The following is a 115,746-nucleotide window of genomic DNA, read 5'->3' as shown; positions in this document are numbered from 1 at the left end:
GATAGCAGACATCGTGAATCAGCTAAACAGTCTGACACATGTGACATGCACTCCCCGACCCCCTATGCCAATGGCCTGGACAGTTAAGATAAGATATAAAACTATGATCTGACCTATACGCACCATGAATCATTAGGCTTATTGTTTCTATTGTTTTGGCTTTTTCCTCCGTAATATTTCTCAGTTCATGAAGGTCATTTAAGTAGATTATAGGTTAATTATGAGGGAAGAAAACTATACTAATTAAGAAATAATGTTCGCGTCAGGGTAGTCTAACGGTAGTTTTACATCAGATCGATGTGGAAGAGTTTATATTTTAGGTCGAAGGCGGAGCTATAAAATATGGCACTATATTTTCCTGCTTTCAGCTAAGACGTTGTTATCAGGGTAGGCTTCGGTGATATAAACACGGTGTCAAACAGTGACCACACTGACAGTGAGCCGTTGCTGGCAGCGAGAGTTCGGGCAGGTCAAAGGATTTCCCAAACTCTGTCTGACAGAGCTAGAGGAGCTGGAAACCTCTGGTATCAGCAAAATGATAACAAAAGTGGGGAGTTCAACTGTTTAAACTTAATTAAAGTTTGACTTACGTACGAAAAAAAAAATAATTGAAACAAACAAAATTAGGTTAACAATAGTTTGATACTGAATTTTATTTGGTTTGCTTGTGTAAATGCTTTGCGGTCGTGTTGTATTCTGTATCAAATTCATAAACACTGGGTAACGAATGTTGAAATAATGGAACACTTCAGTTCACATTTTCAATTCAATGTGAATTTCTCAACATATGTTGATAAATAAGAAAACAATAACAGCATCATAGATATGTTCACTTCATATGTGTTTTATGCTTATTATAAGTAAGAAAAAAATTATAATTTATATGTTCAAGGTATCATGAGGATAGATATGATATGCGTTTATAGTATTGTGAAATACAATGGATGGCCTTATTGCGGTGGCCTGTCACAGACATAACGTCCATCACAGAAACCCCGGCATCAGCAAGAACTGTGGCTGTCGTTGCCCGGACGCAGTGTACCAGCGGCAAAGTTTTGCACCGCGGGAAATATCAGACATTATGGATCCGATCGTTTTGTGACCCATTGGTTGATTGCCATACCATGGTTTGTGGTCAACTGGGACGTTTAGGAGAGGCCGCTGAAAGAAAGGCTCGCAGGAAGAATTATCAGGTCCGTATATCCACCATAGAGCTACAACAGACCCGTCCAGAAGTCAAACGCTTCTGTCTCGTGATCGGAGTATCTAACGACTCATATAATGTGTACTTGGCACAATGCCAAGCGGTGCGTTGTATGTAATAAAAAGGAACAGAAGGGTAATAGAATATCCAATAATGAGGCGCAATTTAAAAAGTAGAAATATCAGCCGCCTGTGAACTTTGAGCTGTACCTTGATTATGTATGACATCTTCGTGCTTGATAAGATCAAGGATGAAGTGCTACATTGACATTAGGAATATCAGACGACTGTTTCACCTCTCTGCTCACCAGGGTGTGGCTTAAATATGGCCGATATGGCGTTAACCCATCATCATTTATTCACCTCTGTGCGGACTATATGTCACATATACTGGGCCAGACAAAGAGTGAGGTGCTACATTAATTAGCAATGGAAATATTATAGGACTGTACCACTTCTACGCGGAATATGCATAGCATATACTGAGCCAGATCAAGAATGAGGTGCTACATGTGCATTATAGCAATAAAAATATCAGAGGGCTGTGCCACATCTATGCCGACTATGTATAAGGTATACTGGATCAGATCAAACATGCGGTGCTATATTACAGTAGAAATATCAGAGGGATGTGCCACATCTATGCCGACTATGTATAACGTTTACTGGATCAGATCAAACATGCGGTGCTATATTACAGTAGAAATATCAGAGGGATGTGCCACGTCTATGCCGACTATGTATAACGTATACTGGATCAGATCAAACATGCGGTGCTATATTACAGTAGAAATATCAGAGGGATGTGCCACATCTATGCCGACTATGTATAAGGTATACTGGATCAGATCAAACATGCGGTGCTATATTACAGTAGAAATATCAGAGGGATGTGCCACATCTATGCCGACTATGTATAACGTTTACTGGATCAGATCAAAAATGCGGTGCTATATTAGAATAGAAATATCAGAGGACTGTGTCACCTCTATGCCGACTATGTATAACGTATACTGGACCAGATCAAAAATGCGGCGCTATATTAAAATAGAAATATCAGGGGATTGTGCCACATCCATGAGGACTATAAGTAAAGAATTCAGGCCTATACTGGGCCACAATAAGACATGAGGTGCTATATTAGCAATACAAATATCGGATGACTGTGATGCTTGTTGTTGATATTGCGCTAAGCACCAATCCAGTAAATAAAGAAAGTGCTGCAAGAATAGTATATGTTTGAGTAAATGAAATATTTTTTCATCATAATACCGGGTACCTAGGTTTTACTGGTAATTAAAGCTCGTTCATCACACCCAAAAGGCTCAATGGTTTCCAGCTCTTATTTTAGCTCTCTTCGTCGCCTCAACTTGTCATGTCTCCAAATGTGCATATGGAGGTTCTATGGCGGAGCGAGGGAAAGGTGGGGTGGGCTTATGTTAGTCTCCTGCGGCTGGGTGGGTGACTGCCTGGGGTGTCTGACATGATATTTTAGTATACGCACATTAAATATGCTGAAATATGACGACAGTTGACCACATGTTGACCTTTACCCATACCTGTATCTTAGATAATAAAAGATCATAGATAGATAGTAAAACCAGAGCAGCGACGACAGTGTGATAATTGGCTTATAAAGACACTTCGTTGTGATTTGGTTATTTAGCTCTGGACCGACCATAGGGCATTCATTCCCGCTTTCACAATGTAGCTTACAAGGCTATTTGGTATAACCTGGGACTAATAAATGTTATATTTATCCCAGGTATTACCACTAATCAGCTTTCTTCCCACAACAGTTATCCCCCTTTCTACACACTGCCCGAGAAAACGTGGCCTTGCCGAGAATTCAGCCCTTATATTGATGACTGATTTTGATGCATTGTTTATATGGAGTATCCTCGGCAACCAAAGCTGTTTTCTGTCAAATATTTACTCGCATAATTTGACGTATGTGTCTGCGAAAAATCGCATTAGTACACTTTAGTCGCTGACCCGTTATGGTAAATGTGTAATTACACTATATTTCTGGCTCCATATTCACTATAGAGTATACATTTGCATACCTGTATTTGCATCGTTGCATTTCCTCTCACGTACTTATGTATTCAGACAGCAAAACAGCGCTAAATGTATACTGCGCACATATAACCATTAGTCGATTGGAACCAAATATTCAGACTGGGTGAAGTACAAACAGGTCAATGTAGATCACACTTATATTAACGCTTTACACGACAGAGGATGATTGTGTTAACCATGCAGGAAGCTTAAGTTCTCTCTATGGAATTATGTTACTCTTCTATTTCATTAAATTACTGTATGAATATAGGATAATAAGAAATACACATGCAAGCATACCCCTCTTCTGTAAAACATGTTCTTGTTTCATATAAAGCACATTTCTCGCCTTTTGGCAGAATTTTCCTACCCAGACAGTTATTCTCATGATGCATGCAACGCAACTTGTTATAAATACGCAATTAGTAATGATTATTACAAAAAAGACATCCTCAGAGTGTTTCTTTTTTGTAATAAATCATTGTAAATTGCAACTGCTACCACTAGCAACTCTGAGTGGCATAAATATTCATCAAAATATGTACATATGTTCAAACTGTTTTTAAAAATGACGCAAAACACCTATCAGATAAACAAATAAATATCTTTAAACTGAAATCTGTAAACTTAGTGGAGTATTTACACCGATCTAAGGTGATAAAGTTGAACGCTGATAAAATGAGCCCTTGTCAATGTATTTGTTACATTTGGATTTACTCTAATACACAGTTCATGCGTTTTGTAGCATGTTAAAACATTTAATTATTATTGCGCTTAAAATGACAGTCCTAAGGGGTGTTGTTTACTGTAAATTTGTAGCAACCGAAAATGACTGAATCAGCGATGGTGGTTAATAGGAAAATATAAGCTTTTAAAATACAGCTGTTACAAACTGTGTTAACATAATCTGTGATAACGCATGCAGCTTGTAACAAATACATTGCTGAAGGGAGTTTTCGTTATTGCTCTCATTTGCCAGTTTAGAGATATAGTCGTGTGTGAATGGAATTTTCCAATGCCGTTTTTGAAAAACGAATTTGTTATTTACACAAGACAATCCTGGGAACTGCAAATTGTAACAATTAGAGTAGTGTTATGTGGTAACATGAGTGGTATCAAGGGCTACGTATACATCAACCACAACGCAGCTCATTTAGTGGATAGAGTGGTTATATACAAGTAAATTTAACCATCATTGTATTATTTACTTATTTATTTAATGAGTGTTTTACGCGTAGTCAAGAATACTTATACGATGGTGGGCAGCATTATGGTGAGAGGAAACCGGGCAGTGCCCGAAGTAAACTCTCGACCATCCGTAGACAGCAGTGGTAACTATTCTGGTTACGTATACATAAACAAACACACATATTAAATAGAGATAACCTTTCAAACAACATCGAGGGTGTCAGGCAACACACCAGCTGGTATGTTTACCTCCCAGGGTAATATCATTTCGCACTGTTTATGTCTACAAATAAACGAATTTGAGTTTGTTTATTTGTTAGATAAACCTTTTGATTTATATAAAGGCAAACTATAGAAATTTCCTTCGGCGATAGCAGTGTTATATGTTGCACAGTTTATAGATATCGCTTTTGTTTCAAGGCGTTCCAATCTAAGCGCATCGGAATGACGTCATAATACACGTACAGTGAACTTTTACATTTCCACGTCGCGCAATAATAAGACACGACGTCATACATACACAGCTTTGACGAGCCGCTCACTAGGTCTATATGATATTTTACCATAATGTTAATTGCGGACCGGGTGCAAATATACAAATTAAATAAAGATGACCATTTCAACAACATCGAATGTATCACGCAACACATTCAACACATCCCGAGAATACGCAGATTTTACTCGATACAAAACAAAGTTCAGCGGTATCGGGTTACACAACGAACACCAGTGATAAACCGTTAATTCTTTATTGTAGGATATCGCGTTTTTTGCTGTTAATCTGTACCGCAATGGCGTTCTTGTTATAATTACGAAAACATTTTGCTACTACCAAGGTAATAGAACAGAAATAATGTTCGCGTCAGGGTAGTCTAACGGTAGTTTTACATCAAATCGATGTTGAAGAGTTCATATTTTAGGTCGAAGGCGAAGCCCAAGACCTAAAATTTGTACTATTGTTGAGTACAGCGCAAAAAACGATGCGTTGTACTTAAGAAATAATGTTTCTCAGGCTTCGCCTCCGACCTAAAATATAAGCTCTTCCACATCGATTTGATGTAAAACTACCGTTAGACTACCCTGACGCGAACATTATTTCTTAAGTAGAAGGCATCGTTTTCTTCCATGACGTTGCTGTCTATCCACCTTCATTAGGTTTACAAGGGAAAACAGATAATCCTGATGGTACATCTTATTTGGATCTATATCTGTACAAAGACGAACAAGGTCTCCTTTCACGCCGTCTTTACGACAAAGGGGATAATTTCAATTTTAATGTTGTAAATTGTCCTTATTTGGATAGCAATATACCAAAGGGTCCTGCATATGGCGTATATATATATATATATATATATATATATATATATATATATATATATATATATATTGCATTGTGATCAACCACATTGACGGCGCTGTTATCCTTATGTACATATCTATCGCGTACATGGTATTTAACAACATAGATGGCGCGAGTGTAACAGTCTATGTTGTAGACAGCTTTTATACAGACCGGCATGTCATGTGTAACATCACAGATAGCGCCTTTTGTAGTATGAGATCTTTATACACTAACGAGAAAGACGTAATCGCCTGTTACTTTTGCATCACACTTGTTTAATTGTTATTTGACCTGGAACTCATTCATGGACTACGAATTTGAACTTTGATATGGAATTCATGCCTGGAATATCAACTGTCTGCCCGGCATTATTGAAAAGTGATGACCGCTTCTCTCTTGTGTGTTACCGGCTTTATTTCCGATTTGTATAATTTCTTACATACCTTTTTCTTTGGGAGCTAGTGTTAAATGTTGTTTTGGAAATGGATCTTGCGATTATCGACTTGGAACGCCCTTTACGGACTACGAATGGTATACGAATGTCGGACATGACGCTTATACTTCATATATGTTTTATGAGCACACATACACTGATAAGTGAAGTAATAAAGGAAAGAACAAATGTCTTCCCACCTCTTAATCGTCTTGACACAGGCGGGAAGGAGTTTTACAAGTTTCCCACTGCGATGGCCATTGTTTGGTTTAAAATGCGTGACTTCTGCGAAGGGAGTAAAAGAGTATGGCACTGTGAAATATGCAGTTTTCGCCACATGTTCTTCATTTTGGGGGGGTAGAATAGACTTTAACAGATAACAGACTGTTCAGATAATAGCGTGACGTCACAGCAAACGTTTAAGTACACTTAGCATACGAAACTTTAACGACACCATCTGCCTTAATTGGCATAAAAAAGGATCTCATGAATTCCTAATTAGATGTGTCTAAACAACAAACTACATTCCAGATATAACAGTTTGAACAACGATCTTCATTTATTTATTCTTAACAAATACAAACTTATATCAGATAACGACGTCGGTTTATTTATGGTTCATCATTTCAGTCCTTCAGTCCTGGCTAGTCTGTCACTATTGTTCATGCAGTCCTCTAGGCCTTTACTTCACTGGGCAAATACTTTCCAGGAGTCGCCAGGTTCGCCTGTATAGAGAAATCATACAATTAACGCCAAATTTTGATTTGCTTTTTTGTCAAATAAGCAATGGCATGTTTTTATCATATTTGTAATAGACGGCATGTTTCTCAATATCTGTCACTCTGTATCACATGCATGGCCGAATAAACGAAAATGCCTCCTGGAAGCGAACTGATTCACAGCACTATAAAGTGGCCGGTATAGAGAAAAGGCAGAGAAGGCAATTCCTGAATTCGAACGTCCCAACACAAGTCTGCCCTGTTTGTGGGGGAACCGCAACAAACCTGACGTCCTATATTCTAACATGCCGTTTACTTGTATATGTTTTTTTTAAAAATGCAAAGCTTGACAAGCTAGCTGACATATATGACAGCTTAAAGGGTGTTGTTGTTTTTTTATTTATTTATTTTTCACGTCAGGTATTGCAGTGATTATATTTATCCCATTAGCAATAATCCTTCAGTATAATATAGGCCTACATATGTAGCAAGGCGTGTAAGTATATGACTCAGTATATTTGCCCCGATAACAGACGGTTAATTTATGGAGATTAGTGCGTTCAGTCTGACACGCATGGAGAACTACCCTGTTAAAAAGGTGAACTCGTGAGTGTTCGAGAGGCAGCTCAGGTCGTCATCGCCCCCTCCCAGCCCCCGTGGTACAATCCAACTGGGCATCACTTTGTTCTAAGGGTGTTTGTCACACAATGACTCACTTTGTGAAGATATATTCGGTGTGCTAGCACGTCGCCTACGAGGAAACATCATTACCCATATAAAGTGTTCATAGGGTCTAAATGTTAGTATATACACTGGACTATACAGCAGCTTCGCTTCCGCTTATTGACCTGTATGCATGTGTATGACATCTATAAAATTTGTATGTGTTTTGAAGGTCAAGTTGATTATGAGGCCCGCACATGCTGGTTTATTCCATAACGTAACGTGGCCTAGTTGCACGTTATAGCATGCACGTGAACATGCCAGCTGGGCGGTGCTCTATAATACAGCTGCCGTACAACACTGCACTGTCTGGAACGGTTCAATCCCTATGTTTGGCGGGTGTATTTAGTACTGTCCTCACCTGTCAGCTAACATACACACGTGTGTTTGACACTTACTCCTATTATTTGGACTCAGGCACCTTACGCTGGTTATGGCTGTTATTGATGAGTTTCTGGGTGGTTTTCCTCACGTGACCGCAGGGGTCGGGATGGTTTGTATGCTGACTTGCCTCCTTTTTCGTCCGGCCTTTCCCGCTATGTCCCGAGTGTACGTACTTCTCAGGCTCCATATCGTACTCCTCGTACTCCTCTGTTTTATCGCTTGTCTTCTCCGCCATTGCCGGGTTTTCAGTTGATGTGTGTTTGGTAAGATTGTTGTACTATCAGCCGCCTGCAGATGGGGCGGTATACATATATGTGTGCGTTGTCACTAAGGTCTTCTGCCACGTGGTGACCTGATTTATGGACACGTCAGACCTGTGACGTCAAAGCGACACTTGTAAACATATCGGGGACAGCAGGGTGACATGTTAAACGCAAACAGAATATATATCTGTATGCACGTAATACATATCTGGATGCACGTAGCATGGAGTGTTCGAGACTGCTGTTGTCTCGTGAGATTTTTTGTTTCACTCCACGCTTCTGGGAAAGCGAGAATATAAACTTAGGTCCTTCTGCATTCGTTTGTCCTCTATCGGTAAAAAAATTTCAATTTTGATCACATTTTGTGCGCAGATTTATTTTGTGATTAACTTTTTTTGTTTGATTTATCTCACGCTTTCAGGATAGCAAGAATATAAATTTGGGCTCTTCTGTACTCTCCAGCTGTCCAGGTTTTGTGCAACAACCGCAAAAAAATGTCCCATTTTTTATCAGATTTTGGGGCTAGATTCATGTATACATTGTGGCACCTCAAACCAAGTGCGAAAACCAGCTTGACCAATCCATGCATAAGTTTTTCACATTTAGTGAGGGATATAAAATCTGTAGAGAATCTCTACATAAGCACAGGCCTGCAACCAGTTTAAACAATACGACCAAAAAACACAAAAAAAAAAACAAAAAAAAAACCAAAAAACAAAAAAATAGCAGGTTAATAAGTAAATGGTTCAAAGGAATCAATTTGTAAACTTTACGAAAGACCAATCAAAATTTAGCTATCATCAGCATAAAAATGACTGTCAGGAATATTCTGAAAATATCTTTTCCTGTTTTCTTTATTTGGAAGTTATTTAATGCAGTGAATCCTGACAGGTATCAGTGGACTTATTTCAATGACTCCTAGATTACATTGTATGTGTTCACAATGTTTGTCGTGAACTTCCATCGTGAACCGCTTCCATCGTGAAGTTATTTAATGCAGTGAATTCCTGACAGGTATCAGTGGACTTATTTCAATGACTCCTAGATTACATTGTATGTGTTCACAATGTTTGTCGTGAACTTCCATCGTGAACCGCTTCGGTGACCCGTTCGCCACCGAAGTACATTGGTTACATAAATATATAAATTCAGCGTTCGCCCCGAAGTCGGGAGACGTGGGATCAAACCCAGGACGGGTCATACCAAAGACTTGTAAAATGATACTTGTTGCTGCCTCGCTTGGGGCTCAGAAGTGAGAGGTCAAAGCAAGGCAACAGGATGTTGACCAGAAGTCATTATAATGTGACTGGATGGGGTGTCATGTCTGGTGTCTTCCGCATGATATATTAATTTTGGCGGCATGGATTCGTCATGCATGCCGCAAGAATTTAGACACGATGTATGTACATACATCTAATAATTCATCGTCTTCATATGACTGGAAAGTTGCAACGCCCTGTCTCTATACATAAACATAGGCCCGTAGAGCTACGGTATGTGATCGAATTTATGACCAAAACAGATCAGCCACAATTTTGTTTACCGTTTTTCTGTTTTCATAAGATTTGCCGTCCCAATTACCACACAACGTTGGAGATCAAGTATACTTACTCGTGTACTCGTGGATTTAAACTTTCTGAAAATTTATTATTATTATCTTCACAGATTACGAGTAGGCCTATACACGTAGTGTTCAGGGAAAATATGATGGGCTTTTTACTGTTAGAAGTTGTCAGAACATACAGTAGGCCTTCAGAGACTCTACCCGGTTTCCTCCCATCAAAAGGGTGTCCTCCGTCGTATACGTCATATATTTTTGTGTACGGCGTACAGTGAAATAAATGAAATCGGACATTTCACACGAATCTATGACCAACACAGATCACCCACAAGTTTCTTGTCTGCATGTCTGCATGGATGAGGTGTCTGATTAGTCCTGGTTGTCCATTGATTCAGCATTTGATCACATTACAATCTACCCGCTACACTTACGGAGTCACTGCATGCTCTGATAACCTTTGAACCAGCGATCTCTGGATCAAGAGCCCACACCCTTACTACTACACTAGAGGGAAATTCCATCCAACCCAGAGGTAGATAGCTCTTTATGTCCAACCGTGTTACTGTCACGTTTGATCACCTTGCTTTCTTAGTTTCTGGAACCCTGGTGGCAATAAGCGGTTGACGGTACTCTCTTGTGTCGTCTTGCATGAATTTCGCTGGAGACTATACTTAACTTCCACCAATATGAGGAATGTTGGAGAGTTTGCCAGTAGTGTACCACCGGTCTGTGGCTTACTTCAGTTTTTGATTCCCACAAATCTATACGCCCGTCTGAAACTGAAACACGTTACTATGCCCCATGAGTGTAGAAATGTGGGGCCTATGCCACTTTTTTCTATGTACTCAGAAAACATCTCGGGTAAGAGAAGTTGTAGAGAGTAAACAACAAAGCTTTTAAATTCTTTGACGTTCCGACATTTTGTGTTCAGGTAGAATATGCATTTGGTTGCTTACTAACGAAAGACAAAACAGCAGGTCTGCTTAGGAAGTGAGGTGTTCTACACACAATTTGTCTCACAGCATACTCACCTCTTTTACTAATGAAGAGAATTAAAGGCGCATAAAAACTTTGATGGGTTTGTTTTCAGATGGTCTATTTATCTATCCAAATTACGGCATAACAATTCCAATGTGGCGTTTACTTATGTGTTTCGTGTATCCATTCCAGGTGAGGGATGAGCAATTTTGCTCACTTTCAACTTAAAGCCTGTCTTATTTGAACATATGTTGAAAACCCTTCACACCCAGACCTATGTCACCTGTCTGTATTCCATTTTTAAAGCCATTTACGAGAAAGGAAGTTAGAGGGGCTTAACCTTGAAAACGAAATAAGGGACAGGAGAAGGAAAACAAAATGAAATAACGGGTATGAAAATGAAGAAAAAAATAAAGAGAGGGACATACTTTTTATGTATGGTATGGAGAGATCTTGGGGGTATAGAAAAAGCGAATGGTCTGGATTGTGAGCTCATCCCCAATATTAGGCTTGTTTCTAAGATAAGTTAGGCTTAATTAGAGACGTTTTTCTTGTCCTTGAGGAGATAGCTTATAGCTTGAAACGACCGCCAGAACTGTCGACTATTATTGTTTTTGTTGGTAAGCCCAGTGAAATAGTGTCACCATCTCCTTCAGAGCAATCTCTTAAATTGTCAGACTGTGAAAAGACGTGACTTCATTCCTAGATTCTATACAGGCAGAAGTTTGGAGACTTAAAGTGACCGTTAGGACAGGCATTTTGGTACTGTCTAGGGAGAATTAAGACCATAGTGGCTGACAGGTGGTTCGAATAATTGAAGGTGGAGAAGGGATACCATAACTTAAAGGAAGCAGTTCTCATAAAGGAACATTCTCGTTTATTTAAAAACCCATGTGAGTATAAAGTTAGAAGTCAGATGACTATCCTTCAGTTCATGAAAAGAATGGCTATAGATTACATTATTCTAATTTTTATTAGTAAAAAGTGCGAGGATAAAAAGCAAGGTAGTACATTAGATCGGGGAATTGTTTTACGAAGCAGTCGCAAATTGCACCTGGCGTACCTTCCAAGACAACATACAATGAAGAGTACTTCTGAGACCGGTTGGCTGTCTTTCACCAATGACTTTATTGCAAAGAAAATGCTGTCAGAATACTTTTATCCAATTGTCTGAACATATATCTGACAATAGTTGTTACAATGAATTCTCATGTTTTTCGCGGTGGTTTTAGCAAACAATTATTTTCGTATTTAAAACAAAACATCCTGGCGATTATTATATGTTTTCTATTATCGAATATACCCAAGATATCCACACAAAAACAATAAAAATGTAACAACCTTAAACTGCTTGGTATAGATGGCAATTGCGAACCCGCAAAATATATATAAGCTGATATCGATACAGAGCAAGCCGTGTAAGACTACGTGAAACCAGCCAGTGTACCTTATGCATGTAAAAGGTTGAATCGACTGGAAGCAATATTTACATAGAAAATTCAGCCTTGCCTTTATTCAGACATAAAAGCACACATCACAGCATGACCCACCTAAATCATGAATGCGACAGTAAAAACGCCGCATTGATGCGGAAATTGAACCATAAGCAGTGTTTACAGTGCATATCCTTAAGTGTCAAGTTGAATCTTCCACAGTTTCACTTTGAGCAAAACCTGTGTTCACAGAGCGTTAGCCCATGTTCTTTCAAACATTTCTAGCTCGCTTTTTCGTTTACAACACAGAAATACCGGTACATTTTCTGCATATATAGAACACATATCATGTATACATCCTATCCTGTTTTTTCCCACCACAATGCTGGCCGCCGTCGTATAAATGAAATTTTCTTGAGTACGAGGTGAAACATCATTCAAATAAATAAATGTATACATATTATCCTGAATCGAGGGAACACGTGAATGCTTTAGCACCTTCAAAAATAATCTCTTAAATTTAACAGGAAGTCTGTTGTCTTAGTGATGCTAGAATGTATTCTGTTGTTGCAGCAGATTATTCTGTTGAATAATGCACACCTATTCTATTAATTCAACAGAACGATTCTATCAGACTAACATGATATTATATTGAATATGACAGAATATTGAGATATAATAACAATATAATCTAGCATCACTCAGACAGCAGACTTTCTGCTGAAATTAACAGATTGTTTAATACAGGTTCTAAAGTTAAAAATCAGACTATCATATATTTTTTAAAGAAGTACAGTTGTACATAATCCGTGTTCATGCGAATTCTATCATAGGAATTTCATCATCAAGTTCCCGCATGAGAATTGTTAACGTACTATACTAAGTTCAGTATCACGGATGTCCATGCACGCTTGTAACACCAGCCGTCCAGTAATGTGTCAGGTGCATGGTGATCAGGGAGAATATTATTTCTGAGAATTGTTCAATTTATGAAATAGCTCTGTACCACCTAAGTACGCCCAAGCTAAAGTTTAACTTGTAAAATTGAAAACTGAATAGTTGTTCCCGAAAAATGTTCATTTAATAAATAGTACCGTTTCCATCCCACTATTTTATATAATTTGACGATTAAAGTATAAATAGCAAATTATTCCTGTTCATATTACACATAGTTCAATACCGTTAAATGTATTATATGGTTAATTAACAAAGTGGTAATGACATGAATTTGTTTGAATTTTGTACAGAAAGTTTTGTGTGGTTTTGCATTGTGTGTCACAGAACAATAGTAGCGATTGTATATATTAATGTGAAATGATCTCGGGATTAAGCAGAGAAAATACATCTTTGGTTTAGGTTTTGGTTGGAAATACATTTTATATACATCTTTTTTAGAATTTCACACTGTTTCTAAGGTTAAATGGGTCATTCCTGTACAACGACCTTTAAATCGATAGTCATATGCTGATAATCATGTTGACTGCCGGCTAGTAAGGTTAAATGTGTTGATACTTAGCCACCGACGACATTTTAATTGCCAGCTATTTATTGCTATTCATTCATGGTTAATGACGGTATTATAAATGTATGTGATTAGCTGAGTTCATGGGGACTACTGGTTACCGATGGTTGATGCTTAGCTGTTAACTGCCTGTGAATCTGCTGTCATTTGTTGGAGTTCATGGGGACTACTGTTGACCGATGACATATGTGTTGACACTGTTAACTACCTTTGAATCAACCGTCACTTGCCGGGGTTCATGGTGACTGCTGGTTACCGATGACAGAGATGTAGATGCTTAACTGTTAACTACCTTGGAATCTGCTGCCATTTGGTGGACTTCATGGTGACTCATGATTTTCCGATGACAGAGGTGCTGATGTTTAGTTGTCCATGGTGACTGCTGGTTACCGATGACATATGTGTTGATGCTTATAGCTGCTGACAACTTTTGAATCCGCTGCCATTTTTGTTTGAATATATGGTGATTTTGTTAAAGTTTTGATATTTAACTGGTCACGACCGTTTTTCTAATGCAAAGGTCTACAATATCTGACAAGACTGGAACCCAACAATTATTTTTTGTCATTTCCAGTCAACAAAGCTACTTATCTGTCGCACTGGTTAACAATAATTATTGTCTGCCATTGACAGAAATTACAGATCGGCCTCTGTGATGGAAGCGCATGATGTTACTGTAATAGCAATTTATTGTAAGCCTACAAATGAAATCTCGCAACTCACGAGATTCATAGTACACCTTGAATTTCCCACACACAAAAAACTATTTGATTTTCTGTATTTTTTGTGTGTGTAAGTCCACATTGTCAGTTGGTTTAAGCTTGAGATTAGACAGAAATAGTACAACTCGTCATTTCTACGTGCCATTAATATGAGGACTGCTGGACAGCTCACATCCGGTCTATTGGACACAAATGAAGTCATAGGCTGATCGTCCGTGTTTCCAGTCCGACAAATCCTCCACCCAGCACTTATCACTTCCGGACTTAAGATTTTTATGTACACTGCTTGCGTTGTTGTGGCTAATTGACCTTCATTTCTACTCACCCCTACACCAGGCTGATACAAAGCCACAATAATATTTCACACCTTATACATTGCGGGGGGAATCGTGGGCAGCGTAATGTTCGGATGATCAAATCTTAAATCTCGGCCAGTGCATGAACAATTAACGTTTGGAAACGTTTAGGTAGACCTCTGTGTGTTTTTGTAAACCTCTGTGTATTTTGACTGTTACAAATTGTCAGATTTCACAATGGCTGGGCTGATAACAGTTTTCATCTGTCAAGTCGCTTTGTGTTTCTTCGGATTGAGCTCTGTTGTTGCGGATCGAACTCACGATGAGGATGGGACATACCATAACTCGGGGACACCCCAAGGTCGGAATGCAGGAGGATGGGCGTCTGGACTGGATGATTTCACGGCGGTCTTTTCCCAGACGGTGAACGTGACGGATATGTCTTGCGGACGCCAGAGCCTGTGTAAAGGTGGCTTGGGGAAATTAGTCTACTCAGCCTCATGCTTCAGATGTCACAGCTGTTACTGTGACGACGTGTGTCACGTATACGGAGATTGTTGTAACGACAAGCACGTACTGCTGTCGGCAGCTTCAGGTGCCGAACATTCGCCGAGTTACGTCTCGTGTCTTCCCAAGCTAGACTTCATCAAAACGCCACAGCGTTTTGCGGAGCATATTGGCGTGTTCCACGTAAGTAAATGTCCAGAGGACAATGGTGTGGTCAACCGGACCATTGTTCGGCGGTGCGAACATCCTGACTTTAGTCTTATGGAGGAGGCCATTCCTGTCTGGTCGCCATCAAGCAGACTGAGTTACCGGAACAAGTTCTGTGCCGTCTGCCACAACCTGACTGTGCATGAATCCTGGAGTGTGTCTTCAAGGTGCAACGCCTCTACTTTATTTACTGGAGTGAGGTCACAAGAGGAGATATGGGAGAAAGTTTGGAAGTCAAGGGACTGCGCCATCTCGACCTCGCCTCCCAGAGAAAACATCAGCCGTCAGTGTATCCGAGGAAAACTGGTGGATTCGTGTCCTCAGAGTTGGAACGCTCCGTCTAACACGGTAATACAGCTCTGTCACAATCTAACCAACCCTGTTCAATTCAACAGAACCCTGTACAAAAACGTGTTCTGCGCTGTGTGTAATGGCGTCAGTCTGGACCGAACCCAGGTGTGTAAGATCCCCGATGTACACATAAGGGTGCCCCCCGTCCCTCCAATCAGTGTCTTGCTCAACTTCTACCCGGACACATCTAAGAACTATCAAAAGGAACCAGACCAAATCAGAACCTGTCCGGATGGACATGTGTACAATCATATTTTGGTAAGTATTTATGAATATAAATATGCTAATAATGAAACCACATTTAATGGCTTACGGCCGTTTTGTATTACCAATAATGTAATAAGTCTAATAAGTGCTACATTTTGTCTGAAGTGGGATAAGTGTTATTACAGTTGCACTAGATGGCCTTTAAGATAATAAGCAATGCAATGTTAGGTGCCTGCTATTTGTAATTTTCTTAAGGTAATTGAAACAAGAGTCTTTCCTTGGAACATAATACAAAAACTGCACAACGAAGCAAGGTTATTCTGTCCGTCCGTTCTAGCTATTTAACCGTTTTCATCGTCTACCAGAATTGTTACCATTTCCAGTGTCTCGAAAGTGAATGTTTCTAGAGTCCCTTTAACTAGACTTTGTAAGTGGAATAATAATAATAAAAAATTCAACCAAATGTCCTTATACCATACTAAATCTAAACAAGGAACAACATGCATACATGTGCAGGCAGCGAAATTTGGCGCGAACGAAACCGTCGGTCGCGCAACGGTTACGTGCGGTTCAATTTGGCTAACCGGAAAATCGGTTAGGCCAACTGTCCAACGAGAACGTCCTTAGAGTCAGTGTGCATTAGGTAACTACAGATAAACTGGACTGAACAGCTTTCATAATCACAACGCGGTTAGTATGGCAACGCGTCTAAAAATAGAAACATCGACTTCAGCCACAGCCAGCTGCCTGTGCTGGTCACATGGAAATGTAATCATTCATATATGCCTTACAGGCTTTGAGATAATACTCAAATTATTTATTTTGACTTATCTTTTCACGATCACGCAAGTAAATAAAACAAGGTTACCTTTTCATGTACATGTAGTTTAACTGCTACTCGAGCCCAAATTAGTCGAGTCTACCGTACAGATTGATGGAACCCTTACGGGACCTCACCGGCTGCGTTCTGATTTAGAGCACAGGCCTGTGACGCATAGGCCTGTGACGTCAAGGTCTCTCCCGGCCCTGTAGCGAGTATATATATATATATATATATATATATATATATATATATATATATATATATATATATATATATCACTGTGGTAAGACTCACACCACGTGCGTTGGAAACTGCGTTAATTATCAGTAATCAGGGATACCAAACTCGCTCCCCAATACCGTAATGACACTTACTGGAAGTACTTAATGTTGGACTGGGCATATTGCAAACATATAAGCCTGTATAACGGAATTTCACGTAAAAATGTGCCACAGGAGTCAAGTACCAACCAGGCAACACACAACGTTGAAACACCGTGTGAGTGTAAAATTTCTCTTTCTTTTGTTCACCAACCTTACGGTATGAGCTGCTAGATATAGAAAAGAAAAACAAACATAACATTGAGCTGAATAATTTTATTAATGATCCAGAATGATGCCTGAAACATAAACCACGTAAACAATTAGCGTAACCGATCGGGTTGATAAACATACGTGGCGTAACCGAATGATCGGTTAGGCGAGGCGGAAAAGACGTAACCGATTTCTGGGTTTCGCCGGCAGGCCAAATTTCGCTGCCTGCATGTGGACGAAACGCTAAAAGACACCTTAAAACACTGAATTTTGGCACAATTTGGTTTGTAGCTTCATAACAGTTTCTCATGTCTTTCAGGACCAGTGCTCGCCTGTGATATGCCCTCCTCGACGTTTGTTCGACAATTCACGCTGTCAACCTGTCTTCCGGTCTTGCGCAGGCCTGGGCTATAGTTTCAAATTCACTCTCCTGTCAGACCGGCCAGTTGTTCTGCCCAGCACTGGTGTTGTGAGTAGACGCTATGAACGACATCTACGTCGAATTTTACAACCTTACCAGCCGTTTGTCTTCACTCCTTTAGAAATGAGGATTACAGGAGAGAGATTCTCCATCCCTTCAAAAAGTGTTAGGATTCAAGCCATACATGTAACATTCAAGTTTGTATCTTCGGCAAGGAGGTCAGTCAGTGACCTTGAAACTGATTTAAACGAAGTTGTTGAGAAACCGTGGACATTGGTCAAGGACGGTTTATCTGTTACATTTCGGCGGTTAACCAGCAATGGCACTAGAATCGGTCGGAAAAATAATCTGAATACCAGTACAATCCAAGATCTTAGTTTTGTTTCCCAAAATGACTCCAGGGGCGTGTTTGGAAAAACCTGTCTACGGAGAAATTGTCTTAGCTCTGTGGAGTTTATTGACATGTCTGATTACCTGAGCTGTCCGTTTGTGGAGATACCTTCGAATCATTTTGGCGGTCGCTTGTTCCTTGAGAATCAGACCCTCACGTTTGGTAATCAGACAGTGGTTCTAAGGGCTGGGACTTACCAGGAGTCAGGGGTTGGCGTACAGCTGTGTGTATCAGAGATGACACGCATCACGCCCTCTGTTTCTGTATTCCCGAACACATCGGCATCCTGGAGGGCCACGTTCTCTACCGTCTGTCTCACTGTCTCTGACATCTGTCTTTTCCTTACTTTCCTTGTCTATTGTTATCTCCCCTCTTTACAAACCTTGCCTGGTAAGAACACCATGAGTTTGGTTTTTCACCTATTTGTGGCACAGTTTCTGTATCTGTGCGGCGTGAACGCGGTCAGTAATGCGGTTCTTTGTCAAACCATCGGCGTTGTCATTCATTACATGTGGCTGTCGTCGTTTTTCTGGATGTTTGTCTGTGCCTATCACATGTACACCGTCTTCTCAAATCTATATGGTAACTCCCAGAGTGTGTCTAGGGAACGAAGTGACAAACGTACATTCATTCACTATTGTCTGTTCGCAGATTTATCTCCCCTTATTCTTGTTGCGGCGTGTATCAGTTACGTTCTTGGCCGTAGTGGCGGCCATCAGATCGGTTACGGCGGTGATATTTGTTTCATTAACTCTATGGAGGCTATTGGGATATTTTTTGCCTCCCCTCTATTGCTCATCTTGATATTTAACCTATTCTTCTTCATTCGAACGGTACTGTCTCTGCAGAGAAGACCTGATCTGATAGCCCATAGTAACGTCTGCAATCGAAACTATGTAGGCATATACTTCCGGTTGTCCTTGCTCTTAGGTTTTGGCTGGATTTTTGGCTTTTTTCCGTCGAACACGGTCATCTTTTGTTTGTTTTCAGTTTTCACGGGAGGTCAGGGTATATTCATATTTGTTTCATTTTGCATCAATAGGAGAGTTTTATTGCTCTTGTCACAGAAATTAAACTGTTCAGATTTGTTCTTTCAGTCAAACTCAAGCACGAAGTCTACAGATACTCAATGAACTATTTGACACTGGGTTGTAAACGAATTCTCATAAAGATGTGAAATTACTGGAAAAGCATTGTACCTCACAAAACGTTTGTATCATGTGGACTGACTGAAAACCTGGAAATAAGAAATTGGAATCTTGGAGACAGTACCGACTAATACCTATACAACCAAAACTACTGAGAACAGTTTGTTGGACATTACAATCGTGTTCTTTCCATACAATAGGTAGAGGAAATTAGGAGTATAATGGCGTTGGTATGTAATATGATATGTAATACAATAAACAAGGTTTTAGGCTTGACCGACCTGTTATTTAGTCATGATTGTAGTAATTAGTAACATATGCCATTTGGGTTCATTATTATTTTGTGAGTGTACAGGATAATGTATTATATACTGTAAATAAAGCATTTAGTTGCGACTAAGAGTACTGTCGTTTTTTCTGTCGATCGATCTGTCCGTCTGTCTATTTGTCAGTCTGCCGATCGATCTGTCTGTGTGTCTGTCTGTCGATTTGTCTGTCGATTTGTCTGTCGATTTGTCTGTCTGTCTGTCGGTCGGTCGGTCGGTCGGTCGGTCTGTCTATCTGTCTGTCTGTCTGTCTGTCTGTTGATCGGTCTGCCTGTCTCTCGGTCTGCCTGTCGATCTGTCTGTCTGTCTGTCGGTCGGTTGAATTTTTGACGTCCTATTTTCTAACCTAGGTCTCGTCCTGTCTTTTAACATAAACCATTCATTTAACGAGGTGAATGAAAAGACCACCAAACCTTGTAAAACCCTCTAAAGTTTAACGTCGTACTTAACAATTTTTCAGTTATATGACGACGAGGAGTCATTAGGCGTGTGTACATATACTGTGTCTCCTAATAGCAGGGCGAGTTCATGCCGCCAAAATGCTGCTGCCAACGAAGTATTATGCTGAAGTCAGCAGACATGACACCCCACCCAGTCACATTATACTGACACCGGGCCAACCAGTCCTGTTTCCTTGCTCTAACTTCTTAGTGCTCAGCGCCATGCGAGGCAGCAGCAAATACCAAAGTGAAAGTCTTTGGTATGATCGACACAAGTTTGATTCCAGGTCTTCGACTTCGAGGCGGACAACTCATAAACTCATTTCTCTCCCACCATAATGCTTGGTGCCGTCGTATAAGTGAAATATTCTTGAGTACAGCGTAACACACCAATCAAATAAAATAAATAAATATTGTTTACGGATAAAAGGTCTGTGATGGTGTGGACGAGTTAACAATCTAGATTAAATCCATCTTTGCCCTTTGCTGAAATGCAGCTATGGGTTTGAATGTATAAACTGTCAATTACTTTCTGCGTAATAGCAACGATTGACAAGTTGTGTGTGCGACTGCAAATCTGCCATTTATTGTCGAATTTGTTCGCCCTGGTATATTATCCCTAAAGGTCGTTCGTATAATTTGGAGCATGGGAAAACCTTTAGGAGAACACCAGTGTGTAAAGTAAATGGTAGAATGTGTTAACTGGGTTAAGTTATCAAAGCGTACATGCCGGCACATTAAGAGAGGTGTGTATGAAATGTTTACAGTGCATAAGCATACTGACTAGGTGCACAAGGACTATGCATGTATATGGAAAAAATAAAGAAGAAAAAACAACTAAGAAGCAGTTAATGCCATTGGCTCAACTGAATTAGTCATCGTCATGTGAATTTCCTGAATTTCTATGTGACGTGTAAACTTAACCATATCATCTTCGTGTTATATCATAAAGTTCAATTAAGTGATATTGCACGCAATGATGTGTGGGGCATGTACGTTAAAACATGCTGAAATACTCCCATTTTGTATGAACTTCTCAGCTGTAGCAATGTTCCACGCGACCACCTATAGTCTCTCCCATACAGCTCTGCTGATCTAACTTGTCATCTTCTACCACGCCGCCGAGTTAATAACCATCGCATGTGTTATGTGTTTGATGTATAAGATCCCTTCATCTTTCCACAAACTTCTGAATTTGAGTGGGGTAACTTGATGGGGTTTGAGATGGGAGGAGGTATCCAATGACTTGAAGCTAGCGGCAGCGGGATATTTTTTCATCGTGCTTTAGCAGATGAAAACAAATTGGTGCTGACATACAAGTGGTTTGACTAGTTATACGCTGGTTGGAATGTAGTGGGGAGCTATAAATATTTATTTATATATTTATATGATCGGTGTTTTACGCCGTACTCAAGAATATTTCACTTATACGACGGCGGCCAGCATTATGGTGGGAGGAAACCGGGCAGAGCCCGGGGGAAACCCACGACCATCCGTAGGTTGCTGCTGGACCTTCCCACGTACGGCCGGATAGGAAGCCAGCATGAGCTGGACTTGAGCTCACAGCGACCGCTTAACGCTATGCTAGCGCGCTAACCAACTGTGCCACCGAGGCCCCAGCTATAAATAAGGATTAGGCTAAATACTTGTACTTGTGCTTGTACACACACATCTAATGACTCCTCGTTGTCATATGACTGAAAATTGTTAACTACGACGTAAAACCTCAAGCATACATTCGTACAAGCGTACATTTCATTTACACATTTCATATACTGACACCTCTATTTACAGCATGTTATCGTGGTAACGCAGATTCACTGGTAGAGAATGTTTTTTTATCCTAAACCCATAACGGTATATTTATCTGTTGTTATCTGGTGACGTTGTACGTTAACAGAACTTTATGTGGTGATGTTGTACCTTAACAGAACTTTATCTGTTGACGTTGTACCTTATCAGAACTTTGTCTGGTGATGCTGAACCTTAAGAGAACTTTGTCTATTTATGATGTACCTTAACAGAACTTTGTCTATTGATGTTGTACCTTAACAGAACTTTGTCTGGTAATGTTGTATCCTAACAGAACATCCGGCTTTTGCAACTACGCAATATGATTTTACAGCCAGATGGGTGCTGTTTATATATAGAAAAATACATTACTGTAGCCCAAGCTACCAGCAAATTTTACTGTGAAAATATAGCACTTGTTTCTAAAGTTTCAAACAGGCACGCTAGGGGCAAAGCAATTTCCATAATCACTTCTACTGATCAAAATATGCTGTATATATATATATATATATATATATATATATATATATATATATATATATATATTATCAGTGAATTGTTCAGTCTATGTGTTTCCGCTATTAGTACATTATGTGACGTTTCAACACAAGTACTGTTCTAAAAACAAATACAACAGTCCTTGACCCCAAGTGTAGGTCCCAGGACATCCGGATCCGCTCTGCTCAAATCCGCTCCCTAAATAAAAGAGCGGTGGAAATCCATCCTGCAACAAGGAGGCACATTACACGTTCATGCACCCTAATGATTCCTTCGTCGTCATATGACTGAAAAATTGTTGAGTACGACGTTAAACCCCAAGCACTCACTCACTCATATCCGCTCCTAAAATTCCCTTAGTTTGTATTAAGTTACAAAAAACTGAATCAAGCCGGATGAGATCAGTATTGGTCTTTGTACTAAATACAGCGTACGGAGATGATTTTAGCTATTCCCCGGTAATATAGGTCTGCAATTCTAATAACACAAGGATCTGAACTTAAAACACCTACATACAAGCAATCTGGGGTTTCGCATGAACGATCGTTATTTAAGAATCATTTACTGTGTGCCTATAAAGTTCAGATCTACACCGCAAACTTAGCCAGAGAGATTGTATAGTTGCGCTCTTCATACGCGGAGCGGCAGTGACGAGATCGCCCGGCGGACATGACTAGCTCAAGCACAGGCTTGATCGAGCAGCTGAATACACAACTTTAGGATTCGCACAACACGGGAGAAACTGTTGTGTGTTGGAGTAGCCGATCCTATTTCTCTTTGTACACGGGGGATTACGTCACGGAGAGTACACCCTCACCTACACAAGCATCAGGTACTGTGACAGGAGGAACCAGCGAGAGTAACTCTGGCCAGCAATGATGTGAACATACAAGTAGATGTGAAATTAGAAGTAAAAGGTAAGGATTAACATTAAACTACAAGTCATATGTCGTCGTTTAAATGATCCATCTTAATGTAACACACCAGTTACACTACCTTTAGGCTGCGCTATAGTATAGTCATACACATTACGGCCTATACCTGTAGCCTACAGTTCGTACTGACACATGCATAACAAACAAGATCTAATCCTGTCTGAATATTTACCGCATTTACTCCAGTATATATATATATATATATATATATATATATATATATATATATATATATATCGTAAAACGCTATTCTTCAAGCCGATAACGGTGCTTTCTGGCGTGGCTGGAGTGTGATTGGCTGAGCCGTGTATTCTCGTAAATTAGGTCAACATTCGCGTATAACTTAAAACTACGTGGGTTATGGTGTTTGTTTGACTGGAGTTGATGTAGAGATGATAGGCCATAACGTATGAGGATTGAGCAATACTACATCGAAATTGTCCAGGTCATTGGTGATCTAATCCATCTAGCACATATTAATCGCCCTTTTTGAATAACAAAGTGTCTAAATCAGACGTCGAATTATGTGCAGTTTGAAGACCTGGTCTTGAACAGGTAATTTGTAGATATTTTCGTTTTCACTGCTTGTGGGGCTTTGGTTATGAATGACGCGTGTGTGATTGTTTGTCCAGTCTGAAGTCCGTTGAAGACTTGTTTTCCAACAATATGGGGATTGGGGGGGGGGGGGGCTCAGTGGCTTAGTTGGTTAGCGTAATGGCCCAGTAGACTCTCACCAATGCGGTCGCTGTGAGTTCATGTTCAAATCATGCTCCAGCCGTACGTGAGAAGGTCTTCCAGCAACCTGCGGATGGTCGTGGCTTTCCCCCGGAATGCTGGCCGCCGTCATATAAGTGAAATATTCTTGAGTACGGCATAAAACACCAATCAAGTAAATAAATCCAACAATATAGTGTGTATATCTCCAGGTCCCAACGCTACGCCCCCACCCCTACCCTCCGTTTTCCTCCATCCATAAATGTGATAAAAAATAAAATGCATGTGAATAACTAAGTAACATTCAAACCAAAAAAGTAAATAAAAGCAGCAATCGAATAATTGCTACTACAGATAATAGAACTTCACGGGTACTATATAGGGAAATATATAGAATGACTGAGCGCGATTTCCCTATCATAATGCTATAGGCGCTGTGGTATAAGTGAAACGTTTTTGTAGTATGGCGTAAAAGACCAATCAAATCAAATAAATAAATAAATTGAGCCCGGCAAGAAAATGTATTATTATATTATAAATATTGCTTTCAATATTTTAGTTAACCAGTGTAATTTATTGTACATCACTCAAACGATTTGTGGAAGAAGTGACATGCCACCTCAATCAATCGTGCTTGAATTGACACATGTAGTGCCCTCCTTTCATACTCAGTGGCAAGCGAGGAACTGCCAATACACTCACAGATTGCGCAATTCAAAGCCTTTGGTATACCTATTTGGAATTCATCCTGGCTTTCTAGCTTTCGTATACGAATGGTACTTATTTTATTTGCTCGCCATGCGAAGCAAGGGGAGGTTTATTGTGATAGGGGGATCAGATGCTGTCGGTATTGGTGTTGGTGTTTGGTTAAAGTTTATGTCCAATCATTGGGTTGCAGTGACCACCCGTAGTACACAGATAGCCAACCATCGGTAGCAATTTGCATGTCAAAAACCAGGGAAGTCATCTACCTTATAGCTCAACATCTTGCTCAGCTGTTCACATTTATTCCCATACTGCATGGATTGCCAACTACAGTTTGTGATCTGCACATCAAAGAACTCTGTGGTAAAGTTGTGCGCCAAAACCCCACAGCGTCTTTTACCACCACAATGATTTACAACTCCATAACACACTAAGTCACTGCTCTGTAATCCTTATAAAATTAAAATTATCCGTACAATAATTTTGATCTTTTTGTTGATTTAATGACAAGATCTTAGCACTATATAATTAGAGGATAATATCTGTGTATGACAATGTTAATCATTCTATTAAGGAGCGACCAGCTCCTTCGTGTCAGTTGGTTATTAACAATCTTGTAGTTACTTCAGATAGGCCTGTGCATGGAGTCGATGTGGACATTCGATTATCTTTATCGGCTTATACCGGGAACCCTTGAAAACAATATAAGTAAATCAGTGTTAGTCTACAAATGGCTTTAGTGTTTACTTAGTGATACGCCTAAATCCGGAATTTTATTATCGAAATTCTTCTTCCTTCAAAATTGATGAGTAAGATGTGCATGTTATTTTAGGATCATGTATGGTTAATTATTTTCTGTGGTTTATCTGCAGTTCACGTGCACTGAAACAAAATAATCTAAGGAGTGGTTATAATTACGTGTGTATTTACATGCACAATTTTTAACAAACCGGTAGTTGTGAGGGAAAGTTTTCTTCTAACCTACCTGGTAATTTTGAGAAGTAGATATCCTGTTTTTATTTGTAATCACGTATCCAAAAGATCCTGTTGATGTTCCGATGACCTATGTAGTGAATTTAAATCCGTGATATAATTGTCATGAACTAGAAAGAATAATGTCTGAAAGTTTTTGGATCCCATCATTTATATGTAAACGTGTGTGTTGTTGTTGTAGATGGAGACAATGGCTGAGGTTGAGGCCACACTCGTCGTCAATGACTCGGAAACTCTTCTCCGGCGGGATGTGCGCGATATGCTCAGTGAGAAGTACTTCACTTTGTCTCTTCCAACGACAATATTCCAGATTTTAATGAGTGCATTGGGAATATTTGGCAACACGGTTCTGTTGCTGATATGCTGGCGCAGAAAGATGCACAACTCCGCGATGTTTTACATCGGCTCCTTGGCTGTGGTTGATCTGTTTGCCTGTGTTATCGTCATTCCTCTTCAAATCGTCCACTCGTGGCGCTATTATACATACTATGATGACATTGCCTGTAAGGCGTTCCAGTGGTTCAAACTGTCTACCTTGGCCTCGTCTTGCCTGTTGTTTATGGGAATCGCGGTGGACCGGTATAGGGCAGTCTGTCATCCGTTCAGCTGGAGACACTCTGACAGGAAGAGAGTCTTTGTCATCCCCTGTGTCTGTATACTGGCCGGTGTCACCTGTATGGCCCCAGAACTTGTCCTCGTTGGTATTCAAGAGTACAGCGTTAACCAAACCATCCTCAAATTCCATTTTTCAGCGGAGGAAAAAGCTACCATGGATTTTAGCCAATCAGCGAACATCTGTGAACATTTGAATTCCTTTTCCAACTCCTGGGAGCTGACAACTTTTCTCTCTGTCGCCTTGGCAATTTTTATCGTCCTAGTAGCCGTTGCTATTGTTTGCTATGGACGCATTACTTGGACTATGCATCAAAATAGAAAACAGTTTACGGAAACCTCAAATAACAGTGAGAGCAGGCAATCAACAGTGCCTCTAAGACAAAAAGGAAGGGGTGCTTTAAATAGCACAACCTCTAATGATATAGCGGAATCAGCGTTGTCTGATATGATGCGCAAAAAAGACTCGGCCACCGCTGAGGAAGGGAGGCAAAGAGACAGTATTGTGCAGAAACATGTTACTGTGTCATTGGACATCAAGGACATTAACAACACACTCCAGGATCCAAGGGCTAACTCTGATGAACTACCATCCAGAAAGTCATCACTGGCAAACGAGAGTCGTAAAGGTTCTGTGGATATGGTATCCATCAGTAAAAAGCAATATGATGTAGCCAGAGCACTAATGGTGGTCACAATAGTCTTTCTGCTCAGCTGGCTTCCGTACTGGATCATCGCCATATATGGCGTGATCTTTGACGACTATCACATCACACTCTCCACTGGACTCACAGCCCTGTTAGTCTTTGTGGAACAGTTATTCTTCCTGAACAATGCTGTCAACCCGCTAGTTTATCTGATGTTTAGCGGAGAGTTTCGACAGCAATGTAAACAACTCTTTCGGAAAGGACTCCGGGGGAGCAGATCTGAAAGCCACTGATGTACGCAGATAGATGGAGATTGCAAGGGTGGGGGGTGGGGGTGGGGTGTGGGATTCGAGTTACTGGTACAAAAAAAAACTCGTGGGACAAAAACGTATTTGCTGAAAGGTTTTGATATTGTTTCATTTTGCCAGTTAATGTACATTGTTTAAGATTTCTGAATCCATCCATCTTTAGCCGCGCTCAGTTTATGTGACATGTCCCGTCAGAGTATAACGCTCTGCGCACGATACCGTTGATATTAGGCAGGGAATCTGTCGTGGTAGATAGCTGTTCTGGGGCAGTTATCGATTCGGTAATTCAGTTCAGATGGGCGCTGTGTGATGTCATTGTACACATACATGTGTTATAGACCTTTGTTCATCATTGCGAATAGAGCTTAAACTGTCTTTCATAAAATAACTTTTTATAATAAACTTAACTTATTTTCTCTAATTGCTTCTTATTGTTCTTGTGAGCAAACATATATATAACCTTTCATTTTCCCTGTATGTGGCCTAATTTTCTCCCTCTATCTACATGTAGAGAAACCACATATAAAGTGGGCAGACAACTCTCTCTAGCAATGCTCACGTATGTAATACAGTGGTTCGTTGTACTACAATTCTGGTCTAGTGACCCGTGTAACTATCATGATCCTGAACATGATGAACATGGTGGACACGTTTTCCATAAACCTCGCCACTTGTTTCCCATTAATACGCCTCAACGTCACTCGTGCGAAATATCGTCATGTATAGAGATGCCAATGGTCCAAGGTTCACCCCCGGCACACCGGTAGCCTCCATCCATAAAAATGACCACTATAAAAAAATTCTTGAGTAGATTTATATCTACTTGTTGCTGCTTTCAGTTTAGTCTGCCAAATAATTCCCCTTTTATCGTCGGTTCCTCTGTTGATTTTATATTTAGTTTAACTACACTGGATCGATGGTTGAAGTTCTGTTAAACATATCATTGACTTGGTACACATTTCATTAGGATGAAGCCGCTATATAATTCTATAGATATACCATCAAGATTTGCTAATTTTGCAATTCGGTATCTTTTGTACTTTTGTTCGACTTAATTTTAATCTTAAGACTAAGTACATAAGCATGATCTAAGTGCTGCTCAGCAAAGGCGCAAGTGCATAACTACCTTGTTAGCTAAAGGCATTGACTGATCGGAAAAGAAACATGACCAGTCCATTCACTGATGGCTTTAAACCGGACTCGTACAGCACAACCCTAATCCAAGTTTCCATAGAAATGTCAGACATTAACATCCGTCAAATTTGATTTCACATCATTTGCTGCCATCGCCAGTATTGATACATGCACGATTCTCCGCTTATCTACAAAGCACCTGGGATATTCAGAGTGAGCCTAGTATAATAGTTGAAACAGATGCAAGCATAGAGATTGACTGGCTGCCGTTCACTGATCCATAGGTAACGGTACCTGGACAAAGAAAACAACGGGGAAAGACTAATTAATATTGAAAGACCTAGTTATGTCCGGGGAAGGCACAGCGACTTTACACAAATACCTGTCACACATTGGCCAGAAATTAGTGTCTGTGTTTGTTAGCATCGAGTGACATTGGTGCATATATGCACGCAGGATTTCCTCTCGGACAAATTCGCCATGTTCTCTTCTCCTGATGGGGACCTGGGTTTTAGAGGTTTGAACAATACACAAACGAACGACGAATTTGCCATGAGGCTAAGCAGCGAATTGTTTACCACAGCTTGGCCAAAATGGCTTTTCCAGATTCTTCTTATTATCACTGGGATAACTGGAAACTCGTTGATCATCGGCAACTTTGTACAACGACGAAAGATGAGTGTAGCAAACTTCTATATCCTTTTTCTGGCGTTCGTGGATCTATTCAGCTGCTGCATTGTGATTCCGCTTCATATCACCCAAACGGCAAATTACTTCAGCTTTTATGACCAAACCGCTTGTAAGCTGGTGGAATGGATGAAACAAGCCAGTCTGGCGGCGTCGGCTATTGTCCTACAGGCCACGGCCATTGACCGTTATCAGGCTGTGTGTAAACCTTTCGTTTGGCGAAGGATTGGGGCTGTAAGAAAGCTTTTCACTCTTTCTGTATGTGTCCTGTTAGGAATAACACTAACATTACCCGTGTTTTTCATCGTGGGAATACAACGCTATGTTGTAAATGTTTCTGCAGTAAGAGCTTTTGGATTTTCGGCAAATCTCTACGAGAATGTGTCTTTCAACCAATCTTACATTTATACCTGCACACTTCTTTATGCTAATCAAGGATCCTGGAAAAGTCAAAGCGTCACTTTTATTTCACTTGTCATTTTCATTTTCCTGGTAACAGTGACCATGGTTTCATATACAAGTGTATATAGAATCATGAAACGCAAATTGAATGTCGGAGGCAAGATGTCTTGGACAACATCGAATAACTCGGTGCAACCAGCCGAGGAGGACAGACACACGGAACCAGTGTTAGATGTCTCGTCAAACAACGCCAGTAGCACCAATGTGGCGCGTACCACCGATGGCGCTAGCACAAAGCAACAGCCGTCTTCACGAGACACAAGCAATGGTCGTCGAGAGACAAGTATTCGCACTACCCAATACCGAGCAACAAAAGCCCTCGTGGTCGTCACAGCCTTGTTCATCATTTCATGGATTCCATTTTGGATATCAGCAATTATTGCATCTTTCAATCAAAGTGCAAGTACTTATTATAGTATCAGCAATCAGATATGGAAACAGTTTTTCGTCGAACTCAACCTTGTAAATAACGCTTTAAATGTGATTGTCTATTACGTGTACAACCGTAGTTTTCGTCAATATAGTAAAGACGTATTACGACAATGTAAATGTAAACTAAAGATAAATGCAAAATTGTAAGTTTCGACATAATGTCAACATTTGTTTGTCTAACAGCTGTAGAGTCCATCATAGGAAAAGTATCATACACTTGTGGTAATTCTCCTTGATCATCGATTTCATACCCATAATTTAAGGTTGCTTTCAACACATATTCGATCACATCAGCAGTCGTTTTTCCTTAGATATTACCGATATCTGTCCAAACGGAACACCAAGCTGAAAACACCACATATATTTGACGCCCGGTTTGACAAGCTCTGAGTATACTCACTTATGCTAGGTCTTAAAGCAGGAAATGCCACATTTGCCAGTTTTAATCTTTATTTTCGATTGCGAAGCTAATTGATACACTACTTGGTAACACATGTCCATACATATCATCGACCTTTACTGTGATGTTCGAGAATTTACCGCTGTTCTGTACTGGTTTTACCAACCATGGAGGAAGTCTAATACAATGGAGTTAAAAAAACCGTCGTCTGTGCCTCGGAATGAAGAACACACATTTGATTGGAATGTAACGACGTGACTTTGAAAACTATTATAATAAACAATAGGCGACCCTGTTCAAGAATTATATCACACAAATTTTTGCAGGTAGCCGTTTTTCTGAATTAAGGGACAAAAAGCTAAAAAGACGATATGAGTCGCTAAAACCTTGCTATAAAGACGTGGTAACAAAGGCAATCTGCATGTGCCTTTAACTTCTTTGTTCTACTTGACCTACAGATACAGAAACTTACATGTTCTTCGCGCTATATGATAAAACAATATATCAAACTTAATTTTTAAAAGCCTTGTAATGTTTCATATTTATGAGCTCTAAGACTGGAAACTAATTCTGGTAACATGCTGAAATATTAGAGTTGGGTATATCCAGTCAAAAATAACCCTGATTTATAACTGGCCTTGATGACTAAATGATCGAATAGGTAGAGTTAAAGCCATCCAATAACCTAGTTTAACTAAGTTTCTTACCATCCTTAATCATTTATCTCCGCAGACATGTTTTGTCTGTTAGCCTCGGTTTAAAGCGATGAAGCTTGGCAACGGGAAGTGAGCTGGAAAATGCATGCAATAAAATATTGAACTCATGTAGGAATGCATGATGGATATTTATTTGTTACTGACAACACTCCTCGCGCAAAAAAAACAACAGGAACCAGTTCGAACCACGCGACCATTTTGGTCGACCACTGATTGACTGCGGTGAAAGCGACTCTTTTGCTGAAGAAAGTGTTTTTGATCATTTAGATGGTACACACGTTACACGAGGTCATCAGGGGCTTCTTCTACAAAGCTGTCGTAACGCCACCTCTAGAGCATTTACCATGGTGACCTATCTCTTCACTGTATGTTGTCATGGAAATGGTGTCGGGCGAAGTTGGTGACTGCTTCGTGGAACGGGCCCTAAGGAACCAAACTGTATATAAATGTACAGGTAACTTGAAACGCGGACGGAGAATATTTTTTAAATGGGTATCCAGGTTTAAAAGACGTGCGAGACAACATTCATCATCAAGGGATAGTCAAATGAACAAAGTCGTAAATTTCATTTGTCTGTACCTTGCGCTGTTTCTTAAAGCAGTAATATATACTGCTCTTGATACCATGTCTCCATGGTTTTCCCGGTTCACTCTTAAGTTTATAGACTTCAGAAAAGTCACTGCGAAGCATTCAAGTCATGTTTCACGGCCAGTAAAATAAACACTGAAGTATAATTTTTTGTCGAGCCTTGTCTTGTAAATGACGTTAGGAACGCAAATGAATAAACACGTCGCGTAAAGCCGCATTTTCGTCAATACTGTTGGTGCGCATACTTTGCCCATGCAGTGACAGAGCAGATGAAGTTTGCTGAGAACACATATATGTCTGGGTTACACTTAGTCATATTCGAGTGAGTGAGTGAGTGCTTGGGGTTTAACGTCGTTCTCAACAATTTTTCAGTCATATGACGACGAAGGAATCATTAGGGTGCATGTACGTGTAATGTGCCTCCTTGTTGCAGGACGGATTTCCACCGCTCTTTTATTTAGTGCTGCTTCACTGAGACGACTTACCGAAGGCAAGCAAGCCGCCCCGCCCGAGCCATTATACTGATACGGGTCAACCAGTCGTTGCACTATCCTCTTCATGCTGAACGCCAAGCGAGGAAGTTACAACTTCCTCTTTTAAAGTCTTAGGTGTGACTCGATCAAGGATTGATCCTGGATCTACCGGTCCAGAAGCGGACGCTCTACCGACTGTGCTATCAGGGCCGGTTTAGTCATATTCGATCTTGGCGTTGTAACACTACAGCGCCATGCCCAGGTACCACTGACCGTCCCTAATGGAGTTTCAACAGATACCTTCGCCGCTGCTCTCTACCTCTATCCTATCTTTTCTTCCACCCAAACAATCCACATCGATAACAACATTTCATAACCAAAGCATCTTTACGTAGCGTTCAACAGGCTTTGCTTAAGCCTCCACCTCTCATCTCTTTGTCGCCGAGCCTATATTTGTTTGTTATTTCAACTGCCTTTCTAATCTTTTTACTGCACATTTTCTATTGTACATTTCGTCGTTTGTTTAGGTCAGTACAAAATATTGATGGAGAAATTCATAGCATTCAGACACAATCAACTCGATTGTTTCACACCAATTCAGTCTTACTTCAGTCCCCATGTTGCTTAAGTTAAGCTTAGTGCTTCTGGTAGTTTAAAGTCAATATTTGTCTTATTCATGACTGGCGGTAATTCCTGTTTGATTTCAATGGGGGCTCCTTGAACAATGGACAGCTGAACATTGCCTGTCTCTCTAATAAGCGACATGTCAATTACCACCTATATTCATATTCGGCAAAGGATCATTCCATTGTCGCCAGATTATGATTCGGTGATACAGCCTTGGAAACTGTGACATAATTGTGTTACAGACTCATTTTGGCTTTTGTTACTGTGGACTAATGAGCAAAGGTGTCCTGTATAATGTACATCGGCGTATTAGCGCCTTTCATATCACAACCGAGCGTGGGGAAGTCAAGGCGTTTGTATTGAACCACATCATGATTTTCTCTCGGGTTGACAGTGAAAGCTTTGACCCATTCAACGATACATGTCAGCGCCATGAAGTTGCCCAGAGAATCAGCAGTGAATTCTTTGCCACGGCTTGGCCAAAATGGCTTTTCCAGATCGTTCTTGCTATTACTGGGATACTTGGAAACTCACTAATTTTAAGCAACTTTGTGCAGCGGCGGAAAACCAGTGTCACGAACTATAATATTCTTTTCCTTGCTTCATTGGATTTATTCGGCTGTTGTATCTTGATCCCCCTTCATATTTTCCAAACCGCCAATTACTATAGCTCCTTCTACCAAACCTCTTGTAGAATGTTGAACTGGATGAGGAACGCTTGCCTTGGATCGTCGGCATTTGTCCTACAGGCCACAGCCATAGACCGTTATCAAGCTGTGTGCAAACCATTCACTTGGCGACGAATCGGGGCTGTTAGAACTATTCTAGTTCTGATTGTGTGCGTAATATTAGGGGCCCTGCTGACATTACCTATATTTTTCACCGTTGGGATACAACGTTACGTGGTCAGCGTTTCTTCCGTTGAGGCTTACGGGTTTTCCGCCGACACATACCAAGGCTTCACAGTCAATCAATCCTACATTTATGTGTGCGAAGTCCTGAACATATACCAACACTCTTGGGAAAATCTAACAGTAAGCATTGTGTCAGTACTTATATTCATTTTTCTTGTGTCGGTCACGATGGTTTCCTATACTATCATATACATAACAATGAAACGCCAGCTGGGGTTCCGTGGAAGAAAAGTTTGGACAATCCAGAAGAATTCCGTCCATCCAAAAAATCGGGAAGAACAGCCGGGAACAACTTCGTCACATAACATCAATCACAGCAAGGTGACCTGCATCAGCGTGACTCCCATCAGCGATGACAACGGTGCCGTGACGTTGTCATCTTTTTCTGACAGTAGCAACGGTCAGAACAACTACGCCCAAGAAACAAGTGTAGGTAATACCCAATACCGGGCAACAAGAGCCCTAATGGTCGTCACAGTGGTTTTTACAGTTTCTTGGATTCCATTTTGGGTCATCACATTACTAGGTAATTTAAACTCTCGCTTCACAAACTATGTCAATATCACTGATCAAATACTGCGGGAGTTCTTCATTGAGCTTTACTTTTTAAATAACGTTTTAAATGCGATCGTCTACTATGTGTACAACCGCAATTTTCGTCAATATTGTAAAGAGATGTTACGAAAATGTAATTGCAAAGCAAGATAACTTTTCGTGCGTCTTTAAAAAAGTGTCGGTGTAAAGGGAGATAACTGTGCGCAGTGCCAGTCTGTTCAGCCTATACACAAGTGACAAGGCACTGCCTCACATCACTGATGACACAGACACTTACTACCTGACATACGAACATGAGAATGTGGCAATATTTCAGTCACCGAGAGAATATCAACATGAGTCAACCAAAAATATGTTATGAGGGGACTGTTAGCATTTTCCCTTAGTGGTGTTTCTACAGACTTGTCTGCATGATGTTGAACTTCACTCCGTTAAACTTCACTCAGTCCGACATTTTTGGCCTGATTAACAAGGGAGTTTGGAATTCGAACTCTTTTATGGCCAAAGTTTTATGTCTAAGTAATACAGTACCATCTATCTGATTGCCTTACAGTACCATCTATCACTGTGTTGTAACAAACAAGTTAAATGTGGCTGAATACCTTGGATATGATGTCACAGTTTTTGTCAATGTTGTTTGTAAACGTACCTCATTGCAAGGCCATCGTTGATACAGTTTTCATGTGATGTGTTTTTGTTCTGATGGATTGATCGTATTTTAACTTCATATTTGCTGATACGCTGCAAGTTGCGCTAAAGAGTGAAGGAAGCCACATGCCAGCTTTTCCTCGTGTGACGTACACATCTTCACTTCCACATCATATTGGTCGAATAGAAGTGGCCATCAACGAACACAAGAGTGTGCATGGTCCAAGGAATAGCGCCAACCGCTTATTATCACCACCAAGACCCCATGAATACCATCGACCGTATGTCACCTAGACCTCACGAAAACCGACAACTGCAAATTGTCACAAAAGCCCCAAGAATACCATCGACCTCTTATTGTTAACCTGGCCACACGGACACCGTCAACCGCTTAATAATGTCAGCAAGGCCTCAAGAATGCCGTCAACTGCTTGTTAAACTCAACAAGGAACCACGGACTCCGTCAACCGCTTGTTAATGTCAGCAAGACCCCACGAATACCGTCAACAGCTTGTTAATATCGGCCAGGCCCCACCAACACCGTCAACCGCTTATTAATGTCAGCAAGGCCTCATGAATACCATCAACTGCTTGTTAATGTCAGCAAGGCCCCACGAACACCGTCCACGGCTTATTAATGTATGCAAAGGCCCCACAAACATCGTCAAGCGCTTGTTAATGTCAGCAAGGTCACACGAATACAGTCAACCACTTATTAATGTCAGCAAAGGCCTCACGAACACTGTCAACATCTTTTTAATGCCAGCAAGGCCCCACCAACACCGTCCACCGCTCATTAATGTCAGCAAAGGCCCCACAAAAACCTTCAACCACTTATTAATGTCAGCATCCCACAAGAACACCATCGACAGGTTACCGTCACCTAGGTCCCGTGAGCACCGTCTGACACTCATTGTCTACATGCCACAAGAACGCCATCGACCCCTCTTTGTCATCAGGGCCCCACGAATACTGTCTAAATCTTATTGTCTCCATGCCTCCAAAACACCATCACCGATTTTGTCAACAAGGCCCCGTGGACATCATCGAAAGCTTATCATGATCAATACCCTACGAAAAACAACACCTGCATGAAGGTGGTGCTTAAGGCTGGGACTGAATCAGCCAGGAATCCCCCGATTTATGACTTACACACATTCTGTTGACAGCTGTCAGTCGTTAGATTTCAGTACATTTAGCCTAATATGGTGGACCGGACCCACGAAGAACCATCTGGCTATTGAATTCCTTGGAATGGGTAAGGTTTTTCTTGATTTGGTTTTTAACACCGTTCTGAAATGGTTTTCACTTATGACGGCGATTAGGGTTATGGTTGGAGAAACTGCATGGACTATCAGGAGTAACACACTGCCCTTTTCCTTAGGACCAAATAAATCTCCTGAACTTAAAGCCCGCAGCAGGATTCGAACATAGAAAGCAGAGGTATTTTCCTTCAGTTTGTCTCATATCCATCTGTTCTAATATGTCGCCTCCATGGCTGTAGAATTCAATGTAGACTTTAGCTGTATAATGTGAATGAAAACAAGATTATATACATAGTCTGTCTGAACCCATGTGTTTCTAGTCACGTACCGTTTATAGGCCTACAATTACTTTATCTTTTGGGCTGTATGTAAACTACTGCTGAAGTTAAAAGCACTTTGGTACTTCATAATTAATTATTCACGCTTAGCGTTATTTTCTATACAACTGCTCTTGACGGCCTCTCAGAAATAAAAAAACAAAGAAGCGCAACCTGTCTCTATAACAAGCGACATGTCTATTGGCATAAATATCGATGTTTTCCGTTCACTTGTTATAACTCCAATGCCATCCTGTCATCCGTCACCTCGCTTTGGGAACTATGTTATAATACAAACATTGTTGTGATATCTCTATGTTGTGAAAAAAAAAAGCTGTGTTGACTTGAGTTATTTGGTAAATATAGGCATCAGTGGAGACATTAGACCACAATGGAGCACTAAGGTCTGTCGCACGAGATTTCATATCCGATATTATCAACTGAGCACAGATTTTATCTCAACAAAGCATTTCAAGGCAATGAGTACAGATCTTACGGGAGTAATATGACGATTCACAAAGAGTGGGCTAAATACATAGACCACCGTTATTCATTAATATAAACATGTCATTTATAGCACAATGCGGCACATACATTAAAAATTACAGATATAGGTCGCTATTAACCTAGAAAAGCGAGATAACCATGGAGACAATATCCAAGGTATCCTTTTATATTCCATCGTTCGAACAGAAGGCAGTCGTGTGTAAAACACAAAAGCCGCGCCATTAGATTAATAAGGAAAATGTGTCATGTTCATTACATAGCAAGGTGTTCGGGTCTCCATATCACAACCGAGCGTTGAGAAGTCTAGGCGTGTATATTGAACCACATCATGATTTTCTCCCGTGAAGGAAGCGACAACTTTGACTTGCTCAACTGTACATGCCAAGGCTATGAAGTTGCCCAGAGAATCAGCAGTGAATTCTTTGCCACGGCTTGGCCAAAATGGCTTTTCCAGATCGTTCTTGCTATTACTGGGATACTTGGAAACTCACTAATTTTAAGCAACTTTGTGCAGCGGCGGAAAACCAGTGTCACGAACTATAATATTCTTTTCCTTGCTTCACTGGATTTATTCGGCTGTTGTATCTTGATCCCCCTTCATATTTTCCAAACCGCCAATTACTATAGCTCCTTCTACCAAACCTCTTGTAGAATGTTGAAATGGATGAGGAACGCTTGCCTTGGATCGTCGGCATTTGTCCTACAGGCCACAGCCATAGACCGTTATCAAGCTGTGTGCAAACCATTCACTTGGCGACGAATCGGGGCTGTTAGAACTATTCTAGTTCTGATTGTGTGCGTAATTTTAGGGACATTGCTGACATTACCTATATTTTTCACCGTTGGGATACAACGTTACGTGGTCAGCGTTTCTTCTGTTGAGGCTTACGGGTTTTCCGCCGACACATACCAAGGCTTCACAGTCAATCAATCCTACATTTATGTGTGCGAAGTCCTGAACATATACCAACAATCTTGGGAAAATCTAACAGTAAGCATTGTGTCAGTACTTATATTCATTTTTCTTGTGTCGGTCACGATGGTTTCCTATACTATCATATACATAACAATGAAACGTCAGTTGGGGTTCCGTGGAAGAAAAGCTTGGGCAATACGGAAGAATCTCGTCCAGCCAACAAAGCGAGGAGAGAAACCGGGAACAGTGGCTGATGTTTCGTCACACAAGATCAGTCTTATCAACGTGACTCCCATCAGCGTGACCCCCATCAGCGATGACACCGGCGACGTGACGCAGTCGTCTTTTCCTGACAGTAGCAACGGTCAGACTATCTCCGTTCGAGAAACAAGTGTAGGTAACACGCAATACCGGGCAACAAGAGCCCTAATGGTCGTCACAGTGGTTTTTACAGTTTCTTGGATTCCATTTTGGATCAACGCATTACTGGGTACTTTTAACTCTCGCTTCACGAACTATGTCAACACTACCGATCAAATACTGCGGGAGTTCTTCATTGAACTTTACTTTTTAAATAATGCTTTAAATGCAATCGTCTACTATGTGTACAACCGCAGTTTTCGTCAATATTGTAAAGAGGTGTTACGAAAATGTAACTGCAAAACGAGTCAACTTTGAGCAAACATTCATATGGCAACGACTGAACCATAACTTACGACCCATAACAAACTTGTCATACAAGGGTGATTGGCCCTTCCACTGGTATATGAGTTCGAAAACACAAGCTTATTACTTTGAAACCTTAATGCCGTATTCACGGGGTGCGATGTGTTACATCGAGCCGTCGAATGAAGATAGGATGACTCAACAAAATTTTTACACGGGACACCTTTAATTTTTTGTTAATTCCGGAAGTCGCCAGTCAGTTCTGCGCCGTTTGAAAACGGCAATCTTGGATTCTGCTTCTCTTGGAGATTTTATTCCGAAGATATGCGACGTTATGTACGATTTATATCATGGAGCTAAATTCAAATGAATAACAGGACCATGAACGAGTCGACACAATGTTGTGCCTCATCTAACAAGGACCAACTCATGTCTCCTTGGAAGGTAATAAGACCGTGTTTGTTACGGCTGGTTCACTGAAGTCTCCTTATCAAAAATTTCTGCTCCGATTATTTCTATAATTCAACGACTATGGAAAGTTTTATCTTTATTATCTTCACAACCGATTACATGTCTTAGATTATCGCAGCTTGTAGGACAGGTAATAATTAACTATAATATAATCATCACTTTGGAATAGTTAAGTTAAAATACAGAAGCTACAAAGCAACATTCACCGAAGATAAAGTAAAAGCTAGACATTAAGATAGTTAACACAAATTGTAAATTTATATCCTCCTGTCGGACGCCACTTTCGTCCGTCTTGCCAGACAATGTTTTTCTTTATCTCTCCACACCAGTATTCCCAACTAGCGCTCGACCTGCACCAGGGCCGGGAAGGTCCTCATACGAAGCCGCTCCACCTCAGCACGAAGAACTGCGACCTCCTGAGCCTGGGCTTTAGCCAAGTCAACCAGTTTTCGTCTCTGAACTATTTCTTGATACCTTTTCTCCGCTCCTGTGTCCAAACGCTGCTCAGCTGAAAAAATTCATATACATGATTGTTTTACAAATGTTAGTTTACAATAATTCCTACAATAAACCATTAATATCTCCCTCACGAGGAAATATGCCTTATTAGGAGAGACCTTCCTCCAGACGTGGAAAACGCATTTTTAGTCGTTCTTTAGTAGATTTAGCAACATGATGAGGACAAACTTCATGGTATGCACGTACATGTATATTTTCAGCTGTAATAAACGAGGTTTGAAATAAATTGTACCTCCCTTCGACATTAAAGCTCTGGGATATTTCTGTGGCCAATAAACGTTTGTCAACACTAAGCAAGCCTAGAATAAGTTCTACAAATCAATCACAGCAAAACGGATGCTTGCAGATTAATTTGAATACCAGACTGAAAAAAAAAACATAAAATGACCCAACTGTGCATTGGAAAATAATTGCTTTTATCATTTTTTGAATGTCAATAAAAGAAACAAAAACACTTAAATTTGGCGAACCAGAATAAGTAACGCAAAATATTATGCTACGTCACATAATTTGACTGTAGTTTTTACAGTGTTTATGGGGCGTAATGTTTCAAAAGATGCATTTGGATGAACAATGGGATCAAGAACTAGACAGTCAAGGCAACCAAGGTAGGGCAGACCAGTGCTCCATATTTATCCATAGCACCATACAGAGGCTTCACACTGTGATATAGCACTGTTCAGGCATCTCAATGGCTATTATTCTTCATCATTTCAAACTTTCTAACCATTACAGGAAAACTTTCCTATCCTAGCTTTTGATGTTAGATTTTGAATGACCTTTTCCATCACATTCAAGAACTTCACATATCTGGAGTGGCTTCCAACACATGACGATAATATGTATTTAATACGTAATATGGTTTAACGTGATACTTAACAATTTTTCTATCATATGACCAAGAGGAGTCATTAGGTGTGTGTAGATGCATTGCGTCTCCTTGTGTCAGGGAGTCCATGCCGCCAAAGTGCTACCGACACCGAAGTATCATGTCAAAGACACCAGTCATCACATTAAAGTGACACCAGGCCTACCAGTCCTGTTTCCTTGCTCTAACCTCTCAGTATGGAGTGCAAAAAGAGGCAGCAGTAAGTTTCATAAGTCTTTGGTATGACCTTGACCCAGGTTTGATTACGGGGTCTCCTGAGGGCTAGTAGCCTGATCTTTAAGAAAAAGCTATTTGATTGTACATACCATCACCTTTATTGGACTTCACAAATGTTATATAGAACTCAGGGCAAAGCAGGTCTAAAGACAATTATAGCCACAAACAATCCTGACAGGTGCAAAACTTCCAATTTAAGCAAGGGTTTTCACAACAACTCAGTGTTATTTGTGGATAATAACATCCTGCATTTCATTTAATAAGTCACCATTAGCTTGAGAAAGGTGTTAGCATACATGTAATAAGTCACCATTAGCTTTAGAAAGGTGTTAGCATACATGTAATAAGTCACCATTAGCTTTAGAAAGGTGTTAGCATACATGTAATAAGTCACTATTAGCTTGAGAAAGGTGTTAGCATACATGTAATAAATCACCATAAGCTTTAGAAAGGTGTTAGCATGCATGTAATAAGTCATCATTAGCTTGAGAAAGGCCATAGTGTACATGTAACAAGTCACCATTAGTTTTAGAAAGGTGTTAGTACACATGTAATAAGTCACCATTAGCTTGAGAAAGGTGATAGTATACATGTAATAAGTCACCTTTAGCTTGAGAAAGGTGATAGTATACATGTAATAAGTCACCTTTAGCTTGAGAAAGGTGATAGTATACATGTAATAAGTCACACATTAGCTTGAGAAAGGTCATAGTATACATGTAATAAGTCACACATTAGCTTGAGAAAGGTGATAGTATACATGTAATAAGTCACCATTAGCTTGAGAAAGGTGATAGTATACATGTAATAAGTCAATATTAGCTTTAGAAAGATGTTAGCATACATGTAATAAGTCACCATTAGCTTTAAAAAGGTGTTAGTATACATGTAATAAGTCATTATGAGCTTGAAAAAGATCCTAGTACCACTGGCCACTAGAATGTTGCTCTTACTGAAATACACTATTATTATCCATAAAACCACTAACCTGTCGAAAATATTATCAAACTTCTAAATTCCATTTGGACAGATTAACATTTTTGTTACACTGGATAACATTCTCCTCAGCAATTATTAGTTTAGCACAATCACAATGGATATCACGTAACAACTGCTTTTAGTAACAATCATAAAATGCTCAGGATAACACAAAAACAGCTATTAACATGGCCATTCAATAATATACTTATGCACTATTAAACAACCATTATTAAACACCGATAATGCTCATAAAAACAGAGACATGGATTTCAGTTTGCCATGAAATTACCATGGACATTTAGCTCACTTCATGGTAGAATCTGCAATTAATCATAAAAATGTTCATGGGCATCATATTACATGTATATACACCGTAACACATGGCCATTAAATGGGAGCGTTGATAATACAATGACCACTAATAATGATCCTAATCTTTTTATTGCTGAATAAATCCTTTAACACAAACACTGGGTGTTGATGTCATTTGTACATACCATTGACACGATCAATGTGGGTTCTCTCATTCACAGAGACATTAAGCTCTTCCAACTGTTCAGCCAGCTTCTCATTTTCTTCCTGTTTCTGTTTAATAGTGCCGCTTAAGTCTCTCATGGTCCTCTTCTTCAGCTTGATCTTTCTGTTATGGTGCTGTTGACAAAAAAATAATTTCACCAAAAATGTCGCATAATGATGAGTTTCAAGGTACAACCACAGAGAGTGAGTTTGGTATTTAACAAAATAAATCCAAATACTGAAGTCATTTTTTTGCAATATTCTAAATTTCAGCATACTATGTTGCCATCATCAGCAATATGTTGTCAGCAAGAATGTACAGGCTTCTATACAGACAGCAAACAATAGTACAGTAAGCATACAATATCATAATCACACGGTATATTACTCACCTCTTTTTTACTCATTCATGCCTACCACTGTTACCCATGTACATATACAAGCCTGTGCATTCTTATTATCGGTATATTCATGACTATAGCAACACTATACGACCACAACACTGAATACTGATGAGAATGTCTTTAATATTCAGTTATATTTTGCCATTCTTCAAAAACAATTGTGTTTGAGAGCTTTTAAAGAAAGAGATTAAGAGACAATCTGTTAAAGTCGCATAACACACTAGCAGGGAGCAGTGGTAAGATGCATTAACAAAGGACAACACTGACTGATACAACGAAAACAGCACATTCTCTATTGTATACAATTAATAAAATTGCATGACCATTCGCTGGTGTGAGTTGGTTGAATGCTATAAATTGATCATGACCATTGTCATCATTATGTTACAGTATGAAAACTAATGAATATAACAGTGTCAGTGAGTGTCAGTCTATATTATCACCAAGGTCAACCATGTTAAAAGTGAGTGAGTTTACCTTCTGTAATAACTGTAAAGTCTGCTCAAGAATGCTGATTTCCTGAGCTTTCTTTCCATCATAGTCCTGTTCATTCAGGTACTGAAACAGTTGAAAACATTCAATATATATATTTATTTTACAGATATATATGTGCATTCTCCATTCATAAATGATGTGAGTGAAATGAGTACAAGAAAGTTTGTAACAGCTTAAATATTAAAGCAAGTTAGCCAACAGCATTGCTGGGGTCTGCGCTATTAGTGTATTACCATTTCTGGTAGCCTGGTGAAAACGTTGTGCATATTACATTGAAAAAAAACATAAAGAAAAAAACAAATGTTAAGAATGAACAGGGATAAACCTGGATTTGAACTTGAGGCTGCTAGGTTTCATATGCAATGGACCTACTGTACTAAACCAGTGAAAAGAAGACATCTGGCACTATGTTAAACAAAATTTGGTTGATTTTCATTGCTTTTTCTCTTTTTTCACTGCTGGTAAACTCTTAAAAACTGTAGTCATTATGATCTTTGGGAACAAAACTTGCAAACAACTACCACATGTTATGTAAAAAAATCTGAACCATAAAGTAAGCATCATAATGAGAAAATATAGATTTTAAGTCAAGCACAAAATACACGTACAGTATAGTTCTATGGAGTCTTGGGTGTCAAGTATGCTAAAACATAATGCTGCAGCTAAGCAGCATACTGGTCTACCTGTCATTGGTTTATGTTTTATAACAACTCTGTGAAGCCCAGAAATTCCTGCTGTACTGAGAGGAAGGGTGTGCAAGTAAACATAATCAATAAGCTGCATAACATAAATACTGCTTGAGAGAGATGAAAATGACAACTACCTTAGATGAGAGCAATACACATGGTATTCAACATTCACTGTTCGCTATGCTATTTATTATGTAAATTTTGACAATTTGAAGATTTTGTGTATCTGAATGTCTTTATGTTCAATGTTTTTAGCTTCAGGCCTTCACAGACTTTTCTACAGTCTGACGTCATATATGAAGTCTTGTATGACATTGTGTCTTGTTGAGTGATGTAGGAAAGCTAAGCTTATGACATCACTCTGCTAAGCACAGACTGGAACATCATAAAACAAACTGTTTCTTTCCTGGTGCCATGGCATCTATGTGTAAAATACCAAAATGTAACAACAGAAAAAAGTGATGCCTAACATGTGAAATAACAATTTGTATCAGTCAAGAAAATCCTGAAATTTCACCTATATATAAATAATAAAGGTTTTTCTTCTCACCAGTTGGATTTCTCGCGTAACTTTCATAAACTGAATGTCCTTCATCTTGCTGACCAAGTCCTCAATCAGCATCAACATCCTCTTATGTTCCCTGGTGAGTACAAGATAAAAGTTTGTTACCAGCTGATAAAAGATACAGTACTGCCTTTTATGTGCTACACATTGTCAAACAAGTGTTTTTGGACCACTTCAGTGTTGTCCTAAGGATAAATATAGGGAAGAAAAAATGCAAGGGCAATGTGAAAAAACTTGATCAACAATAAATTTATCAACTGATGGTGTATGCTACAATTTGAGTATTGCCTTAAGATTTTTGCTACAACAGTTTTCAGGATGTAAAAGTGGTTGACTTTGCTCTGCATTTGTTGGAGAAGGATGTAATCTGCTATCCTCATTTGTGACCTCACATTATCTGCAATGTACCTGCTGTGCTACTTTATCTGAATTTTCACTCAGTCATACAGCCCAACGATAATATAATGGCCACATTGATTGTACTTTGACAATAACATGAACAGTCAAACTTTTTTGATATACAGTAGATATCAAGACATAATGGGAATAATTATGATAAAGTGTAGAAAACATCTATTTTCAGTTAGAAACAAGTATGATACCAAACTAAAAAGACTTACCATTCAAGCTGCAAAATGCCTTTACGAAAATCCTTGCTTTCTACCATGCTTGCCATTTTGCTTTCTCCAAGTTGCTGTAAACCAAATCGCCCAAGACAAAGATTACTAAACAACTTAAAAGCACAGAAATATCATGTAATCTCTCAGTGTACTTATAAATGAAGATGCATCTATGAATTTACATGACGCAATTCATGTTTTTTGGATAAGAAGGTCAAATAAAACCAATTACGGTTATAATCTTTTACTGACATGCAATGGCAGAAACAACAGATCAACTTTTGCTTGACCTTGCAGGAACAGACCCTGCAATGAACCATATATTTTGCATACACATGCCTATATATCTGATATCAAAAGACCAGAGGCTATATCCTCTATCTGAAAACTACCGATCATCTCACACTTCATCGTACCTTTCATGTTGTATACATGTACACATATCGGATTCCAAAAGCCCAGAGGATATATTCGGTATCTGATAATTACCAGATCATCTGACACTTCATCGTACCATGATACTGACCCTGTATGTTGTATACATGTAAACATATTGGATTCAAAAAGCCCGGAGGATATATTCGGTATCTGATAATTACCAGATCATCTGACACTTCATTGTACCATGATACTGACCCTTTATGTTGTATACATGTACACATATTGGATTCAAAAAGCCCAGAGGATATATTCGGTATCTGATAATTACCAGATCATCTGACACTTCATCGTACCATGATACTGACCCTTTATGTTGTATACATGTAAACATATTGGATTCAAAAAGCCCAGAGGATATATTCGGTATCTGATAATTACCAGATCATCTGACACTTCATCGTACCATGATACTGACCCTTTATGTTGTATACATGTACACATATTGGATTCAAAAGGCTCGGAGGATATATTCAGTATCTGATAATTACCAGATCATCTGACACTTCATCGTACCATGATACTGACCCTGTATGTTGTATACATGTACACATATTGGATTCAAAAGGCTCGGAGTATATATTCGGTATCTGATAATTACCAGATCATCTGACACTTCATTGTACCATGATACTGACCCTGTATGTTTTGTACATGTACACATATTGGATTCCAAAAGCCCAGAGGATATATTCGGTATCTAATAATTACCAGATCATCTGACACTTCATCGTACCATGATACTGACCCTTTATGTTGTATACATGTACACATATTGGATTCAAAAGGCTCGGAGGATATATTCGGTATCTGATAATTACCAGATCATCTGACACTTCATTGTACCATGATACTGACCCTTTATGTTGTATACATGTACACATATTGGATTCAAAAAGCCCGGAGGATATATTCGGTATCTGATAATTACCAGATCATCTGACACTTCATTGTACCATGATACTGACCCTTTATGTTGTATACATGTACACATATTGGATTCAAAAAGCCCAGAGGATATATTCGGTATCTAATAATTACCAGATCATCTGACACTTCATTGTACCATGATACTGACCCTGTATGTTTTGTACATGTACACATATCTGATTCCAAAAGCCCGAAGGCAATATCCCGTATCTGATAATTACTAGATCATCTGACACTTCATCGTACCAAAAGACTGGAGGCCATCCAGTCGGAGAGGACTACTCACCTTAATGGTACTGTTCAGATCCTCCACAACTGTTCTGTGTACAAGAACGCTCTCACTGAAGTCTGGTATGAATGAACCGGGGTCTATCTCAACCTGTCCCTGCTTCAACATCATCTGCACCTCCAAATTACAGGTAAACCTTAGCTGGTCTTCCTTCAACCTGGAACATGAATATAGAATATGTCACAAATACATAAAACATACAATGGTGAGCATGAAGACATTCAGTCATCATTATATCATTATGCATACATATTTATAATTCATACAATGTTCATCTTCGAGACTGTGAAAGAGAATTTTTAATCATGTAGGCAAAAAAACACTATCACTTGTCAGTATTTTGTGACGTTTCCAGTCGAATGAGGCGTTTCAAGGACATGCAAAAAACATTATTCTGGACAACTGACACTTCAGTTTCTTAGCGGTTTTACTCAAACAATATGATGATATCCCATTCAAATCTGATGGTTTAAATCAGAAGTCCTTTGTGCGGTATGAGAAGCAGCTTACAAATTGTATTGTAAATCTTAAACTTGATATTTGCATGAAAATTAAGACAACAATTTACAAACTATACCTGGAAATATGTTGCATTATGTCCTCAATATCTCCCTTCAGCACATCATCTTCTTCTTGGCGTTTTTGTAAATACACATTCATCTCTGCTAAGGTGCTTTCTTTGGACTTCACCTACCAAAGTAAGCAGCAATTGTATTTGTAACAGGAAAACAGATGTCTCAGTAGTCTTAGAGGACAGAGTGACAATAAGCAAGTTTCGAAATATGACGTTATGACAAGGAAAATCTCTTTGTAACTGGACGTTGTCGTTTTACAGCATGATAGGTTGAATCTGCCAGTTTTAATATGGGATGGTATATAGAATAAAGAAGACTTAGAGGGATTAGGCTGATTTCTGTATAATGTTCTTGGTTGGGTTTGAGTTCATAACATTTTGGAACAATGACAATATTCCACTGGTATTTTGATCTGGGACGACACTTTTTCTGTCTTAAAACATCTAAATCAAAAACTACGTATTGGAATTTTTCACTAACTATCGCTATGTTGCTTTGACTGTTCTACTTGTGCACCATGTCTCGATTGCCTTTTAGATTATGGCTGCATATGTATCACCGCATTAGCAAAGGTCACGAATATGTAACAATTATGATGTCACAAACACCAGTTGCCAACAATTGAAATGGTGTAAAATATTCCATAATTAACATCTTAGTATCAATGGGGATTAATGAGTATATCCTCGAGCTCACAACCTGACAAAAACAATGTTATATATCCACCAGGACAATTTAACACTGGGACCAGTTTCACAAAGTGCTCTTTATATCACACAAGCTGTATTTATTTATTTATTTATTTATTTAACACCGTACTCAAGAATTATTAACTCTGGCGGCCAGCATTATGGTAGGCAGAGGTCAGGGTTATACCCATACCACATCCGCATGTCTCTGGCAGAACTTCCAATGTGCGGTGCTATATGTATGCCTTCTACTAGTATTGAAGACATACATGTAGCATCACCACGGTAATTACATGCATGTCACACTATGCAGGCGTTGTCCAAGAACATTTAGTTACCTGCTTTGTCAACACTTGACAAACACTCATAGTGTTACATGTGCATAACTGCTATAGCAAATGGTTCCTATGAAGGGGAATCGCCAAGGTAGTTACATGAACAGGACTGGTAATACACAAAATACCACATGTGCATGTAGGTGACAAATTTAAATCATTCCAAAGCAAAGAAAGTATGTACATGTAGCCACTTAAAACTTTTAGTACTATTCGCTTTTACATAATTACAAGTTTCTGTCCTAGATTAACTTACAAGCAATTCACTAGCGACTTTCTCTCTGCGATAACGACACATCCTCTCCCAGATATAATCCTCCAGACCCTCTGGCATGTTATGTTCTTTATCTGCCTCATCTAGGAAGGCCTCCATGATTGCCTTAGCCTGACGGGATGTGGATGAATGTTCAGCAAATGGGTTAGGAGAGTTAGGGTCAAACACTGGGGTGTCACCCTTCATCTTCTGACCTCTGACATACAAATAAAAATCACATGAGATTCTCATGACATATCTCACATGATAAACTGATCTCAAATCAAAGTTTAAAGTAAGCAATATACAAATAATTATTATACATTTATGATAGCAATGTACACGTATAACAGGAATAGTAACAAATCTACCCTTGAGTAAAATAAAGTCAGTAATTATCTCTTGAAAAAAAGTCAATAAACTTGGGTCACTTTTGGAAGAGTGCTAGTATGCCACTTTGTTTGGCTGGAAATTTTACTTCAGTGCAGACACAATAGAATGCCTCCTTCAACTTGGCCCAGGAAAGTCCTACCTGGGTCTCTTTTTGAAGAGTTTGAAAAGTTGTTCGGCCTGCAGAGCAGTACAATCACTAAAGTCCTTCTTAAATGTTTTCTCCATCACCTTGTCCTCCAACTGCAACCTCACATATTCCCCAGTAAAATGCTCCACTTGCTGTTTTGTTTCTTGGAGAGTTTGGCTTGAGATTTGCTGAAGAGAAAAGAGTACACGTACTATCATTGTTTTGAGAAAACAAGAACTTGTACTGGTTTGGTCCAGTCCAGTTCTAAGCCCCTAAGCTAAATTGTCAGAGTACAGTCTTAATGAAATAGTTACTTATGAATATGTACAGGTCATTTAGAAATACAGATTGAGCTACTAAAATAAACCACCAATTTATTCACAAGAATAACCAGGTAAACATTTACAGTCTTTCATATAATTTATCTTCTCTTAAATCAAGTGGTTTGAAAATGAAAATTTGTGACCTAAAAGATCTTGGCTGTGCTAAAAGGTGAAGCTGAGGTAAGACCAGACAGCCAGGATGGATCGTTGGTTCGTGTCTCACCTTAGCTGCCCTCTTCTCGTCCAGCACTCTGTTCAGTTCATTCTCTCGGTACTCCAGTTCCTCCTCCAGCAGCATAGAGTATCTCAGCCTCAGCATCTTTAGCTCCTCCTATAATACATCAAAAATGAAATCATGAAATCAAAATGAAAATAAATTCAAGACTCATCAATTTCTTAGGAAATTTACCAATCAATATACATGGATTAATCAGAAATACATAGCATACCACCAGTGAAATGACATTCAAGTCATCAAAACAAACTAAATGTATAATGAATTATCTGCCCTTGTCTAACGTCCATAGTTTAAAAGACATGTTTTTTTTAAAAAATTGCTGTACTCGAATCCAAATCCATAAAAATGGTTATCACTTTCCCCTTGGCAACAAGTTTCTACCAAGCTTAAACTAAATCAGTTAGTTATTTTTCCAGATATTAATCACACCTTCCTTTGCATACAACTTGAGATATCATCAAGTACCAAGGCAATCGGCTCCTCTTAGTATATGTATGTATGTATCCTGGGGTTTTAACTTCGTAGTTAACAATTTTTCAGTCATATTTATGACGAAAAGTCGTTAGGTGTGTGTACATATATTGTGTCTAAAGCATCATGCCGAAGACACCAGACATAACACCCCACCCGGTCAAATTACACGGACACCAGACCAACCAGTCATGTTTCCTTGATCTGACCTCTCACTGCTGAGTGCCGGGTTTGATCTCCCGACTTCTTTGTGGTACAAACAAAACAAGTCTCCTTTAATATCTAAACTTTGATTCATTATCAAAATTCATTCATATTTTCTTTGGCCCCTGGCCTCAGTTTCCTTCCACATCAGATTGACAACAAGATGAAGACAGATTGACGGTTAACAAACCAACAGGTAAACAGACACCCAAATGCCCAGTGTTGAAGACATACATGTGACAATCTTTACTAAGAAGGAACAGTTAACATGTCTGTTCAATGACTAGAAAAATATTCTGATTCACAAATGAAGAAATGGATGTCCAGAAAAATAAGTGCATGTACATAGATGTGAATACTAAAGAAACAACGAAAACCTTCATTTACACTTGGCTGTATTAATACAGTTCTGATCATACCTGATAGACGACCATCTGTGTACGAACTTTCTTCATGAAGAGCTGATTGAGGCCCTCATCAAACGATGCCATGCTCTCCTGAATCACTGCCTGCAGCTTCCTCAGCTCAGTCTCCAGTTGCTACGATAGTACATATATATCAAACTTTGTTATTTTGTTATTGTCCTATTCATCATTTCAGGTAATTTCAATGAACATTTTCTTTCTTTACATTTAGTTTTGTTTTGCACAATAGTGCAGTTACAAAGACCACAATGACCTCTGGAGCTTTACGTTAGTAGTATTTCTTAAAATCCATCACTATGTTAGGTACAGCTGACCCTAGCCAGGTTTTAATTTGTACTTGTAAAATAAGCTACATGCACAAGAAATGTTCCTACCTTCCTGTACTTCTCCCTCTCTTCTTCTAGCTCCTTCACTTTTCTTTCATAATCCTTAGCCATTTTTGTCTCCTCTTCACTCCAATCTTCCTGCTTCTTATTACTCATGAAGGCTGGCACCGGGATGTCCTGTTGATCACAAAATGCCCCAACAAATTATATAAATGAAAATAAACTGAGCAGATACATCACAAAGTATACACATTTGATTCTGCTATTTGCTCTGTTATAATCACATGAATAAACAATCTTATTTGTCCTCTGACATATTTACTTAGTCTTAGGCTTTGAATACAGAAGCTGCTAAATCATACATAGGAACAGCCTCAATCTCTCAGACAAAAGTCACACATTATTGCTCAGCTGATAGCAGAACAGTTCACCTTGTCTGGATTTTCCCAATGTTCTGCCCAAGCACAGTAGCCCCAAAATTCAAATTCGCTGACAGTACATGTCTTAGATTACTATGCTCACTTCACATTAATCTTCATGCATCCACAAGCTTTGCAAGTGTTTAACACACAAGAGCATTAAATTGACAGTTTTTATTTGTTCTGCCTGCAGTAAATAAGACCTTTATAGCTTCAGATAAATGTTTAATATGTAGATTTTGAGGTATGATTTTGTGACATGACAGTGACTGCTAATTGTGGTCTCATCTTGTTGATCGATATTTAGCATCCCTGAAAAGCATTTACTTTTGTAAACTTTTAAAATGCCCAAAAATGATTTACCATTCATGTCTGGATCTCAACTATATATCGATGTACATGCCTGTTCTTCAAGAGTGCCCTGCTATTGTCACCTGATGTTTAGTAAACCAAAATATATACCTTCTTGAGTTCATCTTCCTTCTTGATCTCTAGCACTCCTCCCATCATCATGCCAAGTGCTCTCTCGCGGGCATTGTCTCCCATTTCCTTTAGACGCCGCTCTTCCTCAGCCTTCTCCTGTTTCTCTTTCTCCTTTTTCTGCTCTGGGGTCAGGAATTTCTCTACCTTCACCTTCAAAGTAAAAACAGTCATGATTAACCAAACTGTTAACCCAGTCCTGTACAAAAGAAACCAGCAAGACATAAATTTGATAAGAATCTTGGAAAAGTGAGTTACACCAAACCACTGATGGTAGTATGATGATTTCAGGTACCATTTAAATGTACACACTGACCTAGTGAATAAACCATGACCTAGCGATGAGCAATTGAATGAGGGCTGATTTTAATACTGATATATGTATGTGTGTGTGTGTGTGTGTGTGTGTATATATATATATATATATATATATATATATATATATATATATATATATATATATATATATATTAATACATATGAATTTACATCTATACTTTGCATTATGTAACTGCTTCACTCACTTGTGACTACCTCATTGGTGTAATGCCGTACTTGTTATAACAACCTCACCTGATATACCTGGTAATGCATCAATTGCTGTGGGAAGGTCTGTCAGCAACCTGCGGATTGTCATGGGTTTTCCCCGGGCTCTGCCTGGTTTCCTCCCAACATAATGCTGGCCGCCGTCGCATAAGTGAAATATTCTTGATTACGGCGTAAAACATGAATCAAATAAATAAATAAATAAATCAACTGCTGTGAGAACCTCACCTTGTCTAATACCTCACTAATACTGTGACAACTTCTCTCAACTCACCTCACTGTCATCAACAGTCAGCAAGAGCTCAGGTTTCTCCAGGCTGCTTAGCTCTGGCTCTACCACTTCCTCCTTCAGATCTAAGTCCTCCAAAATCTTATGAATCCTCTTGTTTTTGTCCTTGATCTTAATTATTTCTTGCTCTTTCTTAACAAAGCCATCCTCAAATTCACTGTTGAAAGCTTTCTTTATTTTAAATATAGTGTCCTGCGGGGAAAAATGAGAGTGACAGAAGAGCTCACTTTTCTATTTGACACTTCTTCACAGACACAGTTCATTCTGACAGACAATTCTAGTTCTAAAATAACTTCAATATGGAATAAACCTTGGAAATTTATCTAATTTATCAAATTACATTCACTGAACAGAGTACAATAGGGATATATGGTATGCACTGACTATATTAATAGGTATTTGTAACAAATACACATAGCTACTAGTTAAAGTCTATAATCTCAAAGATAACAAACAAAAGAGATGATATGCCAATTAGGCACAGAAAGGCTAGTCATCTGCTCACCTCCAGTAAGATGATCTGACACAGCTTCTGTTCTCTAGTGTGTAACTCAAACTGACTGAACAGGAGTGGATTACCCCCACCATACTGGGCACCTACAAAATGCAGAAGATATTATTTATCAAGCAGAATGGCCACTTACAATACTACATTACATCCTTAGTTGTATCGTAACTTTTAACAACAATTGTGATTCAGTTGTGTATTTATTGAAGTATAACAGATCTGTTTCTGTGACAATGACATAAAGGTACAGAAGAGCATTCTATATTCAGTTTATCTTTTTTGCTTACCTAAACTTCCTGCAATAGAGGGCAGTTCTTTGGAATCATCTTCTGTTTCCTCCATTTCTACTCCCTCATCTTCTAGTGGCTGTAAAATCATACACATTAATATCATATAGTTGATTTGGACTATATTTGGACTAGTCACCTTGTATGTGGCTGTATGTGGGAAGGTCTACCAGGAACATGCGGATGGTCGTGGGTCACCCCCTTCCCCCGGGGCTCTGTCCGGTTTCCTCCTACCATAATGATGGTCGCCGTCATATAAGTGAAATATTCTTGAGTACCGCATAAAACACCAATCAAATAAATAAAACTGAAAGTAAGATTTCACTGTGAGTCATTGTTGCTCGAGTACAGAACAGGTGTGAAAGAAGTACTGTCATATTATACTTCAGCATTACATATGAGAATATAACACGTTTAAAATAAAGAATTAAAACAGTGCTTTAAAATTAGTGTTTAAAACAAGATCAATGCCTTACTGAATAGTATCCAAATATCCCAAAACATATTACTCAAAGCATCATTTTACTTAAATAATTACACATGTATACATGTCCTGTACATAGATATAGTACTGTTTATATAACATGGAAGAGTTGCTTCCACAACTGATTGTGTTATTCCTCTTTCCCACAACAATAATACAGACAGTATTTGATTCCTCTTGAGGATCAGGTATAAACATACCTGTACATAAACAGAATAGCTAACATGTTGCAACAAGTTTGACAACCATGATGATTTCAAGTGTACCCAATAGTTTTCCAGTTTAAACCTCAGAAATGTCTGAGAATTATCATCAAAAACATTTCACACAGTAATGTGACTCATTTTGAATACTGAATTACATTATCACTTCAAGTGTTAATAGATCTATTAATTCACACACTCATACAATGTACAAATATAAGGTAACACTACAATCATTAACATTTGGAATTTACCACAGACAACAGTTAATAGCCACATAAATACATGTAAATAAATTTGGCATTGGTGTAAACAAAACGGTTATTATTCTGTGTTTATCTGTAGCAGAATGTTAAATAATAGTGTTACTATAGTGTATCCTTGGATTCTCAATAGTATGATGGCTTGGTTTGGGTTGGAAACTTTGAACTGATTATTTCAGAGGGTTATGTCAGTCTCAGTTAGGAAATTTCAGAATGATTAGACAGGATTATATGTATTTGCCCATTTCAGCCAAATCATGAAGTATCCCATCTTTATGGAAAGTGACACTAACAATAATTTGTATCTTATCATGGTGACATTATAACATTTTCCTGAGGTCATTTTTTCTTTCCAAGACAGTGGAGACAGCAGGCATGGACAAACACTCTTTATTTAACCATTCTGACATTCTGATTCATTAGATAATCACATACACTTAAAACCAGTCACTTGCACCACTTCACCAAAATAACACTGAAAATCACAACAGTTACATGTAGCTGGCACACAAGTGTACTTACTCCTGTAGTGAAGCGCTGTGCATACGCCTGGTACGGCCGCATAAATCAAACAAATACTGGTCACAATAACTACATTTGCATGCACACACACATTTCTGAAGGTACACTATAATACTGTGAGTGGATGATTCCACCTGTACTGTTGTAAAACTTGAAAGTAAAAAAACAATATATATCTGTTGGGAACAGACTGAAACGTCCTGGGTATGCATGCTAATGGTGATGTATATATACTATTAAATAGATACTATAAGATGTGCTAATTACTGCCTTATAAAATCTGCGAACTGATTTTACCCAAAGTAATCAGAGACAGTACAAACACAATATTACAACTACTCTGTGTCTAATAGAAAATTCATGCATGTGAGGCGAAGAATGTTTACCAGGAACAGTCACTTACAGAGTTAGGTTTTCTTCCAGCTTCTGCCATCTCTTTTCTGGCCTAAAAGTGACAAGTGAGACAGACATTTTGAAAGTAATACGGAAACATGTGCAGAATTGAGCCATCAGAATAATAGAAGAACTCTGAAGAACAAGAAAGGCCATAATAGTTTTGAAATGGACCAAACAGCCCAAACCTTTCTTTGTCACCTGTTGAATCCATCAGGCATGTACTGTTCCAATTCCACAAAAAGTCCAGAAAACTCTTAAAGCCCAAAATGGAGCAAAAAAGACAATAATTTTGGCCCCCAAAAAATGGGCCAAAACTGAAACTCGATCTGCAACTCTTGATGGTGAGGTATCAATAAAATACAAAGAGCTTACATCTTAATTCCTAATTCCTTATGGACTGAAAGATGAGCTGTATACCCTCCTGTACCAGTTGGAAGGTTAATAACACGCTGGAAGGAGGAGCTCAGGCATAGTGTGGACGAAATGCCTAAGCAGCAGGTGTACACAATTTAAGGTAGGTAACTCACAGCCTGGTCCAACACTTCCACTTTCCTCCTCTTGGTCACCATTTCCAACATCTGTAGAGAGCTCCTTGAGCGAGTCTTCATAGGGAAGTTGCTTACTTCTAAGTTTGAGTTAAAGGCCTGAAAAAGTACCATCATCCCTTTTGATTTTCAAGTAATCAGCAGAAAAAAAGTTGATACACATAACATCAGTAAATAAAGACAAGACCCACACATGATTGTAGAAAGAAATATATATGGATTTCTTGATGTGGTACTGTTGACAGTTATGTAGAAAATAAATAATAAACATGTTACATTTCTCAAGTGAAATGATACCATTTCTAGCCGTGATAAATCAGCGTGATAAATCCCTTGGCCAAATTTTTGATACCCTGGCATAAGCTATTCACTTAAAAAAGCTATGGACTTTTAGCAATGTATCCTAACTATTGCAAACTTACACTTGTTTATAAAACGTGTGGGAAGTATTAACTGACTCACCAGAATTGAACGACCTTTGACCTCCAAACTGTCCCAACATTCTGTTTTGATCTTCTCTTTCAAGTACATTTTGGCAAGATTATCAAATTCAATTTCTTCTTTAATCTGAAATAAAAAGGAAACGATCAAACATGAACAGCAACTACTGGAGATGATTCGTGCAAAAGTTGACAAACAATCACAGTTTACACTCCAAAGTAAACACACTGCCTTATACTTTACATAATCAGAATCTTTTCATGATACATTTCAACATCAGGAAACATATTTGTGAGGACCCAACAATACATACAAAAATACACATATATAAGGCATACAAAAAGCAAATAAACTGTAACATTCTCACATGGAGCCAGCTCACACAATGTGTCATTTCCAAAATGGTATAGAGAGTTACCTTTTGTAAGAGTGCCTCTCCCTCATTCTGTAGCCTGACTTGCTCATCAATATCTAGGTCAAACTCATGGTGCCCCAGCTTCTCCAGATCTGGCAGAGTCTCATTGGCTCGCATCATTTTCTGAATCTATTGACAAGAAACAGAGTCAATTCACAATACTAACACCTCTGATGCTGATACATAATCCATAGCATATACATACAGCCAATATACATATTCAGCAAGAGAAAGCAATTAAGTGTTGTCTGAGAATAATAGTCAGGAGCTTATTAATTCCACACTGAAGCAATGCTCACTATGCATGTACAGAGTGAACACGGAATATGGAAATAATATATATGTAAGAGGTAAAGTGTAGCTTACTGGTATATTAGATGTCTCGGTAATATTGAAACCAGATGTGCAGTTGTGACGGCGACTCTCCCTTACACTCAGCTGACATGGTACACATCCTAGCTACCTGTCATCACTTAGAGACAAGCTTTCTTGGATATAGCCAGACAGGGAATGGTCACACAGGAAGTCGATTTTAATGGCCACAACAAATTCTGGTATAGGTCAAGATACAGTTCCTGGATCGTTTTAACAACTAGGGTGGACATGGGAAAATGTGTTCCTTTCAAGTTGTATATATAGGACCTACATGGAATTCAGATTAAGTATACATTTTGTTTGCACAGAGTTAGCATACAGTTAGCTTCATCGAGTATAATAGTCAGTGGCTGATTAGGAGGTTGAGTGTTTGAAACTTTGTGACACTGGAGATGGTAGGAAGAAACGACTGATAACAGTTCTGGTCCTTGCCATGGACATCTGGCCAGAACGGAGATGCTCTTCCTGGGGGTGCCCGTCACTTGGTCCCACATCCCAGTGCTGATGAGGCACAGGATGGTGGCTTGAATGGCCTATAGCAGGGGTTTCTGTGAGCACTAGGGTTGTACATAAGGTTTCATAAGGTTTAAGAGTTACACATACTGTATATCTGTATATATAAAAAAGAGCAGTGTAAATAAACTAGCATAGCTACTCTCTCAATTCCGAACATTTGTGTTGTTTCTTCGGATAAGCAATTACTTGTTGCCTCCATTAGTTAAAATACATGTGCTTATTATATCCGGGTGCGCGGCTTGGTTACTAATTCGACTACAGGTCATAGTAAACGTCTCCCGGCTCGTTAGATATATATATGTTTGTGAGCATCACTCACGGTTCTTCTCATGTCCCGGATTTGTACACGTAGGCCATTCTTGACATCACTGTACTGTTTGTCCTCTTCCTTGTGAGCCTGGTGAAATATATAAACAATCCAGATTAACATAAACACAAACACAAAAACAAGAAACAGCAAAAACACAAGAAACATAACACCAGTGTCACCAGCAGACACAGTAACCACCTTTAATCACCAATCACATTCATGGGGGGACTTAGTGCAATAGAACATGAAAGACTATGTGTTTGACTTTCTGTGGGATTTTGCTGCTATTGCTATTTTGCAATTGTGCAGATCACAAGCAGTGAGAAGATATTACAAAAATGCACATAAGAAAGAAGCCTGACCTCAATTTCACGACACTCCAACCATGTGGCATCTGCTCCAGGTGTTGGGGTGGGAGTGGTGTAAATCTCATCACTGGCTAAAGCTCTTTCCTTTTCTAGCTGCTCCTATATGAACAACAAAGATGTGGTGGGCACATTATAAATAAGATCAACAATATCAAATCTGTATTCCCATAAAATACTATACAAAACACAGGACAAGGAAGAAAACATCGAACTTTTTTGCTGATGTTACATTGGCCATGGTGTCCGCAACAGTGCATTTTAGAAGAGTAAACAATTGGTCATAATGACCATGACTATTATGCTTCATCTACATGATGATAATGATGACATCTATGTACCTTGTCCTCTTTGGGATTACCAGATGCAGGTCTTGATAGGGGAGGGGGTGGCATCCAGTCTTCCAAGCCCTGAAGACACGCATCCTGCTCTTGCTGTCTTTGTAACATCCTTGAGCGCCGAGCGCGAGACGATTCCAAGGCTGACTTTGCTCGGCTTACTCCTTGGGGAAAGAATCTGCAACAGCAAACAGCTGCAATCAGTTTTATGGATGGAGGAAACTGGAGTATCCAGCCAAGGACCAACGCCTTTTGGGCGTAAGTTACTAACAAACTTCCCCCACATGCGATATGCACACCATACTGGTGGAAGAGAAGTGATCTTCAACAAACACATGATTACCGTCACCAAGGTAGACAAGAGCGGTGAGAGTGGTAGAATCTACAAACTGCTTGTCCAAGGTCGAGTCTGAACCCACATCATATGTCCTAGCGACTGAAAGGTAAACACCCGTAAAACACTAGGCCACTGCCTGCTCTCATGGCAAAATATAGAGTTCAAGTAAGACAAAAAAAAACTGTTATGGTGTCAATGTATAGGATAAAAGTATACAAATATCTAACAATAGAATACAAATTACTTAATGAATACATGGGCACCCTTAAGTGAAGGCTGAAATAAGTTCATGGTAAATTTCTCAGTTATTCTTTCATCACATCTGTTAATAATACATTTATATTTTCCATTGGGTTTTGATGCTTTACTCCAGAATATTTCACAAATACATGTATGTCATCAGTCAGATCTATCAGTAGAAGAAACCAGAGTGTCTGAAGTAAACCACCACCCTGTGGTAAGTAATTTTCTTCCCATGACCCACAGATGTTGAACTGAAATGCAAGATTAATGTGTACAGCATATTGGTGGTTTCAAACTTGTATGACCAGTACAGGCTTGTCAACTGCTTGTTGCCACCAGGGCCCTGAGAGCAGTGAAAAATGACAGAATGTAGACAATCCCCTATCTGATGCTTGGACTGACCAATCCACATCCGTGTGAACATGTTTACTTACTGCCATTTGTAACAGGTGAGGGCATCATCTTGAGTGAGTGTCAGAAGTCGGGTACAGTCATCTGAGTACACAGCACTCTGAACTCCCCCACAGATATAGCTGCTAGCCTGCACATTGACTGGGCTCTCCTGTAAAAATCATAGAGAAACATGTCATCATTGACCAATTAACATCAAAGAATTGGTGGATCATTTCAGAACTTGTCACTTTGTTATATTGAAGAACATAATTAGGATTAGATGTAAAATATCTGATTACAAAATTCATCTTCATTTCATCCAAACTTTCCTGAAAATGAAACATGTCCACAGTTACTCATTTATTCAGCTTAGGATGAAATTTGGGGGCTACTCGGTGAACACCTCACAACAAAGTAACGCTTTCACTGTTTTGAGCTACAAGGTAGTATCGCCAATCTGCCACTTACCATGCCCAGAACAGATCTGACAGAGACCATGCCATCAGTGCCACAGGAGGTTAGCCATTTCTGATGTGGAGACAGGCCGATCACACCCCCTGTCAGCTGATGTCCTTCATACTCCTCTACTGGTGTCAGCTCTATCACTTTTTTCTGTATTAAAACAAGGCAGAATTAATACTATATGCGCCCAAAAGAAGAATACAACCTTAAAACTGAATAAGGTCCACAATGAATGTACACATGCCATTTGGATGGCAATGTTGATTGATGCTGTAGTTTGTTCCAGTGTGTGAATAGGCCATTATCAACCTTAAAAGAACTAGAAGTTGAATGACATATCAAATCAATAAAATTCAGAAACACTAATTTTTTAAAAACAAAAATTTTCCTTTTTTTAAAGGCACAGTTCTAGTTGGTAGCAGTTAATATAGTCTTACTGATTCTTCTATCCAGTTCTTAATTCATTTAATTAGATCACTTACTAAGTGGTTTAACTTATTTTCCAATTTATATAATCTTGAAAATATGTCCAATACAGCTGTTGCTTTCATAACTTTGAGAAAGGTTTGTGTACCTTGTTGATAACTTCCTCAGGTAGAGTGTATTGCTGAATTTTCTTGTTCTGTCCAATGGCATAGAGCATCCCTCCTGCAGTGATGGCAGCTCCATGGATTGGTGAGCTGACAACATAGTTCAGTCTATTGATGGCTGTGACCTTGAACTCTCCTTTAAGGCTTGCTATAGCCTCACTAATGTCTGAAAACAAACATGCAGACACACTGTAAGCACATGAAGGTTAACACTTCACAAATTCCCATTGAAAATTGCATAACAATTTCAGAATTCAACAAGACATTAACTCTGAGAAAAATTAACACCTTAACATTTGTGTCTATAATTATCACTTGAAAAAAGAATGAATAATAAATAAAACAGGCATGCAGAGTGTATTTGATACAATTTAGTTTTCTTGACAAGCTGCTTTATCTGAACCTCATTTGTACTTTACCTTCGCGGAGACTGTGAGAGATTTCAAAAGAACATAGGTTAGTTGCTCCGGCTTTATCAGGGCTGTTGCCAGAAGTTATTATGACCATCAAATCTCCTACTTTAGGCTCTGTGTATGTGGATATGCTTTTTATATGTCCTTTAACATCTGCAAAGAAAAAAGGTTATTTAACATCTTGAAAATGAATTAATACATTAATATTACGTATAAATGTAAGTACAACAAAATATGACACCTTGGTCATTCGGCACATGCATAACATCCTTAACAACTGGTAGATCACAATCAAAACCTGTGATCAAAATGTTCCATTTTAGTGGCATTTAGAAGTTGGAAGTATAACAGGATTTAGAAGTTGGTAGTAACATACCATACATGAGTGTATGACAGCTTCCTTCATTATATAATGCGGTGAGACTGTTTGAAATTTATAGCACTATCAGTAATTGAGGTGATATTGTGCTTATAGCATTCAAACTACAGGAGTTTTGAATAACTACGCTGAGAAATATGTTTGTTTGTGGAGGGCAGATAAAATGGTTGTCATCTCTATAACTCAACCATAAAAGAAAATTTAATTATAAACATTCAAAGGAGAAATCAGAAAGGAACCAAAAAGATACACACAATACAATGCTGTTATGCTGTTCAGTACAAATTTACTATTGTTACAAATACAATGCTTGACATGAAATTCTAAAGTTGTGAGCTCTTGACACAGAAATCAGATTCTCACTGAATCAATTCCAGGGCTGCACTGTTTGTCAAAACATCTCTAAAGGAAGCTATATCATAGATTTTTGGCAAAATGCTGATCAGTACAAATCCAATCAAATGTCTCCTATTATTTGAGTATAGCCCAACTAATTACTTACCTGTGTGTCCCAAGACCTTGAAGTTTTCAGAAGCCCTCCCATCCATCAAAAACACATGTCCATCATCAGATGAGCACAAGAGAAAATTACCCAGCTGATCAAATCTGAAAGGGTGTTATATAGTCAATGTTAAAACCACAACGTTTATATTGTCAACCTATTTCCTGGAGTAGCGTAATCTTGGTGTTATTATGAAGACGCCGTGGCAGTTCATATACCTGATCAAGCAAAGCAAGATAACAAAAAATAAACACAACAAAAACAACAACAACAACAACAACAGATACTGCACTGGGGCCAAAAACAGGTCATAAAATATTTCGCTGAAGATGAAACTTTCTAGTAAGATATTCTATCTTCCAAACAAACTACATAACACCTTTCTATAAAGATCAAAAGAACTCACAGAATCAGGCAACATGATTAACTTGGGGACTCAGAGTCCATAAATTGACTTCAGTGTTTAAAGGGTACATGTGAACTGTAGAGTTGTGCACTTACACAAGTCGCAGAACGGGGCCCACATACATGTGACACCTGTGCACGAGTCTGATGTTCTCCATGTTGTTACAGTCCACCATGTACACATGGCCAGTGGCAGTGCCCACAGCAACAAAGTGACACAGGGGACTGCATGCAAGAGCCGTACACTACAAAAATATGAAGGCAGACTGCATTAACTACATTCTGTGAGAACTGAGTTTGGTACAAAGTTAAATCATTAATGGCATTTTTCACCACATGACACAATCCTAAACAAAACCTCCATAAATCTCACAGTTTTAAAGAAAATTCCATTCAATAATGGATTTCTAATTATATACTGATGAATACATACATACACTACATGTGGATTAGTGTCCACATGTAGCTTCTCTTCTTAGTTATAAATATTATAACCTGTTCAAACAGTATGTTACCATGAGAGTCTCTGAGAAAAGTAATAATGATTTTAAATTCATAAAAAGAAACAGATATACTACTCCAGCAGTCTCCAGCTGGCCAGCCTGTACGGCTCAGCGGGCGATGTCATAGATCACCACTTCAAGTCTAAATGGCCTAAATAACCAGGGAATTCATATAAAAATGATGTCACTTTCTAGATGGATGCTAGCTACACAGAAGGATTCTTCATCGACTTGTTTCTACAACCGTATGCAAAACAGCAAACCATTTCATTGAGAAATCTGACATGCTTGTTGTCACCCTTGTAGTCCTTCTTAACACTGAACTAAATGGCAAAGCTCTGACAGCTCATAAAGGCTGGACTTGTATGACATAATTTGGCAGAGGCTACCAAGTGTTGTAAGAAAAAAATGCATAAAACCAGGATCATTATCTGGTGATTTTAAGTGTCATATTACTTAGATTAATGTACCTTCTTTTAAATATTTTTTCACTCAATTTAACAATATATTCGGAGGTAGCTAGTTATGTGTAAATAATAAATCTGGACACTAATCCTTTAAATTGTATACTGTATTGATGCATACCTGAATGCCTACTGGCATAGAACCAACCAACTTCCCAGTTTCTAGACTCCAGAACTGCAATTCCCCATTCTCACGCAGAGTCTGAAATTAAACCAAATTTACATAGACACAAGGGCTTCACATTAGCTCAAAAGAACAAAAGATGTGTGTATATATATATATATAACATATGACTTTACTTTGGACAGGGAATCCAGGAATAGGATTCTTTTCCTGACTCTTGTAAACTAGGGAAATCTGCTTGGAGTGTCTTTCTTATTTTTTTAAAACAGAATATACACTACTTCACATCATGAAATGTCCAAATTCTGTTTAGTAGTTACAATATATGAATTAGAACTTCCATTCAGAGCAACTTCTTTGTGGTACTAGATTCTGGTGAATCCAGCAAAGCAGACCTTCAACAATCCATTTAGGTTATGGTGAATAAATCTGTGAATGAGAGCTATGCCACATGGCTTTCATTTCATGTGGATTTCAAGGCATTTGACTTTTAATAAAGACACATCAGTGTATCCCAATATTTCTCCATTATCGGGAGCAGTAGATCCAGGATCAATCTTGGGTCGAGTCACACCTAAGACTTTAAAAGAGGAAGTTGTAACTTCCTCGTTTGGCGTTCAGCATGAAGGGGATTGTTCAACAACTGGTTGACTCGTATCAGTATAATGGCTTGGGTGGGGTGACTTACTCGTCTTCGGTAAGTCGTCTCAGTGAAGCAGCACTAAATAAAAGAACAGTGGAAATCCGTCCTGCGACAAGGAGGTACATTACATGCACCCTAAGGATTCCTTCATCGCCATATGACGTCAAACCCCAAGCAATCACTCACTCATTCCATAAACATGATATGAAATTAACCTAAACTAAGATTTTTCTCTGACTTACCACACAGCTTTCACTGCCTGAAGCCAACAGTCCTAGTCCCAATATTTTCCCATGGTTAACATCCAATAATTCCTGCAGACTGTCTTCATTGCCCGGTTCATACATGTATATACAGCCCTACAATTACAAGACTAGTGGTTTAATACATGTATAGAGGAATTCATTGTTTAATGCCATACTGGAGAGAAGTGGTGTTCAGTGAACATAAGGATGTTCGCTCATCCTGAGGAGCACAGTCTACAGCTTATTGTCACTATGGCCCCACAAACAGCGAGGGAAGGGAAATTAAAATATTTCTCTGACAACTCCAATCATGTGTCACTGCACCTTGTGATTGTACGCTGTGAACCTCACCAGTTTATAGATGAACAACTGTCAACAATCCTCAAACAATGTCACTATAAGAATTTTAAAATAAAACCAACATTAAAACACCGTATGACTAGAATGTATATCATTAACAGATTCCCCTACAGTGTGACTATATGTCTACAATTGTATGGTGACATAACCAGATGTACTGAATCATTAAAAATTAACACAGACAATAATCCTAATAAAGTTAAACAGAGAAATAATCTCTCCATTTATACCACCTTGAAGACTAGTACCATCTTCTGTGGCCTACCTGTGGGGATCCCAGTACCATCCTACTGTAGTCGCGTGAAAATCCTATACTATTTACTGCACATCCCACATTACACTGCTCTATGATGTTCACTGAATCAGTGCTGAGGTCAACCAGACGAATTAGCCCATCCTAAACAAAAATAAGGCATCAAAAATACCATGATAACATCATTATTTCACTAAATAATGCTCACAGGACCAAATCAATACAATGAACATTTTGACATCTGAAAAGGAACATACACATGATCTACATGTACACAAATAATAGCAATGATTTATTTATCTCAATGTTACTTAACAATATACAAATAATAACAAGGAGTTTATTTGGTATTCAGTGGCATGGGAAAGAAAAATATGTATTTCATACACAAAAGGAAAAGTAAAATGTCTTACGGAGCCAGCCGTATACAGCCCACGCCTATGAATCTGAATACAGTCTAGGGACCCTTGTACTAATACGCTCCCAGAATCTACAAAACATAGAAACAAACTGTAGTGTAGTACATGTAGTGAAGCGTCCATTTTTTCCATTATAGTTGTGTACCAACATATGTGCACAAGTAACACCAGTAAAATGCAGCATTACATATAACATGGCCTGATTTGAATAATTTCAAAACCCTAATTCCTCAACCTTTTTGCATATGAAAGAGCAACTTTCAGTGCAATTTATGCACCTTTCTAATTTTATTTTGAAAACAAAACTACATTGGTTGGTTGGGCCAATTTCAGGGCTTCACAAAAAATATAATTTTGTTGATCCACATAGAACAATATCTGCAGAATATGCTTGAATAAACACTTTACAAACATGCAAAAAGGTTAAAGAATTACAGTATTACCAAAAACAACTAATCAGGACACAATAATTGCTAAAAAAAAAAATAAACAGAAAAAAGAAAAGATATATGTAAAAAAAGCAGAGTTTGGCTTTACATTTGCCTTACCCTCTGGTACACTCTTCAGTGAAATATTACTGGGTTCTCGGGACTGGAATGCACTGCCTATTGTGCATGGGTTGTATAAGACATATGGCTTCAAATTCTCCCCATCAACCTGCAGAATATATGTACACATACACATTTACCATAAGATCTATTTTAGGCTGCAATGCAAAAAAAAATCCACCTAGAAAACTCATAATGAATAGCTTTTAAACATAACTTCATTAAAAAATGTGGACGATGTGCGTGAACAATGAAATAATAAAAGAATTAACCTGCTTCATGAAATCAAATATGTTGATCACTGAAAACGTTTTCATGGAAGAGACCACTGTGCATGGTGTCGTAGAACTCAAATCTTATTCAAAATGATGGTACTTAACACTCCGCACTCACCAAAAGCAGCTGTCCCCCTCTACAACCTACATAGAGGTCTCCCTTAGGTCCCCAGGCATGTGACACTGGAATCATTCTCTCTGTATTATCCTGAAGCTGATCTAAACGTTCTGCTATAGATCCCACCAACCCTGCTTTGGCTGCTTTAGGGACATCCACAGTAAAGTTGGTCATACGTGTAGACGTACGGGTGGTGTTATTCCTCTCTCTCTCAACCTGATTTTCACTGCCAGGGGAGCAATCTGCTGGCAGGATACTGACTTGACTGCAACAAGGGATAACACAGGTTTAAAGGATTAGTGTCCAGATTTAGCTACTGGTTCTAATTATAAAGATTATAACCTGTTTATACAGTATGTTACCAGGAGGGCTTCTGAGAAGCCTAATAATGACTTTAATCTACCAAAAACAATAGATTTACTGTCAGAGCCGATCTCCAGCTGGCCACCCCGTATGGCTCAGGGGGTGACATCATAGATCGCCAACCGAAGTCTAGCTGGCCTAAATAAAATGCAAATTTTTATAAAAATAAAATGTCTTTTTTTAGAAGTTTTCTATCTACACAAGAGCGAATATACTGCCACATCACTTTGAACCCATATTGGATGACGTTAAAGTTTCGATTTATGACACTGACATCTCTGGCCAGACTTCAGATTATGTGTTTTCTGGCGCTGAATTCGATCTTTGCGTTGAACTTGTATGACATGATTTGGCGGAGACTACTGAGTGGTGGTGGAAAAAATGCAAAAAATCAGCCTAACTATGTAGAGATTTTAAGTGGCATGTGACTCAGATTAATGTCCCTTTTTTCAATATTTTTTATACTCTATTTAACAATATATACAGGGGTAGCTAATTATGATTAAATAGTATATCTGCACACTAATCCATTAATAGTTAGTCTTCAAGTCACAACAGCAGTGAAATCCCTTAACGCTGTGACATCAACATTTTAGAGCATGGTAAGGTCAATTTAAAAGGCTAAGCTATAGGTTGATATCATATAGAGTTATCCGAATACAATAAATATCTTCAACTATCAGAAGTACAAGTGTACACTCCATTAGCAATTACAGAAAACTAGTGTTGTGTTGTTTGTATAATGCCTAGAGATACTATTAATATCAATATTTTGATGATGGGAGTATAAGAGTATTTGCCCATAACACCCACCTCATTTTAAAAGGACAAATGTGTATCCAGTTAATGTTTCATCAAACAAATCTTGGAACATCACAACGAAATTGCATTTCATTATTACTCTTATTTGTACATTGAACAACAAGATAAACAACAGAAGAACATGGATAAATACTAATATTCCAGTAGATCTGAAACTTGTTAACTGATACGCTTTTATGAAAAGTGATGATGACACATGTAGCATGTCCTGCTTTATATAATATCTACAGCATGTGCACCTAGTGTTTAGCCGAACGGTCTCACCTGGGTTTGAAGATGAAATTGGTGTCACACTGCTCTATCTCCCAGACAGTGATTTCTGCCTCTGAGGTGATGCACAGCTGATGCCAGTTAGCAGGATTGAAAGTCACGCTAGTTGGTGTGTGATGACTCAGGTTTACACTGGCCAGTTTTTCTCCACTTGCATAGAGCCTGTCTCACACAATTCAGAAAAAATTTTCATAAGAATGTATGCTTTTTCATAGTACATAATTTTGTAATGGAACAAGAGCTGTTTTATCTGACTGATAGCCTGATGTATGCTGAAGCCATAATGGTAGGATCTATCAAATTTAACATGAACACTGACTCACTGGGGCATCAAGGACTTTTGTGTTATTTTGTGTATTAATACACAAACACTAACACACATTTCCAAGTAATGCTGTATGATCTGTAAGAGCAGAGGGTAAGTTATGTCTTACAAACATCTAGAACATACACTTTGCACTCACCAGAGGCCCATTGTAAAGTCTGGGATACCAGAGACACTGACAAGGTAGTCACCAGATGAGAAAGTCAAGTGACTGAACTCCAGTTTAGCTCCACCTGAAATGCCAAAACTGACAGTGTCAAGCATGCACTACTGTACCGGAAGCAACTAATGCACCACATATACTTCACATCTTTGTGAAACTGGGCCCTGGGTCAAGTAATTATTATGGAATATATACGTTAAAAAAGTGGGATAGCTTTAATATACACACACATATATATACATATACAATAAAACAATGTACAATCCAATGGAGTTGGATGGTAATTACATTGTTCTGCTTCAGGTCACAAGTACTCTACAGTGTAGTGTATGGTTACCATACGATACCTTACAAAATTTATTCCAGCAACTTTGGACTAAGGAAACAGCATAGCTTTGAACAAAGTAGTCATTATTTTTTGGACACTTCTCACGCAACAGTACATAAATTCCCACATCACTAACCCTCACCTTCCATAACTGACACCTCATCAAACAATGGATAACTGTACACATATATTTTTGGTTGGGAGCATTGACTAGCCACAGCAAAAGTTTTATGACCATGATGGATAGCCATGGGTCCCATTCCTTCATGTGGAAAGGCAAACACTTCTTCATGGCCATCTTCATGATGGAATTTGATATTCTTCCCACATCCAAAACAAAAAACTCCTCTGTCAATGTAGGTGACAGGTGAACCGTTATAACCTTGAGCCCATCTGAAAGAAACAACAGAATTCTATATTAAAGCTGAATCATATATATGTATCTGGATTATTCTCTTTGCTCCACAGAACAGGTGCAATGATTTCTTTGAGGTGAATCAAAGATTTATTACTACAGTAAATTTATTTCCCATTTTTTCAAACTTACACAAGTACATGCTTTGACTTTCATAATAGGTCATTTGTTTCTGTACCTGTATTTTCATAAGTTTAACTGGAGCAGAATAAAATACATACACATGTATAATCATACACTGAATTCATGCCGTGCAAAATGGCATAGAAAGAGCGGCTTTTTCACATTCATTTTCTGGCAGCTCTATATAAAAAGGATGATAAATACCATTGCACAGGACATTGACTGTTACTTGGGGGTTTGTTTTGTACAAAGCATAGCTACAAGTAAATTCCATGGTCTATGATTGGCCTCAGTGACTTCTCGCATTCAACTCACTACAGGAAATTAGGGCATGATCTGTTGTATTTGAGTTCTAACATGTGATTAAAGCTTCATAATTGTGCACAGCACATGATGTGATTTGATTAAGTGATATATTAATGAGAGGTTATGGTTGAAAAAATTTCATCATGTGAACGGAGCATACGGCATGAACTCATGCAACTCATTGCAGACATGTGCTGTAAACAACCCACCAAATTTCCCTTACAGCACTGCTTCCTTTCAAGCATGTTATTGTAAGAATTTTAGAGATCATACGAAGTTGCTTGATGTGTGGCTACTTTTGTAGCTGTACCTTTTATTTGACCCTTAAGAGAAATAACTCAGAGGTATTTACTTAACCATGTCATAAGTTTCATACAATTTTACAATGCATACAGGCCCTATCCATTTCTATTAAAGTAACGCTTAGTTCTATTTCTAAACATACAGATATCCATTGTAGAATATATGTATGTACATACAAAAAGGAAGATATTTATCTAGAAAATGTTTGTCAATGAGATAAGCTTTTGGTGGTAGGAATCATTACTAGTTATAAACAGGCTAAGTCTTTATCGCTAAATTCAACAAGCACACGCAGACATGTTTACAGCTACACAGTGCCCGTTCTGTCAGGGCGTTGGATATATAAGGCAAGGTATGGCTACGAATACACATTTACTTGCCATTTACACACGGTGTAAAATTCAGATAATATACATACGAAAGATCTAAAAGCCCAACTTCATCCATTTCCGCGCCACCTGATCCAGAAGTTTAAACACAATGATCAGGTTAACCGAATCTAAATGAGAAGTTACAAAGCATCGTTCGGCTTCTGTGGTTACTCTAGCAACATAAGGTCTCGCGACAGGCGAGAAATTGCGAGAGAATGTCAAGGTCGCGCAGGGTCAAATAAAAATGCACTCTGTCAAATCCATCCGCCTAGACAAGCATAACTTTCCTTTAACAAGAAGTAAAGCGAATGAATCCAAATTAGCTGTACCAAGGACATACTGTTCTTGACACGAGAAGAGTTACGCCCACAAACGGAAATAATACAACTGAAAACAACACAACATTGTCAACATGGGTGATAATCGTATCAAAGGCGGGCGCGCAGTGGCAATATCTAAAGCTATACAATCCATAAGTTTACAACCCGTCTTAAGTTGTAAAACAGAGATAAAGATAGGCACAAGAAAAAAAAAAGAATAAAAAAGATTACATACAGGGAGTAAAATTGTACATGAATATTGTTGTTTTTCTTCACACAATACCTCGTACTGTATTCTGCTTTTCGATTAGTGCTGTCTTGATGCCATGTGATGTATAAACCACGAAAACTGCACCACCGATAATAGGCGAGTCGATGTGTCTTCTGTTGTAGTATGCTCTAGCAAGGCTACCCGCGTCTGTGTTTTGACGAAAATGAGTGGCAGTACAAGGATTCTGCAAGGCAGAAACGTATTCACAAGAGCAGAAACTATCAAACTGTTTAAAACAGCGCGAGATGCATTGTTCTTGCGTCTGTCTAATCGCAGTGGGAGATGGGGACCGGCCGTTGTGGGATCCGGCGTGCAGAGCATTGCCAGTCAATTTGGCAGAGCATTGAATGAGCGTCTAGTCATTTTAAGTGAACTGTTTGCAAGGCAGTGTAATGCCATAGCAGCACAAAGGGCAAGAAGAACGGCTCAAGTCATGAATTTGTATAGCAGGATATATAGTGAACACTCGCTGAGATTTGTGCTAGAAAGATTACTACGTAGCAACTTCTTCAAGAGAGCGAAAGGTCGGCCAATTTATCTGCTATTTGGTTCCACAGTATTTAACTGGGAGAAGGAAAAGATAAACGACGAGGAGCTGACAAGGTCATTATCGCTGTTGTAGACAGTAACTTTACCAGTGATTAAATTTCATCTTGGTATTTTCTTGAAGTTGATAAATGTACTGGAAGATGAACGTCAACCATTGAAAATCTGGGGTTGAGTTCATCAATGACACTGTTGAATGACACTTGTAAAACTAAAACAAAGAACAAAAAAACAAATTATCTTGGGCTATGTTTATGTACAAACATACCAGCATTGACTTACCTTGCACTCTTCGATTGTCATTGTGCTGTCCTCAGCATAAGGTTGTCTGCGGTATGACATGCTTGTCCCTTATCCCTGTCCATTTCTGCGTATGATGTGTGCCAGTTTAGTGATATGCTTTGCTTGGCAAGCATGCGCTGGACCAAAACTACTTTGTGTACATGACCTGCAAGCATCATCTGTCATTTATGTGGCATGTTTGAAATTTCCGTATAATCACTCGGCACTTCTCTGCTTCTCACATTACCACATATGGAGGCCTATGCGAAAAAAGCCGAAGGTGGGGCGTCTGTCTCCAGGTATTGACGAACGAACATTCATGGAACATACGCGACATGTCACACGTGGCAGAGCTGTGTTAGCCATGTACACTGAGAAGTTTTGCTCTTCTCAGGCAAAGAATTGGACACAGAAGTGGACAGGGATTACAGACAACAACTTCATGTAGTGGACAACAACAGTATGTTGTGCACAGCACACTGAAAACCAAGGAGTGCCGGGTAAGTCAAAGTTTGCATATAGGGCTAATATAGACCCAAAGAGCTAACATGTACCATGAAACCAGTATAAGTAGCAGCCTTTGGTTGAGCAGTTAAAGTGCTTGCCTTTCAAGCGCTATGTGATTCTGCTAATGACTGCTAGTCTGTCCTTGCTAATAAGCAGAGGTGGTCTTTAGCACAGGGTAATGTTTGTGGAAGACCGCTTTTCTTCCACTAGTATACTTTATCTTTAAGTCACTAAAGTTTGCATTGACTTGCCGACAGTCTGTAGTTGACCTCAGGCACTCTGTGTATGCTGGCAGAAAAGCTAATCTGCCTTGAGCGGATGAAGTTGAACGCCTTCTGAAATCTAAGTAAGCATTCGCATGCTCAGGCTCATAGTTAAACCATTTAGATACATATACAAAGATGTTTATGGCTGTTAATGTTAATAATTTTTTTATTTTAGATAGCCTTATAAATTAAATGTTGTATACCACTGATAATCATATATTAGGCTATATTTCAGCTTTCCTGCTGCAAAGATAAACACTTTATTTAAAAGATGACAGACATATATTGGAAGACAGAATTCTCCAGACAGTCACAGCCGAGTCAAACAAATATCATGCTATGTAGGTCAATTTAACACAAACCATGTATTGTATTAATTATTTTGTTTTTTTAAACTATGCATGTGGCATTTTTTTCTGAAATTCCAATCTTGCTGTAACCTAAGCTACTGTACCTTTTCATGAACATGTGTCAGTATGTGAGCGGAGACAAATATTACATAGGGACAGGTGCTGATTGTATGCACCGACTGTGCTGAATTCTGCTTTATTGTTTTCTAGTTGTGTAGAGGACATGGATCATATTATGAAACTACAGAGCGACTCTGTATACGATCGCCATTACATGGACATGTGGGAGATTGTCATTAATCGCCCTCATCTCAAAGCTTGGAGACAGCCGGTCAACGGAACTCACCTGTACCAATATAAAGGTGAGTGCCTTATTAATCACATAACAGAGAGCAAGTTATGTACACCGCATAGTTATGTCTCAGCCTATGCCCATGAGAACAACTGCGTGCTACTGTAACAACACTTATAAAACTGTAACACATGTAAACAGCTAAGAGAGATTTAGGACAGAGAGGTGTGTTATAGGCTATTAACCTGGAGATTAGGAAGTGACCAGGAAAAAAGCTATGGGGTATACTATCTGTTCACAGTAAAATAGAAGATAATTGTTAGAATACTGCCTTTGCAGGTACACTGTATTACATAACAAATATACATGAACTGTATTGTGTGATAGAAGTAATGTGCTGTTTTTCAATGAGAGTTATCTCTCTTAGATCAATTTGGCAATGTGTTTTGGAGATCCTAAAACTAACATGTAATAAATTACAACTAAGCTGATTACATTCTGCTTTACATCCACCATGGTGGATCAGTCTGGTTTTACTGTTCCTCAAAGTCAAAATAATGGGTTGTATGAGACAATTTTCCTATATGTGAGGCTATCAGTGAATTATGGTTTAATAGCACTGTACTCATCCTATTACGTTTTGTATATTACTCAATACACTAAAGTGCACAGAACTTCCTGCTAATTTAAGAAAGTTGTTCAACCTTTGAAGATTCGAGATAAATGTGAAATTCCTGAGCATCCATGGAAATGTGGATATTAGATGTAGGTATAGGCATGAAAACATATCTTGTTGGATAATATTATACATATATCATGTATATGTTTGTTGCAGTGTATGGGTCATTTGATGATATATCTCCCAAGGCCTTCTTCAGTGTTCAGGTCAGAATTTTGATGTTTTCGCATTAATTTTAAAACCATTCAACTTCAGCAGATGCATTCTGGGTTTTGATGTAGAGCAGCTCCACTGTATTATGAAGTTTTGATATCAAAAATGAATATATTGACAGGAAATGTGCCATGGCAAAGCGTTTTATATAAGAAACTTACATGCACTCAGTTGAAAAAAAGTTGATGAATTTGTACATGTATACAGCCCTGATGACTCAGTTGCTAGAGCGTCCACTTCATGGCCTGTAGATCCAGAATCAATCCTGTGGTCAGGTCACACCTAAGACCTTAAAAGAGGAAGTTGCAGCTTCCTTGCTTGACATTCAGCATTAAGGTAGTGCAGTGACTCTTTCCATTAGGGTGGCTTACTTGCCTTTGATAAGTCATCTCAGTGAAGCAACACGAGATATGAGAGTGGTGGAAATTTGTCCTGCAACTAGGAAGCACATTACATGCACCCTCCTTCCTTGTCATATGAATGAAAAATTGTTAGCAGTATAGCAATATTAGCAATATTTTCTAGGAAATTTTATAGGAATATCAAGTAGAAGTAAAATAGAAGTGTAATAAATAAATGAACTAAACTTCACACAAATATGGCGATGCAAGCCATTCTAAATGTAGTTAGCCAGTAGTAAATCGTCTCAGTGAAGCGGCACTAGATAAAAGAGTGGTGGAAATCCGTCCTGCATCAAGGAGGCACATTACATATACTCTAAGGACTCCTTCGTTGTCATATGACTGAAAATTTGTTAAGTACAACATTATTTCCCAAGCACTCATTCACTCACTCCATTGTTTAGCCATTAGCCAGCCATTCGTTAGTCATTAACAATGGTTAATCATTAGCAAGCTGGTAGTTAGTCACTAATCTGCCAGTGGTTAGCCATTAACCCACCAGTCATTAGCCATCAAGTAGTTAGCCACTAGGCAACCAATATTCTGGTGTTAGTCAGTTGTAAGTTAACCATCATCCATCCAGTAAATAGTCATTGGCCAACAAGAACATATAGTTAGCCAGCAGCTTGCCAGTAATTAGTTGCTAGTCAGCAACTTCGTGTAATTAGCCATTCTACTAGCCAACCAGTAATTATTTGTTAGCTAGCAAGTGCATGTCGCCATTAGCCAGCATGTGGTTTGACAGAAAGAGCAACTCGATAAATTAACATATCAACAGTAATAACTACATCATCAGCTGCTCAGAAGTTGTTCAATATTGCCTGCTACTTTAGTGCCGTTAAGCTAGTGGCTGACAAATGAGAACCTTTAGTACATCTGTTCCCAAAACAACTTACTCCTCTAAACTTCCTTTAAACTGTTGTATGATTTTGGGCTTGTTCACACAGATTTCCAGTTATTGTCAGTGAATAAGTTTCTGATAACATTATAGTTTAGTTATGACATTGTGGTGTTCTACAGGTGGACTTGGGGTACCGTAAGGAGTGGGATAAGCTAGTGATCAAGCTGGACTGTATTGACAGAGATGAGGAAAGTGGCTCGGAGCTGGTTCACTGGGTCACACATTTCCCCGTAAGGCAGATTTCTTACTCAACTATTGTCATAGTGCCTCGAGTGGTAAGAAATAATTAACAGCTAATGACTTCTAGGCGCAGCCCTTTTATGCTTGCTGTCAATTTTTGCCAGTAACATTCTTATATTCAATGCATCAAATTATTTTTGTTGAAAACAGTTTTTTGTGTAGACAGTTTAATTTTCAAACAAACCAGGCACATGTACTGTCTCTTGTCTGAACGCGGCCTCCGTGGCTCAGTTGGTTAGTGCGCTAGCGCAGCGTAATGACCCAGGAGTCTCTCACCAATGCGGTCGCTGTGAGTTCACGTACGTGGGAAGGTTTGCAGCAACCTGCAGATGGTCGTGGGTTTCCCCCGTGCTCTGCCCGGTTTCCACCCACCATAATGCTGGCCGCCGTCGTATAAGTGAAATATTCTTGAGTACGGCGTAAAACACCAATCAAATAAATAAATAAATCTTGTCTGAACCTTGTTTCACTTCTGTTGTGTTTCTGTGTCATTTTTTCAGTATCCCATGTACAGCCGAGACTATGTCTTCGTAAGGAGATACCAGGTAACGTTACCCGCCCCGTATGTATTCCCACATGAGAAAAGAAATCTCTCCAAAGTTGACTCCTAGGTGCTAACATTGAGCTGTTTTGGTGGCGCATTAATGCCATTTTGATGTGAACATGTGTGAAGGTGGATATGCCTCTGTGTGTGTGTTAAAGCTTGTGAGAAGGATATCTATTGTGACCTCTGTTGTAATGGCCTGATGAATTTTTGAGGAACATTGCTTTCATTACGGGATTGGTAGGTAGGTGGGTGGGGTTGGTGGGGGGGAGCTATGTGTTTTTGTAAACACCTCTCACAGCCTCCAGCTGTTATTTATCATGATAATAAATTACACATATCCTCTTGAAAGAATTTTTTTTATCACAGTGTTCAGGATTACTGAAGGATTACCGACAACATTTCTATGTAAAATTGTTATTTCTCAGAAACTGGTAAAGGTAGAAAAATCAAACCACAAAGTCCTAATGAGTAGCGTATGAAGCAACTTTTGACGTTTTGTGCTGTTTTACCAGTAACGTGGTTCAGTGACCATTTTGAATCTTATTGATAAGTTAAAAATCTTCTTCTCCAAATCGGCTAAACCTATCGAGATAAACTTTTTGTTTACAGTTTTTAGGTGGAGCTCCCTACCCATATTGTAAAGATTTTTTAGTTTGGTATGCAAATAAGGCCAAAAATGACCAATGAACTTGGCTCAAAAGTAGGCCAATTTTTAAAACTGCTTAAAATCATTAAACAAACACCCTGACGACACAATTACAAATCTGCCAGGATTGTTTTTGCACTGTATGTTGTTTTCATGTTATGACCAAAAAACCAACAAAAATTTGACAAAACTGTCCTATATAAATAAAAAGGGGGTTTTGTGCTAGACTGCCTGAAACCATTGACTGCAATGTATTTTTTGTCTTTTGCTTTCTGTCACCAACTTTGTAACAATGTGTTTTTTCTTTTTTTGTATGGCTATCAGCACAAAATCAAAGTCGCCTGATCTCTATGCTAGTCTTTAGTATTCGGCCAATTTTAAATGGTGCCTGGCAGTCTAGAGTTCAAATCCAATACATTCCTTTCCTTTTTTTCGTTTTTCTTTTCCCCATTATCATGAACTTTATAGACATCAGGCCACCAGAAATGGAAAAATATAGTAACATGGACCCCAGTAACACTGTTGGATAACTGCTTTACTTAATATTGAGATGGTGACTCCATTGCAGGTTGACCGGGAAAATAATGTGATGGTTCTGACATCTAGAGCAGTGGAACATCCCAGTCTTCCAGTCAGTGAGAGCTATGTGCGAGTGTCAACTTACAATTCTAAGATGGTGATTCGACCACACAGCAGTATTGAAGAGGTATGGGTCACTGCTGCCCATCGGACATAAAGTTTTTGTAATAAAGGTTTATAGCTGGTGGAGTGAGTTGAATACTCTATTGACATGTGACGTGGGGAACAAGGTGGAGTTATTGCGTAATCTTACAAGATTAATACCTAATACAAGATGAAATATTTCTGTTGTTAAAATTGCAAATGTTCCTTAAATGTTCTTGTCAAAAGTTCATGACAGTCTTCATGCTTTATAAATGTTAGACGAATGGGCTTTTTTTTGACTCTGTAAGTTTGAAAATATTGTGGTGTTGAATAGTTCAAATTGTAAATGAATTTACAGCTTATTTTGAAGTTGTGTGAATATTGTACTGTTTAATGCATAAAGGTATAAATTATTGTGTATTTTTTAATTGCCTTTTCACATATTTGCTGATTTTGAATTTTCAGAATGGCTTTGATTATGTCCTCACTTACTATGATGATCCACAAGCTGCCTTCCCAACATTTGCCTATAAATGGATGGCCTCCACTGGTATGTTACCATCTTCTAGTCTTGACACATGTGTATACTTAAGAGCGTTGATTTCTTCACCCCAGGTCTTGGTCAATAACTAGTGTGTGCAGCCCAACTTCCACTACTTTTTGACAATAAGTCTGATTTCATTCAGCCACAGTTGACATCCTGGTACATACACAAACTTTAAGTACTAGTTTATGAATGAACTTGTGACAAGTACATGTAAGGTACATTAGCAAGAATTTTGTACAGGGTGTTCATCAGCTCCCTGTTGCGTAGTAAACTAGATATTTTAAGGGCTTGTCATTTCATTTTTTTTGACTGTTCAGGTTAACTGGTTAGCTGTTGTTGGTTCTGCTGCAGCTTTAGACCTGGAGGTTTGTCAGTTTCCATGGCCAAGTTTCACAAAGATGTCATACATGTACATTAATCGCATATTTAGGACAATGGTAATAGTGACGTATAAAATATCGTACGACAAATGTAAGATAAAATAATGTTGTGTGTGGCTTTGTGAAACTGGGCCCTGGTGATATGTGCTGGTTCCCTCAGCCGACATGTATATACCTGATGTCAGCCTTCTAAATAAAAATCTCTTAAGTATGGTATAAGTATTTCAATGAGGTAAATAAATCTTTTCTGAACATAAAAGATCGGTAAAACTGGTTGTCTGGTATTTGTCATGCTGTTTGTTGCAGGAGTTCCTGACTTTGTTGACAAGCTTCATCAGGCTGCTCAGAATCTACAGGAGCGCGGCAAACAGTGGAGGAGTACTTCAGATGCGGGCACCTACCCCACGTCTTACCATTCTGTAGCCCAGTACTCCTAACACTCTCCCCTAGCTTTCCCATCACACTGCCCTGTAGACAATCTAGCTCGCTCATAGCCCGTTATTATTAATCTCCAACGGTGATTCAGATGCGGGCACCTACCCCACGTCTTACCATTCTGTAGCCCAGTACTCCTAACACTCTCCCCTAGCTTTCCCATCACACTGCCCTGTAGACAATCTAGCTCGCTCATAGCCCGTTATTATTAATCTCCAACGGTGATTCACATTGAATCACTGTCCAAATATGTCCACATTATGTCCATAAAGTAAGCAGCTATGTTTTTGGGATAAATCAGCTATTTGCTGAGGTTTAGGCTGACACAATTTATTAACGCGATTAGTAAAACTTAACAGGTCCATCTTAACACTCCATATAAGATGCACATGTAGTTGGAAAATTGTCAACTGCGTTTATGTGTGTAATAAAATATATATTCTGATGCACATAATCACACCGGTGGAAATCAGTTCCTTGAAGATATTTGTCACAATCCAGTGACAAATAGCAGTAAATTCACTTCAGAAAAAATCCTGATGAATTTGGTGATTACCTTCTCACATAATCTGCAAACCTAAAGGATAAATTGTTGTTAATCACAGACGTTCTCACACTGATTTTATTATGCAGGTTTCTAGATAAGACATTTTGACAACAGCGTGACATTGTTTTCTGACGTGACGTCATCACTTTACGGCATGGTCTGCCGAATTTAACATCGGGTGGTATGTGAAAAAAAAAATTAATTGAGCCATATTGGATCAATCTTCTAAATTATGCTCTTGAATGAGTGTTGGTTGCAAATATTGTAAAAGTAGTGATATTCACTTGGGTGTTTTATCTGAAAACAAGTGCTGCCATGTTGCAAGACTGGAAAAATGTTATTATGTTAGTTCAGAACATAATGATAAGTCCTAGGTTATAGTGTTACGTTGTATGTGTTTATATTTACCAAACAGTTGGCTCCTGTCAAAATATAATTTGGTGAAGGACAGTGCACATGTCCTCCTGTTTATTTTCAAGTTTGCATTAAAAGATAGGTAAATAGAACTAGCCTGCCGTAAAGTGGAGATATATTTTATTGGTACGTCACTCTGTTTCCGCAACTCGCAAACAGTGTATTGTATATTATTACATTGAACTCTACATTCAGCATTACAAACATTCATTCATTGGTTCCATTTTCTCATCGGGTTGTACGTGGGAATGCCGCGACCTACAAATGATCGTAGGTTTTCCAGGGCTCTACCCGGTTTTCTTCCACCATAATGATGGCTATCGTCGTAAATGTGGAATATCCTTGAGTATGGCGTAAAACACCAGTCCGATAAATAAATGAATCCATTTACTCCATTCAAAGTTGAAACACCATGTGAGCAGGCAATATTGATTTCCTGTGGAACACTTTTGCCATCTCCTTGTTGATTTTGTCGAGGTTCAGAATACTCTTCCTGCCATGTAGTTGTGTGATGACGGTAATAGTAGATCATTGTGTTTAACCTGATGTGTTGAATGTTTGAACTTGTGATACCTGGACTACCACACTGGTACATGTCTTATACCATTATATAGTGCTGTGAAAATTTGAAGTATTGTTGTAAATATAAAACTTAAAATGGCATTGTTTGATCTGGTTTACTTACTGATCAAATAGTTCAAACTTCCTGTTGTGTTATGTTTTCTTCATCAATGCTCACTCAGTCATTCAGTGGGAATGTGTCCAAGTTTTAGTCCACAGGCATTTCACGCCAATCACTGTATACGGTACTGTTTACTAATTTCAAGAAGGAGCGGGTATCTGGATGTCATTTGACTGAAGGTCGTGCCCGTGTTCCAACTGTCGCTGAAGTTACATCAACGTATGGTCGAAATCATGTCAAAGTCACAAGCAACAACAAAAAGTATAATGATAGATAACGGACAAAATCATTGTGAAGGGTAGAACTTTTCACCTAACTGAAAAGATAGAGTTTATTATTTCATTATTTCATTGATGGTTATCGCTTCATGTACGTAGGTCGGTGGAGTCCCAGAATTGGCTGCTTACTCCTCGTGTAATGCTGCCTGTCGTCGTATAAGTGAAATATTTTTGAGTACGGCGTGAAACACCAATCAGATATTCTCATGATGGAACAGTGTAATGTTAGAGATAGTCCGCTGACCGTATTGCTGATTGCAGTGCGTAAAATAAACATCATTAAGTGCTGAAGAAAGCCTTTCAGAATGCCACTAACATGTATAAAACATACTTGCTCACTCAAACTGCAGAAAGCAGGGCCAACATGTACTTCCGAGACCTCTGGAATCGTAAAGAATGTCACGGTTTTGCACACTTTCATCACATTTTGACTACAAGGTTGAGGGCTTTGTAACGTACACCATGAACACGAAAGTGGCAAGCGTACCAGTGTCTGGAACGCAAAGAAATTAATTTCTCCCAGGTATCACGCTGCATTTAACTCTTCAGAATCCTTAAGTTTCACTTAAACATTGGAGATTTCTGACAGAATCTCTTACCATTTGTGTTTACTGCCAAACTTTTTGACGCCTGGAGACCCAGTTACGTACGACCTTAAAGTGGCTATACAGGACAGTTTTGGCCCAAAAAAAAAAAATCGAACAACACAAATGCGATCGAAATTTTGCTATTTTAGAAGCCCAAATAGGCCTAATTACTTTTCCCGTAATATCTGCATAGTCTGTGCACGTTACTATTTAAAATCGGTATTAAAGTTCCTAAAATTCAAAAAGTGATAACTTTTCCATCAGAAATGAGTGATAACTGCAGTAAGGCAATTGTTGGAGTTGTGCTAAATAATTGCATAAAATTTGATTTGATGCGAATATGGATTCCTTAAAAAATCTGTAGCACAGCCTCTTTAAAATGACAGGTAAAAGTTGAACCATGCATTTAAAGTGTCGACAGGTACTTCCAGAGTTTGGAAGACCCATTTGAAGGGAGATGTTAAGATACCTAGCAGCCACATATACATGTACCTATATTTCTATTTTTATATTCCCCTGCTGCCATTGGTTGGGACCATAGATTACCACTCACGATTTTGTCAGTCCTTTACGAAACCGGTTTCTGGTTTTTCATAACGCCTAAATTGGAACTTGGTTCTTGGCTTGTATTCATTTTAGATGTTTCGAACTATGACAGTTTTATTTATTTATATATTTATTTGATTTGTGTTTTACACCATACTCAAGAAAATTGCACCTATACTACAGTAGCAAGCATTATGGTAGGGAGAAACCCACAATCACCCGCAGATTGCTGGTAGACCTTCCGACGTACGGCAAAACTTTTTAAGAACGGATCATATTTATTTATTTATTTAGTCTTCCATTTTTGACATAATTACGTCCGTTTTTGTCCTGTTCTATAAAACTACCACAAGAATTTATTGATTATTCGTGTACCTAACTGCTTATTGATTCAGTTACTGTGCACCTCGATCGTCGGTTTGACCCAAAACACTCTAGTTTTACGCATCAATGGACAACATATTGTATTCAATTGTATCATTCAGCTTTTTTTTTTTTGGTATCGCATTACCTACACGCATGAGCACAAATTTAGGTCAAGTCGTGTGTACGCAGTAATGTCCTCACTTCTGTACATTGCCGATGAGCCAGTAACACACTTCCGTGCTTGCTAAATAATCTGTGACTCGCACCAAACACAAGTAAACTTGGATCTGTCAAGACTCGAATTCTTTCTAAACATCGGACTACTATAGCAGCGGTGGAATCTATTACTGACGTCGTTTTTCCCTATACCTGCAGCACAGTCAAGGTAAGCTGACAGGGTTTATAGGTTAACGTTATACAAGATAGCTGAAGGGAATTGAAAGTGTTACATGATGGTGAATACAAACTGTTGTCAGTTGCATGGAACAGTGTTCTATGCTGATGTTTTTTTGTTTTTTGTTTTTCCAGCATCTCTAGCGGTAACACAGTCAGTATTTCTCTGTTACGAGGGTAAACAATGTCGTAGTCTGGATGTAGCTGGGCTTGACACTCAGTATAATACCATTCCGCATGTTCGTCACGTTAACAGAATCGCAGAGAACGGAATTACATGAGATACCAACCCAACACTTTGTCACGCGTTCCCCAAGGAGAATGTTTTGTGCACTGTAAGGGTGACAATGTTGGTGAGCCGTTTGGATAAGTCAGCAAATGTATAAGCCTAGGAATAAGTCGGCTCACAACCAACAGTATGTGCGGCCGACACTATTTCCACATCGCAGTTTGGATGATATGCCTAATAATATTCTTTATTTTCATAAATTGCGACCTGTCTTTGAGCATATAACATAGAATATAGCATATATAGGAATTCCTATATCCTGCTGAGTTAATTCACATTGATCCTTCCGAAGAACTCGGAAGTAGTTAATAATGTATACATGTACTTGTGTAAGAACTGACAATGATTGTTGGAGTCAGATTCAGTATGCATATCCTGAACGTGCATGTGCGCATGGGTGTTTCTGTTCACATCACTGTTTGAGTCATATTCATTCATATCCTGTAAGTAGATAGGCCTATATATAGGCATACTCTGTTTCAGAGAAAAAATGTTCGGGTTTCAAGATAAATGCAGCGAATGACTTGTTTGGCAAAGACCATTTCGCATTAACCCATGTACGAACGTGAATGTCGCTCGGTTTTGTGGCCAGTGTTTGGCTAGGTCTGGCTGATATTATAAGATTAGGTTTGTGTCAGATTGGGGCATTTGTCGTAGAAGAAAACATTCCGATGATGTAATGAAAACATACTGTCCGAAAGGTCCGTAGTGCTACATTGTTGTACAGTGGCCCTTGATCACCGAGGAAGCACGGCGATTGCGCTCCGGTTGCGGGGCTCTGCCCGGTATGGTGGTTTGATGGATAGAACAACGTCGTAAAGTAGCAGAGGGGGACAGGACTTGTATTCTGTATCAACAACATGGAGGCAGCGCCCCCCCCCACCCACCTACAATCACGTGATAGCAGTGCCACACCCGGCTTTATGCAGACCACCGTTGTATAAAGTGAAATATTCTTGAGTATATACACTGTAAAAGACTACTCAGTAAATATCTAAATAAACAAAGCAACCATCTCTTTCATGAACAACCAACTTTCATAGGCACATCCGTGAAGTTTTTTACTTCTGATTCTAAAATTTACAGAATTGTACCGGAAATTATGAAATTTGCACTCTCTTATCGTGCCTCTTGGAGGCCGATGCCCCTCTTTGTCACGTTAGGGCCTTTGGTATGCGGGCTTATTTGCCATTTGTGTACGGTTGGATTCCGATTGGTTTTTATTACATAAAGGTGATACCAGTTGTATAGAGCTTGTGACCAATGCCCTGTGTTTAGGTCTACATGAACTTTGATACAAATAAGAATTTAGGTCAGCTGAAAACATCTGAGAAAAATATAGGCGTTATTTAATGATTTAATGTAGTGTTATTTATCTGAAGCCCACACTCCCCACCCCCACCCCCAATCCACTCCTTATTACAAATGTAAACTGACAAGCAGAGAAAAGCGCTGGGTTTTTCTAAAATGGTCTGACACGTAAAATACGCCAGGATTAGTTATTGTATGAAGTTAGCTGGCAGTGGAGACCTTTGTGCTTATCATTTCGTACGTGTATAATGCCGTCACTGACAAGTAAACGATATAATGTTGCACAAGGCTGTACGTAGTAACATTACATTGCTGATCTTTAACTACTGCATTTAGTAAGAATTGTATGCCCTAGGTCGTATACTATACTGGGCAATCCAGGAAGTAGCAAATGGTTAATGCTTTGAGACAGCTGGACAACAATCGCTGTGAATTATCGGTTTGTGCTGTCGATGTAGGTAAACCTGTGTAACGTGTAGGTCTGCTCAGCGGACCAGTGACGGGCGCGTTGTATGAGCGTATGGGAAAGTATATATATGTATGTATGCTTGGGGTTTAACTTCGTACAATTTTTCAGCCATATGACATATAAGTAATTGATGTGTGTAGATAAACTGTTTTCTTGTGGCAGGTCGAGTATTTGGTACGACCCGACCCAAGTTTGACCCCACGCCCACGTCTCCCGACTTTGAGGCGGACGCTCTTACCATTAGGCCACCGAATGGGTCCCCATGGAAGTATTGCATGGCTTCGCCATGAAATGCTTGCCTTATGCCATACATTTTCATTTCATTAGCAGATTCACGTGAAGCTCTTTTCACATTTATTCGAGGTATACAAATAAAAATGCAATTGTCTGGTTTGTTGTTCGTCATCGAGGAATTGGTCAATGGCCGGAAGCTTACACTGTGCGTTTATTTTCAGCGAGTTACAGTGCCACTGGATCACCGGGACAAGGTTTTGAGGCCGATTCGTGTCCCGCTTAGTTGTGTAGAAGTTCTGGGTAGATGGTTGCAGAAATCTGTCCTAGCGCACATTGTGTCACATATCTAGGTTCCTTAGAGTATAACCGGCCCTGATGTCACAGTTGGTAGAGCGTCCGCTTCGGGACTGGTAGATCCAGGATCAGTCCTTGATCGAGTCACACCTAAGACTTTAAAAGAGGAAGTTGTGACTTCCTCGCTTGGCGTTCAGCATGAAGGGGATAGCGCAACGACTGGTTGACCCGTATCAGTATAATGGCTCGGGCGGGGCAAGGCTTACTTGCCTTCGGTAAGTCGTCTCAGTGAAGCAGCACTAAATAAAAGAGCGGTGGAAAAACCGTCCTGCAACAAGGAGGCACATTACACGTACATGCACCCTAATGATTCCTTCGTCGTCATATGACTGAAAAATTGCTGAGTACGACGTTGAACCCCAAGCACTCACTCACTCCTTAGAGTATATGAGAGTTAACATACATGAAACTGTACACCGTTACGGTTGATGGATTCTTCATACCTGTCCTCTGTAAGAATTCCTTCGGTGTCTGTCATCTGCTGTTCTGATCTATATGGAGATCCACAGTCTCGAATCAGACTGGGTCAGACCGGGTACATTGGTGAAATGCAAACATGCAATGTATGGTTGTTTGGTGGATTAGTGCTTGACCTCATAGATGAATAGAAAGTAAAATGTAGATCTTTTTAGACGCACTACACAACTGGAATGATGAAACGTGATTGACGGGGTAAACACGAAATGTGATATACACCAAGAAGATCGAAACTGTGGGCGTCTGGAAACGAAGCTGACAGTCTCATAAGGGCATTTATACGGTGGTGAAAATTGTCACTGATTTACCGCAGTAGTTCGAGTTTTAGAGTGTTCTGCAGCGGCGTGTTTTAACATCTCCGTAAGATTTTCTTCTATCTGGGTATGTAAACCCACCTAGAGCATCGTTATTGTGAATCACAATACTTAGCTCATAAAAGACAGATCAAATTATGTTGTTGTTTTTTTCTTACACTAAATTTTTTACATTTGTTGCAGTGTTGTCTGTTCGAACTCTTGAGCTGCATGGTACAAAATGGTTACATTTCCAGTGATTCGGCCATGCCATGATTAACAGAAAGTCGTTAGGCTCGAGCCGACTCAATTCTCTTTTTTCGAGAGACAAACATTGCCGAGCACAAATCACTGCTCCGATTTACCGAAATCAGGTTCGGTATTACGCGTTTCCTCTCGCCGGAGTCAGAAGGAAATTCATTTCATCCACTACCTTACAGCACGTTCACCTTCACCCCATGAATATAGGTCTAAGAAGTCTAACAATGACATCATTTAAAACGGAAGGTTTTGTACGTGATAGCCCCAGATCCGTTGGACATAGCGTTTAATACCACTAATCAGCATGGCTCAGCACTACTCGGTACGTCAGTGCATTGTTAGATCAGCTGACACAAATTCGCGTGGCTAATACCTTATAATCCTACAACTGCACTGCAAAATAACCAGGCCCCTTTTTAACCTATGGGTTTTACTTTTAGTTAATGAAGATTTAATTTAACAAAATTGTCCAAATTATGTTGTTGTAAGACAGCATTTTTACCCGAGACTTTGTAAAAACATGACTTCCCGAGTTAATGATTTGCTCTTGTCTGACCTACAGCAGTGTGATGCGCTACGGCAAGTAATGTGATGAAGTGGCTGTCCAGTTCATGAGCGAAACCATGGCGACCTTGCCTCCACGCCAACCACGCTTAACTGGTAAGTCATATATCACCAGGGAGAGTGATGGTCTCTAGAGTACAGTGTCAGTAATGGTGGACACTGCTAAAGGTGATCGTGTATACGTTCATTTTATACATGAAAATCAGAACGTTTGGATAATAAAGATGACGAGCTGCATATTGTTGGCTTCGCTTCTCAAGAATCAAGAAAAAAAGCCACATAATATTGATCAATGATCGAGATGACGGAATGCTTAGTGTTCACTCCGTTTAGCCATGAGCTGTGAGGATAGATCATGATTGTGCACTGGTTGGTTGCACTGGTTGGTACCAGTAAACACAGTGACTGGGTGAAGAGTCAAGTTCCACTAAAAATATCAAAATGGCACAAGCCTTCTAAACTGCACGCGGTCATCATAGTAATAAAGCAGATATAACGTTGTAATAAAGCAGGGGTAATGTTGTAATAAAACAGGTGTAATGTTGTAATAAAGCAGGTGTAAGCAGGTGTAATGTTGTAATAAAGCAGGTATAAGGTTGAAATCGAGTTTAAAACCCAGGTCAGTGATTTATTTATTTTATTAGGTTGGTGATTTATGCCGTCCTCAAGAGTATTTCACTTATACGACAGTGGTCAGCATTATGGTGGGGGGAACCGGGCAGTCCGGAACAAAACCCACGACCATACGCACGTTTTCTGAGAGACGATATAAACAAATTGAGTTTCAAAGCATACCTCACAGATTATTGTAGGTCGTCGAGACATTGGTGCCCGAGTGGTAAGCGTCTTAACTTGCGATTTTTTTTTTTTTGGTTCATAGACCACTTAATACAAACTCTAATCATGCTATTTAGGCATTTATTTGACATAAAAGCCAAAACATCAGAACCTGATGTAAAATGTTGAACATGGTCTAAATAGCAAGAATCACCATCTGAAGACAAAATTATGTGGTGGAAAGGTCATTTAAGACAATATTAGTTTCTTCTGAATGACTTTTAGTTCTTGGCATAGAACCTACAGGACTGAAAGCTGGTGGAAAATGTAGAGTGTGATCTTTTCATCAATAATTTCCAACATGAGTGATTGTAAATTTTAGGAACTTTATTACAGATTTTGAAAGGCAAAACGTGCACAGACCAGACTGATATTTTGTGAAAGATGTAATTATTTGTGTGGTTCTAAAATCATAGCAAAACTTCGATTGGATTTGCGCTGATCGATTTTTTCCAAAAAACTCTTGTAGGTCGTCTATGGCCTCTTTAAAGTGTTTTTGTTTCAACAGCTGCACGCGAAATTGTGGAATATCCGGAGTCTGTTTCCGGATGGCTGAGAAGATTGGGTAAAGTGGAGAGAATCTTGTCCCCTGTCGTCCTTAAACTGCTGAAAATAAAATGTAAGTTCTAATTACTTCCGGTTTCCATAATTGTCTTATGAAACAAAAAAATAAAAACATTGCCATTCAGTTTGGTGGACCTTGGGCGACGTCCATGCAGTTTAAGTTTTGTCATTTTTTGTACCAGTTTCTATGTTAGAGAAATTATTCTGTAGTTATATATTTTAAAGCTTGCATCTTTGAGGTTATTGTCACAGAGTTAGAAACTCTTCGGAACACTACAATGTTGGCTGCAGCTGTAGCCTGCTCAGAAAGTGAAATATTCTTGAGTACGGCGTAAAACACCAACCAAAAAAGTAAATATTCAAATAAAATCTTGTATTTTTATGTATATAGGGAGACAGAGATTCATAGTGTTGGCAGACGGATATTTGTACATGTTTAAAGATGAGACCTCATCAACGCCGTTACATTCCTCATGTCTGGTTGGGTATTTTGCGTAAGTCTTTGATATTTTTATATGGTGTCACGTTGTTGGTTGTAACATTTACCCTTTCTGTCTTTCTTTCTTCTTTGCGCATTTATTGAGCTAATAACCTATTTATGCACAGTGGTTCAGCTAAGAATTTGCATATCCAAGCTCAATCCGGAGGGATTGTTGTAAATTACAGCGTGCTAAGATTTCTCATTTTTTTATGATAAATATATATGACTCCATCACAAGCTACACAAATATTTAATTTTTTTCTTTCTTTAGATTTTGACGGAAAGTTGAGAATGATTGTTGAAGTTTAGTCTCGATTATAGCAGAAGTTTTTCGCACTTTCATTTTCTTTTGATTTTGTTTTTCTTTCTTATGGTGACATACATAGGGTCGTGCGGGCTATGAATGATCCAGAGGTGTCTATGGTACCCTGGTGTTTTAAGCTAGAACCTCATGAATCCAGTAAGATACACTACTTCGCCTGCACTTGCCAGAAAGACATGGAGGTTTGTAACTGAATACGATGGGAAATTATATATTCTCAAATGATTCTATAGCTGGCCCACTGCGTTAGACTGAAAACATTTTCTGGGTCAGAGCGCTCAGTATCTGTATTTAACATTTGTCAGGTGCACGTTGTGTTGTCCCCATCAGCCCTCCCAGACTCCTACACCCAAAACATCGTGATAGGTAACAATCAAATAAATAAATATTGTTCAATATGGCGTAGAGAAAATCAATTATATACAGAAATGTATAGCGTGTATAATGTATCTGCGTATGCAGATCTAATCACCTAGATACATATTTGGGTTGGCGCAAAGGAATGTTGTTGTTGTGTTCCAGAAGTGGATGTGGAGGTTCAAACGGGAGATCATGAAGGCTCACAAAATGCCAATAAGCAGGTAAAACCAAGTTCGATTATCTAGTCACATGTATTTGGCACTATAGATAACAGAGAAAAGTCAGGGAGCAAGTGGTGGCCGAGAGGCTTGTGACGCTTGTGTTTCAGTCGCTTTAGACCACACAGCGTGCGGGTCCATTATACCGGCCTTGGAATGAATGAATGATTATGGCTTAACGCTATTTCAACTATATCGTGGTGACGCCCGCCTACGACATTGACCGTGTGGATTCCACCGCTCTCACTGCTCGTGTAGCCTTTGTGGCAGCTAAAAGCCGATGGTGCTAGTGAAACCATTTGTGCAGTGTATAACGTTGGTTGGTATTTAAATACAACGATGTAGAAATTTGAGGTCTCCTTTGTTTTCTATCTATATATATATATATATATATATATATATATATATATATATATATATATAACTACTGTAAATTGTTATATAGCAAATTGCCTATGGGTCCAGACTTTTACTCCACCCTGTATATATACACTCACCACGGAGAGACATTCGAGATCAGGTACATATAATGGCTGAAATTGAGAAATACAAAACATTTGAATCGTGTTTATACAACACAATACAATATAACACAATACAATATATATATATATATATATATATATATATATATATATATATATATATATTGTTCTTTCTCCGGCCGTAAGTCGGAAGGTCTGACAGCAACCTGCGGGTGGTCGTGGGTTTTCCCCGGGCTCTGCCCGGTTTCTTCCCACCATAATGCTGGCCGCCGTCGTATAAGTGAAATATTCTTGAGTACGGCGTAAAACACCAATCAAATAAATAAATAAATATATTGTTCTTGGTGTTGCAGTACTGACAGATTTGAGTCTGGAGATTACATATTCCTAGAAGCTCCAATCATGTCCCAGGGGCAAACTGAGATGCCGATGACTGGACGTAAGTTATCGGTAAAGCATTCGTGTTGATGAATTTGAGACCAATATTTAGGACCAGGATTTTCCCACCACAGTGTGAAAAGGAATTTATCATTGGATGCCCTTGTGTGAAAATTGGTTATACTTTTGAGTAATATGGATAGAAATATGGACGTTTCAGGCGTTGGCATTTAGATTTTGGCTTCAAAGCAAAATTGCCCTTCTGACCAACCAAAGTCTCCTATTTTGGTTCCCTGCTCCGCCCACACCATGTGGAAATCTATAAATAGGCTGATTTTTCAGCGTCTGTAGATGGCCTTGGAATCTGCCAGGAGTAATCAGCAATCTGCTGGTAAAGATCCTAAGTAAGTAGATATTTTATAACGATTGGGAAAATTCTTGTACGGTGAATTGGGAAACAGTCCCGGTGTCTGGAATCGTGATTTATGATCCAGTTTAAGAATTCAGAGACAGTTGAGACTTGGTGGGAACCAATCCCAGTACGCCGGCAATACAGTGTCAAAAATCTGGGAATCTTTCCCAGTCCCAATATCCTGAGACTCTCCAGTCTCACGAAACCTGAGAATCTAGCTCCAGTCTCGTGCAAGTAGAAATTATCTGAGATATCAAAAGAGGACAACAGAGACTATATACCAGAATATATCAACTGAAATTTGGTACCATAATTTGAGACAAGAGTCTCATAAGACTTTCTTTGCCATGTGTTTAACTGGGACTCCTATATGACACTCAGCCGTTTGGTGCTTGTGTCAACTGTAAGCGGCGTCTCCAAGTTCAGGGGAGAGAATCCTGGTTGGTTTATTCATTTACCAAGCTTCGCTCGACACGTTAAAAATCAAACAGGACCAGAGCGAGTGAATGGTGTCGGACTCATTGGTACCTGTATACTTGAGAAGACATCATAAGAAACGAAAGCACATAAGACAAATACAATAATTGAACCTCTCAAATATGTTTACAACACCAATACATATTTCTAGAATGTACACTCTGTTTACATTGACACTAAACTCATTAACACCGAAGCCTCTAGAACGCTCGACTGAATTACAATGCAGGCGTACACAGAGGGGAAAATATAGGCCAGACACTGAAAAATAAAAAAAATATATATATATATAACATAATGTTTATAGACGGTGTTCGTAACACAAGTGTAATGGACTTTTATAGGCAGTTTTGGAATAGAGTTAGAAAGCAAAGATCTGTTCGTCCTATCGCAGACGAACACGTATATAAGGATTTCGATTTTTAGCCATCTGTTTACATTTGCTGGCAAATTACTAATTTTATAGTGAGTAACAGGTGTTGTATTATTATCAAAACTAATCACGGTCAATTCAAGTCTTGGCATACTCATTGTTTGCTCGCCGTATGCTTTGCAACCTTATGTGTATTGACGTAGATTAACTGTCACCTTACATATGTAGTTCAGCGAGGTCCTGCATCTCTGTCCGACTCCAATGGTTATGATACGGACGACATGGATGAAGATTACTTTGAAATTGATGACAACAGCCGTGACAAATCTGTAGGAGCCAGGAGTTTACCTTTACCAGGTAAAAACATTTTGTCATTGTTGAACTTTTGTTAATCGTTTAACGCTTGTGGGATATTTTTTTAGTGCAGTTGTTCTGTTGGTCTTATATATGTGTCTCCAGCAGATCGGAACAAGTTGGAATCCATGCGTGGAAACACATCAATTATCGCAAGGCCAATTCCGTAAACGACGTTCAACACAAACCACCAAAGAACCAAGAAAGTATACTTAGTACGAATTTAGAATGGAACGCCGCGATACATTAGTCAGTGCCGTAGTAAGCTGTTTGTGGTATATGTAAACGTTAGTATTACGTCATTAGATGGAAACTCGTATATACACTACCCCACCCCTCCCCCCACCCCACCCACCCCAAACCCCAACAAACAAAGGTTCTCGATGATGAAGAGTGCGTACAATGCACCTTGTATGAAACTCTTTGGTTTTAAATATGGGTTATATAACACATAGATTTATAGATTTGAACACAAATGAAAACATAGAGCATTTCATAAGCATGTAAAGGCATTTAAAGCTGATTTGATGAAGGACGCCAAGATTTGTAGAGTTGTCTTTTGCTGTAAATGGCAATGCTACAAAAGGTGATCGCGTACTTTTCTAGAACACAAACGATCTACAGCTTTACTAATATCAAAACTCCGAATACTGAATTACACAATGGCCTGTACATGGGCTGATGGCGGATGGTGAATTGCTGATTGGTTGTTATTGGATCTTGATCTAGGGCAATCTTTTTAATCTTACCAACATGTTGCTGTAGATAACAGTTTACTATCAGAATACTTGGGGCTGTTCTGTTTCTAACGACTCACGTTAGTCCCGTATAAAACTTTAGTCCGTCTTTCTCTTAAAGACTAAATTAAACCGTCATATAAAAGTATCGTATGCAGAAATATCCGTTTGCCCATCCCATTCATGTTGTTGTTGCCTTTGTATTACATCAGAGATTCCCAAACCAAGTCATCCTCGTTGCCAAAAAGCTAATCCCAAAGGAAAACACCACAAGGAGACGAATGGGCCCACTGCCAGATCTCCGATCAGTTATAATCCCCGTGGCGTGAGAGAAACAAAGGAGGTAATTTATCTTCTTGTTGATATCTATAAAAATATGTCCCTTGTAGAATATTGTAAAATATCACTCTAAATTTGTCAGATGCCTAAACCATTTCATTGCATTTTAATTGTCTTTCACTTGCCATGGAAATTTGCAGTGAAATAAAAGCACATTCTATACACGCCAGTTGTTCATTATCATAATTTTGGATGGGCTATACCTTTATATGTTAGGTAAAAGGAACCCCGTACACTTACACTTTTACACATTTTCTGTCGGATTCCCATTGATCTCGAGTTATTTCTCTATTACAGGCTTCATCTGGAAGCTTTATGTTTGACAGCAGTGATAAAAAAGCTGCCGCAAGGTTAGTATATGGTCAGATCGAACGACAGCTTTCCGATATGCCTGCAATTAAAATCGCCAGATTTCATTTCATTTTTATTTATTTTACAGCAATCAAGTAAATAAATATATTTTAAAAATTATTTATGATGTATCAGTGAATGATTACCTCTTAACTCCACTACAGCTTTATTGTCGTAATATGATGGTGAGGTTTTGGGGGGAAATCTACCACTAACCATTTTTTTTTGATGTACAAATTATAAATTTTGTCAGAAACAGAGTTCATAACTTCTTGAAAACTATCCTCAATGTTTCCATTCATATTTTCTTGAAAGCTGTCTTCAATATTTGTATATATAACTTCTTGAAAAGTGTCCTCAGTATTTACATTCATAACTTCTGGAAAACTGTCCTTAACATTTACGTTTCACCGTAATTTCTGACACTAAACAAGTTAATCCTGAAGCTCAGGTGTTCAGTCTCATGGTTCCATCTGAAGAGCTGCAAATCTTGATGAAAATGATTCCCTTTTGACAGTCTCTTAATTCCTTTTTCGCTTTTCACTAATTTCTTCCTTGTCGATAATTATATGAAAAGTGTTATATATATTCTCTCAGGGCGCATGGCTGAAGTATAGATTTTTTGATTAACTGAGTTAACACTAAACCTGGGAATCAGTGAAAATATTTTCTGTTCGTGGTAAAAGCTATAATTTACTAATATTCTGTGGAGATGAAGTATATCAGACTGCAGAAGACATCGCCTAAATTCTTTCGATGACGACTTTGTTATACTGAATTTGGTTTCCGCTTCCTAATTATTGTCTCTGACACGCTTTAGAAAACTCAGTCTGGGTTTTCTCTCAGATTTGCTGGACAATGTGAACTGCTGCTGTAGACTTTTCGTCATTATACCTAGCCGAGGGCGTTAATCATCTGTTGTAGCTCAAATATGACCTTTGTGCACAGTATACCTTTTACCTAGTCCAGTTGCACGATCCGATTGTCACGATGGACGTCAGAATAGCGACGGTAAGAATTATGGGATCATATGCTGAACTAATGTAACGTCTTGGTGCCACTCTTCAAATCCCACTATATATATTTTTAAGTCAGTGAGAAATCATCCCAAAAAAATTTACTGTGTGTTCTCTTTGCATTCCAGACTCCTGGAGAAAGCCAAAAAACCGGGCATCTATTTAGTTAGACCGTCCCGCAGGTGTGAGAACCAAGAGGTTTGTCCGGCATCACTCGCCTACTTAATTTTGTCTCCTTCGATAATTTCATCGAACTGTGCATTGTAAATTTGAAAGGTGGTGTATTATTTGTTTGTTTTATTTTTCTTTTCTTTTTTTCTTTTGCAAAGACAGAGAAAAAAGAGAAAACAATCAATAAATAATACCCAGGCTGAACCTTAAATTCTTATTTCACTGGTTTTACGTCTAATTTATATGATGTAGAGCAGGCCAGTTGCACTGTTATCTTAAAATTAGTAATTTAAAGTCAGGAAGATTCTAATCATCGTGTATGTCTTTCCACACAGCTAGATAGGTCTCCTAGTTCGTTGCTGGTTTTGTATCAGACTATTAGCTCATAACCAGCTCTGATTGGTTCCGCTGTTTCGACCGCTGTTTTGGTTTGTATATGACATTCGCCATGGATTCGCCCAGCCTGGATTATATCCTTTACCGTCACTCACCTGGATGCTGTAGGTGACTGTGCAAGGTAAAAAGCACCAGTCAAGGAAAAAACATTTGTAGTGGAATCATAGCTTAATTACATCCGAATCTTTTTTTATTCAAGTCCCGGAGATTCCGATACTCATTTACTGTGGTGTCCCAGTGTGTAGTGCATGTTACTGTGTACAATATATACAGGAAAAAATTCATTGGTCCATTTTTACCATTTACATCTGTTACTGTATTTATAGGTCCTTGCCGTGAGCACAGCCTACGGAGTGAAGGAATATCAGATATTTAATGTGGTAATTTTTTTTCTTACAATGTTATCTCAGATAAGGTAACAGAGCTTTAATACATTATTTATTCGTAAAGGAATAATACCGGAATTATACTTGTGTGTAGAATAGAGAGTCGAATAAATGCTGCTGTAATTATAGATGCCTATTACATATATGTCCATGTTCGATGCTGGAATATAAATTTATATCAGCAGGAGAACATTTTTAAAATATCTCTTGTGTTTTAATAATTTATAATTATATGGTCTGGGGTTTTTTTTATTTTAAAAATCTAAAAATTACAAATTTCAGGACAACAAGAAATCGTTGGACAAATGTGCTCAGTTTGACACCGTTGAAGAACTGGTTACGTTCTACAGAAGGAACAATTTACCTACACATCCTATCAAACTCAGTCAGAGTTACAGTTTGGTAGACCTCACTGCCGAATGACATCGTCCTTTGATTAACGCACAGACAAGCTCTTCGACTAGCACTGTTTCAGATTTCTCTGCACATTATTGGGAATTTCAGTCCTAAAACATATAGACAGTGGTATATGTGACGACTTCACATGCTACCAAAGAAAAGATATCTAATGTGAGAAAAGGGATGTCTTTTATGATTCATTAAAACTATGGATATACAGTTGACGTTGGTGTCTAACGATTCAAATGCCGAATTTAACTATAGTACAGTTTATAGCGCTGTTTGGTGTCAGTCGCTGACTTCATGATGCAACATTAGCCGATCTAGGCAACAATTTTCACTTACTAAAACATTATCATTCAATTTGATATATGTGTATTGTGTTATACCTGCATGGAAATAAAGCAATAAATTTTACGCTATCTGATTAAGGTATATTGCTAGATATGCAACATGATCGTCTGATATACAATCCCATATGCAACATGACATTCCCGCGTTGCGTGGTGATTTTAGCTCAGAAATGGGCGGAAATGCTTGTGTTTGTTGTTGCTGATCCACGTAGACATTTTTGAAATGCCCATGCATGTGTCACAGATTGTAACCAAATATAGGTTAATTTTTCTTTCCTTGTTTTTGTTTCATTGTTATTATTTATTTACATCAAATATGCACTTAGCTAATCCGTTTTTGCATGTTAAGCTTAGCGATACATAAGAATAGATAAATAAGCAACATCAGCGATATTTGAAGCGAAATTCTCATTTGTGGATTGGTTAATGAGCGACGCGTTGACAGCATCCATCTATAACCCAATAATACCGGCCCGGATAGCACAGTTGGTAGAGCGTCCGCTTCGGAAGCGGTAGATCCAGGATCAATCCTGGACCGAGTCACACCTAAGACTTTGAAAGAGGAAGTTGTGCCTTCCTCGCTTGGCGTTCAGCATGAAGGGGATAGTGCAACGACTGGTTGACCCGTATCAGTATAATGGCTCGGGCGGGGCGGCTTACTTGCCTTCGGTAAGTCGTCTCATTGAAGCAGCACTAGATAAAAGAGCCGTGGAAATCCGTCGTGCAACACGGAGGTACATTACATACTCCCTAATGATTCCTTCGTCGTCAAATGACTGAAATATTGTTGAGCACGACGTTAAACCCCAAACAATCACTCACTCACTACAACCCAATAATTAAATGTGTTGGTGATTTCACTCTCCGGCTGATTTATAATGGGGTGGATTGTGTCACGATGAATGAAAATGGGCACTGTACATTTACCAGGGGCCGATTCCAAAGGTTTCCAAGGCAAACTGACTTTCAAATTGAGCTATATATTTTTTTTTAATTCAATACATTTACAGACTGGCCTCCACTTAACACCCATTCTTAATCTATATGGAAGGTTGTTAAACTTTAAGCCAAGTTTTCGGTTTTGGACTGGCTCTCAAATAACTGAGTAGCAATATATTAAATAATATGAACTAAAACTGATGCTGTTATGCTTTGACTTTGGACAACTCCATTGGCTACTGTGTTTATATAAAAAAATTAAAATGTAAAATATTACTTAATACAAGTATAAGCTAATACACTTTTGAACAACTGGGTCCCGAGTGTTTAAATCACTTTTCAGTTCCTTGATGAAGATCAATATGGCTTTGTGGAATTGAGCCCAGATCTTTCGCTCTAGCGGAAAAGGCAGTGTGTGCTTACCCCATTGGAGATCTACCGTGGAATGTGGACATATGGTCACAAGTCACAAGTCTTTACTAACTTTTAACGACATATTAACATGGTATCTCGGGACTGATACCATCACTGGATTTGACTTTTAATCAATATTGGATTCTTTGAAGCAACAGTTTAACTCTGGATATAAGTATATTTCAGTCATTGTGATGGCTTATTACCCCATCCCCTTTTGTGTATATTTGGGGGTATATGTATAGCTCCATTATTGATTGATGGATAATGTTAATATATCATTTGACATTTAATGGTTTTTGCTACAGTAACAAGAGATCTGGTTTCTAGTAAGTACTTTTCAGTATGAATGTAGATTAGTGTAGACACATGCTGTTGATGATAGGCCTAATAGGTGAGGTTTTAAAGAGTAACATTGGGTGAGTTTTTATTAGGTCGATCCAGTAGAACTAGATTTTGTTGTTAGTAACCATTTGTAGTTGAAGGCATTTCTTGACATTTATTACAACAGGTGCTAGTAACTATAGTTTTATCCTTGGGATCATTCTGAGACTGGTATAGAGTAGTTAGTGGGGATTCTCACATAGTAATAGTCTTGGAGGTCGGTTTAGGGTAGGATTGGTGTGCTTACAATAACGACATTGGTCGAAGGATTTAGCATTGCGCTGTTGCTTCTTGTATATATACTCCGGTTGTAAACTTTGTTTTGGCAAAGTTTTCTTTGAAGTTTAAAAAAATGTTAGATTTGATAAAAATATCGTTGAGTATATGGGCGTTTTAATGTACATTTTGAGTAAAGTTTACTCTTAAAAATGAGGTTCTGCCGGTTTCTTAAGCCAGCCATTTTGCCTGTGGGCCTAAGCAGGTTTCATGCATATGTTAATTTTTATTCATAGGCCTACAACGACTCTTGTACATGTGAGATAAGCTTTTTAATTAATGTTATGGATAAAAAGAGATTAGAACGTCTTTTGGTGATTTTAATTGTTGATTTTTAAGCCTGAAATTACTTGGGAAGTTTTAAACTTTTCGGAGGGAAATATTTATTTTCCACATCAATGACAGTGATAGGATTTTAGCAGGGTGTGACTGACATGCAGCTATTTTGCTACTTAGGATCCGCCTGCTTGGTTGAAAATCTATAAAAGAAGCGTCAGAATGAATATTGATGAGATGGTCTTGAAGCCGAACAGTTCACATCGTACGTATCTGTGCTAAAGTCAAAATATAATAAGTAATCTAGTAACTCAGTAAATGCGTACCATAAAGTGTTGAACAAGTTGTGACAAACTGTTTGTGTGAATTCATAAAGTTGGATGCCATTAGGTGTTGCCTTTGGCCGATGCTGAGCAGAACGGTTCTGTTATCAGTGACATCTACAGTGCCCGAGTGCAGATGCACCAGGATCCACGAACAGGACGGTTCTGTCGCCAGTGACAGCTGTAGATGCACTAGGATCCACAGACGACACGTTGACGCAATCAGCCGGCGTAGATTCTCCAGTGAAATTTCGGCAGTGTTTAACGTTAATATGGATAGAGCCTCTGTAGATTCTTGGTGAAGTATCAAGAGTGCGGAAGCTCTAGGATCCACGGGGAATACGTTTATGGGATCAGCCGGTGTAGAATCTTTCTAGCGGAAGTTTCGGCGGAGTTTTAACGTTAGTGTGGATAGATCCTCCGTAGATACTAGGTGGAAGTATCAGGAACTGAGTAGCTTCTGGAGTACAGGTACATAATCATATAGTGCTGTGTTCTGATGAATTAGAAACACCACCACGTCTCTATCATCTCTATCAAGGGGAAATAAAACTGTTGTTGTTTACTGTTGAATTTAACATTCTGTTTGGACCTTCATCCGTTATGTAGCGGTCCATCCACAAGTTTGGTGTAAATGTTTACATCATTCCATGGTTTGTACCAGAATTCACAAGACGCTACCAAAGAGTTAATGCGTTCATGAGCAGTCACCAAAGACTTTCAGAGTGAAAAGGAAATATAATCGCTCTACTCTTGAACAGTGGCAACGACTGAAAGAAATCCCCCCTACAGTAAACACGGATAGAGTGTCCAAAATCTGTGCTTCACAATTGTGTCTAATACGGGTTAATTAGGGGTATGGGCTGCACATTCACCGTATTGAATAAGGTCTCAACTGAAATACATACTTTGATTAAACTCTGCGACTTATGAGATAGCATAGTACACAAATTGTACACTGATTTAATTGGATCGCCTAGTACATTCATTGTGTCTTTCTATCACTTAAAGCTCTTGACTGCTCCTCTCTGTAGTCTATACATGCGTCATAATTTCTTATTTTATATACTATCTTAGTTTCTTTGAGATTTAACGTTGTTTTGGGAACTTGGTTTTGTGATTATTATATGCCGTCGACGGCTGATACACGAATATCAGCTTCAATGCCGAGATTAGGAAGGGCAAGTGGTTTAGACGTCGATGCCACTATAGCTATACTACTGGATTTGATGCTATATTCCATGCTGTATTGGATTTGATACTATGCCAAGCTTTTACATACAGTTATATACTATTGAAATGAATTTGATACACACATATAACTGTGTACTACTGTACTGGATCTGATGCTATACCAAGCCTCTACATATGACTACGAGCTACTGGATTTGTTTTCATGCTATACCACGCCTCTGCATGTAGCTATATACTACTGAACTGGATTTGATACACACATATAAATGTGTACTACTGTATCGGATCTGATGCTATACGAACCACTGCATTTGTTTTGATGCTATGCCAAGCTCTGCATATAACCATTTACTACTCAACTGGATTTGATGCTACACCACGCCTCTACATTTAAGTATGTACTACTGTATTGGATTTGATGCTATACCACGCCCCTACATGTAGCTATTTAGTGCTGAACCGGATTTGATGCTATGCCACGCCATTACATATAACTATTTACTACTTAAGCCTTACTGGATTTCACGCTATACCACGCCTCTACATGTAACTATATACTACTGAACTGGATTTGATGCTATGCCACGCCTCTACATATAACTATTTACTACTGAACTGGATCTGATGCAATATCAAGCCTCTACATATAACATATATACTACCGTACTGGATTTCATACTATACCAAACCTCTACATATAACTATTTACTACTGTATTGGATTTGATGCTGCACCAAGCCTCTACATATAACATATGTACTACTGTATTGGATTTGATGCTATTACAAAGTCTCTACATGTAACTATATACTACTGAACTGGATTCCATGCTATACCACGCCTCTACATGTAAACTATATACTACTGAACTGGATTTCATGCTATACAAACCTCTACATATAACTATTTACTACTGTATCGGATTTGATGCTATACCAAGCCTCTACATATAACAAATGTACTACTGTATTGGATTTGATGCTATGTCACACCTCTTCACATAACTATATACTAACTGGATTTGATGCTATGTCAAGCCTCTTCATATAACTATATACTACTGAACTGGATTTGATGCTATGCCACGCCTCTACATATAACATATGTACTACTGTATTGGATTTGATGCTATGCCACGCCTCTACTTATAACTGTTTACTACTGAACTGGATTTGATGTTATGTCAAGCCTCTGCATATAGCTATTTACTATTGGATGTGATGTTATATAGCTTTACATATAGCTATGTACTACTGAACTGGATTTTGATGCTGTAACAAGCCTCTTCAGATAGCTATACTACTGGAATGGATTTGATGCTGCACCAAGCCTCTAAATATAGCTATTTTCTGCTGAATATTATATCAGGTCAGTAGTTACATTATAGTTTGGACTTGAAGCGATACCAGGCCAGTGGCTATACCATTAGTCTTTATTTGATGCAATGCTAGGCCACGTGCTGTCGCTGTGAGTTCAATAGCAGCTCATGCTGCATAGCTTCATCTGGTCGTAACGAAGGGGGAAGATCTACCAGCAAATCGCTCCAGACGGTTCTCTCCCACTATAATGCTGACTACCGTCGTACAAGCGAAATATTCTTGTGTACGCCTTAAAACGGCAATAAATTAAATATACCAGGCCATAAGTTTTGTACTGCATGTGTTAGTTTCGAAGTGATACTATGTCAGGCCATTATAGTTCTACAGCATCTCGATAGTTGTTGTGGCGTCTATTCGCAAATTGTTACAACGGTACCATACATATACAACTGGACCCATATACATATGCATGTATAAATAAATAAATATTATTACTACAATACTAATACTGGGACAGTCCGATAAACTCCATCCAGCGTAGTTATGGCGAATATGCGTATCTGCACACAATGTTACAGGTCAAGGAGGGGGTTTGACAGGTACATGTCTTATAAGTTAGACGTGAAGTGACGTAATGTGTCACTAAACACACAACATATAGATATAGCCCACGCTTTCATTCACCATTCAGGGTCACAAGCACCGTGTTAATACAGTACACCCATTTACACCCAGCTTGTCGTCGGAAAAGAGTGGCGATTAAGAAATGCGGGATAAGCGGAAATAACGCGGCCTTCGCCCCCAACCCAGCTGTATGAGGAACAATCAACGTGCTGTGGGGTTATCCGAGCATCTGGTACTAATTCCTTCCGCCGCCTCCCCCCTCCCACAGCCTCCTTCTGGAGGACCTATGGTACTGGAGGCTCCGGTTACACGATTATTTTGGAAGTAAGCCTCAGCCACGTCAGAAGGGGCTTTCTGAGTGGATGCCGAGGTGCAGGCAAATCGGGTTAGACGGGTGAAAGGAGTGCGGCCATTGCTAAGAAAACTGAAGCACGGATACTTTGTTACAAGTTACAGACCTGTAGAAGAAATCGTGAACGATGATGAAGGTAATCGTGGCAGCACTGGTGCTCTTTAGTGCTGGATATTTGGTTCATGCACAGGAATGCGGTACTTGTGACAAGACGTCGTGCCCGGAGCCCGTGAACTGTGTTGCAGGAACAGTTCTGGACGCCTGTGAATGTTGCCAACAGTGTGGCCTTGCGGAGGGGGAATTGTGTGACTTCTCCCCCGATGACCACACCTACGGTACCTGTGGGGAGAACCTGGAATGTCGTCGGCGTCTCGACAATGACATAGAAGCGATGTGCCACTGTAGCTACTCCGAACCCCTGTGTGGTTCTGATGGAATTACCTACAGGAACCTCTGTCATCTACAGGAAGTTGTGGTTCTAGAGAACAAAGACGATCTCAAGATAGCAGCAAAGGGACCATGTAAAACAGGTACTAGTATCTGCAATTTTCTTATTCAACTTCTTGGTCATTTTAGCTGACTGGTTCGATTGTTAGATCTGGATATTTTGTGTCTGTTGCTAAGACTACTTGTATAAATATTCGGGTCAAGCAAAGGTGAAGAATTTCATGGTGGTCCCTCTCTGAACGAATTCGTGCAACGAACATCTTAACCAAAGGTTTTATTTATATACGCGTTGGCTTGTATCCGCTAATATAGGCCATATTTCCTCGGAAACTTACATGTGAAACAAATGAAGGCAGTTAGAACTGCATATGGGAAAATATATGTACTAATGGATAAGAAACAATCGAGATTTATTGTCAAGTAGACTATTAAAATCTGGGCTAAGAATTGCAATGCTACAAACGTTTTCCGCACAGGAAGGAAATGCCAGTGTAGTTGGCCTGATGGTTAAGTATAAATCTCCTCCTCGACATTGTCCTTTGATTCAGTGGACATATCAAATACCGTGACCTTTAACCTCTGCTGCTTGGGCGGCTAGTCTTCGAAAGACTTCGTGTATAATCTCTGACACGATGACTGCTGGGGAGAATGACTGGCTGGGCTTGAGTCATATACACATGTGGACTAGGCACAATTACATATACCTCTGTAACCTTTCATATTAGGTACACGTACATCAGAATCGTGCATAATCGAGGGTCTAATCTGAGAACGCTTTATTACTGTATACTGCATAGCTTACATGTGTTTGAAAGCCTCCCGTTGTTGTACAGATGTCATGTTGGGCTCTTGTAGAAAGTACTCAAAATTAATATCATGACACTTCCAAATTTATTACCATTCCTTCCATCTTAATTAAAAACACACTGGGCGGCAAAGTTTAAAAATGCAACAACAAAAAATATGTGATGGATTGAATGTTCAGTTTAGCAAAAACACTTTCGGACAAAAAGAAGAAATATGCCTGGTTTAAAACAATTTCGGAAAGGGATAAATGTTGGTCCATTAAAAATCTTCGGATGGATCTTCGGATGAATATAAGAAGAACATAGAATAGGTTTTATTAGGGTTGTATCGGAGACAGAAGTATAGTTGGGAGAGCGAGATTGGGGAGGGGGGCGAGGGAATTTTCATTGACACATTAACCCAAAATAAGTGTCAAAACCATATTCAAGACTACCATTGATTTGATAATGTTGGATTCCAGTTATCTGAAAATAAGTCTTAGCACTTTTAGTGTCACCATTGGATGAAATTTTTGTGACGTTTAGTACTGTAGTATTCACGCCTGCATGAAAAGCTGTTTTTTCAAGATTCAAAAATTAAATATGCATGATGTTCGAATGAAAAACGTTTCGGACAACAACAACATATAAATCGGTGAAAAAAGCCCACTATGGAATTCAGACAGTAGGCTTCATTTAATTCAATCGAAGAAATTCGAAATAGAAAAAAAGTACAGTACAAAATGTAACTTGGGGGTTGGCCATGATCTACTTCTAGCAGCCATACTGGAGTAGAGTGGCTATACATATATATAAACAGGACTCCAGTATGGCTGAGCGGCTGTCGTTCTGATAGGCTGTTGATGTCACGTGCAGTAGTTTTCAGTGGGTGGTCCTACCAGTGTCGCTTTCATATTTGTTGGCTATTCTTTCATTATAAAAGAAAATGGGCAATCTTGCTAGCCTATAGCTTGACGTTTGAAGGGATTGACCAAGTTTGGTCGGTCGATTGTTGTAGTTACAGGAGGGATCGATATATCGGCATGCACAGTCGTTTCAGATTGAATTTTTATGCCTTTACACTTTCCACGCGATCGTGGTGCATTAATGACGCAGTACTATATATTTCTGACGGCAATACAGGACAGGCCTGCCACACGGAGACAGGCTGGTATGATCGAAACAATGTTAAAAAGCGACGTTAAACCGAAGGCGGCCAGCATTATGGTCGGGGGAAACCGGTCAGAGCCTGGGGAAACCCACGACCATCTACAGGTTGCCGCAGACCTTCTCACGTACGGCCGGAGAGGAGGCCAGCATGAGCTGAACTTGAACTCCTGGGTCATTGCGCGGCACTGGCGTGCAAACCCCCTCGGTCACGGAGGCCACTTAAGCCCCCGAGTAAACAAATAACTATACTGATTATATAACCGAAAAAGTAATGCCAGATGGGTGATACTACATGGAATACTGTATATAGTCGGTTATTGACTACTGCTTAACACCATACTATAGGACGTTCTCTAATACGATGGTGGACAGTTTTAGGGTTGAGAAAACCGCAACATACAGCCGACTGTACAACTGTCATATACTGATGGAAGCGCTCTCCAGCGAGATTCATGTAAATTTCTTCCAAGGCTCCGAAAGCAATGAAAAGAGAAAATTTCCTGTCCAGAGTAAAATTTAACTGTGATACCTACAGATTGAAACTAGCGCCTTAAACATTCTACCTGGTCAGGCTGGTGTGACACAAAATGAGAAGCAATTACAAAGTTTGCAGTGGCACGGGAGAGACACAATTTAAGGGGCCTCCGTGTCCTGGTAGTTAGCCTGCCTGCCAATGACTCAGACGCTTCTCGCCAATGCTATCGCTGTGAGTTCAGATCATACGTGGGAAGGTCTGTCAACAACCTGCGGACAGCCGTGGGTTTCCCCCGGGCTTTTTCCTGTTTTCTCTCACCATAATGAGGTATAAATAAAATATTCTTCAGTATATACACGGTGTGAAACACCAATAAATAAAGAAATGGACTTAATATTCATTCAGTTTTATGAATAAATGGTTATGGATTAACACCACATTGGTAGTATTTCAGCCATATTGCGGCAATCCCTTTTATGATCATGGATCGTAAATTTCAGGTAGTATTAAAGAGGAAAGGAGAAAAAAAGCCTAGTATAGATCGCCGCAAAAAGTGAAGTATAATGTATGACGATGGTAGAGTATGGAGCGATTTAGTATTACATGTAGATGTAATATTGGTACCGTATCTATAGCAGAAGTCCATTGCCTAGAAGTATGCAACTTCCCTATAGCTAGTCTTCACGACCTTTCCACTTTTCTTCCATGTATAGCACATTATGTGACGTACCTGCGCAGCCAAGTGTTTTTCCCCTCTTTTTTTTTTTAAAAAAGGACAACAATGTCTTTGATAGTAATTCTTTTAGAGTTGCTTGGAAATATAGTTCTTGTACCCAGTTCTTGTAGCAGCCGTTTACAATTAGATTTCTCATGATTCAGTTCAAAAATTTCCACCCAAGAGGTTGGCATATTTCTCTACCAGGTGGCCCGAGCCTCTACGGATGACGTCACATGTGTACTGTGCCATGGAGACTAGCAATAGGGAAGCTGCATACTTCTGGTTAATGAACTTCTGGTATCAGTAAAACTATCAAACTAAGTGGAATGGTATCGAAAGCCAGTGTATGTCAACTTTACAAGTTACTATTTATAAACTAGATTGTCAAGGATATTCCCTTAAACGCTCAGATGCCTAAATCTGACAATGAGCATTGATTTCTTCTGAATAAATGTGGACGAGATGAGTGAGTTGAGTCTATGTGGCGCTCTGAATCGTGAATGTGTCGATATGTCCCATGGCTAGGGCTGTGCATGCATTTGGTCGAGTGAAAGGAAACCAAAGGACCAAAGGAAAAATTTCAATTTACGACAAAGTTTCATACTGTCATAGTTTAGGATTTCAGTTAAGTTTATATATGTTTTATGATCTCGTGGAAACCGTTGACTGTTTCTCTTTACATGTTTACGCCCTAGTTTCTAACTCTACACACCGGTATTTTCTTAGCTCTTTAATGGTTTGTGTTGAACATTGTGTTGGGAACTGCTCTCATCATTATTAAACTGGAACACTGAACATTCATTATGGTTGATGATTGACATACGAATGTCTGTTATGACTTTTAAATATATTAAATACGAAGTGTACCGAAATCACTGAGAAATATGAATAATGTTTATTAAGCTGAAAGCGAGGAGATTTACTAAGATTTGAACATCAGAGGAGCTGCATATGGGCAAAGTATGTAAAAGATATATTGGAGATTTGAACTTGGTGTAATAAACAACGCTGACAGGTGGTTGATATTTATTTGTCAAAATCAGCTCGTCGTAATGACCTTGCCATACGTTAGTTCATATTAATGTTCATCGGGCCCATTTCGACCATAAGGACCATTGGAGTTCTAGTTATTTCTGTTTGTAATTTCTGGAAAATTCTGTCTATCTTGTAAGAAAACTGAACGAAACTTTTATGTCACTTATCCTTCAGTTCCAAAGATCGTCAGTGGTCCCGAGCATCAGAAGAACCATACTGGTGGTAATGTGGCCATCTCCTGTGAGGCCGAAGGTTACCCCATCCCGGCCATTGATTGGGTGTTTACACGAGCCAATGGAAAAGCTGTTCAGCTCCCAGGTCAGCATCATTTCTGTTCTCAATCAATTACTCTATATTGTTACTGAATTGCTGATTTACCTAAATTAGTGGCTCTGCAGATAAAATGAAAACACATGATCTGAAAGGTGAACAAGACGTTTGTTGTCAGAATAAAACCCTGGCTATGGTACTATTAAAAGAGTGAAGTATCTGCAATTCATCTTTGACAGGATACCAGTAATTACGTCTTCTTTACTTTAAGTTCATTTAACTTCACTCTTATGTCTGCGTTTTCTCCATACATTTTTATTCTGTCGTAAAACGCAAGAGTTTGAGAGAAAAAAATGGTTGTAAATTTGAGTAAATTCTAAATGACTGACTTCATAGATTCACCGCCTGTGTTTTCTTGTGTCTGTTACAGAGGATGACGGGAAGGTGTCCCTTAACACCCGTGGGGGGCCTGAGAAGTATCAGATCACCGGCTGGATCCAGATCATGAAGATCGAGAAGAGACACGAGGGTGATTACACTTGTGTGGCCACCAACAAACACGGCACGGACAAGGCTCAGGCCCGAGTGATTGTACTATCAGAGGACGGTAAGTGGGGGAGTGGTGGAGGGTGGGTCAGGGATTCAGATTGATGGTGAGTGGACTGTGTAGGGATGCGCATTGATAATGAGTGGAGTGTGTAGGGATGCGCATTGATAATGAGTGGAGTGTGTAGGTATGCGGATTGATGATAAGTGGAGTGTGTAGGGATGCGGATTGATAATGAGTGGAGTGTATAGGGCTGCGGATTGATAATGAGTGGAGTGTATAGGGCTGCGGATTGATGATGAGTGGGTATGCGGATTGTTGATGAGTGGAATGTGTAGGGGTTCAGATTGATGGTGAGTGGAGTGTGTAGGGATGCGCATTAATAATGAATGGAGTGTGTAGGGATGCGGACTGATGGGAAGTGGAGTGTGTAGGGATGCGGACTGATGGAAAGTGAAGTGTGTAGGGATGCGGATTGATAATGAGTGGAGTGTATAGGGCTGCGGATTGATGATGAGTGGGTATGCGGATTGTTGATGAGTGGAATGTGTAGGGATTCAGATTGATGGTGAGTGGAGTGTGTAGGGATGCGCATTGATAATGAGTGGAGTGTGTAGGGATGCGGATTGATAATGAGTGGAGTGTATAGGGCTGCGGATTGATGATGAGTGGGTATGCGGATAGATGATAAGTGGAGTGTGTAGGGATGCAGATTGATGGGAAGTGGAGTGTGTAGGGCTGCGGATTGATGGGAAGTGGAGTGTGTAGGGCTGCAGATTGATGGGAAGAGGAGTGTGTATGGCTGCCGACTGATGGGAAGTGGAGTGTGTAGGGCTGCCGACTGATGGGAAGTGGAGGTTTATATTGATGCAGAATGATGTGCAGTTGAGTGTGTAGGGATGCGGATTGATGGGGAGTGAAGTGTATAAGGATGTAAATTGATAGGGACTGTGTAGGGATTGGAATGGATCAGTGGTGGAGATGGGAGACGGAGCCGTGTGAGGAGAGGTGGGTGAGCTCATTGTAATTACGCCTCCTGTTGTGAAGCAAAGGGTTAAAATGGTGTATCTTGTCCAATTTTTTCTTCAGAAAAACAGTATTTTCAAGGGTTTTTTTTTATTTTTTTATTTTTGGTAAGATCATGTAAGTCATAACCACAAACTCATTAAACAGCATTCCTATAATATTCCTCAGATTTTCAATAATTTCATATGGACGAAAGAAGGCGGAATCTTCCGCAAGGGTACATTACCCTGACAACATTACGGTAATCTCCACATGTTTACACGATTCAATAGGAAAAGCCGTTCAGCTGTAGTTAATTTGGGGCCATTGACGACCGAAACACATTATACACTTACATGGAACTTAGCCAATCCCGTGTTTACCTTTCAGATGATCGTGACAGAGACCTGTGAGTACCAGCAGTCCGATAAGACATAGTGTGTCCCCCGGTTCAGGGATCGGGTCAGCGACATTACACCATTCAGACGACTGGTTGAACATCTCCCGGGACTGACATATTGTTGGCACATGTCTAGATTTTGTAAACCGTCATGTACTACATGTAATAAATGTAACTTTCCGACGGCTCAACAGAGTGCATGCATGGGACTTCAGGTTACGAGCAGAGGAATCCGAAACAAAAAAACACTTTATTTCAGCATTGTCAGTGTTTTAGTTAGGAAAATCTCCATCCAGTTCAGAGTTTTGATCTTTTTTTTTCTCTGTTCATTAACATGAGCTTTTGTACAAAAACTCTCTTTATATAAACAAAATTTGTATCGTGCTGCTTTGTGTTCTGTTAATTGTTACAAATTGTTTTTGCATAGCTTTTTTATGAATACAGTACAATAGAGATAATACTGGAAAATAATTTCCTACATATCCCTGTATGTATGATTTACTGTCCAGAATGAATGCGTACAGGCACCGTGCCAAATTCCAGCATTGGACCATTCATTTATACGTTCACTTCTCCAAGTACCTGTATTAATGCTTAATGTTTGGTAGCGGATTTATGTATCACTGCATTCACAATAAACACGTGACATAACCAACTTATAGTGTGTATTTAACAACTAAAACTAAAAAATGTTAATTCGTGTACAGTAGGCCTACTTATTCATCGTGTTTTCGTCCACTGGACAAGGCAGGATGGTTAGAAAAATAACGACTGGCGGATGCCAACCGATCATAATACAAAACAGGGAAGGATTCATCGCTCAACTGCACCATCAAGTAGGGTATGTGTTATGTGAATCTATGCTGATCAGATATAACAACGAGAAGAGTGTATGTTGTGTGGGTCACCAAGAATACACAAAACACGCCATTTTCACTGTAAAGTTTGATTATAACACTTACACAACACACGCCATTTTCACTTTAAAGTTTGATTATAACACCTACATAACACGCGCCATTTTCACTGTAAAGTTTGATTATAACACCTACATAACACACGCCATTTTCACTTTAAAGTTTGATTATAACACCTACACAACACACGCCATTTTCACTTTAAAGTTTGATTATAACACCTACATAACACACGCCATTTTCACTGTAAAGTTTGATTATAACAACAGAAGCTTGTGTTATGTAGGTCTAATGGTAGGACGTTCCATTAGAAGAGTAAGATTTGTGCTACCATTCGTGTATCTACTGATCAAATACTACAGTGGGTACGGCCTACGTTATCTGGATCTGATGATTGAATGTTGCAAACATAGTATACAAAAAAATAGGGTGCACATCAGCAGAAAAGCCGTCAAAACTATTCATGAAAATAGTTTGTTTCTGTTTTTAAGAATGTATCTAAGTGAGTTATAAAAAATTTAAAAAAATTCTGTGGCTGCCTGTTGTCACCAACTCTCATGTGAGTCCAAGTGATGTCACAAGACATGCATGACTTTGTTTGAAAATAGCTTGCTGCACAGACCATAACGCATGTAGAAAATTCTTAAAAAATAAAACTGTCTTTGACAGCTTTTAGTGGTCTTTCTCTTTATGCATGGGCCTGCTATTCTTTTGCAAAGAGAACTTTGTGTGTTATGTGTATCAAATGTATCAGGCATTCCATAGCGTAGGTAGTGTGTTATGCAGACACGCTATTTTCACTGTAAAGTTTGATTATAACACCTACATAACACACGTCTTTTTCACTGTAATCTAATGTAGGCATTGCATAGAATGGGTTGTGTGTTATGTAGATCTAATGGGTCGGCATTACATACACTGCATGTAGGTAATATGTAATGTTGATCTAATGAATCAGGCATTATATATACTACATGTAGGTTGTGTGTTATGTAGATCTAATGAACCAGGTATTGCATAGAGTATGTTGTATTTCATGTAGATCTCGTGAATTATGCATTGTATAGAGTAGGTTGTGTGTTATGTAGATCTAATGAATCAGACATTACACTGAGTAGGTAAAGTTTTTATACAGATCTAATGAAAAAGGCATTGCATGGAATAGGTTGTATGTTATGTAGATCTAATGAACCAGGCATTACATAGAATAGGTTGTGTGTTATGTAGATCTAATGAACCAGGCATTGCATAGAATAGGTTGTGTGTTATGTAGATCCAATGAATCAGGCATTACGTAGAGTACATGTACGTCAGTTGCGTGCTACATATATCTAACCATTAACAATGTAGACGGAGCAAGAGTGCTGTAGGCCAATGTTAGTCCTATGGATCAGTGAGTTTCAAAGAAGTGTAGTTTTTTTCTCAAGTGACAGATTAACACTGATAAGACTAGGTGCCAATCGTCTCTGACATGTCGTCAATCCATAACCCATCATAGATATGAACAGTTGCACATACACTCTCACCAATCTCACCAATATCGACTATCCCACCCCTACACCACCAAGTTCCATTAAGAAACAGGCCTGACAAGAGAGGCACTCCATACCTTGTCCAATTTTTAGAGATCGGCATAACTCTTATAGTACAAAACCAATTCTTGCCACTTCGCTTTACTACATGTGGACGACAGTGGTGATTATACTGCAGGTTACTGAGGCTGATGAAACTAATGGCATGAGAGATATTGCATGTTTTATCAGATTGACCTTTAAAGGAAAAGACAACTCAATTTACTCTATATATGTGCTATTAAAAATGCAAAAAATATTACATTTTGTCGAAACGTGGATCAAACGAAGTAGTAAAGTCAAAATTAGTTTTTGGCAATAATAATTCAGCCTATGTATACAGTTAAGACAACGGTATATAGACCATCATAACTCGGCTTACGTCTTACTGTTGAACAACCATATATTGTCTTAATTTTCAATAATCCGGACGATAGCTTTTGTTGGCCGTTTCTTGTTTTGAGTCTTTGGACCAAAGCTATTTCATCTACCTGGAACAATAGAGAACTCAGTGCCAACGGCGATAAGCCACCGGCGCATTGGCTAAGCACACAACCTTTCAACACACCGAGTTTGAACGCGTTCTTCTCGCTTGATGCGATATGCGATAAGTTGGAATTGTGCACATGGTTCATACTTTATGCACGAATATTCTGAATACAGGCATAGCTATTACTGTTGTTAAGTTTCCTTTGGCTGACATGATTCATGTAGCCCTATGGAAGGATATTCATGAGCTGTAATGTCCTAAACTTTGTATACGTGTGCATGGAGACTTCTCTAAAAAAACTCTCCGGGTTTCTGTAAAGTGCAGAACCATATAAATTGAATTAAAATCTTAAAGAAAAACGAAAAACATTAACATAAATTCAAAAAAGTTAGACTATCCCATGCGCGCACTACGTAACAGACAAACAGAAACGCAGAATTACTTTGTGCGCTCGTCGGGATTTTCAGGATGTCGTACTCTCAAGACGTATCGAATACATATAAAAGTAGTGTTGTTGTTCCCTTTCACAAATACACATTGTCCATCACTTACTATTATATGTATATGCGATCAGTGAACACGATAATTTTGTCTATGTTAACTAGAACATAGTTAAGATTTACGGACTTTCAATACTGAACTCATTATTTCTTGAAATAGAAGGCACTATATCAAACGATAAATTTTATCTTTATTTAGCTGATCCGTAAAGATCAAAAATTGCCACAGTATTGAAGGAAAGTGTCGATCACTGTACTGATGGGAAGTGTCGATCACTGTACTGATAGGAAGTGTCGATCACTGTATTGAAGGGAAGTGTCGATCACTGTATTGAAGGGAAGTGTCGATCACTGTATTAATGGGATTAATGGTTACGTGTATCACATCACGTTATTGTTAATAAAGTCATTAATTTTTCAGATTGTTAGAACGTGACTCTGAGTAGATATCAAGTTATTCCCATGGCTATGCAGAAGATTGCAAATAAGTGGAATATTTACTATGTGTTGATCCTACATATTATATACTACCTTTTCGATCCTGCTAGCCACACACACGCCAGATTAAGCTGGAAATGGGAGTCACATCAAGTACTGAAACAAATATGTGCCCTTCCTCAGTGTATATACCCACTAGATGTAGGTGCCTATTTATAAGTTAAACCGGACAGCTTTTCCTTCGATGAACAAATGATTTTTTTTTGATCGCCACATCGACAATATTGCAATCATACAGCGATTCCTTAGATGAATGAATTATCAGTATATGGGAAGTACTGAGTGTAGGATGACCCAAAATGCCCACGTGAAGTGTTAGACAGATAAGAGTATGGAAATTGTTAGAACTAAAAAAAAAAAAAAAAAAGTTACTAATTATTTGCCATGGTTGAGAATCTTGTTAAGAAAATTGTGAACGTTTAACTGAAAATAGTCTACAGTCACACGCTGATGTCAGTGGGGTAAAATCTGTAAATAACCGCGCTTATATATGGGTACTCCATATATACACCTACATAGAAAGCCAATCTGCCAGGCCTGTCACCCCGTGAACGGGTTTTCTGTTTTCGTCCCAAACAGTGATAATAGGGGCTGTGGGATTTATACATGCTGAGACTTGCCCGAAAATCAATTGTCCGTTGAGAGATCGGCCGTACTATCATGCAGCTATGTTACGGTCTTACGGTTTTCTCCATGTCCATGTACGTCTTTTGTATCTTCGTTTTATTGTTGGATGAATACTACCACCAGCAGACAGATTAGAGGCGTGTTTGCATTTTGGAAAGAAATAAAGTAGATCATAAAGTCAACAGACATTGTGGATGAAGAACTGCCACCCAGCCAAGCCTATAACTGGGCAAGGAAACGCCCTGTACAAGCCATATATTGATAACCTATTCCTGAACTATTTGTCGAGTGGAGAAAAACGACGAGGGCTCATGAGAGACAACAACCAGGCAAAAGCGGGTACTCACAGTTCAAGAGAAGATCTGTTTGTCAAATATTACCCCCGACAACCGAGTGGATAAAGAAGACACGAAGAACATTCCACAGTTTAGGTCTGGTATTTCTACACTAATATCGCTTCCTAATGCCCGACATGATACCCCCACCACACCAGCCTACCAGAGCTGGGATCAAGCTGCCGCCAATAAGGAATACTAGCCACGGCTGGTGAGTATGTATTTGAGTAGTGAGTTGTGTAAAATGATGATATACCTATAATGATGATAAAGTTTGGTTATAACATATCACCCGGTGAACTGAAGCTATATGGTGTATGTAGCATGTATATATCAGCATATATTATTTGCCCTTGATTTAACGCCCACAGCTTAATCTTCCATGCAAGGTAAGGCCTACATTAAAACACTGGGATGCGCACTGAGTCGCCACACCAGTGATCATTTATATGCAGCTCTGTATACGTGTTCTGGCTGTTACACTTTCCTCTGACAAAAGATTGCTGACGAACTGAACAGATTTGTGTATTTGCATGTATGTAAGCCTAACTATACCCGTGTAAACCTATAGGCCACATGTTGTGTTGCCGAATTGGCCGTATATTTATTTATTCATTTGATGTTTTACGCTGTACTTTAGAATATTTCACTTACACGACGACGGCCAGCGTTATGGTGGGAGGAAATCGGGCAGAGCCCGTGGGGAACTCATGACGATCCGCAGGTTCCTGGAAGACCTTCCCATGTGCGGCCGGACAGCATGTGCTGGACTCATAGCGACCACATTGTTGAGAGGCTCCTGGGTCATTGCTCCGCGATAGCGTGCTTAACCCCTCGGCCACGGAGACCCCCTTTGGCAGTATAGTTTATCCGGCTAATCTCGCAATGACTCTCTTGTAATTGGTTCGTTAGGTATTTTGTGCAGCGGGATTTATCCCCCATACAGAAGAGTCATAAACATACACATTTAACGCAATGACACAGCACGCAATGAAACATCATGGATACATTTTTTAAAGAAACAAAATAAGCACAATATAGAGTGAATTGTGTTGAACACTGACACGAGAACAATTACTGTTTTCATACCTAAAGTATTAAATGAATTAAGAGTGAACGCTTGTCTGTTTAAGTGTCGCACCTAGGCCTAATGGCATGCTGTCCTTGTATTAGCCGATATTTATTTCGACTTGGTCTTCAAATAAAGCTACAATTAGGGTATTAGGAATGGCGTTAGATCAACAAGACCCGTTATTGCGAAACCATTTTCCTGGAGTCGATATAAAGGGACGATAAGCAGGTTGGCATTATAGCACTTACGGTCTTAAATACCTGAAAAGCAGAGTGGATTTCATTGTGTAGTAGAATACCGGTACAAATCGTGAATGGTGAGTGCTCAGTCAATAAAAGCGGTCATTCTTAACACGGTTTATCGCTCACCCATCTGTGTGAGTTCAAATCTCAGTCAAGCCATATTAACAAGGTGAAGATTACATGTATTATTTATTCAGGACCGGCTTAATCAACCAAGGGGTATTATACAGAAGAGCTCAGTAATTATTTATGGATAAGAGGTAACTCCGCGCTTTCGATGCCCGTCCATACGGGCGTGTTTGGCGTAACCATGCCACACGTCTATACTAAGCCTTCAGCTA

General features: G+C 39.0%; 8 protein-coding genes and 1 long non-coding RNA gene across 12 annotated transcripts; 7 read left to right on the top strand and 2 right to left on the bottom strand.

Annotated features, from left to right (window-relative positions):
- Positions 1–6,759: 6,759 nt before the first annotated feature.
- Positions 6,760–8,404, bottom strand: LOC135469019 (uncharacterized). The gene is made up of 2 exons (XR_010444274.1): positions 8,068–8,404; positions 6,760–6,952 (listed from the first exon to the last, which is right to left on the bottom strand). It is a non-coding gene; the product is annotated as an uncharacterized LOC135469019 (long non-coding RNA).
- Positions 8,405–17,791: 9,387 nt separating this feature from the next.
- LOC135468934 (putative adhesion G protein-coupled receptor E4P) lies at positions 17,792–19,691 on the top strand. The gene has a single exon (XM_064747423.1). The coding sequence runs from the start codon at positions 18,001–18,003 to the stop codon at positions 19,399–19,401; it is 1,401 nt and encodes a 466-aa protein (XP_064603493.1). The 5' UTR covers positions 17,792–18,000; the 3' UTR covers positions 19,402–19,691.
- Positions 19,692–23,030: 3,339 nt separating this feature from the next.
- LOC135467891 (5-hydroxytryptamine receptor 1E-like) lies at positions 23,031–27,844 on the top strand. 2 transcript variants are annotated; one of them, XM_064745806.1, is made up of 2 exons: positions 23,031–23,388; positions 26,000–27,844. In XM_064745806.1, exon 2 carries the CDS (start codon positions 26,000–26,002, stop codon positions 27,368–27,370), a length of 1,371 nt encoding a protein of 456 aa, XP_064601876.1. In that variant the 5' UTR covers positions 23,031–23,388; the 3' UTR covers positions 27,371–27,844. The 2 variants fall into 2 exon arrangements, with proteins under 2 accessions (XP_064601876.1, XP_064601875.1); XM_064745805.1 differs by lacking the exon at positions 23,031–23,388 and adding an exon at positions 23,799–23,961.
- A 7-nt stretch (positions 27,845–27,851) lies between these two features.
- On the top strand, positions 27,852–30,416 carry LOC135467892 (5-hydroxytryptamine receptor 2B-like). Its single transcript, XM_064745808.1, has one exon. It carries the CDS (start codon positions 29,000–29,002, stop codon positions 30,245–30,247), a length of 1,248 nt encoding a protein of 415 aa, XP_064601878.1. The 5' UTR covers positions 27,852–28,999; the 3' UTR covers positions 30,248–30,416.
- A 7,346-nt stretch (positions 30,417–37,762) lies between these two features.
- LOC135467367 (probable G-protein coupled receptor No18) lies at positions 37,763–38,704 on the top strand. Its single transcript, XM_064745139.1, has one exon. It carries the CDS (start codon positions 37,763–37,765, stop codon positions 38,702–38,704), a length of 942 nt encoding a protein of 313 aa, XP_064601209.1.
- Positions 38,705–39,252: 548 nt separating this feature from the next.
- Positions 39,253–70,585, bottom strand: LOC135468345 (cilia- and flagella-associated protein 43-like). Of its 2 annotated transcripts, none has more exons than XM_064746544.1 (39): positions 70,570–70,585; positions 68,865–69,115; positions 68,371–68,464; positions 67,901–68,068; positions 66,452–66,716; positions 66,059–66,167; positions 65,505–65,581; positions 65,104–65,235; positions 64,476–64,592; positions 63,588–63,668; positions 62,596–62,744; positions 62,095–62,198; positions 61,220–61,366; positions 60,785–60,966; positions 60,217–60,360; positions 59,790–59,917; positions 58,779–58,953; positions 58,435–58,539; positions 58,082–58,159; positions 56,875–57,000; positions 56,478–56,582; positions 55,998–56,114; positions 55,478–55,519; positions 53,603–53,681; positions 53,313–53,404; positions 52,793–52,999; positions 51,955–52,125; positions 51,122–51,250; positions 50,742–50,861; positions 49,633–49,740; positions 49,099–49,274; positions 48,570–48,783; positions 47,292–47,404; positions 46,712–46,871; positions 45,058–45,131; positions 44,423–44,513; positions 43,166–43,246; positions 42,266–42,419; positions 39,253–39,671 (listed from the first exon to the last, which is right to left on the bottom strand). In XM_064746544.1, exons 2-39 carry the CDS (start codon positions 68,980–68,982, stop codon positions 39,502–39,504), a joined length of 4,902 nt encoding a protein of 1,633 aa, XP_064602614.1. In that variant the 5' UTR covers positions 68,983–69,115; positions 70,570–70,585; the 3' UTR covers positions 39,253–39,501. The 2 variants fall into 2 exon arrangements, with proteins under 2 accessions (XP_064602614.1, XP_064602613.1); XM_064746543.1 differs by lacking the exon at positions 70,570–70,585 and adding an exon at positions 70,288–70,407.
- Positions 70,586–70,925: 340 nt separating this feature from the next.
- On the top strand, positions 70,926–78,813 carry LOC135468207 (stAR-related lipid transfer protein 7, mitochondrial-like). Of its 2 annotated transcripts, none has more exons than XM_064746330.1 (8): positions 70,926–71,434; positions 72,993–73,144; positions 73,910–73,959; positions 75,388–75,498; positions 76,009–76,053; positions 77,270–77,407; positions 77,830–77,914; positions 78,598–78,813. In XM_064746330.1, exons 1-8 carry the CDS (start codon positions 70,995–70,997, stop codon positions 78,726–78,728), a joined length of 1,152 nt encoding a protein of 383 aa, XP_064602400.1. In that variant the 5' UTR covers positions 70,926–70,994; the 3' UTR covers positions 78,729–78,813. The 2 variants fall into 2 exon arrangements, with proteins under 2 accessions (XP_064602400.1, XP_064602401.1); XM_064746331.1 differs by lacking the exon at positions 78,598–78,813 and adding an exon at positions 78,229–78,268.
- A 1,714-nt stretch (positions 78,814–80,527) lies between these two features.
- On the top strand, positions 80,528–96,473 carry LOC135467033 (uncharacterized). Its single transcript, XM_064744790.1, has 13 exons — positions 80,528–82,531; positions 86,790–86,887; positions 88,137–88,247; positions 88,584–88,686; positions 89,060–89,177; positions 89,518–89,576; positions 90,412–90,497; positions 91,927–92,055; positions 93,002–93,132; positions 93,426–93,478; positions 94,624–94,693; positions 95,389–95,442; positions 95,731–96,473. Exons 2-13 carry the CDS (start codon positions 86,839–86,841, stop codon positions 95,869–95,871), a joined length of 1,104 nt encoding a protein of 367 aa, XP_064600860.1. The 5' UTR covers positions 80,528–82,531; positions 86,790–86,838; the 3' UTR covers positions 95,872–96,473.
- A 5,796-nt stretch (positions 96,474–102,269) lies between these two features.
- LOC135468229 (insulin-like growth factor-binding protein-related protein 1) lies at positions 102,270–109,537 on the top strand. The gene is made up of 4 exons (XM_064746362.1): positions 102,270–102,831; positions 107,106–107,249; positions 107,632–107,808; positions 109,144–109,537. Exons 1-4 carry the CDS (start codon positions 102,429–102,431, stop codon positions 109,164–109,166), a joined length of 747 nt encoding a protein of 248 aa, XP_064602432.1. The 5' UTR covers positions 102,270–102,428; the 3' UTR covers positions 109,167–109,537.
- Positions 109,538–115,746: the final 6,209 nt, after the last annotated feature.

Source organism: Liolophura sinensis, chromosome 6 (genome assembly GCF_032854445.1).
Source record: "Liolophura sinensis isolate JHLJ2023 chromosome 6, CUHK_Ljap_v2, whole genome shotgun sequence".
Classification (NCBI taxonomy): Eukaryota; Metazoa; Mollusca; class Polyplacophora; order Chitonida; family Chitonidae; genus Liolophura; species Liolophura sinensis.
The sequence above is the reverse complement of the archived record's forward strand: the minus strand, read 5'-3'. Positions and strand labels throughout refer to the sequence as shown.

What these genes read in the sequence shown, in the direction of transcription:
- LOC135468934 (XM_064747423.1), top strand. Translation starts at nt 18,001, where the DNA reads ATGAGGATTACAGGAGAGAGATTCTCCATCCCTTCAAAAAGTGTTAGG.
- LOC135467891 (XM_064745806.1), top strand. Translation starts at nt 26,000, where the DNA reads ATGGAGACAATGGCTGAGGTTGAGGCCACACTCGTCGTCAATGACTCG.
- LOC135467892 (XM_064745808.1), top strand. Translation starts at nt 29,000, where the DNA reads ATGTTCTCTTCTCCTGATGGGGACCTGGGTTTTAGAGGTTTGAACAAT.
- LOC135467367 (XM_064745139.1), top strand. Translation starts at nt 37,763, where the DNA reads ATGTTGAAATGGATGAGGAACGCTTGCCTTGGATCGTCGGCATTTGTC.
- LOC135468345 (XM_064746543.1), bottom strand. Translation starts at nt 70,316, where the DNA reads ATGGATGAAGTTGGGCTTTTAGATCTTTC. An exon ending in AATTTCATCTTCAAACCCAG is followed by an intron (nt 66,717 to 67,900) that starts GTGAGACCGTTC and finishes CCCTTGTTGCAG; the next exon opens with TCAAGTCAGTATCCTGCCAG. An exon ending in CCACATTGATCGTGTCAATG is followed by an intron (nt 39,672 to 42,265) that starts GTATGTACAAAT and finishes GAATTTTTTCAG; the next exon opens with CTGAGCAGCGTTTGGACACA.
- LOC135468207 (XM_064746330.1), top strand. Translation starts at nt 70,995, where the DNA reads ATGAGTGGCAGTACAAGGATTCTGCAAGGCAGAAACGTATTCACAAGA. An exon ending in AGGCCTTCTTCAGTGTTCAG is followed by an intron (nt 73,960 to 75,387) that starts GTCAGAATTTTG and finishes GGTGTTCTACAG; the next exon opens with GTGGACTTGGGGTACCGTAA. An exon ending in TCTTCGTAAGGAGATACCAG is followed by an intron (nt 76,054 to 77,269) that starts GTAACGTTACCC and finishes ACTCCATTGCAG; the next exon opens with GTTGACCGGGAAAATAATGT.
- LOC135467033 (XM_064744790.1), top strand. Translation starts at nt 86,839, where the DNA reads ATGAGCGAAACCATGGCGACCTTGCCTCCACGCCAACCACGCTTAACT. An exon ending in TGTCTGGTTGGGTATTTTGC is followed by an intron (nt 88,687 to 89,059) that starts GTAAGTCTTTGA and finishes TGACATACATAG; the next exon opens with GGTCGTGCGGGCTATGAATG. An exon ending in GCAGGTGTGAGAACCAAGAG is followed by an intron (nt 94,694 to 95,388) that starts GTTTGTCCGGCA and finishes CTGTATTTATAG; the next exon opens with GTCCTTGCCGTGAGCACAGC.
- LOC135468229 (XM_064746362.1), top strand. Translation starts at nt 102,429, where the DNA reads ATGATGAAGGTAATCGTGGCAGCACTGGTGCTCTTTAGTGCTGGATAT. An exon ending in AAAAGCTGTTCAGCTCCCAG is followed by an intron (nt 107,250 to 107,631) that starts GTCAGCATCATT and finishes TGTCTGTTACAG; the next exon opens with AGGATGACGGGAAGGTGTCC. An exon ending in GATTGTACTATCAGAGGACG is followed by an intron (nt 107,809 to 109,143) that starts GTAAGTGGGGGA and finishes TTTACCTTTCAG; the next exon opens with ATGATCGTGACAGAGACCTG.